We start from the raw sequence: 144,179 nt of genomic DNA, 5'->3' as shown, positions 1-144,179 counted from the left end.
TTAATAAGAAATAAGATAACAAAAAGTAGCTGCTGCTGTGCTATGCGTCTTTGCACCCTGAACTGCGTTGACGAGAGAGAAAAATATGCATTTATTTAAATTAGTGGCCTACACTTCCATTACTGATCAATAATGTTCAAATACCTCTCGCCCTGTAAGAAGGTGGTGAATCCAAGACCATAGCCTTCTAGCTTTCTTTATCTGACTCTGCTCAATGTCCTCATCCCTTATAAACCTAACACTCCTCTCTACATCAGATTAATGTCATCTTTTGGCTTCCATAGTTCTTGCTCTCTGCCACGTACATCTTGGGCACATCTAAGATATGTTTAACAGTCCCAAAGCGAGCCCTGGCCCCCGCCAGGGCCGGGGCGGCACCGCCATTCCCACACACTAGTGCTCCAGCGAAGTCGACCCCAGCAGCGTTGGCACATTCCCAGGCGGGTAGAACCGGGTGCCGATGTGGCATGGCAGAGAACATGTCCCGGTATTCACTCCTCTTCCCAGAGAACGGCAGGTTGGCGAGGGGGCGGGGCAGACGTGGGACGCACTTCTTTGACAAATCATGAGTATGCGAAGCTTTGCGCGCAGGCGCCTGGACGTGGGCAGAGCTTTTCACCTGACTGAGGAAGGCGGGCGGGACCTCCGGAGCTGATGGAAGGAAGAGCTCAGACCTGTGAGAGAAAATGAATAGTGAAATGCATAGATTAGGAGTGCGGTGTGTGTGTGTGTGTGTGTGTGTGTGTGTGTGTGTGTGTGTGTGTGTGTGTGCGCGCGCGCGCGCGCGCGTGCGTGTGTGCGTGCGTGCCTGCGTGCTTGTGTGTGAGGCAACATTGCTGGTAGCCCAATCTGGGAACCCAGAACCAAATAAGAATGAAAAACAGCGCCCTCTGCTGTTTGTACTATGCAGAATCTGTTCTTGAGAGATTACTGGTAGCCTGGTACGCATAAAGAAAATGATATGTGTATATCCTACTGTACACTTCCCTCTAGTGGATAAACAAGGAGATGCACGCACACACACACGCACACACCATACCTTTTGAAGTGCCTGTGGTGTGCATGAGAGGTGCTGATAAGAGGCTCCTTTGATAGCAGCAGCTGGTCATCTTGTCCAAACCTCTGAGGGAGAAGGATACAAATAATTCGACATGAAACTATATTACTGTAGCCCATCTATCTGTCTGTCTGTCTGTATATGAGACTCACTGTCCCTCCTACCAGTAGTTTGTCGTAGTTTTCCATTAGGAGAGGGGCTTTTGGACCACACAGGCCTCTGTAGTTGTCCCTGGCCTCGCTTATAGGTGCAGAAAGGAGACGGACAGATGGACAGTTTGCCAGCTGCACATGGAGTGGAAAACAAGGAAACATCAGACGGTCAAACGTCACCCAAGAAGAGTGGAAATTCAGCAGTGTGTGGCTAGGAATTTGTCACGGCATGCGCAGGACAAACTCTAAATATGACATACGGCACGAGTGTACTGTGCACTGTAAAATCCTCAGTGTTCATTTAACTCTTTAGAGTGTTCAAATGGAACTATAAGGGTCTATTTGGTTCCATTTCCACAGTATCAGTTGACACGTTTATATTATCACTGGCAGGTGGAGACCTTGTGCAGTATCTTCATATTTCCTTTTTTCTTCTTCTTATAGATCAATGAGACATAGAGTGTGACCAACATCTCTCTGGGTTTCATAAATATTTAAATTGAAACCCTATCCCTAAAAAAACACTGTACATAGAGTTGGTATTTTTGGAAGTTTCAAACATTTTGCTAAAATGACAAGCCCAAAATAGGGACGCCAGGTTTCAAGTACTCAACCGAAGAAAAGTATAAGAACTTGAGAGCTTGTAAATCTCATAAATTTTACAATGGTGCTAAAAGGATAACACAAAAAAGCCCTATAGGGGCTGGTTTCCATTGTGGTCCTGCGTATTCAATTCATCGAGACATTTAAAGACATACAATAAATAATACAATAATAAACCTAACAGCATCAACACTAGTAGCAATAAACGTATGTACGGTAAACAGTTGGGTATTTCTGGTGTTAAGCTAAGCTAACTTTTCTAGGACCAATTACAAACTGCAGACAGGTGAATACTGCCTCCCCCTGGCCAGCCGGGGTGCCTGATGGAGGGGAAAGGAATTGGTTGGAATAACGTGTTCCTTCAACGTCCAACCAGGGAAACTCTCCCCTGCCACGTGATAAGAAGGTCAGTTGGCTCTCATGCATTGAAGGAGGCATGAGCTCAGCCCTGGCCTCCCTAGGTTGGCAGAGGGAAGGTAGTGCCTTCCCTCTGCTTCCCTCTGGTTACAAAATCGTGGGATAAAAATTTCAAAAATAAATAATAATAATTGCAGACAGGTGCTCATAATGGTGGTGCTCTTTTATGAAACAGGTTTTTCTTTTTTCAATTGATGAAAATGTTTCGTTTTGGTCATACAAAGTTTCTACCCGACCATGATGATATACTGTATAAAACTTTCTTTTATAGTACTTCTTTTCTGTAGGAAGGAAACTTTATACCAGCTGATTTCACTAGTTAGCACACCTTCAAGGCAGTGGTCTAACTGGTTAAATCAAGTCATCTGGTGTGATTTGAGACAACTTCCGCCATAATGCAAACAAGCTTGTTTTGACCATTTCTGAACATGTACATGGTTTCCCTGTGTATTTATTGATCTTTTTTTTTAAATCATTTTGAAATAAAATCAGTCAACCCTTACCCGTTTGGTCAGTTCGCTGACATAGTGTGTGTTACAGTGTGGGGGGGCCTTGGGGTAGTGGGCCTGGGTCTGCCACTCAGCCAGGGGCCTCCCACTGTGCTGGGTGCCGGTGGTGGTTGTAAGAGATGACGAGGGCCCCGCAGCGGACGCCTGGGATCGTCTCTGGAGGAGAGGAGGGAGAGGGATGTCCTGGTGAAACGCACAGAGATACGGAAGAGAGAATGAGTTTTACGCTTATGGTTTTCTGTTTCGACAATTAAGGTCTAATATTTCTACAAATTGCTACAAAACCTGTAGCCTATATATAGTCATGGGGCATAAAGAAGGATAAAATTAAGTCTGATAATGATGTATGTGCATGTTCACATCGTGTATGCTTTACATTACTTAAGACTTAATGCTTTACATTACTTAATCAAATATTAAATGTTTTAACATTTTGGACAAAATAGCCAATTTTACATCGAGGTGCCCAGATGTGCCCACCCAGAGCCGTATAAGAGAGTTATGATGCTAGCGACTCCCATTGTAAGAATGGAATGCGGAAGTGCTCTGTCTATCTCAATTGATTGATTGATTGATTGATGTAGTTTATTTAGAAAGACATGAGAATAGTACATGACAGTACATAACAGTACATGGAAGTACAAATTCACAATACAAGGTCTACTAAACTGGAAACCCTCATTAAGCATTACGCTTGTTTAAGATGAGGACCCCATGCACACAAATCATGATGAAATATAAGAGGCAGGCAGATATACACACTACTATACAGAATGTCATACAATCAGCTTTCAGGTTACTGGTATGACGAGAGAAAAAAAATAATATATATATATACAAAAGAGGAAAATGAAAGAGGGGGGGGGGGGGGTAGGGAGGGGTAGGTTAAGACTTAGACAGGGGCCATTTTCGAATTGCAGCCTCCTGAAGGTGTATCTTTAGGGCAGTTTTGAAAGTGAGTAGGGTTTTACACTCCTTTACTCCTTTTGGTAGGGCATTCCACATTTTTGATGAATAGCATGAGAATGAGTTCATACCCTTAGTTGAGCCAAATCTGGGTTGAACATGATCAGTGGAGCTGCCTCTGGTGTTATGATCATGGACTTCATTAACATTTTTGAAGTATTTTGACAAATACAGGGGGATCCCAATGTTGTGGTGTATCTTGAAGACCAGGCCCATAGCAAGTTGCTGTACTCTGTCCTCAACCCTAAGCCATCCAATCCTAGCAAAATGAGCAGGGGTTAGATGGGTTCTGTGATTGAGGCCAAGAAGTAGCCTTACAAGTTTGTTTTGGGATGTTTGGAGCCTTGTTTTTAAGGCCTTGGAGGTGTTGTGATACCATGAAGTGCATGCATAATCATAATGACCTTGAATGAGGGCCCCTGCAAGAATCTTCAGAGTATTCTTACTGACTAGGCGATCAATCCTCCACAAATAGCGTGTTGTTCGGTTGACATTTTTGATCACTTTTTCGGCGTTTTTGTTACCGGAGAGGTTTGCCTCCAAGATGGAGCCCAGGTAGGTAATTTCATCCTTTCTTTTGATGACATTATCACCCACTTTGATCGTGAAACTCTCTGCCTTGCTAAGGTTAGGACTGGACCCAAAGAGGATGGATTCAGTTTTACCCAGGTGTAATGAAAGTTTGTTGTCAGAGAGCCAGATGCAGATCTTGTTGAGTTCGGAGCTGAGAGTTTTCTCAACCTGCAGCCTGTCCCTGTCCGAGACTAGCAGGGCCGAGTCATCTGCGAACAGGAACAGCTTGCAGTCGCAGGCCGATGACATGTCATTCACATATATCAGGAACAGTAAAGGTCCTAGTATACTTCCTTGTGGGACACCACAAGTCACAGGGAGGGGGGGGGACTGGGTGCCGTTTACTTCCACCACTTGCTCCCTCCCTTCCAGGTAGGATCTCATCCAGTTCACTGACGTATCATCAAAACCTATTGCTTTGAGCTTATTGATCATAATTGGGTGATTGACGGTGTCAAAGGCCTTTTGGAGGTCCAGCATGACCATGCCGCAATATTTGCCCTTGTCGACATCTTGTTTGATAGAGTCGTTCAAATAGAGAAGGCATGTGTCAGTGGAGTGGTTTGTTCTGAAACCAGATTGGAATTTGTAAATTAGATTTTTTTCGGCAAGATACTTATCGACCTGTTCATAGACTATTTTTTCCATGACTTTCGAGATGGAGCTAAGAATAGAAATAGGGCGGTAGTTGCCAGGGTCTAATTTGTTTCCTTTTTTGTACAGAGGGGTCACCCTTGCTTTTTTGAAATCGTTAGGGACCCGTCCCTGTATGATGGAGAGGTTTATTATGTGGGTAATGATTGGAGCAATGGAGGCGGCCGAGTCTTTTAGAAATTTGGCGGGGATATTGTCGAGGCCTGTGGCTTTGTGTTGATGAAGAGCACTCAATTTTTTAAACACCTCTTCTGTTTTCACAGGGGAGAGTTTAAAATCATCTTTCCGTACACCCTGTTTTTTGTAAAATGAGTCAACATGTTCTTCACCATAGCACCCAGAGTGAGGGGGAAGTTTTTCAACCAAATCTGAGGTTATGGTCGTGAAGAATATGTTGAGGATTTTACTCACTTCATGTTTGGATGTGATGAGAGTGTCATTCACCTTGAGGCTTATGTTTGTAAACCTGGTTTTCAATTTCTTGCTGCAGCCTAGTAGGTTGTTGAATAGCTTCCAAAGCTCTCGTGGTTTGCTTTTATTTTCCTCAATTTTGTCATCGAGGAAGCTTTTTTCTGCTAGTTCGAGCATGCGATTAACCTTGTTTCTTAGCTTGTTTCTTTCTTTTACAAGTTTAGCTACGTGGGATTCGAGACCTTTGTTAAAACACCTGGCGAGTTTGATCCTACCTTTATGAAGCTCAGAACACTTTTTGTTTCTGACCTTCATGGCAGTAAGGATGTCCGAATTCATCCATGGTACCGGGCGGGATTTGACCATGACGGTTTTCATGGGGGCCACACTGTCCAAAATTTGAATGAATTTGGTTTTGAAACCAAGCCAAGATTCGTCTACCTGTGTGCTGTTTAGTACGTCGGACCAGTCCAGTTCCTCTAGCCTGCGATCTAAGTCCTCACTCTTATAGTTTTTGAGGTCTCTGATCGTGACTGATTTGTGGTAACCGTTCTTAGGTTTACGTTTCTTTCTGGTGCAGAAGATCATGTTATGATCAGATATGCCACAGGTAGAAACACCACTATTGAGGATTTTGTCCTTGTCCGTTGCTAGAATGAGATCTATGGTAGTTTGAGTGGAAACACACAGCCTTGTGGGCTGGGTGATTAGCTGGTGGAGTGAGTGCCGATGACAAAACCCCTTGAATGACTTATACACTGACGCTTCCTTACAGAGCATGTCTGTGTTAAAGTCACCAAGAAGAATCGTCTCCGCACACTCCACCTTAGCTAAACACTCCTCAAGTCTTTCATAGAAATCAGTCTGGTTAGGAGGTCTGTATATGGTACCGACTAGCACAGGCTTGGAATTTTTAAAAATGATCTCGACCCACACAGCTTCAATGGCTGCATCCTTCAGGTCTTCGCGAAGGATGCACTCATTGTCAATATGTACATACATGCATACACCACCTCCGTTTCTCCCATTAATGCTCCTATCATTTCTGAAAAGTTTGTAATTTTCAATTTCAATCTCAATGTCCTTTATCGTATGATCAAGTTTAGTTTCAGAGAAAGTTAAAATGTCAACCTTACCATCATAAAACATCTGCTTGATTTGTGTTAGCTTGTTTCCTACAAGGGAATTCACATTGAGGTGAATCATGTGCAAGCCAACACCGAACGATTTGATCATTTGATCAATGGAGATGTGTTTGTCCACAGAGATATCAAGTTGAGGAGCAGTATCGAGGGGGGAGGGGGGTGTTGTGGTGTTAGCGTCCATCAAAGCATCTGTTCCGTCGTAGGCAACTAGCTGTGGGGGTTGGGGGGCGGTGGGGGGCCTTTGTCTGGTTCTCGGAGGTAAGCAACCAGCTGTGGAGCTTGGGGGGTGGGGGGATGGGGGGGGCCTTCGTCTGTGTTCTCGGTGGTCCATCCTGGTCCCTGCGCCGCCTGAAGCCACCAGAAGATGTGTCCGTGGATCGGCTTCTTCGGTCGCGCAGCGTCTCTCCGTAGGACTTCGTGGTGCGTTGAGGACGGCTGCGGTGTCGATGTAGTCCGAGGGTGCGTTGGCTTGCTGGGACAGAAAGCTTGCGGTGTTAGCCTGGCGTTGTTGTTGTTCCCCGTTGCCGTTGGCAACGTTAGCAACGTTAGCAACGCTAGCTACGTTGGCAAAGTTTTCCTCCCTCGCCAGACGGGCAGAAGTTTGCCTGGTGGTAACTGGGCCTGGGTTAACGTGGATATCACCCGACAGGAGAAGAAATAGGATGATTATATATCTTCTGTCCATGCGTCCTGTCGGGGGCGCGTTCTTCTTTCTAGCCGAATTCATGGCCAGGAGCGTATGGAGAGCTCCAGCTGCGAATCCCAGATGTTTCGTTGATTCTGTCGAGCCGATCAGATAGAAGTCGGAGTGTTTTTCGTTTTTCATTTCCCGTGGATTCCCCTTTTCTGTCTCCATCAGGTGTATATTCTGTGGATATTCGAGGAATGAATCCGTCGTCCACAGAAGGATGAAGATGAGAATTAAATCCAGTGAAAAACTGGCAAAAATGTTGCCGTGAGTGCGAGAGCTCGTTCGCCCGAGAGCTCGTAGAGGTATAATATAATATATAATATAATATAATCAATCATAGAGGTATAATATAAGGAGGTATAATATAAGGATCTCAATGAGATAGTTCCAATGTTTGGAATTATAGCCCATAGCAGCCCGCTTTGCGGCGAGATCAAAGCGTGACGTTACTCTCTCTTCTACACCCTGTGCCCACCTATATCCTGTATTCAGTCAGCCTATGGATTTCATTTCTCTGCCACACGCCCCCCATTATAACTCTATCTATCAGTCGTTAAACTTTTAACTTGCAGCAGTGGACAACATGTAGGCCTACTTGTAAAACCTCCTTCACAAAACGTTTTAACAAACCTTGCGCAGCTCCACGTTAAAAGACGGAGGGTGTTTGTAGACGAGGCCGACGTCGTAGCTCGTCCTTCCGAACTCGCTCCTCCGACCCTCTGCTGACAGCATCTCCATGTGGATCTAAGCCAGTGGTGGAAAAAGTACTCACATTCTTTACTTAAGTAAAAGTATCAATACTGAATGTAGAAATAACCGGTGCAAGTAATAGTCCAGAATTCAAAATTTACTTGAGTAAAAGTACAAAAGTGTTGGTATCAAAACGTACTTAAAGTACCAGAAGTAGAAAGCACTTATTATGCAGAATGTCCCATTTCACAAGTTTTCAAATGTTTAAAATGTATGAAAATCTTTTGAAAATAGCGGATCTACTAGCTACAATGCCTCACATTGCAATGCATTGTGAGCTTGTAGATCTGCTATTTTCAAATGGCCGAAATGTATATAGGGTGGCTGATGGGTAATCAATAGGCTAAGTTTTGTAATAATAATAAAAATCGATAAAGTAACAATTCAAGCTTTCAAATAATTGTAGCATAGTAAAAAGTTAGAGTACAATATTTACCTCGTGTCTGAGATGTAGTGGAGTAGAAGTAAAAGTACTGAAAATTGGAAATACTCCAGTTAAGTAAAAAATACTTCAAAACTGTACTTGAGTAAATGTAGGCCTACTTAGTTAATTTACACCACTGGCAGTAAGCTACTTCTGTATGTGCGGTACAGCGATTCAAACGTTTCATAGCATAGATAGGCCTATTACTCAAATCAATCAATCAATCAATCAATCAATCAATCAATCAATCAATCAATCAATCAATCAATCAATCAATCAATCAATCAATCAATCAATCAATCAATCCATAGCCTACTAGGCCTACATACATCACTGAACGTGTTATTGGTCACCTACAACCATAGAGTTATGCCATTGCCGCCTACAGCGAGGATATCCACTGTTGTGGTCGGGTTTCTGTTTGAGGAAGTGTCGTCATGGCAACATTGTAGGGCTACTTACTTTTTTAACCCCATATGGTTAACCGGAGTCCCTCAGGGCTCAATACTAGTGTCTTTTCTTTTGTGTCAATGTTGTGAACTTGCTATTTTCTGTGAAAGCCTTGCCCACAATAATGATGCTGGGGTTTAAGTGGAATTAACTAATACATTTTAGCTGCATTAAAATCTATTTTGATTACATGATGTAGACATTTCATTCATTTACCTTATTATAATGCTTAGGCTATTTGATCTTGCTTTTCCTGTAGAAAACTAACTTTAAACAAAACAGAGTGAAACACATCAGAAATTAAGCCAATTATTATTATTATTATCATCATCATCATTATTAATAATATTATTATTATTCATTTACTTACTGCATTACAGTACTATTACTATAGTTTTAGGTCTACCATAGGTGAACAGTATGAAGCTCATACTGTACCTGTACAACCTTCATACTGTCATATCATATGGTCATACTCATAAATACTTGCAGAAAACGTGATATACTGTATGACAGACTCAGGGATAAAAATTCATCATGCAAGAAATATTGTTTATTTATATTTTTTGTGAATTTTGTGAAATAGATATTTTTGTTACATTCAGCTTGCTCTCTAAAATGTATAAATTAAGCTAAAGTGCAAAAGTTACAAGCTTTTTGTTAGATTGCTGCACAAGCACGAGTCAGATGAAACAGGCACAAAAAACTGCAGAAGGCTCAAAGGAAGCTACTGCAAGCTGTGGCATCTCTGGCTAAATGGGGTTTATTTTCAGTTCTGGTCACAACTTCTTGTAGCCTATTCAAGGAAGTGAGGCTCAAATGACCCATCAACAACTGAACCTTCCAAGGCAAATTTCACCCTCCCTTTCACCTTCAAACCAACCATTGGTATTGGCTCTGAGGGGTATGCATTTTCATCATAGCACAACAACCAGGGATGGAATCCTCACTAGAGAGTTTGAGAAGTGTCACCATGTTACCATGTAATAGGCCTACTACCACTTCATTCAAAACACTCCCTGACTTCTGACAGGAGTCACCCTTGTCTACAGTATGTGCTTTTTTTAACCACCTTTGAGCTGGAGTCCCTATTTTGGCCATATGATTCTGTGCAAAGCAATTGTCAATATTTTACACGCCCACAGCTCGCGTTGCGATTTTGAAAAGATTCGAACAGGGTTAAGTGGTTAATGTCAAAGCTCATACATTTTTATTATTTAAAATTTAAATTGTAGTAACTAGGCCCCCACCTTTTTTCCTCTACACCAAATACATGAAAATAACCGATCTGCTATCTTTAATGTTCAGCCCAGAATAGGGATGCTAAGGTTCATGTGGTTATAATGTTTAGTGGATAAAAAGTATGCATGCACACTGGCAAAATGTGTCTAGTCTGGCAGGAAGGAACGTCTGTAACAAGGGGGCCCCTCGGTGGATCACTAAGTAAGAGCGCATACAGTACATGCGACCCAGGTTGGAATCTGACTCTAGGCTCTTTACTGTATGTCATCCCCCTCTCTCCCACCCTTCCTGCAGTATCTCTCTGTTCACTGTTCTGTCAAAATGAAGCAGAAATGCCAAACAAATAATATTTAAAAGATGAAAGTGCACACCATGCCACACATGATATGCCTGATTTGTACTTTACGAAAATTTGCCGATCTACTGTACAAGCTCACAACATGATGATCATCATGATGTGATCTGTTGTGAGCTTGTATATCTGCTATTTTCAGTGTGCGACATTAGCGCACAACTAAGTAAACCTCAGACGATAGGCATTGGTTGTGTTGATAGTAGTTCATTCCAAAGGCATCCTATTCCACTAGGCAGTATGTGACACGGAGCATCCAATTAAACACAGAGTTGATGGCGGTTGATGTGCTGATAGTGTATGTATCTACTGCAAGCATGGGTTGGTCACACAGTATGAGATTTGTGTGTGTGTGTGTGTGTGTGTGTGTGTGTGTGTGTGTGTGTGTGTGTGTGTGTGTGTGTGTGTGTGTGTGTGTGTGTGTGTGTGTGTGTGTGTGTGTGTGTGTGTGTGTGTGTGTGTATGTGTGTGTGCGTGCGTGCGTGCGCGCGCGCGTGCGTGCGTGCGTGCGTGCGTGCGTGCGTGCGTGCGTGCGTGTGTGTGTGTATGTGTGTGTGCGTGTGTGTGTGCGCGTGCGTGCGTGTGTGTGTGTGTGTGTGTGTGTGTGTGTGTGTGTGTGTGTGTGTGTGTGTGTGTGTGTGTGTGTGTTCTCCTCCTCCTCAGCACATTTCGGGTCTAGTCTTGGCCAGGCGACAGCGCAGCACTTTGAGGAAGCTGTCAATTTTGTGGGAGTCGCGTCGGAAGCAGGATAGCAGGAAGTGGAAGTTGACCAGACGGGAGGTCTTGTCCTGGCCAAGGTCACTTCCTCCTCGGTACGGCAGGGAGGAAATATACTGCGAGGAAGGGCCCATCTGGAGAGAGGGAAGAGGGAGGGAGAGGAGAGAGAGGAGGAAGGAGATAGAAGGAAAGGGGGGAGTTGAGAGAGGCAGAGGAAAGGGAGGGGAGAAGGAGGTATGGTGACAATAATGTGAAAACGGGTGAGAAGGGGGATGGGAGAGGGGAGACAAAATAATAAAAATCCATAAATGAATCTTCATCTCCCCAACCTCAACCCAAATCCCTCCTGCCGGTGAGCACCCACCTTTCCAGACACTATGTCCAGGCCATCGCCCAGGTTCCTGGAGTGGTCCTGCAGCTCCTGTAACTTGCTGTAGATGGCGTTATGAGATGGGTGAGGCAGGCTGGGAGCCACAGAAGACAGGAACAGCAGGGGGTCAACCCAGGCCTGGAGCAGAGACCGAGCCAAGGAGAGCAGGTCTGACTCCTGGATTGGGGGGAAGGGTTAGTGATGGAGAGTTGAGGGAAGGAAGGAGGTGAGGAATGGGGATGGGAGGACAGGTCAGATGAGAACTGAAGGTGGTGGATGAGAACTTCGAAGTGAACAGAGCAGCATGTTGACTGACCGACACTCTGAGAGCTTGATCCTTGTCATTGGGTGTCTGGAGAGAGGAGGTGTGGCACATGGAGGGGCGGGGCATCATTAGGCGGCCTAGAGGAGGAAAATGAGTGTCCTGAGAGAGAGAGCGAGAGAGAACAATTATTATAGACTGAGAACAAATCCATGCCCTTCTGTGAGTTTGCTGCCTTCTAGAGGTTAGAAATCATCTATGATGTACGGAACACAGCTGCAGCTAATAAAATAAGTATTGGATGTTTTAGATTTACAGAAGGTGTGCCTACAGGTAACACTATATCAATTGGCATCGCACAGGTAAGAGTATACACACACACACACACACACACACACACACACACACACACACACACACACACACACACACACACACACACACACACACACACACACACACATACTGACCAGCTCGTGGGTCAGGGTGGTGCTGAGAGAGTGCAGTTTATCTGAGCGCTGAGCCGCTCGGTCCAACAGGTCACCAAGAGGGACAGCATGACAACACCACAACATACACACTACTGTATAGAGAGAGAGAGAGAGAGAGAGAGAGAGAGAGAGAGAGAGAGAGAGAGAGAGAGAGAGAGAGAAGGATAGAGAAGTGTGAGAGATGGACACAGAGATACACACAGCCAATTTGACCGATCTTACACCCAAAAAGTGTTTAACATCATAGATATAAATCCCAATAAATCCCCATTGAATTGAATTGAATTGAATTGAGACAGACAGACAGACAGACAGACAGACAGACAGACAGACAGACAGACAGACAGACAGACAGACAGATAGACAGATAGACAGATAGATAGATAGATAGATAGATAGATAGATAGATAGATAGATAGATAGATAGATAGATAGATAGATAGATAGATACTTTAGACAGAGAGACAGATCTCCTCACCAGTCAGGTAGAGTTTTTTTCTATGAGCCATCTCTTGTGTTTGAGTCTTGTTCTTCCCCTCTTTTCTATCTGTCTCTTTCTCTACCTGACCTCCACTTTATAGTGTCTAACCTGCAGTAATTTGGTTATGTAGAGGTCTGAGGAGAATTACTTTGGTCCAGCCAGTAATGAGAAACATGGCACTACAGTAACGCATGTGCAGGTTGATTCAAGTGTGTGTGTGTGTGTGTGTGTGTGTGTGTGTGTGTGTGTGTGTGTGTGTGTGTGTGTGTGTGTGTGTGTGTGTGTGTGTGTGTGTGTGTGTGCGTGTGCGTGTGCGTGTGTGTGTGCGCGTGTGCGTGCGTGTGACGAAGATAAAGTGGAAAACTCCTTAATGAAACAAGATGAATAAAGACACAGGAGCTCCACCAGCAGGTGACATGTTCCATCACCATAATGACCTAATGTTAGGCCACTTTAAACTCCACCCACAAACACAAGGCTCTACGGATGGTGGCTAACCACTTGAACCCCAGCATCCCTATTCTCTAGATCGGCGAAGAAATTTGGTGTAGAGGGGGGGAAAGCGCTCCACGTACAGTTGCAACTCAGGCCCATTTTACTAAGAATAGAGGGTTTTAGTAGGCCAAGGAAGACACACCACCCAGAATTTTCAAACCAGCCTCATGGTCCGATCGACCCCAAATTTGAATCATACATTTTGATACTGTTTGCCTGTAATTGCCAAAAAACATACTACGTAGTACGTACAGTATATTATGAACGCAACATCCAATCAATCTTGAGGGGCCCCTAGACTAGCACATCTCTAAAAGCACTGTCACAAATGCGAAAAGTTGCCCCATATGCCTTAAATGCTATTTGCCCCTGCAGCTTCCTCATGACCCGACGCCGCTGCAGCCCACGACTTAAGATGTCCCCCATCAAACAGACTACTATACAGATTACTACAGACTGGTAGTCGAATGAAGTCAGGAGAAGAGTCGGTTGAAAGGTGTGAAAGGTTGCTGAATGCACCGCTCTCCACACTTCACTGACAGACGGTTACTATGGTGCTAAAAATAGCCTAGTCTTTACATGAACATGTGCATGCTTAAATCATTTGAGAAATTATAAAGATGACTACTGCATTGCAGGGTGCTTATGGCATGGGCACAAGGTTATCTGTATTTATACTATTTTGGTGTATCATACAGTATCTTTCGTTTTGAATGTTAATTAAAACAATAAAAGTGAAACCTATAGAATACCTATACCACCAGTTGCTTCATTGATTTTACAGACCGTTTTCGTCTTAAAGAAAAGCAGGAGTAAGTGCTAATGATTTAGTTTTGTGATGGACATTTTCATTAATACTTATTTTTTGCCACAGAAATAATCATTTTACCAAAAACACATTGGACTAGCCCTAAATGTTTACTGATGGACTCCTAATGTGTCATATGGTTTATTCCAATGTGCTGCACATTTTAAAACAATACTATGTCTGCATGCATTAACTACTGAGCCACTTAACCACCAAAAACGAAATCCTAATTATTTTGTCAAATAATAATTGAGTCTCATTTAGCTGCAAAGGTGTATAGTATTATACATCATATGGCTATTATAGAGATTGCTGGATTTTCAAAGGACAGTGTTACTTGAGGACTAATCTCTCAAGAACAGATTCAGAGCAAATGCAAAAGTGAAAAACGCTGGGGAACCTCTTTTTCCTTTTTATTTGACAATGGGTTCCCAGATTGCTTGAGGACAGAAGGAGATCAAGTTCTACCAGCTAAACCGTTGGTTTGGTTTGGCAAGGTACGGTAGCTAGTTGTGGTTTCCATTAAGGTGATCAGGTATTCTCTGTTGATGAGACATGCCTTCTGATTTTGCTCTTTTCCTGCACCATTTTTTCACTGTGGTCCCTCGGCTCGCATGCCGTTGACTTCAATTATTTAATTGTCTGACCACACCACATACACTCCATGAATCTGAAAAAAAGATGAAAAATAAAGTTTTTTCTCCAACAAAGGATTGAAAGCAATTTTCACAGAAATGAGGCAGCTATTAGCAATCATTTCTTCTAGCTGTCTTGTTGTCTTCACCTGATGCAATTGTGTGTACAGTTCAGGTGCCATGTGCAATACTGCAAATTTCCTGCAACATATTATATGTTACATATGAGCATGTTCATTTACGAGTCACCAAAGTTATTAAAACACATGTTTTGTGTTATATGTTATAATGAATATATAATGTAAATATGATGACAATATAATTTCCAAATAAAAAGTGTGCCACGGACACGTTTGTCCGTCTACGGACATGTTGATGACCCTGGTTTTGTTTCAGAGAAAATATGACAGCTAAGTAAGCTAAGTAAGCTCGCACCGTTCCATGCTTTGTGTATGCATTTTAGCACACATGCAGCTGTAGCAATATTCATACCATGGATATGCACTGTATTCAGACAAAATACATTTGCCGTGAGCACTTAGCACTACCTCTGTATTGCATTTTAGAAAGGGTCCCCACTACCCCTCCAAGCAGCCAACCAGAGAGCTCTACCTCCTCTCCGCCAGCCCGTCTTCATTTGATGCTTCCCTACAACTTTTGGCCCAACCCGACAGTGTACCCACCGCCCATTCAACAGCAGATTTTGGGCAACAGACGCTTTCCAACACTTTCCGCCGCCGACGTTGGGTTGATGTGGGGATACCTTTACACATCCCTGGCTAGGCAACCCAGCCTGGCGGAGATATGCACACTGAGGAGCGTAGTTATAGTCAAAACAAACGGTATCTTTGAAATATTTTGAACATGGGTGGGTGTAGTGTCAGATTAGGAGTCTTACAATAACATTTAGTTTTGATGCATGCACTGGAAGCTGTGTTGTGTTGTCAACTTGTCATTGTGTTTGATCATAATTTCAGTCCACCATCCACCTCAAAAAGGCAGATTTCTGGATTTTTTTATTTAGTTATTCCTGGACAAACAAATTGGATAGAAAACAAGTCACCTTTAAATTTTGTCCATTGCTGAGGCTCTGCAGTCACCCTATAGATTACCCATGAGCCTTTGCTTTTGGCTGCCCTCCACTTCTTCCCTTGTGGGAGGGGAGCTGGCTCCATTTCACTGTCAAACACACACACACACACACACACACACACACGATGTGCATGTGCAAACAGACATGTAAATCAAGGTGCGCGCAGGCGCACACAGGCATGCCTCTGTGTGTGTGACCTACAACACATATGACTTTGAGCAGCATACCTCCATGTTAACTTTTCACCTAGATGGCGGTCAACGCACGTACATGTTTGAACAACATACTCTCCTTCCTTATGTTCAACACACCCTCACAGTCATTCATGCAAAGAGACATTCATTCACACTCTCTCTCTATCTCTCTCTCTCTCTCTCTCTCTCTCTCTCTCTCTCTCTCACACACACACACACACACACACACACACACACACACACACACACACACACACACACACAAAGACAATGTGCTGTCTCTAAATGTTCCATTCCCTTCGGCAAATTTCAACTTTGTTGCCAGAGCAACAATTTGCTGTGCTGACTTAAACAAGAAAAAGCAGAAATGTGGGGGAGAGAGAGAGTGAGTGAGTGAGTGAGTGAGTGAGTGAGTGAGTGGGTGAGTGAGTGAGTGAGTGAGTGAGTGAGTGCGTGCGTGCGTGCGTGCGTGTGTTTGTGTGTGTGTGTGTGTGTGTTTGTGTACGCTACTGCAAGGTCGAAGTCCCACCCATAAAACAAATAAATGTTATTTTCCTCCCTTCACCTCTTTTCCTTCAGTTTACACCATTCATTCATTCTTTCTTTCTTTCTCTCTCATCTGTCTTTTGTTTGCTGTTTAACCGGCTTCTTGCACAATATGATACCATAGAGAGAGACCAGACTACACTCCCCTTGGGTGTATGCGTAATACGTATTCTGTTCAATAGTGTGCACACACACACACACACACACACACACACACACACACACACACACACACACACACACGCACACACAGAGAGAGAGAGAAAGAGAGAGAGAGAGAGAGAGAGAGAGAGAGAGAGAGAGAGAGAGAGAGAGAGAGAGAGAGAGGCACAGGCTAACATGCATTGATGCAGAGGCATACGCATAGACACGTGCAGACCATAGATTGCCACACATGTAGGAAGGACATGCCAGTGTGCCTGGAATCTCAACAAGGGTCTCTCTCTCTCTCTCTCTCTCTCTCTCTCTCTCTCTCTCTCTCTCTCTCTCTCTCTCTCTCTATCTCTCTCTCTCCCTCTTGTTATTGTTATTGTTCTGTTCTTGAAAATACAGCAATCCTACTACCTCAACAGAGCTCTGACATCAATGTGTTGAGAACACAGACAGAGATGTGCAATAAGAAATAAATAAAAGAGAGAATGTGTTGCCCTGCTTTTTGGTGTCCCAGATGTTTATTGTTCTTCTTGTTTTTGTTTGTTCATTCTTTTCTTTTCTCCTTCCTGCCTTCCCATCTATTCTAACATCCATTCTTTGTGAGTGAAGCAAACTTGGTAGGTTCACTAGGTTGAGTATTATGAATAGAATGTGCAAACAACAACCTCCCATCCCCCCTCATATCTCTCTCCTCAGGCAATGTACACTTACTGCGCGTGCGCGCGCGCACACACACACTACTACTACACGCGCTCGCGCACATACAAAGAAAGCACACGCAGTGAGTGAGCAGTGGTGGAAAAAGTACTCAAATTTTTTACTTAAGTAAAAGTATCAATACTGCTCAATAGGCTATATACTACTCTGTTACAAGCAAAACAAAATTTACTTGAGTAAAGGTATTGACATCAAAATGTACTCAAAGTACCAAAAGTAAAAGTACTCATTATGCAGAATGTCCTATTTCAGTGTTCAAAATCAAATATTTTGAAAATAGCTAAGCTCACAACGTGTCGCACGTGTTGTGAGCTTGTATCTGCTATTTTCAAATAGCCGAAGTATACATAGGGATAAAGTGGTTAATGCATGTTTTGTAATAATAATACAAATCTACAAAGTAACCAAAGTTTTCAAATATTTGTAGTGGGGTAAAAAGTACAATATTTGCCTCTGAGATGTAGTGGAGTAGAAGAAAAAATACAGAAAATTGGAAATACTCCAGTAAAGAAAAAAAACCTCAAAATTGTACTTAAGTGCAGTACTTGAGTAAATGTACTTAGTTACTTTCCACCACTGCATACACAGCACAGGACACGCAGCGAACACGCATGAAGCAGAGAAACACGCCCCCTGCTCCATAGGCTCACTTCCACACGGCTGCGGGTCATTATAATTACAATTTTCCTCGCTTTCCCTCTCGTCACAAGCACTTTATATCTTCCTAACCTCAGGACCAGACGTCCCATCTGCCGGTAGGTTCTAAATAATGCAGCTTTTCTATGCATTCAATCTCATATAGGCTATAATATGGTCTGTTATCAACATGTCACACACTTGTGGTGCTGTGCTTGTAAGGTACATAATGTTCTCTTTTTCGTGAACACAAGTGTGAACGTGTAGGGGAGGTGGAGCGACTTTGGTCCATTATAATGATTTCATCAGTTATTTGATGCGAAGAATTATTGTTTTGCAAAAGTTTGTATATCTGAAACCAGAGAATGCATTTTTTTAAAATGTTTTGGAATGTCCCAGTTTACTTTTATAGGTGTTTAAAAGACTGCTCATATCATATGTTAGGCCTGAACTGGAGTTTTCTGTGTGCTCTGACGTTGAGACACTTTTACTTAATGCATGAGACAGTAGGATTATCTGCCAGATGAGGTGTCCTGTATTCTTTCCACTCTTGGAGTTAATTGGTTGACATTTGATGCTAATGTAATTTAGAGTCTCTGGGGGTTTATATTTTAAATGCATATGAACTATCACTATTTTAAGAACGTGCCTCTCGAGGAAAAGGTAAGGGAGGTGGGAAAGAGAAGAGGAGTGGGTTATTGTGGGCGGGGGGCACTGGGCACAGTGGTCATGATCAAACCATTCAGAACACAGGACCTCAATGGAAAAGAGTCCTCAGGACTTTTTTTTATTATCCTTTTATACCCAAGTGTATGACTGTACTTATGCTGTTTGCATTTCTGTCTAATAAAGTATTCAATCAATCAATTAAAGGTCAAGTAGATTATAAAAAGAAAAGTACTTTATTACTTTCATTACATACCCAAAATGCACTACACCCTTCAAATCTGGTTGGGGTGACCTTGTATGGCCAATATTGGAATGAATGTATGGGCACGTGCAGCCAACACGCACAGTGAGCTTTGCTGCTGAAGACTGCATTTCCCAGAATTCCTAGGCTCATAAAAGTCAGTGTATGATGATCTATCAGCTTGGCACATGAAAATAAGAGATGAATAGCAGGCCAGTGGAGTAGGCTTTTTAAGCTGTGCTGTTTTTGTATGGCTGGATTAAAAGGCTTAGATATTAAGGCAAAACATTTGTAAAGTAGCGCACAAATTGATCTAGGCTTTAAGTGATAACTCAAAGATGACAGGCGAAGATATCCGACAATCCCTTTGCTCAAGCTGTGATATTACGACAATAAATACCATGGCCCGGAGTGAGTTATGCTTTTAATAAAATGATATTTGCCGTTTCAAAATGTCATTAGACGACGCACCCTCCAGTTAATCAATTTATCTGCCTGTCTTCCTTTTAAGGTGGACTTTCCCCCAGAAACATTGCACTATCCACTCCTCCACAGCTGAGTCTCCACGGAGATTGAAGTCCTCCTTAAATTCTGTTGCTGCTTTCAGCCGTGGAGTGATATACTGCATAGCTGCACAAAAACATTAGATTTAATAGCTATGGTCAGACCTATAGAGAGAGAGAGAGTTCCGTCACGCTTTGATCTCGCCGCAAAACGGGCTGCTATGGGCTGTAGTTCCAAAGGGAACTTCCTCATTGAGATGGACAGAGCATTTCCGCAATTCTTACAATGGGAGTCTATGCTAGTGTCGTCACTCTCATACTAGATCACGTTGGCTATGGTATATGGTCGCCACACCTATCGACCAATCAGATTGCGGGATTTGACCAACCCATTTTATTATGCGTATTGAAATGAAGCAATGACTGGAAACTCCCCAGGACACCCCTTTTTGTTTTGAATGCACTTCTGTTTCATATTTTCAGTTCACTTTAATTATCGGATTTTGGACATAAAAGTGTAAAAAATTCCGGTGATTCACATGCTGCTACTACATTGCAGCATTGGCCAAGTGCCTGGAAAAAGGCATGGAGAATCATTGAGCAATTGTTTACCAATAGGCTAGGCATTTACTGTACAGGACGTGTCACACATAAGCATGTATCTAAATTCAAATCAAATCAGGCTGCAAACTGTTCACTGAATGTTGTGTAACGTCATGGTGCTTGATAGTCTTGAATAAAATAAAGTAGCTGTCAAAAATATTTGGCTTGTTGAGAGACTTTCATCGTGGTCAAAGGCTGTAATGACTTGGTTTACAATTAAGATAATGAATGTTGCCATTCTGTATCATGTTAATTTAGTTGTGGTTGGGCTTATTAAAGAAGCAAGTGGGGTGCTTTGGGTTCATGGCCTAAAGCACCCCAACCCACAATGTCCTTGAAAAACTTTGACTTACGGCAAGGGCATAAGTAAAAACCTTGTTGACCTTTACTCTGCAAGATCATGCAGTGACCAATAAACAGTAAACAATCATGCAGAGTCTTTTCTCTCTGTTGAGGCCTAAATATTTTGACTTTTGCAGCCAAACCAGATTCATCACTCTTTTACGCCAACTAAGCTTTTTACGCATGTTATGTTACAGTAATGATGATGAGTCTTTCCTAAAAGATACCAGCAGATGGCAGGATTCCATGAATCATGTCAGAGGCCCCTCCACTCAAAGTAGGCTATGCACTGTGAAACATGCACCTCTTAGGAGATGCAGATGGATGCCATTGGTCATTCTTCTCAAACACTTCTCTTCTGTGAAGTGTTTTCAGCATATTCTTGCTAGTAGGCTATTAAGGCTATAATAACTATTTATATTGCAAGTATGCTGCAACGACACATCTATGATTGTCCATCTTGGTGGTCATTTCAAGACTGCAGGCATCAAGCAGGATGACTGACCACTGTACTCCATTGGCATAGTTCTACTGGCCCCCCACCTACTAACCTGCCCTGTCCCCCTCTCAAATGTCCCTCCAGATCAATCATCTTCCCCTCTGAACTTTGTCTGGGTCAGTGCCCCTCCCCCCTCCTTATGTACACATGTGCTGTGCCCTCTCACATTCTCTCTTGTCCCCGCCCCTCTCATGCGTGCCCTCCCCTAACACTGAACTCTTCCCTCTGGTCTCCCATTCTGTCTCTCTCTCTCTCTCTCTCTCTCTGTCTCTCTTGGTGTACGGATCCATAGGCGTAAGGAGGACAGGACCACCCCCACCCCCAGCACTCAACACACATCAGCCCAGCCACACAACAGGCAGACATGTCAGACTCTGAGACCGCCGCACCTGAGGCCCCCGTCCCTGCTGCCTGCGCCAGCATCAAGGCCGACCTGGACAAATGGTAGGTGGAAGTGTGATCATTCACCAGTGGAAGTAGTGGGTGAGTGAGGGGAAAGTGTATCGTTTTGGTGTTCGCCAGTGGGAAAAGTTATCTATGGAGGGGATAATTGTTGTTAACCACTTGATCCCTAGCGTCCTTATTCTGGGTTGAACATTTGCCAAAAATATGCAATTGAATGGGTGGGGGGAGGACCTAGTGTAGTGCCCTGGGGGACTCCTTAAGTTTGTAGGGTTTAATTGCTTAACAAAGGTAATTGTTCATGTCTTTTATGCCCCTGGAAAAGAGGTAACGGTTATTAAGTTGTGCACATAAGCTCCATAAATCCTCCACTACAACACTGGCATTCGCTGTTCACTATGCCGCCATAGTTATTATGATGGGTCCTCCATCGTGGCACCAAGCTCTGCAGGCGTCGTGGACTTGCTCTTATTACAGTGACACTTTGCATGTTCTCCTGTAGCTCAGAAAGGAGTTGTGTTTTGACAGTGTTCTGAACTGTTGGGATGATGTGCAAATATAGATTTGAGAATTTGTTTTACATGTTTGATTTATATATTTGAACTGTGAAGCATTAGAGCAGCTACTGTGATAGGTGCGTCACAAAAATGACATTTATTTTCGCGAATACAGTATTTTAGCTAAATCGCATTTTGTAGTCGTGACCGTGCCGAGAGACATGGGCTGAATTGAGAAAGGGAAACTGCGCCATGTTAAAATGGAGTCACCCCTTGGGACATTGTGGTTCACGTTGAACGATGAATTGGTGCGAGGATTAATTTAATTTGAAGTCTTGGCGTGCTGAAACATAACTGACTTGGACATCCTTGCAGGATGCACAGGTCAAGGTTAATGAAAATTAGGGACACTCCATTGAGGAGGGATACGGGGACATGATGGTGCATGCGTGTATGTGGGAGAGGGGTTTACTGTGCACAACTGCACATCCATGCGCCTGGTTGGCCACTGGGAATTTGGCTACTGTACGTCACCATCCCTCCCCAGAATCCCCTGCACTTGCTTGTTATGACTCCAGTCTGTGCCCCCCCACCTTATCCCCCATAGTCCCCTGTCTCCTATGTCCTTTCCTATTGCTGTGTAAGCGATGCTAACTCACCAATCCCTTGTTCCAACCTTGTGTCTGGGTAGAGAGTGCACCTTCCCTATCCTTGACGCATGTAAACACAAGCCCCTCCCCCCGTGGATTAGCTGAGTGCGATTCTTGTTGAGTGGGTTTTTTCTCTACGTAATACAGCAGGCTCAGAACAACATGGATGACTCTGCTCTCTCTGTGTCGCTCAATGGCATTGCAATGTCAAAACAGGAGTTCAATGATGATCAGCTCTACATTCTCACTGTAGATCCACTTTGTGGTTCATTCATGTCTATCAGTAGTAGTCCATTACTCCATTCTGACAGATGCTGGTTATTTCTGGTTTGTTGCCAAGGTTTAAATGATCTAATTAAAATCTACTACTTTGTACTATCCTTTCCAGCAAACATTTTACCCAATGCCCAGGAAGGCTAGCAACAATTATGGATTTTTACTTGGTGTTTAGCAGTAAAGGGTGCAACAAGAAATGACTTAAAAGTAAAACATGTAATCAATGTTACTGTTGCATGACTATCTAGGAGGAAGCTACATATTATCAATGTTATTTTGTATTGGTTGGTTTAGAATTGACTAATGTACATTTTTGTGCCGTTCAGGCAGACATTACAAAAAAACTAAGCTCATTAAGCTCATTTTAAAGACAACCCAGCTCAAAAAGACCCTGCTTTCTCCCAGCCAGATGGCTGGACACTGATAATGCACCAGTAAGGGTGTGGGGATGGAAGATAAGCCAACCAGTAGGGCAGGGTGGGAGCGTAGAGTTGTTGCTACTAGGCAAGGATACGATCATTACTCAAGAAGTTGTAAAGGTTTTGCAACTACAGAGGTTATCTCCTGACTCCTGGTTGTTACTTTTCGACTTGGTTATGTTTAGTTTGGCGTGTGTGCATTGCATTTCATTCTGAATGCACTCTTAACTCAAACTATTAGACCTTTTGGGTTTGGATAATTCCCTTTTCACTGCTCATTGTATCATTGATACTAGATTGAATAATTGAAATAAGAAGATAAAAGATTACAGTACTTATGTGTTACACACTTCTATCAAAGGGCAGGTAGTTGTGGTGGTTGCTCACCGCTAGACATATTTTATTGCTGCTTGTTAAAGTCTTGTGCTAGGAACTTTGCTCTGTGTGGCAGTACAGTATAGAGGCCTTTGATGTATGGTCAAGGCCACATGTTAGGAACATGATCTTAGGGATATGATGAAACGTATGTAGCTGTCAAAGTGGTGCATCATTCCTTTAGGTGATTATGTGAGCTGTTAAATGCAGCTAGGGTAATCAAAAACCTTGACCGTGTAATATTATAAGCAGTCGAATGCCATACCATGACACCTGTGTGACCAAGGTAACACTATAGGTTACTGTATCAGGCTACAGCATTACCTTAGCGTGGTAGTGTTACCTGCCCTTTGACTCTGGGTGGTAATGACTTTTTAAAATAATAATGTTTGAAATTACTGTCACTAGACAAACGTCATCTAACAATATAGTGTGCAAAATCAATTGTACCACACGTTTGCTTAGTTGGGCTTAATCGGAGACAAAGGTGTGTATAATGTCTCCTTTAACACGGTTTAGCCCTTGTAGTGAAAATCAATCAGGTGTGAAAATGGTTTGCCATTTAAATTGAACCCAGAATAGCTCATTGGCTAGCCTTCCCTGTAAGCAAAATACTTTTTTTTTTTTCAATATTTGGCCATGCAAGACAGGGTTATTTAAAAACCGTAAGCTCCAAGCCAGGCAACCTGCTGGCTCTGCACTCTAGACTACAGTACTATACTAGCTTGCCAGTTGGCAACTACAGTAACTGCACTCAATGGCAGTTGGATGGATGTAATCAAGAGATGTCTCAATTCACAAGTCCTTCATGAGGACTGATCGCTTTCATTAATGGGACTCCTCCAGTTGGACTCCAGTAGGACTCCTCCAGTTGAGGAGTCCTACTGTGTTGCTACCTATATCATCTCAGTAAACTATGCTGTCTGTTGTTAAAAACGTTATTGTCAAATAGAAGATCTACAAGCTCACAAGTTGCATCCTGATACATTGTGAGCCTGTAGATCGGCTATTTCAGGTATCTTTTCTTTAAATTAAAAATGTGTTAAATTAATGAATTTCTCAATATCTATTGAAGTATTGGGTCAAATATTGTGTGTGTGATTTGTCATATTGCCAAGCCCTAACAGTTGGGCTATATGTAGACCTACTGTATGTTATGTGTACATGCCTTTTACCCTGGGTTGAATCGTGTTGACTATGGCAGTGCCATGCTTGCCCTCTGAGCTTCACAAGTAATTGCAGTATCAGTGCGATGCTGTACTTGTCAAGCTTCATGGGCCCTTAGACTTAACTTGCACTTCCCCTCACATGACCGTGTCGTTCATCAAAGATAGTGGTGTGTTAACTGCATTTGTCGAAACCTGCGTGCAACCAAGTATAAATTGGGCATTAGATTCGATTTAGATTGTATTGTCCCAGAGGACAGCAGTTCAACACAGTATAAACACGGCAGCATACAGATAGACCAGACCATGTCATTTAGGGTCTTTCTGTTAATAATGATCCAGCCTATCCATGCTCCATTCATGTGAGGCTTCTGAAACCCCAAGCAAGCGTAAAATTAACATGGCTGACGCTGTGTAATGAACACCAGACCTGCTGTGTATTTATAGAAACATGGCGCTTAAAAGTCAACACATAGTGTGTGTGTGTGTGTGTGTGTGAGTCTATATATGTGGATCCCATGACATGTTCCTGTCGTTCCATAGATCATGTTCCTGCTAAACTTGACACCTGTTTCTCTTCACATACTGTAGTCAGCCAGATCAGCGACAGCTTCACATTCACGCCCAGTCGAGGACCTACACAGTCAAGGAGCTGTATGGAGGCGGCCATGTTGAATTTAAACCCTCATAGAGGTTGTGGTGATGCTGCATCTTTCGGCCAACATATTTTCCACAGTCGGATCAATTGATTTTCTTTTTTTACTTTTATACTTGTAAAGGTTCAAGGTTGTCATAGCATTTGTACAAAAGTTGTCAAGTGAAGGTCTGACCTTGCCCAAGGTCACCTTGAAGTCAGCTTAACCACTTAAATCCTATTTTATACTTTGTCTTATTTCAAATATAATAAATAGATCAACAAGCTCGCAACCTGTCTCGACATATTGTGAGCTTGCCTTGTAGAGCTGCTATTTTGGAAGGTTTTACATTTCTTTTATCGGAAAATGTAATGTTTGAAGAGTTTCACCTATGTCATGCCCAAAATTGTGATGCCAGGTTGAAAGTGGTATTAATACATGTGGGAGAATAAAACAATGCATGCTTTATTTTTGGTTGAGCACCTTTTTTAATTATACCTTGCATGTGTACAGTATACACAAACCTTTCACCTTGAAGTCGAGTTATGAAACGGCAGACAGGCATGCACTGTTCAGTTCAGGTTTGAGGTGTTCAGCATTTTGCAGTTGATACTGTCACCAGAATGATGACCTTAGTATGCAATTCACTTATGCTCAATCAGGTGCACCCTATGATTGGCTGCAAAGATTTAACACTGCTTTTCCATACAGTAATGAATGAAAGTCACCCATTTCTAGTTAATTGTACTGTTACCATTCCTATTCCGTATTCTGACTTTGCTCAAGTTGCCTCATTTCCTTTATTTGACTTTCACTTTCAAGCCAAGTAGTTGGACCATATTCACACGGCGGCCATGTTGGCATTTTGCATTGAAAAAACGGGGTGGCATTTCATTAACTTAATAGCAAAATGGCCGCCGTGTGAATATGGTCTATTTGAAGTAGGAGTCATTGGCATTTGCGATCATGTATAATGTCAGTCTATGGAGGGCTTTATCTTGTAAGGCGAGCGCAGTTTATGACCTACCCCATCAGCTGTGGCCTGTGTCCGATTTTGGCAGAACGACATCTGAGATTGCTACGGACTCTAAGAAGCGCAGTTTAGTAGTTTAACAGGGCAATTCCGTTCAACACAAATACAATCTAGGTGGAAAACACGAGACTGAGCTGCCTATAGTATAGATTAGACTTGTTGATTACACATCCACTCATCGCTGTGACTAGGTGAGCTAATGGCAGAAGTTAAACATTGGCTTTGTTGCAGAACTCTAATCCATCCTTAACTTGTTATAGGGTCGTGATCCTGTGTACTTTGAGACATGTCTTTCATAAGAGTAAGGTACACACACACACACACAGGGACACTGAAGCCTCACAAGGGGGGGTATGTGTGCCGCTGACATGCATGTGCTTGCTGTGGCCTTCATGGAATCCTTCTGGTGTTCATTTAGAATCTGGTGACTATGCAATAGTTGGCAACGTGAGCCGCCCCTTCACTCAGCTGGGCTTTCTAGTATAGAACTTCCTCCTACAGTACTAACATTCATCAGACTAAAGCTATGTCAACAACTCCTGAGAACTAAATGTATTTCTGACTATAAAGATCCCCAATGATTGAAATGTTCTTAGGCTATAAAACATCAGAAAGGCATTTCAGTGACAGACTTGTGGACATGCGTTTGTATTTTATGTCCTACACCTCCTGGGTGAGCAGTATGTACATGTTTTAACTTTTGCTTACCACCGTTCATCCTTAGTTCCAAGCCAATCAAAGTTAATGGTGTGAAAGCTTCGATTCTCATTGCTACAATATGATGCTTACTATTATGCACTAGCAGGCCTCTTCTGTGTCTCAGGGTGACCTCGGGACCCTTACTAACTATTATCGTCTGGGGTCAGTGAACAGTGATAGTGATATTAATATTAATTTAATCCCAGCATAGTTGTAAATATTCTTGTTCTCTTTAGGTATACTTGAGTAGGAGGGCTTTGTACTGGTTAAAATGGAATGGAAACCAGGCTTTCCACAGGTACTGTACTGCAGAAAGCCTGGTTATGGACTGGTTATCACCCCTCAGTCTATGCTCTTAAACAAATTATTCATACTTCGTTGTATGACCATGTTGCTCGCAATATGATGTGACACGGTCTCACAATGAAGTGCAAATTAATCGCTGACTTTATGTGTACAATGCGCCGCGACGCGCCGTAGATTGGCTATTTTTGCTTTTTATTTCTACTTTTTGGGGGTAGAAGAGTAGAACAGTGTGAATGTGGTTGAGCTGTGTTCTTGACCAGTGTATTTTGCCTGTGCTGCAGCACCTGCCTGAGTCATCTATTATGTATGCAAGTTGCAGAGCACAGGCCCCTACTCACTCTGAATAATTAAACCTCCATTTCCTGATTGTGTCCTGAGACAGAGTGAAGTCATCTCCCCTGCCAACCACATTGGTGGCCAGATCAACACATTATGTCAATGGTTCTCAACCAGTGGTCCTTGAGGCAGTTCCAGGTGGTCCCCAGCTAAATGATGGAGACCAAATGGACCCTTATTGGGTAGCTCTTTAACTCTTGAGAGTGTAAAATTAAACCAAATGGGCCTGTAAGGGGTCCAATAATTTAGTTTAAATTATTGTTAAACATCTGCATTACTTAATTAAAGAATTGTGATTTTGATCAACGATAGCCTGTTATCTCTCCTCTATGGTACCACATCAATACAGCATGGAATTGTGGACAAAATCATATCCAACGATAATAAAATAAAATCTCATCAATTGGTGGTCTGTGGCTCAAATGCCGAATAAATAATGGACCTTGATATGAAAAGGGTTGAAGGGTTGTTAATGCTAGCCTAGCATACAGCATTGTGTGGTGGCTGGAGAGGCCCGTTGCCTACTGTCAATGGAAAGCGGCACAGGAGGTTGAGCGGGCGTCTTGGAATTGGAAGGTTCCAGGCTCGATTCCCGGGCTCCTCCTGGCTGCGTGTCAAAGTGTACTTGAGCAAGACACTGAGCCCATGACTGCTCCCGATGAGCACGTTGGAGCCTTGCGTGGTTTACGCCGACCTTGTGAGTGAATGGGTGAATGTAATGCACATTGTAGGGCCTTGCTACTAGTTGCCTTGGCAGTACGGCGCTGCACGGTGTAACGTGACCTCAACCCCCCCTCCCCTTACGCTGGCTCAGGAGGGTGCGTGACCATTGCGGTGGTGGTGGTGATGTCATTGGATCTGTCCTGCATCAGTAACCTTCGGCCCCTCGCTCTTCCTCCTCTGTACACGTGACTGTTTGTCCTACTGTTTGCTCTAATCCCCCTCCCAATGCACTCTTTAACTAAATGTAAATCAAACACTGTAAATCTGCTCTCCCAAAATAGGGATGCACGATATTGACATTTTGGCAGATAACGGATTAATTGCATGGTCAAATCGATCGATAACATTATTGTAATACAAGTGTCCTGTAGGGTTTACCTTAACATACATCTCTAAGACACATTCTGCTGTCTGTCAGCACTACTGCCTTAAACATGTAATGTTGTGGTGTTAGTAGGAATAAACACAGAAGCACCCGGGAGGAAGTGGACTAAGACTTTCTTTTCGTTAACACTTTTTAGCTTTTATTTGTTTTGCTTTACAGGTAGACCCTTTTGCAGAAAACACTGAATCTTCAATCATCACAAAAGGCTTTATCAGCTTCATATTGACACATAAATATTCTAAAATAAAATATGAGGATTATGTTGCCGATACCTTTACCGATTTTGCACTTTTAAGCAAATATCGTCTGATATGAGCGATAAATCGTGCGTCCCTACTCTAAAGAAGTATCTCATCTCCTCATATTCCCCCGGAGTCACTCCACCTCTTTCCCTCTACTACATATCTACCTCTGCTCGTCCTAACCTGCCTGGAGCAGAAATGGCATTCTTTCTCTCTCATCTCTTTACTCTTCCCTAGATTGTTTTGTTCTAGCACTTTCTTCTGTGCACCTTTAAAAAAAAAAAAAAAAATGTAAGTATGGAAAATAAAACGGTGAAGCTGAACACGATAGATAATTGGTCCTCACTAATACTCGTGATAAAATGGTACCATTTTTGTCTACTCACCGTGTCTCCGAGTGACATCATCGATGGAGAATTCAAGCTAATAGAAACTGCAGGCTTTCTATTGATGCAATGCAAAGTTAATACAGTATGCTATATTGGAAGCCATTGTTCACGCCTTAATAAAAAAAACCTGCCTAACGATGATGTCACTGGTAGGGGGGTTTCTGAAGTGTCCACGGCTCTCCTATGAGACACATACCGAGTAGAATAAAATGTATACCGTTTTATCATGAGCATTAGTGAGGACCAATTGTATGAACATAGGAACCCCTATTCGTTGTTATACCTTTAAATCCGGGAACCCCTTTTTGTAACATAAGCTGCTGCTATATACAGTATAGCAACATGTTTTTTGGGGGAATAAAAATCCAACGTTTTTCAGAATACTTAAGTCAGGATTTAGAAGGCGTTTTTAGAATCGGCCTCAACTTAATAGATTTGTAACCTAAATCGTTCTTTAGGAGAGCATGACAATTTGACAATTTTAGGTTGGTGCTGATTTTCCTGCACCTTTCAGAGTGAGTTCTCAACACAATTAACACACTGAAGTGTTTTCACATGTCCCCACGATGGAATGATTTGATTATTTATAAGCACATTTTCCCTTCATGATAATTTCACATAACTTTGCACTGCACCCATTCAAGTACACCGAAATGTAAACTTGTCCCCATTCACTGCTTTGCATTGTGTGTGTTCCGTGTATGTGATTGAGGACAGGGTTGGCTTTGTTCTCGACTTGGTTAATCAGACTAATTGGTTCAGTTGATGGCACACTGGTCATGTAGGGCAGAGGAAACAATCCCCTCATCTCTCCTTCCGTCCTGAGATTATAATAAACTCAGGACAGAAGGAGAGATGAGATTGTAATTATATATTCCACCTAGACTCACAAGTCAGTACGTTGGTATATATTTTAACTGTTTCAGATGGTACTTTCTTGTTTAATCTACTCAATCTGTGGGTTGTTCAATTGAGAAGAATGGGGGAATGAGGAGTAGGCTGGTGGTAGGATTATCTGACTCTGCAGCACCAGAATAAGTATTGAATGTGTGTTCTGCACTGCTGTCATGACGTTTGCATTGTGCTTGGATATACATATACACACTCTTCACTGATAATGCATGCACTCATTGACTAACAAAAAATCTATTATTCGCAGTTTCGCACACATCAATACACAATTCCTCTGCCCCACACACTCCCTGTGACCCATGCTAACATTGACATTCATGTCGCACTGATGCGACATGAATGATGCTCCATCGTGCTAACGCTCTCCCTCCATCAGTAGAATGGGCAGAGTGAAGCCTGTTAAGGGCTGTGTCCACAGAAAGCATTTTCTGACTTCTATGGTAAAGACATGGTACTGTAGAAGCGCTACTCTTCCCACCACTACACTCTCAGCGGCTAGCATTTTTTGACAGAGTGCTCTGAGCATTTGAAATAGAAAATGGTTCAACATTTGGAGGCTGGCACCACTCATCAATGACGCTTTTCTTTCGTCCAACCAATGAAAATCGAGGAAGAGGCTGAACTAAAAAGAAGAGGAGATGCTGATTCCAACTGTGAACCCACACACTCCTACCGCTTCTCCTATCTTAATCAAGATTCACCACTATAGCAATTGCAAGGATTCGGTTTCTGGCATTCATTTTGTGATCCGTTAACTATTTTTTGTTTAGGCTACTTGTACTATTAACGCAGTTGACGACGTGACGATCAATCCTAGCAACAAAATAATTCTGTCTGCTTTAGAAGCGCTCTAAGCATTCATATTTTTGATATTCATATCCAAAGAGCTTCGCTGTGAAAAATGCTTTCTGTGAACACAGCCCCTTAATCTGCATGGCTGAAACAGCTGTGTATTACATAATAGATGCCAAATGTAGCTGCAGCCTTGAGGCAAAGGCAGGCCAGTCATCCTGCGTCGTGCAGAGCTTAATTTCCATTTTCTGTGATGATTAGACTAGGGCCTTAACATTGACTGTGTCAGTGGTTCCATTCCCTGTATACTGAAGCTCCATGAGATGAGCAAGTCACCAATACACTGCCCATGTTGGAGTTCCGCCCAAACTGACATGTTTGTTTTTATTTAGGTGGTACAGCAGTAGTTGCATATATAGTTTAATAGAGTCGGGAGAGACTGGTTCCAGCAGAGACATCAGGAGTTCTCCTGGTCTAAGATGGGAATGAGGGATGTGGTGGAATAGAGTGAGAAAGAAGGGGTGGCTCTGCAGTTGTCCGTCAACTGCAGTCCCCTCCCCTGCGGTCTCCCCCTTCTAGCTACTGTACGTTTCCTCTCATCTCTTTGCATCGTCCACACATTGGCACTCTCTCGCACGTCTGCTACCAGACAGATGGGCTCAGTCCTACTGCTTTCTGTATCTCTTTTTCTCTGTATCTCTGGCTTTCTGGTCTTTTTATGGATTTCCCTTCCTCTCCCTGTCACTCTCTTCTCCTCCCATCTCTGTCTCTCTCTCTCTCTCTCTCCCTCCCTCCCTTCTGCCCCATCACCCTAATGCACCATGGCAGCGTCTGCTGCTGTGTTTGGTGCTGGATGCCTGAAATAATCTCTCACACATCCCTCTTTTTTTTGCCAATCTCTCTCCGTTCTTTCTCTTTCATTTTCACTATCCCATCCCTCATTCTGTGCAGAGGCCAGTTTGTGACAAATCACTGAAAAGGAGCCCTGGTTAATGTGGGAATTTTTGAGTGGTGCTAGCCACTCCAAGGAGTGACTTTGTCCGTGTGTCCGTCCGTATGTTTGAGCACAGCCTCAACAGCTGCGGCTGATTGCAACACAAAGATGCAACCAGTTACACTAATTATACACACACACACACACACACACACACACACACTTTTGAGTAAAAATACTTAAAATGAGTAAAAATACTTAAAATTAGTAAAACACTGGGTGTGATTTTTACTTTAAAGTGAAATAAGTTGCAGAAAGCAAATGGGTCTAAAAAAACTTTTTGCTGATACAGAAACAAAATGTAAGACTTTAAAAGGGAGCAGACTCCCTTATTATGTAGTATTATGTATTTAACCTTGATTTTAATTAGCACTACATTCTGTTCTGTTCTATTTTTATTTTATTTGTATCTATTTTTGTTTTAAGCCAGTCCTACTACTGCACATCTCTATTGATCTCTACAGTTTTAATTGGCCAATTGTCCTTTTTAGTTGGTGCACTTTGAGCACAGTCAGCAGCATTTTTGTATGAAAGGTGCTATATAAATAGGGTATTATAATAATTATACTTTCCTGCAATTATACTCTAAATGTGCTGAATCTCACGTCACAATGAAATTATTTAGATTAAGTTGAGTGGGCATACATACAGGCATACAGGACATGTTCAATGTGGCCCCTGAAAGAACTCTTCATTTCCATTGACAACCCAGTCTCTGGGGCTGTTCACACCAAGCACTATCACTATAATGACAACTATATTGTTCACCTATTTGGTATAGTTGTGGTATGGACTCTGCCATTCACTTTAGTTAGAATACATTTTGTAACTATTTATTATTTATAGTGCTTGGTGTATATGGCCCTAAATTAGATGGACCAGTAACTGAGAGATTAACTGAGAGATAACTAAAATGGACCCGGACCGGGTCCATTTTGTACACTCTGTTAACACCATTTGGTTCCATTAGTTTGTCTGCCACATTCAGGCCGTGTCTAACCCATTATGTTGTCCCTCCTGCAGTGTATCAGAGAAAGGAGCAGAGGGCTGTAAGGACCTGCTGGAGGCCTTCGCTGCCTGTGTGAAGGGTGCTGCTGAAGCCACGTCGTGAAGAGCCTAGCTCCAACCACTAATGTAAGGATGTCACAACTCTCTACCGTCAAGGTGAACGTGTCCCACTAGTAGGACGTTTTGCTTGGGCTTTCACCCATGCTGAAACCATAAAAGACAAACATCAATCAAAAAATATACAAAGATGTTAACCACTTTTCAACATGGCGTCCCTATTTTGGCCATGTCCATGACCATTTTTCCAAACATTTCACAATTTTCAAAAATGTCATTTTAACTTGGCTGTAGCTGATTGGGTAGAGAGGCCATCTGGTAATCAGAAGGTTACCCCTGAGCCCTCATCATGACCGTCTGAGCAGCCATCAGCTGGGTGAAACTGAATTTCTCCCATGGGATTAACAAGGGTCATCCCCTTCACTGATGTTTAATAGACATTCATGGCACTTACTCTGGCCATGCCCTTTTGTGCAGTCGCTCTCGATAAGATTAGCGAATAAGATCAGCTAAATGCATAAAATGTTTTTAAATTAAACTTTTCATCTGGTCTGCCTTGTTTATCAGACAGTCAGACACAATTTGGATATATTGGCAACAATGACTCCAGGGCCTTGGATCGGCACAGTGCATGATAGACTTTGATTCTCCTTTCTTTTAATGGATGCTTGGAGCAGCGCCCGTAAGAATTTGTGGGGTGTGAAGAATGCAAGTTTACCACACTTGCACAACAAGCTTCTCTGTGTGGACTTGCTTGCCTAGTAAGAATTTTGCTACGCTAGTTTTTAACAGTGTTCCATGATGTCGGTCTGCTAAGGAAACATACAGCCTAAACCCTAGTAGTTGGCATAGTACATAGTAATGTTCTTACTTTCCATCTTTCTTTCTTTCATTGCATTACTTCACACTTTCTCTTCCCAATTCCCATACAGTCCACCCTGTAAAGTCCTTATTATGTTTATCCCCCCAGGTCCACTGCACTGAGTCCTCAAAGTTCCCAGCATTCCCTTCTGCACAACATCTCTGGACTGAACGACGATGATGATGATGATGGCGGCATAATGAAGATTATGCCAATTCGGGCAGAGTTCGGGATCCGGCGGCAGAAACCACAAATTGTCTTCCCCTCTCTCTCTCTCTCTCTCTCCTCAGTCCTCCCCTGTTATACGTCATAAGTGGTGTCTTCTATACCTCCTTCACCCCTTGTGTGGCAGAAATAATAGCATCGACTTGTAGACAATTCCGCAGAGCCGGTGGGTTTTAATGTAAATTGTCAACTTTGAGATGAATACATCTAAATGGAAATAAAGTATAAAAAACTTGATATAAAAAGGAAAACATTGATTTGACTCCACTTTTTTTCAGTTTGGTTCAGATGTTTGTTGAGGCTTCTCTGATGTTTGCGACCTCAAACAAATTGGAGTTTTCAAGAGACATGGCCTATTAACAAGTGTGTGTACACTACAACCCAAACCTCTACCAATGTTTAATTGTGCTTCAAGCCTTAATCTTCTCTCAACTTTACTTGAGGACACACATTATGAAAGTTAGCTATTTCAATTTGATTGATCGGGGGTTACACAAATCTGTGAATTATTCAGTTACATCAGAAAGCCCAATTAGGATTAAAGCTGCAATTTATTTTAATTCCGTTAAAATGTTACTTTAATAGATCTGTATGGTAAATACAATATAACTAGTCTAATACATTTGAAGTGGTTGGAGGTGGTCTCCCTACTCATACAATGAGAAATTTAGATCCTTGTGTCGGACCATAACCAATAGTGAATAACGCTCACTCCATTCAATGTGAATCAACTGTACTGTTGTACTATTGTTATTGCACATAACTGTTGACTTTCCGTACATATATTCCTACTACATGCACATTGCTGGTGAAAGACTAAACTTAGGTCTAACTGCATACTATATTTACGTGCCTACATGTACAATATTGATACATTTTACTGTTGATAACCTGGTATAAACAAAACGATATGCCGATTCTACTGGTGATCAATTGTATGTCCCGTCAGTCCAAGTGCAGACAGCCAGCACAGCCCATAGATAGATTTAACATGCCATTTGTATTGCCGGTATAGACACACTGTATTTCTACCTACTGATGGCCTGTTATACACAACTGTCCAGCCCATGTGCAGAGGGTCAGGTCTGATGTCAAGTCATCTTTATAGGATACTTATTATATTGTTTTACCATGTTTTACTAGTACTCTGTACTTGTTCTCTACTCTTGCCTGTATATTTGTTTTGTCCATACTGCGGTGCTGCTATGACTGAATTTTCATCAGGATCAATATAAGTCTTTTAAGCCTTCATTCTGTGGCAAAATAACTCCAGAATAGATGGGCAAACTTGGTGGGAATGATCAGTAGGCTAAGCTGCCTAGAATTAATGGCCTTGAAAATGAAAAGGTCAAAATCAAGAATGGATTGGGCAGACTTCCATGAGACTTGGTGGCCGTCATCAGTAAGCTACCCTGTAGAGATGAACTTTTTTAGGAAAGGGGTAGAATTGAGCACTTCAATCTTTATAGTTGCACAGTGTTGGCGGTGGTATGCACTGGGGGTAATTTCATCTTTCTAGAGTCATGAAAGGCAGATTGTTTTAACACAATGTTGCAATGTAGTGTCTGGCACAGGGTCTTAACCCATTAAGACCTGGAGAAGCATCTGTGTCATTTTTAGATTTGACCTAAAAAGCATTATTTTACACTTTGGCTATTCAAAAATATACATATTTTTTAAAGCAAACATTTGTTACTCAAATCTTTGCTTCTGGGGGGTCCCTGGAACAACATATTTTGAGATGGTGGTCCGCGGCCAAATACATATCATTTTGGGGGTCCTTGACATGAAAAAGTTTGAGCACCACTGATATAGAAACATACGTTTTTTTCAGAATACTGTTGGGATTTAGAAGACATTTGTAGAATCGGCCTCAGGTCTCAACTAGAATAGAAAGAAGACTTAGTTTGAATGGAACAACACATTGAGTTGCAGTTGAGTTGTATACACATGTGTGGTGCCTCAAAGGGTCAAAGTACCGGTATGCACACGTGACAGCAAGTTGTCTCTGTGTGTGTACAGTAGGCCTATACGTGCTGTGGTGTGACCATGGTTCCAGGAATGTTCCCTCTGTTATCAACATGTGAAAGAATACACCGCCTTCCCACCAGGCACAGACACATACTTCGTCATACAATGTTGTACAATGAAGTATAAGTTAACCTTTTTAGGGACAGCTAAGTACATTCTGAGTATCATCCTTCAATCAATGCATAAAGAAAGAGGCTGTCTTAGACGGTAGACCCAACATTAGGCCTAAACATAATATCAGAACACGAGCACACATGACATTTACAACACCGCTCAGTCAGCCATGTGGATTTTTTTTCAAACACGCCGACTCTAACCTCGCAGGACCCCTGGAATTCAGCTAGATGTTTGAGAGGGACATTCTGCTGAGGATAGAAGAGATATTTTTGTTGGTCCCAGCAGGGAATTCAGATGAGGCTAAAGGACAAGGTGCAATGGGGGAGCAGCAAGATGGTGTGTGTGTGTGTGTGTGTGTGTGTGTGTGTGTGTGTGTGTGTGTGTGTGTGTGTGTGTGTGTGTGTGTGTGTGTGTGTGTGTGTGTGTGTGTGTGTGTGTGTGTGCGTGCGTGCGTGCGTGTGTGTGTATATAATGTCCATATCCTATCAGTACAGTTCATAGCCTATCACTTGAGAAGTAATTTTCCCAAACAAAAGTGAAATAGTCAGTGGTGTCGATATAGCAACTTTAAGGTTTAATATGTCAAAATGACAATTTATGGATTCTTTATCCTTGGTACTTGCAGTGCCAGTTTTAGCATGGGCTGCTTCAATGAAAATCAAACCTCTGGCAGGCTGGCATGCTTTACCTACAGAACACATTTCAGACTTGAGGAAGAAGACTATTGGCCTGTATTGCCGCCTTGTGGCCAAGCCCCAACATTGCAATAACAGTATAAAAACTATACTCCATAGATTTTGATGAAACAAAATACTGTGACAGCACAACTATTGTTTATAGTTACTACCTTGTAACTAGTTAGTACCTTGTAGTAACTATAAACCTACCCTAACCCAAAGACAAGTCATTTATAATTTTACAAATGCTTTGTTTTTCCTCAAAGAAATGTTTAAACAATTGACATTGTAAAAGGTGTACTTAGTACCTTTTTTAGTTATTGTATTTATTTATTTTTAGCCCAGAACAAGGTGTCTCAACCGGCCCTACACAAACTGTCTAGGGGAGGAGGAAATTGGCAAAATGCAATCCGTAATTTCACAATATTCATTTGGGCTGCATACAAAAAAAACTTGATAAATTGTTAGCAGACACTTGTTCAGAGATTATTATAATTATTGTCTTTATTGTTAAAGTAGTCTGTGAGTAGGCTATTGGTTATTTTGTGTCAATACAAATACGTACGAAGCAATCCGCTACACATTTTGTTTCCCATAAGCAACTTTTACTCTCAAATCACTGATGCATTTTTAATTACTTTTTAATGCACATTACAAATCAACAACTAATTACTTTAATCAGATATTGAACAACCAGAAATGTAAATGACTTCCAAATAATATCAGTCCATTTCTGTAGGCTGCTACAGTTTACAAGAAATCAATACCATACATTTATTTGACCACAATCTTTGACATTGGTGATGGGCCCAGGTGAAAGAAGAAAAGCTAAAAACAGAATTTATTTGATTTCAAGACTTCTCAAAATATAAAAAGTTATCATTTCCACATATAATATAAATCCAACAAAATGGCATGCTTTTCTGAACAAATGAAGACCAAAACAAACACACATTGATAACATTACAAATTGCAGACCATTCATTCATGATGATAAATAATTAATCACATGAAAGACTGGAAACTACCAATACTTATAGGAACAAGTTGTTGTATCATGATTTTTACATACCAGCACAAAAAGCTAGATGTTTAATTAGTATTATACTGTATACTGTATTAGTAATAGTAGATGGTAATTTAGTTATATATTTACCACAAGCAGCCAAATATAGTAGGCTATTACAACATGTTATTAAATATATCTTGAGTATTACTTTAATAAGGTTTGAACAGCTAAATCCACCCCAACATTCCCATACTCAAGGCTATGACATCAAAGAGTGCAATTACTTCTGCTACACTTGATAAATACAGGTATTTTATGGGTATATATCAACTCTATGGAAGGCTATATATACACATTATATACATTTAATTATATATTTAACAGAGCATTGAATATATAGCTGGTTTTGAATCTTAGACATTTACAATGTATGTACAAATGTTAAAGGGCGGCCATAGCTGAGTGGTTAGTGAGCCCGCCTAGGGAGCCAGAGGCCCTGGTTGCCCCAGGTACGATTCCAGGCCACACCAGCATATGTGTCGATGAAATGAAATTTGTCCCTGAGCAAGACTCTTAACCCCTAATTGCTCACAGGCCCTCATTGGAAACAAGCCCGCAAGGACTTTCATGAACGTCCTGTTAAAAGGAATTATCCTTATCCTTACATTTATAAGCCAATATTGTACAGTCAATATAGTGTGTACAACTAGCAACTTGTAGGTTCAAAATAATTAATAGTTGTGAAGACTTAAGGACCCTAACAAGCTACAATACAGAAAAACAGGCGTGGTGAAGCATTATGTGTAAAGAATATAATGTTTCACTAGCGATAGTAGTAATAAACCCTGACATGGCCATGTTTCATCCTGATTGAGAACCATCTGTCCCCTTTGACCAACCGCATTCTCTTTTTTCCCAATAAGCCAGGACTGGAATCAGGACTGGAATCAGGTCCTCCACTCTTGTCATACACATACAGCCACATTTGTTTCGAACCAACACAAGTGAACCTAAGCCACTCCTTCCAGATTGGGTTGTTGCTGCCTTTGATGACTTTGCTTGTCAAGGTGCTATCGCCAACCTTCACCTATATTGAACAGTTGATTGAATGTGTTAGTCTGATAGATTATTAAAGGAGCACTTCACCCAGTTTCAACCCTATCTTCATATAATTTCTCCTCACGAATGCTCATTATAAGATGGCACTATTTCCGTCTACTTGCTCTCAAAGGAATTGGGCTATGGACATTTCAGAAACCTTCCTACCAATGATATTGATGTGGATTCCAAGCTAAACTACAGTTTCTCTTACTGGAAAGATAGCACTCTGAAATAGAAGCCATTGTTCTGGCATCAATTCAAAGTCATTTGAAATCTTGATGATGTCACTGGTAGGTAGGTTTCTGAACTGACTCAACAGCCCACCTCTGAGACACAGAACAAGTAGACAGAAACAGTACCATCTCATTTCATCACTGGTGAGGACCAATTATATGAAGACAAGGTGGGTAAAGTTATCCTTAAGCAACATCATTCAACCACAAGAGATACAGCAATGATGCGCACAGACAATTTGAGCAAGAACGTCTTACATGATCAAATACATCTAGTTGGGAGTTTGAGAGGTCGTACCTTAATGTAGGCATCAGTTGCACTGCTTGATTCGTACCTACGCAGGTCCCGACCATATGATATGAACACGTTTAATGGTGGCGGAAGGCTCCATCCATGTTGTGGCTGGAGGAGGACCAGTAGCAAGAGAGGCAGACTCACAGCTGACTTCATCCTCAAAAACCTGCGTGTGTGTGTGTGTGTGTGTGTGTGTGTGTGTGTGTGTGTGTGTGTGTGTGTGTGTGTGTGTGTGTGTGTGTGTGTGTGTGTGTGTGTGTGTGGACAGGGAGTGTAAGAGAGACAGTTGTTGATAATCTGAATACAGTTACAGCCTAAAAACAAACTTCTCTACATTTAGCGACTTTAGCCACAGTGGTACAGGAATAATATTTAGTGCTTCACCATTAAGTACACTTTACTTTTAAACCTGTTTAAAGGTTCTATGGCAGACAAAGTTCTAAGGATACAAGAGGTTTTACTTTTTAATTAAAGGGATACTTCACTCTTGGGCCGGGGACACATTTAAAAAAAATATTAAAAATAAATGAAAAAAGTTATGGAAAATTCATGGCCCCCTCACGCATTAGAGTGTCCTACTAATGCGTGAGGGGGCCATGAATTTTCCATAACTTTTTTCATTTATTTTTAATAATTTTTTTAAATGTGTCCCCGTCGGGAGAGTGAAGTATCCCTTTAAGTCTACCATCTAGCATTACAGCAATTTCACATAAAAAATGTTTTTGTAGTAATTAGTAAATACTTTATTGAAAAAATAAAATATTTACAATAAAATAAATATGAGAAATAAAATAACGTATGACAGATAATAAAAAAGAATGCCGTAGACATGATAATGTTTTTTCTCTCACCTTTCCGATCTGGCTGTTTGTATTGTCTGCAGGGATGTGAGGCTATAACACTCTGCTTCCAGCCTTTTATTTGGCTCAAACTGTCATCTACTTCCTTATACAGAATGATAAGGAAGTAGATGACAGAAATGACTCACTAAGTGAGTCATTTCTATACTTTGAGTGTGTCAGTCAAGCATGTTCATTCACATGCTGTACTTGATGAGCAGCCAATGGCAACTCACACCATGGTGTCTTATGATGCCTGTCAGTTTGATTGATTGATTGATTGATTGATTGATTGTATACTTTATTAACATATTTGACAACTAGGGCAGTACTGTCAAGAAAACTCTGCTAGGAGGACACAAAATCCCAGAGGAGCTTGCTGTCATTGTGGTCCATTGTACTCGATTCATCAGTAGGACATACAATGCATACAATACATTACATAACGGCAAAAGCTCCATTAGCAGCAACGTTATACAAAGTTGTGACACGCTTTGTTTTTTTGTTCTTTTTTTCACATCACAAACAAAGATAAGACAAACACCCCCTCCCATTTGGCTAGGCGATATTACCTAAATAAATCAGTCTGACCACATGAAGTCCACCAGACCCTCCGAGTCGATCCATCAGTATACAACACACAAAACAAGACAACAGAAGAACGTATCTAAGCATATATACCGTACAGGCATACGCTTGTACACATGTATATACATACACATATAATAAAAAGAAGACCTTACTTCTCAATCATTTAACCAACTCACATATGAGTCACATAGGTGTCAGGATATTGTTAATTGTTGACACTCTTTTGTCACTGGAAGTAATTATGGGTGTGGGAAAATTCTGCATTATGTAAAGTAATAGTGGATTGGCAACTTTAGAACTATAACGTTACTGTTATGGATACCAAGGAAAACATAAAAGCACCATAAGGCTTTGGGTTTCCAAGGCTGACCCAGGAGGAATGAGAGGCATGACTAACTGGTTAAGTTTAAGTTTGGTTGCCTTTTTCAGGAAATCACTAACTCATCCACATTTTCTGTATTTTCTGATTGATTCTGCCGTGATTATTACAGTTAGTACAATGCGAGAGAAACCAAACCAGAACTAGTGCAGGAGTGGATGCCCCTGTTTATGGATGCCACTGTTCGTGGATACATCACGTTCGTTCGTGGATACATTCACAAATACACATTAATATCAAATCTGGTTGTATGTATGTTTCATGAATGAGGTATGTCGTTTCCCATAAAAAAAATATTTTACTCCTTTTATTGCTTTTTAATTCACATTACAAATCAACAACTGATTACTTTAAATGTCAGTTAATCAATGTTACAGACAGCGAGTGTCTGTAACATTGGAACCATAGGAATATAAATCCCTCTCAACTGATTTCACTCCCTCACTATTAAGGTTAAATAAATCAATGATAGATGATGATAGACCCAGTTCAAAGCAATAAAAACAAATACAGCATTTCTTTGATTAAAAAAATATGAACATTTCCACATAGAACATAATATTTGAAAGGACTTATGTTGCTAAAACATAACCCAGCAAATTACAGACCATTAGTTAATTATTAATCATTAATTATAGTTGTAAATGTACAACAGGTGGACAATTATAGTGCTAGGTGGACAATTATAGTGCTATAACTTATTAAATACCTTTTATTTAAGTACTACTTTGTAATAAATAGCTGTACCTACAGTAAGTCAAAACCTAATGAACTACAATACAATACAGAAGTCTAGACAAGGTATGGTGACGTATATGTATAAAGAACATAATGCCTGTGTTTTGTCCTGACCATGACCCAACTGTGACTGACCAACCACAACCTCTTTCTTTCCAATAAATCAACCCCGAAATACCCTCCTACCCTATCAGCTCAAATAGGATCAAATTGTTTTAATAATAGTTCAAGTAGCCTATTGTCTGTTGGTAGCCTATTGGTTATTTAGTTTTGATACAAACACACTTGACGTTCAGATTTGATCTTATGTACATTTTGTGAATGAGATCCATTATATCCCATCAGCAACTTTTACTCTCAAATAAATTATGCATTTTGTATTGCTTTATAATGCACCTTACAAATCATCCATCCTTTTACTTTAATTGGACAGTGAACAAACACCCAGAAATATAAATCACTTCCATCTAATTACAGGCACTTTACAAGAAATCTATGTAATTGACTATGTCAATTGACATTTAATTGATAACAATCTTTGTCAGTAATGATAGGCCCAGTTAAAAGCAGTAAAAACAAATACAACATTTATTTGATTTCAAACATGTCATAGTTCATATAAAAAGATTTAAAAAGAAAAATTTACACATAGACGTAATAACTGACAAAAATGACATTTCTTTGAACAAATGAAGACAAAATCAAATATTGATAAGCTACAAATGACAGGCCATTAATAACAATAATAAATAATTAATCACATAATTCTAAATATATGACTGTACATTTCCAACAAGTACATGTACTAGTTATTACATAATTTATTGAAAAATCATACCAGCACAAATACCAGTAGATAATTAGCATTGTTAACAGTTGCTTAGTAGTAGCTATTAGTAGTTTAGATTAGAATACCCGGCCTACACTTACTGCAGGAGGCCAATTATAGTAACACAACTTCTTAATAAATCTATCTGTCTTTTTCAAAGCAAGGCTTCCAGAGCATTGAAAATATAGCTGGTTTTGAATCCTAGACATTTACAATGTATTATGTACATTTATATGCCAATAAAGTACAGTCAATATAGTGTGTACAACTAGCAACTTGTAAGTTCAACATAATTAATACTTGTGAAGACTTAAGGACCCTAACAGACCACAATGCAGAAAATCAGGCATGGTGTAGGCAGCATCATGTGTAAAGAACACAATGCTTCACTAGCGGTAGTAGTAATAAACCCTGACGAAACCGTGTCTCATCCTGACTGTGAACCATTTGTCCCCCTTGACCAAATTCATTTTCTTTTTTCCCAGTAAGCCGTCACTGGCACTAGGTCCTCCACCCTGGTCATACACATACACCGACATTAGCTTCGAAGGAACACAAGTGAAGGTGAACCTAAGCCACTGCTTCCAGACTGGGTTGCCGCTGCCTTGGATCACTCTGCTTGTCAAGATGTTATCGCCAACCTTCACCTGTAGTTTGAACAGTTGATTGAATGTGTTGTTAGACTGAGAGATTATTAAGCAGCAACACACCATTGACCCGCAAGAACTACAGCAATGATATGCAGAGACCATTTGAGCGGGAAAGTCTAAATCAGTGGTTCTCAAACCTTTTCATGTCAAGGACCCCCAAGCCAAATGTATATGTTTTCTGCTGCGGACCCCCATTTGAACCCCCCCCCCATAAGTGGTAACACTAATTTTGCTAGGGACCCCCCTGGAACCACTCTGGGTGGTCACCAGATCCCACTTTGAGAACCACTGGTCTAAATCACTGGTTCTCAACCTGTGGGTCAGGACCCCCAAGGGGGTCCCCACAGTGAAGGGACAATTTAAGGGCTTTTAAGACCTTTTTGATACGTTAAAAAAAAAAGACCATTACTGCATCAAAAGTAATCAAAAAACTATACTGTAAAAACTGGTGAAACCAAATTGTCAAATAAATATAGGAAACAGAACATGGCATCATGAGAACCACTGGTCTAAATGATCAAATACATAGTTGTGAGGTTGAGTTGTCGTACCTTAACGTAGGCATCAGTTGCAGCATCAGTTGCTGTGCCTTTTTTGTACCTACGCAGGTTCCGACCATAAGCCACATACACGTTCAGTCCACCTTGTGGCTCGGCCACACACTCGTGGAGGAAGAAGAGGAGCAGCAGGAGAGGCAAACACACAGCTGGCTTCATCTTCAATGACCTGTGTGTGTGTGTGTGCGCGTGCCTGGGTGCGTGCGTGCGTGTGTCGACAGGGAGTGTAAGAGAGACAGTCGCTGAATACATTTGCAGCCTAAAAACAAACTTCTCTGCATTCTTCGACCACAGCTGTACAGGAATAACTTTTGGTGCTTCACTATTAATGTTTTGGCCTAAAACCTGTTTTAAAGGGTTCTACAGCGGAAACGGTTCTATGGCTAAAAGGTATGTTTCAATTACATCTTTCCATCTCGTATTACAGAGCAATTGCACATTAAAGTTTTCTTTGTAGTAATTATTTATAATATAATAGAAATAGCGTAGAATATAGTAGAAAACATTTAAGAGTACACTATGATACAATAAACATAATGAAATATGAGAAATTTCAAACAATTATAAACAATTAGAATAAACGTATAAAATAACATATGACTGATAATAATAAGAAGGTCATGATTTTTTTCTCTCACCTTTCAGATCTTGCCGTTTGTATTGTCTGCAGGGATGTGAGGCTAACCACACTGCTTCCAGCCTTTTATGTCTCAAATGACCTGTCCTCTACTTCCTTTTATAGTGAGTCCGTTCTATACTTGTGAGTGTGTCAGTCAAGCATGTTCATTCACATACTGTACTTGATGAGCAGCCAATGGTAACTCACACCATGGTGTCTTATGACCCCATCAGATAAGGTGTTTTGATGCCTGTCAGTTTCATTGATTGATTTAATACTTTATTAACATATTTGACAACTAGGGCAGTACTGTCAAAAGGACACAAAATCCCAGAGGGGCTTGCTGTCATTGTGGTCCATTGTACTCAATTCATCAGTAGGACATACAATGCATACAATACATTACATAACGGTAGAAGCTCCAGTGGCAGCAACATATATATTAACAGAGAAAATAGGGGAGGGGACAGGATAAGTTGGTGGGGATATCATTCTAAGACCAGACCAGGTGTACTTTTCTTTATTCAAAGAGTTATACAAAGTTGCTTTCAGTGACTCTCTTTGTTTTTTTGTTTTTTCTTCACATAACAAAGACAAGACAAACAAGACAAGACAAGACAAGAAAAGACAAGACAAGAAAAAAGAAGAAAAACGTATCTAAGCATATACCGTACATGCATACACATGTACACATTACATAACGGTAAACGCTCAGTAGCAACAAAATATATGGTAGGGGGGCGGGGTAAGTTGGTGGGGGGGGATAGAATTCTAAGACTGTCTTATGATGCCAGTAGATTAGAAAATGTGACGCCTGTCAGTAAGGAGTTCAGGTTAACAGTTATTCACCCTCATTAACTGCTGTTGTTGTTTTGTTCGTGCTTGTTCCCTTAAGCCTTGTTGTTGGAATGTCTTCCTTGTTCACATCTGTAAAGAAACTTCTGAGGACTCAGGAGTTCAAAATACAACTGATTAACATCTTTAAACCCCCTATTCTGAGGGGAACATTCGCCAGGCAAAGACATTTTGGTGTAGAGTGAAAAAGGAGCGTACCAACTAAGTACAGTTGCAACTCCTGTCCATTTGTATAGAGGGTTTAAGCGTTTAAACAACATGAAGACATCAAGCTGATGAACAGGTGTCTTAATTGTGTGAGATTACCTGAAACACTAGTTGGATGTGCATACATCATACCTCCATGCCTACACTACCTCCATGCCTTCACTACATCCGTGCCGACACTACCTCCATACATATGGTACATTATCCCCATTTCTACACTACCCCCATGTCTACATTATCTCCATGAATCCATCCCTACATTACCTACATGCCTACAAGTGGTGGACAGTAACAAAGTACATTTACTTTAGAGTACTGTACTTAAGTACATGGGTGCTGTATCGTGCAGTATCAAAGTGCATGCAGTATGATAAGTGGTTTTGGGGGTGTCAGGTTAATTGTTGGTACTGTTGTCACTTAAAATAAATAAAGTTTCTAGACTAAACTAGATCAGTATCACAACTCTTTGTCTAGAGTTGTGCTACTGATCTAATTATGAAACTTTATTTTTGGGCATGGGTGTGAGAAATTCTGCATTATGTAAAATAATAGGCAAAATTGAAGAACGTGGATTGGAGTGGACTGTTATGGATACAAAGGAAAGGGGGAAAAAGGCACAATAAGGCTTTGGGTTTCAAAGGCTGACCCAGGAGGAACATTACGTAATGGCAGTGGTGTAAAGTAACTAAGTACATGTACTCATGTACTCAAGTACTGCACTTAAGTACACTTTTGATGAATTCTTACTTTAGTGGAGTATTTCCCATTTTCAATACTTTTACTTCTACTCCACTACATCTCAGAGGCACATATTGTACTTTTACTCCACTACAATTATTTGACAGCTTTAGTTACTAGTTTATTTGTAGATTTAGATTAATATTACAAAACATACAGTAACCACTTCAGACCTATATACATTTTGGCCATTTGAAAATAGCCGATCTACAAGCTCACAATGCGTTGTGATGTGACGCATTGTGAGCTTGTAGATTTGCTATTTTCAAAAGATCTTTTAAATGTTGTGAAATGGGACATTCTGCACAATGAGTACTTTTACTTTTGGTACTTTAAGTAGGCCTACATTTTGATGCCAATACTTTTGTACTCAAGTAAATTTAGTTTACCGGACTTTTTACTTGTAACAGAGTATTTCTACACTGGTATTGATACTTTTACTTAAGTAAAACATTTGGAGGAAATCACTAACCTGTCCACAGCGAAACCCAGGAATCTGCGTCTATAGCAACTATAGATACTGCTCAGATACTGAGTGCAATGGGAGAGAAAGCAAACATTCTATATGTCTTGGCGATAGATGTATGTAGGCCTATATTCATTCATATTGTCTGTTGGAAGACGTATGTATGTACATATACTATATTTATTTTTTGATAGTACATATGTTAAAGCAGTGGTTCTCAACCTTTTCAACCCTGATAAGCACTTGGAATTGTAGAAGTTGAGGCATTCAATTTAGTTTAGTAGTAGTAGTTTTTTTTTTTAGGACTCGGTTCCACAGATTGATATTGATCTACAAGCTACAAGCTCAGTAGAGCTTGTAGATCGGCTACTTTCTAAATGTTTGCCTCTTTCTTTGTATTATTTGACAATTTTGCCAATGTTTGACCAGTTTAATAGTATAATTTGTTGATTGCTTTTGATGCAGTAATGGTCTTTCTTTTATTTTTTGAGGTATTGAAAAGGTCTTAAAAGTCCTTAAATCGTCACTTCACTGTTGAGTACCAGTGTGTTAAAGGACAATTTCACTTAAAAATACTTCTGGGGTCATTTTCACATTTACTCTGGCTTTTGTGTGAAACCCAATATGCAGTCTGGTGACTGCATATTGTGTAATGAATGAGACCACCTTCATTTTTCAATTAGTTATTTCATTATGTAAATATTCAACACTTCAAGCACTTTGATACTGGATGATACAGCTCCCATAGTACTGTATACTATACGTTCAAAGTTTTAAATATACTAAACACTTTCATTATTATACCCTTTTCTAAACTCCAACCATATGTGATGGTCTGTCTTCAACTTTAATGTATGGTGCTACTTGTCCACACAGCAGATGTTGAGAACAATATGAACACAATGCTTCCCCCTAGTGGTCCGGGGGCTGTAGTTTCAAGCTACAGGGGATCAGTCAGGCCCCTTTAATTTCTATGTGTGCATGAGGGTCCATTTGGTTCCATTTGCACTCTCTCAGAGTTACACACCCACCATACAGGGCCATTTGGGAACAAAATGGAGTGCTTCTAGTGAGCCAACATGCACAATATCAGCACCCTGACCAGAATGGAACAGAGCCTTCATTAGTATCATTGGTAACACCTGTAAAGGAAGTAAGAAGAGGCTCAATGTCTTTCCAATATGGCTGCTGTGCATAGAAGGCCAGGTGGTGATGTTATTATGTTTGTCTCTGTGTGTATGAGTCTGTCTGTCTGTGTATGCTCTAATCTTGCAAATGGCTGTACGTTTGTTATTTCTGCTATTTTTGAAAATAAAATGAACCAATATAGCCAGGGAAGCCAGGTGGAGAGTGTGTAATGCCATTTGTAATTATAGAAGAAGGATAAAGGCGGTGTATATTAAACAAAGATATTTATGTCTGCTGTTGAATCATGTCTGTCTTAGTTTGGCCCCTTTGCATTTCCAAATCTACATCCAATGGAACATCAACACAGACAAAATGACCCTTCATTTCATAATGGTTGCTTTCAAAACAATGGGACAGCATCGGGTTTGCAGGGAACACAGTGACTTTTCACCTATGCCAAACTTTTCTGGATCAGGGCCCACTTTAAAATCATGAAAGCGTTCACAGCTCACCCATCTGGCCACTTCGGCTGCCCTGTTAACTGGTCAGATGGGTGGGCCACAATCATTTTATTGTGTTCCACCTTGGATCTATCTATGGAACTAACTTATATACCTGTACTTTAAGTTCTTATTTATTGGTATCGCTTTTTAATATTTCTGTTATATTATCATTCAAATCTTACTGTTTTGTCAGTTATTTTAGGGGCCAGGATCGCAGCACACCAGTGGGCCCCGGCCCATAGGTTGAGAACCACTGATCGTGTAATGTTGTCCCTGCACTCAGGTTCAGATTCAAGTTCAAAGATCTTTATTGACTTGGGAGTTGAGAGCACTGACACCAAAGCATCCACGATACTATGCTTTACATGAAATCTCTCATGGTCCCTGTTCCTGTATTCATGCCATCCTGAGATCCTCCCCCTCTCTCTCTCTCTCTCTCTCTCTCTCTCTCTCTCTCTCTCTCTCTCTCTCTACCTCTCTCTCTGTCTGTCTCTGTGTCTATCTCTTTTCTCCCTTACTCTCTTTCTGTTCCTGTCTCTGTCTCACTCTGTCTCTCCGTTTCTCTGTTTTCAGTCAGCCTCTTCAACAGATGTAAGGAGTTGACATCTGTTTATCTCTATCTCTGTCTCTCAGTTGCTCTCTCCATCTCTCTCTGCCTGTCCATTTCTGACTGTCTCTGGTTCAATAAAACATGTACACATGACAGACACACACACGCACACACACACACACACACACACACACACACACACACACACACACACACACACACACACACACACACACACACACACACACACACACACACACACACACTCTGTCCATCAAGAGAGACACCACCATCAGAGATAATCTGGACTAAATCAACCTGGCCACATCAACAGATTAAGGTTAAAAGGGATTAAGATTGGGCATAGCAATGTAATGTCAAGATATTAACATCACGTAACCATCCACCTTCATGACAGCACAATGCAAGCCAGTCTGCACACGGGACAGAATAATATAAGCCTACAGGACGAAGCCCTCTAAAACATCCAAAATAGAGTAACAAATGAGATAAAAAATCATAAGCCAAAAGACATGTAGGCCACAGTATATACGTATTATATATATTTATATTATATATATATATATATATAAAAATGTGTGTGTGTGTGTGTGTGTGTGTGTGTGTGTGTGTGTGTGTGTGTGTGTGTGTGTGTAGCCTACTGTAGGCACTATGTTTTAGTACATTTTGCAAATTTTTATTATGCATATTTAAAAAGCAATGTAAAATTCCTTGTATGCACAGGTGAGCGATAGGAATAATAGAGGGTGGAAGAGAGAGAGAGAGATAGAGCGAGAGAGAGAGAGAGAGAGAGAGAGAGAGAGAGAGAGAGAGAGAGAGAGAGAGAGAGAGAGAGAGAGAGAGAGAGAAATAGGTGGAATGGGGAGGGACAGGGTGGGAATGCAGGACCCGGATGCTTAGAGATGCTGCCATATGGTAACCGGAACACTCGCCCCAAAACACGCTCGCCCCCATTTTTTTTGCGGACCAGCGGTTCTTGCTTCTTGTATTCTTGTATTATTTGTTTTACTGAGGATAAGGTTTGAAATAAGTTTAGGGTTAGGCATAGTTTGACTGAGGTTACGCTTAGGAATAAGGTTAGGTTTAGGCATAGTTCACTGAGGTTACGTTTTGGGAATATCAGGTAAATACCGCCGGATTTGCCCCGGGGTGACTGCGTTTTGGGGCGAGCGTTTTGGTGTTCTAGCCGTATCGGATCAAGAGGAGGGCGCGTGGAAGAGAGGTGGGGAGGAGGAGTGAGAGGAGAATAAAGAGAGCCGGGGCTTTTACGGTCAGAAAAAAAAGGGGAGGAGAGGCTATCCCGGCCGTGAATGACAGAAGAACTTCTGGCGGACTGGACGATTGTTATCATTCTATCGACGTTTATATTATTGTATTCTGTTTAGTTTCTGGGGGAAGACGAAAGGGACGATGATGCGAAGCTCGCCGCCGGCTCCGGGAGGAGATGCTGTGATATGATGAACATTATTATTATTACAGACGGCGAGGGAGAGAGAGCGAGAGGAGTGGAGGGAGAGAGAGCAAGGGGACCACAGGAAGGGAGGGGGAGTCTGAGGATGCTGCTTGTTGTTTCTACAAACACCATATATCATCACACATGGACCAACTAGTCATTCATTTTATTTTTATTTTTATTTTATTTTTAATCTTGCACCTTTCTTCCTGAATGTTAAACTTGATCTCGGCGGTGCGGGTGCATAATAAGGCTGCGTTGAGGCTGTTTTGGGGGCTTTTTATTTCCTAAATGCAAGGCCTGGGATGGAAGTGTGCACCGGATATTGGAAAAACCCATTCTCATCATGGTGATGCCGTGTAGAGATCATTGTTATCTGGGACATTTTGCACCACATCTACACACTGCTTTCTGACCAAACGAGGGCTGACTTGAAAGCAGCAATCTAATAGGAATGTGTCAATTGAGGAAAACAAGATTATCTGACTGGAAAATATTTTTCGAACATTTTAGTTACTATCAGGCTGCCCTGGTATTGATCAGTGGATGAATTCGATTATAGGGCAATAGGGCATTCTCTCTTGGAAATTTGAGACCATTCAGCAATCAATCTGATAAATGTAGCCTATATCTACGAGTCTGAACGGGACGCATATATTTCAGTTCTTGGTCAGTTTCATAAGCTACTGCACTTATAGACACTTTTGCACACTCGTTTATAGTGAGTTTTCTGTGGATTTGAATGGTTACTGTCACTGATCCAGACTGGCTGATGTTACCGTGGAGGTATCTATTCTCCCATCATCTGCACCAGTCCACACACACACACACACACACACACACACACACACACACACACACACACACACACACACACACACACACACACACACACACACACACACACACACACACACACACCCTATCCAGCACCCTTACGTTTCATGCCATCTCTGTAAATGATGTTGCTTTCTGTATAAGAGACACGGGACGAAATATTTTAATAGGCTTAAATAAATCCACCAAAGGACCATAATATCCAAATTCCTCACACGGACCTTTCTTTCGCATGACAAATGAGTGAAAGGGAGTAGCCTAAAGCTAAGCCTGCGATCACGATTAGCCCACCACACACACACACACACACACACACACACACACACACACACACACACACACCACAACCAAGCCCTCCCCTCCTCTCCTCTCTCCTCTCCTCTCCTCTCCTCCTCCATCCCTCCCCTCCAGCGACACACCGCTATATAGTCGTGTGTAATGTCGTTACGGAGCAGGACCGATCGCTATCGACCCCGGTGATTTGATTCAAGCCTTAATCGCGAATATAATTTCGCCTCCTTCATCTCTATTTGGACGGACGGAGGAGGAGGAGGAGGAGGAGGAGGAGGAGGGGAAACTGGGAGGATGAGTAGCAAGGAGTTGACGGTAGGCCAATCCAGCCAGTACGTGGGGCCTTACCGGCTGGAGAAGACGCTCGGGAAGGGGCAGACAGGTAAGCCCCAAGTTTAGGGTGTTCCCCGGTCTGATTGCGATGTGTGTAATGCGACTTTTTAGTATTCTTAGCCATGGATCATAGGATTGATGTAACGCTCTAGAACTGTGCTGCTGCTGCTGCTGGGGCGTATGCAAGGTGCAGCGTGCCTCCTCTTGGTTGTTGTAAAGGGGTGGGGATAAAAATACATCATAGTAGGCTTATTCAAAACGTAGCCGTCTCAGTCTACCAGGTATAGTGAGCTGATGACAGGCTTGACAGCCCATCACCCGTCAGTTATTACATTGCCAGTAAAGTGTGCTGCTGCTGCTGCTGATGTGATATATTGACATGCTTCCTGAGAGAGAGAGAGAGAGAGAGAGAGAGAGAGAGAGAGAGAGAGAGAGAGAGAGAGAGAGTGTGTGTGTGTGTGTGTGTGTGTGTGTGTGTGTGTGTGTGTGTGTGTGTGTGTGTGTGTGTGTGTGTGTGTGTGTGTGTGTGTGTGAGAGAGAGAGAGAGAGAGAGAGAGAGAGTGTGTGTTACACACATCAAACTCACTCACTCAGATCTCTGTTTTCTTGCCCTGAGGGCTGACCTCACTGCACTGTGGTCTGGCATCATGGCATGGATTCACACCTATAATTTTAATCTGTCTGTCTGTCTGTCTGTCTGTCTGTCTGTCTGTCTGTCTGTCTGTCTGTCTGTCTGTCTGTCTGTCTGTCTGTCTGTCTGTCTGTCTGTCTGTCTGTCTGTCTGTCTGTCTGTCTGTCTCTACCGGCTTCTGTTTTCTCTCTTCTTCTATAAATCTCTCAACTCTCTCTCTCTCTCTCTCTCTCTCTCTCTCTCTCTCTCTCTCTCTCTCTCTCTCTCTCTCTCTCTCTCTCTCTCTCTCTCTTAGGTCTGGTAAAGTTGGGTGTCCATTGCATAACAGGGCAGAAGGTGGCCATAAAGATTGTAAACAGAGAAAAGTTGTCAGAGTCTGTTCTCATGAAGGTAGAGTATATCTGTCCGTCTGTCTGTCTGTCTGTCTGTCTGTCTGTCTGTCTGTCTGTCTGTCTGTCTGTCTGTCTGTCTGTCTGTCTGTCTGTCTGTCTGTCTGTCTGTCTGTCTGTCTGTCTGTCTGTCTGTCTGTCTGTCTTATTGTAACCATTCGCCTTTAATACATGTAACCTGTTTATCGAATTATTTCATAGTATAGGGGCTATAATTCACCTGTGTCTAACTTATGGTCAAATAAACTGTGTCAGTATGATAGGACAGGTGGTCAGATAGGTACGTGACAGAAAGGTCACAGGTTCATTCTCCATTCATTCTCCATAATTATGCCCTAATTAATATATCCGTTAGCCATGTGTCATTGAGCAAGGTGCCACGCCTCTTCTTACTCCTCACCAAAAGATTGAAATGCTGCTTCAGTATGGCTCAAAGCATTCACAAAATTTATGTTACGTTAGTAACGAGTATAACTCGCATTCTCTAGCCGGCTGTCACATCCGTTAATTCTTTATGTTTGTCAAAACTGGCTTGGCAGTGTGCTAAAACCTGGAGTGTGTTGGTTCAGAAGAAAAGTACATCTGAAGGAAAAAGAAGACACTGTAATTTTGGTATTTAAAGACAAAAAGTCTACCACTGCTTGAAAGACTCATTATGGAGTTTATATATCTTATTGGTTGTTCAAATGCTGAAAAGCGTTCAGTTTCTTTTTTTAATAATCATTTTTTAATGAATTTTTATATTCTTCTTATAGTCTTTTTGACTGACTCTTATGAAGTCACTTTTCAGCAGCTGAAACACATAAAGCAGTGCAAAAGGCTTGGTTTCAGTTCTAAACAACCTAATGCTTTCATTACACTTTTAAAAAAAAATCAACTTATGGTCCACATCTTTATTATAAGATTCATTCTACCATGGTGCCAGACATTGTTTTTCTCTCTGTATTGTTCTGTTTGTTACGCTTGCATGTCCATTATGTGAACAGTCATTAGAATTTTTACTTTATCCCAACAATCAATCCCTTCTTCCTGCTACAAGCTGCTACAGTATATTGCTCATCTTTATCGCCCTGGAATGTGGGCCATTGCCTTACTCTGCATTCTGACCACTAGTAGCAATCACCACCGCCGATGTTTGTTAGCCAAATGTAGCACGCTGAATGATAGCTGCAGCAACAGGCAGAAGGTACAGAAGTCCTAGTTTGGCAGCTGAAATACAATGTCAGCCACAATTTCTGACTTTCATCCAAAGATTCAGCTATTGCTTCCCACACCAAGCAGGAAAGGAGGTGACCTTGGTCAACACCTCAGCTCATACAAAATGCATACACATTCAGCAACCAATTTCTATTGTTTGTTGCAGCCCGTGTGCACAGTTTTCATATATTTGTAGCCTATATAGACCTTGGCAGTCACATGATAATTCGATTCAATGATAATTGAGGTAACTGGACTTGTATGGTATCACATTTTCAATTGGCTGATATTTGATGGGGAGCAGAGATTAGTTTAATGAGATTTGCGAATGAAAATTGACAATAGCTGTTCAGCTTTTTATTAATTAAAGTCATAAAGCTTACAGTAAAAGAACAGTGCGTTTAAACTGTGAGATACTTACAGCATTTTGTTACCCTAGTTTCCTCGGCATCTCTGAATACTCATGCTAAAAGATGTTAAGGAACACATACAGTAGAAAACTAGATTGAGATCGGCTTATGGTTATTGTGGTTCAGTATAGATGTCATGGGAACATGAATGCCACAATATGAAACACATTTACTCACAAATTAAAGGGGTATTTCACTTTAAAACACTTCTGGGTTCATGTCTACTCAGACTTTTGAGTTTTTAAGTGGCATGATTCAATACTTAGATATTTGATCTTCATTTGATCAGACATCCACGTCCCCCTCCTATACTGTATAAGCCCATTCAACTTGAAACTCCACGTTATCCATGTTAGACCCATTGAAAACTCACATCCCTGGTTCTGGTAACTTCATTCTAATGAATGAGGGGGCCCAACATTTGGTTTTGTATTCATTTATTTATTTCATTTTCTAGACATTTAAAATGAATAAAAGTAATCAAAAAATGATGGTCCTCGCATGCATTAAAAGGACACAACAAACGTGTTTTCAATGAGTCTAACATTGTTGACATGGAGTTTTAAGTTGAATGGGCTTATATAGTAATTTTGTCAGTTCTTTTGTATTTTGACCATGTCCTCTGGGCCTTCAGGGCTCTGACAGCCGCAGGGAAAAAAAAACTCTTTCTGAGGCTTGAGCCCCGGGCTGTTAGACGACCCCAGCACTTTCCATTTCACATCATCACAAACAGTCCGTTACTAGGATGATGTTTGTCCTGGTGTTGCATCAACAAACCAAAGTGCAGAAGTGATTCTGGTTGCCCTTGTTACACAGAAGTTTTACACTTTTTGTTGTCTTACACATTTTTTTTTGAAAACCAACTTTTCCTTTTCAAACTCACTCTGACTTAAAGCCACACACAACACCAAATAACACTAACCCAGTGTATTATGTATTGTATGACCATACTAGTCATCTGGCTTGTTTAACCTATTGACGGAAAAGTGGTCTATGTTTATATACAATTATGGCCGAAGCTGTGAATAGACAATGATGTATTGACAGCGGTACGTGGAACAAGGGGCTTTTCTATGTTTTACTCTAACTCTTCTCATCTTTTGAACCCCCTCTCATTCTCAATACCCGGCATTTACCCTTCTACTACTCTCACACACTTCTTCCATTTTTTCACTGCTTGCTTGCTCTCTCTCTCTCTCTCTCTCTCTCTCTCTCTCTCTCTCTCTCTCTCTCTCTCTCTCTCTCTCTCTCTCTCCCCCCTCTCCCCTCTCTCTCTCTCTCTCTCTCTCTCTCTCTCTCTCTCTCTCTCTCTCTCTCTCTCTCTCTCTCTCTCTCTCTCTCGGCAGGTGGAGAGAGAGATAGCAATTCTAAAGCTGATAGAACATCCTCATGTTCTGAAGCTTCATGATGTCTATGAGAATAACAAATACCTGTGAGTACTTTCCTCTATCCTTCCTTCCATTCCTTATCTTCTTCTCCTTCTTTTGCCATCCCTTTCTCCCCTCCTCTCTCGTCCCCTCCCGCCTACAACGCCTTTCAACTCTCCTCTCCATCCTCTCCTCTGCCTCTCGTCGCCTATCTCCTTCCCCCGTAACCACCCTCTCTTCTATTCCTCCTTTCATTCTCCCTTCCCCATCTGTCTCCTCCCTGATACTCTCTCTCTCTTTCCCCTGACTCTGTCCATCTCCCATTTCCTTCCTCTCTTGTCTTCTTCCCTAACACTCACCACCATCCATGTTTATCATTACTCTCTTTCCCCTCCCTCGATCTTACTGCACACCAACCCCCCCCCCTCTCTCTCTCTCTCTCTCTCTCTCTCTCTCTCTCTCTCTCTCTCTCTCTCTCTCTCTCTCTCTCTCTCTCTCTCTCTCTCTCTCTCTCTCTCTCTCTCTCTCTCTCTCTCTAATAAAAACATTAAAATAAAACAATGCTGGACAAACAAGAACAATGTAGTGTCTCCTTGTCTGTTTCCCGGCTATCCCTGTCTTTCTCCCCTTTGGCCCTGTCTGTCAGTTACCTGGTATTGGTGCATGTGTCGGGAAGGAGAACTGTTTGACTACCTGGTGAAGAAAGGCAGGTTGACTCCCAAAGAAGCCAGGAAGTTCTTCAGACAAATCATCTCAGCCCTGGACTTCTGCCACAACCACTCCATATGGTGAGAGAGAGAGATAGTCTCTCCAGACACACTGTTGGCTCACACAATGTTCAAGTGCTTCCGTCTAACAGTCTGTAAATCGGAAGTGCTGAAAATGAGAGAGAGACACACACACACACACGCGCTGCGCGCGCGCATCCATTTCGTCTCTGTGGTCTGCAAATAAGCCCTACGGGTCAACAAATTTATATAAGCCTATCCAGCTTGCTGTATAGCAGAAATGTACATTGTATTAAATGTAATTGCAACAAAACTTCTTGTCACAACGTTTGCGAGGTGTTACAAACTCTGTAGCATTCAAAGATTATGAAAAGAGTTGTCCGGCTTGAGATTATGTGAGAGCTAATACATGTGTTATTATGTAACATGGACCACACAGATAATGTGTCCTTGCTGCTGGCTCATCATACTCATGTCAAGATGTCTTACTTTTTATTTGTGTGTGTGTGTGTGTATGTGTGTGTGTGTGTGTTGTGTGTGTGTGGTGTGTGTGTGTGTGTGTGCGTGTGCGTGTGCGTGTGCGTGTGCGTGCACGGGTGCATGTGCGGGTGTAGTCATAGGGACCTGAAGCCAGAGAATCTTCTCCCTGGATGAGAAGAACAACATCAGGATAGCAGACTTCGGTATGGGCTTCTCTCCAGGTGGGGGACAGCCTGTTGGAGACCAGCTGTGGGTGAGTATTTTTTATGCTCATCTATTGCCATTTCTGCCTTCATTAGATATTACAGCGACAGATATGGAAACATTTACATATTGCATAATCCTACTATCCTGCTATTAAATGAACAAAACTCTGTGAGTCCGTCCATCCTTGTCCATCTTTCTCATCGGTGGGTTGACCTACATGTATCAGTCTGAAATTGTAAATTATGCAGGGAGTGAGGAAGTTGATTCTTCACTTTTCTCCAATTTAAGCTGTTTATGATCCTTTTTGCCACGGGCTATGGGATCTGTAGTGTCAGTTGTGGTCCCCGCAGGCTATGGGATATACAGAATAGTCACAGTCCCATAGCCCGGACGAACGGTGGGTGGAAATGCGATTATGTACTGGTAGTATTATTACCAGTGTCTGAGAAATTAGTGCGTCAACCACATAGTCAACCTGGATTCTAATTTATAATTCTAATTTAAGTCCCCAACTCTTGGGGTATTTTTGTCACTGTAGTGTACACACATGACAAATGAGCAGTGGTGGAAAAAAGTACTCAAATTCTTTACTTAAGTAAAAGCACCAATACTGCAATATAGAAATACTCTGTTACAAGTGAAAGTCCAGATTGTAAGTATTGGCATCAAAATGTACTTAAAGTACCAAAAGTAAAAGTACTAAAATATTTGAAAATAGCAGATCTACAAGCTCACAACGCGTTGCAGCTTGTATATCGGCTATATTAAAATAGCCTAGGTATAAAACAGGGCTAAAGTGGTTAATGTATGTTTCATAATGTAATAATTTATATCTGAAAAGTAACTAGTCACTAAAGTTTTCCAATAATTGTAGTGGAGTAAAAGTACAATATTTGCCTCTGAGATTTTGTGGAGTAGAAATAAAAGTATTGGAAATTGGAAATACTCAAGTAAAGTACAAATACCTCATAATTGTACTTAAGTACAGTACTTAAGTAAATGTACTTTCCACCACTGCAATTGAGAAAATTGTCTCTGCATTTACCCATCCTAACTATTAGGAGTAGTGGTCTTCTCGTTGAACACCTGTGTTGCACGTGGTTTCCTGTTTGTCTACAGTGTTTTATCCTGTGTTAAATTAGATCAAATGTTTCTTAACTCTTAATACGATGTACACCAACTGAACACATTATTAAAACAGTGGCTGTTAGTGATTTTGAAGTCTGTTTGAAGCAATGGTCCGCGTTTCAACTGAGTCAAGGCTTAAAAAGGTTTGTCAACTTGACCAGTAAGGAATTAATGGTTTCATCTGCATGCACTAATCAGCCTGTTTTACTGACAGAATGAGTCCAATGCTATTCAACTATTAGGCTGCAGAAATGTACTGTATGTGAAACACATGTAAGACCTGGATAGATTGGATGGAGAACCAAGAGATTGTGTTTTGATAATAATTCATTTGATTTAGTAATTCTGTCTTTTCTTGCCAGATCCCCTCACTATGCATGTCCAGAAGTCATCAGGGTGAGTGCTGTGTGTGTGTGTGTGTGTGTGTGTGTGTGTGTGTGTGTGTGTGTGTGTGTGTGTGTGTGTGTGTGTGTGTGTGTGTGTGTTTGTGTGTGTGTGTGTGTGTGTGTGTGTGTGTGTGTGTGTGTGTGTGTGTGTGTGTGTGTGTGTGTGTGTGTGTGTGTGTGTGTGTGTGTGTGTGTGTATGCTTGTGCGTGTTTGCGTGTGTGCATTTAACACTGCTGTGTATTTTATGCTTAATAGTGCTTTTCATGCATATGCGCCTAACATTGCTGTGTGTGTGTGTGTGTGTGTGTGTATGTGTGTGTGTGTGTGTGTGTGTGTGTGTGTGTGTGTGTGTGTGTGTGTGTGTGTGTGTCACAGGGGAGAAGTATGATGGTCGCAGGGCAGATGTGTGGAGTTGTGGTGTCATCCTCTTCGCTCTTCTAGTGGTAAGACCATCATCATCACCATCATCAATGCTCTTCTCTCTCTCTCTCTCTCTCGTCTCTCTCTCTCTCTCTCTCTCTCTCTCTCTCTCTCTCTTCTCTCTCTCTCTCTCTCTCCTCTCTCTCAAACCCTAGAGCCATCTCCTTCCCTTTTTAAAAATGTCTCTGTATGTTCTGCCGCAACTCATCTACGTTCCAGCTTGTTTGAATGTGTGACGTCTTATCATCCCCTATGCTCACTCTTTCCTCTTTATCTCCCCTCCCTCTCTTCCTCATTGACTCACTCGCTTCTCTTCCACTCTGGGCTGTATTCCGCTCTCTTCTCCCTTCCATCCATCCATCTCTCTCTCTCTCTCTCACCGCAGGGTGCCTTACCCTTCGACCATGACAACCTGCGTCAGTTGTTGGAGAAGGTGAAGAGCGGAGTGTTCCATATGCCTCACTTTCATCCCTCCTGACTGCCAGGCTCTGCTGAAAGGCATGATCGAAGTCAACCCCGACAAGAGACTCACAGTATGCATGGATTCATGTTCTCAAGTCGCCACGACTGATTTCAGTCATTTGGATTCCATAGAAGCCAGCATGTCTTCTATGGAAGCATGTTGCGCAGTGAAAATAGCCGATCTACAAGCTCTCAATGCGTCTGCGACGCATTGAGAGCTTGTAGATCAGCTATTTTCTGCTTGTAGATAAGCTATTTTCGGTATTAAAAAAAAAAAAGATTAGAGCATTTGAAGTGATCAAATTGTATATATATGTTCAGAGGCATCCTCCATAACATCTTAATGGTCTCGGATATTTCATATAAAAGCAAAGATTAAAGCCGCAATCTGTGATTTCTTCACCTGTTTTGCAGTATGTAGAGCAGCAGGGACAATATGACATTATAATTTTACATATTGTGTTAATTGTTTAGGATACAGTGCTAGTGTGGGGGGGGGTTCCTTTCACACTGTTTCACAAATCACACATTAAGACTTGGTCATACAAACAGTTTCAGTCGTGAGATTTTATTTTGCTTAAATCCATGAGTATGTGGGAAGGGATGAGAGAGAGGAGGGATGTATAAATTGAGGGAGGGATGGAGAGATGGCGATATACAATGGAAAAATGGAAAAATCTACTATTTCACAACATTAGTGAAAGGCATAACTAAACTAGGGCACCCCAATTTATACGGTTATATGGTTAGTGTGAGGTTAGGGTTAGGGATAGGGATAGGGTTAGTTATAGTTTTATGCATGTTGTATCTCTCTCTCCCGATGGATTGCAATCATGTCCAAACTGTCCAAAACATTTACAACGCTTCTAGTGTCCAATCCAGTGCGCTGTCTCCTTCAAATAACTTTGACATTGTCATTCAACCATTGTCAAAATTCCAAACACTGGAGATGTGCTAGTTATATAGTATTTACATACTCTACCATGAGTATGTAAATACTCATGGTAGAGTATTTAGCTAGATTGTTTAAAATAACATTTTATTCATTAATTCCAGGGATGTCCCCAGTGATTAATTTCACTCACGTGTACTCAACATTTCTGAAAACGTTTCTTCAAATAGTTGAAAATGTATGAATTAATTAAAATGAACACCCATAAAATAGCCAAAACTGAGTACATATGGCTTCACATATACATATATGAAGCCATTTAAAATGTTTATACCGGTACTATTGGAATCTTACACACCTGCTCCCAAATAATGAATTACATCATGCCAGTGCAAGGTTCGCAGATGTAGGTCAAATCAAATTATGCTGTCACTCCAGCAGAGCAGGTCTGAAGCACACTACTGACTGACCAGCTCCCCTTAAACTTTAAGGCTTAAAGTTTAAACCATAACATGAGATGTAGTATTGGATCTTCAGCCAAACATAAATCAACCATGGTAACATTTAATTTGAATGTATTTGTTTATTTTGCTTGTTAAAAGCAGCAATTTTATTAAGACATGACAGTAATATGGGTGCAAAATGGAAACATGTAATAAAAAAAAGTGAATTAAATCTCAATTAAAATATATATTTAATAGAATAACCGCATTTTATGTAGTAAAAAGGTTAGTAGGGGCTGCACCGGTTCTCTGTATATCCGCGCACATCTCTAATTAATTCACAACTCAAAGGAGGATGTGTTCAGTGAACTGGTTGAGCCACCAGGCACCCTAATGGGTTATTAATTTCAGTCATCATCAAAGTTAATCAAATGCTGCATACTACAATAATCTACAATACAGTTGAGTTTGAACTACTGTAGCTTTAAAATAAATTGATTACACATCAGTAACTATAAGCAGCAGATAAAGAAACAGTGTGTTATTATGAGTCACCACTGTGGGAAAACGCTTGCCTTACGAACAATAAACTATTGTAGCATTGCCAAATTAGACCCTGATCCTCATCACTGAATGATAATCACCTTGACCTGAGCACATAATATTCAATATAAAACCAACTTTACTACTGCAATTCAAAATCACTGCCCTGCCTTCTGAAACAATCTGGCTAAAGAGAGGAACATGGCATTCATTGGCAGCCAATTTCAGCAAATAAACACCACACGTACGCAGGCACACACTGGAAAACTGATTATCTTTCTGACATTTCAACACAAAATGTAATCCTGGCATGAGTTATGGTGAGCAGTGAGCACACAGACAATTGCATACAGGCATGAGCCAATTCTGCTTATTATCATTACAAACACATTATAGGCTATGATTCATACTGTATACGAGTGAAGTTTTTATTTTATTTCTATTTCTTATGAGTAAAGTTACAGATGGTTTACAGAGCGTTGCATCATGTCAGAGTTCAGTAAATATACTGTACTACATATATAATAGGCTCTTGCCATGTTTGGCTTTGGCAGATCTGTCATCAGTTGAAAGCTAATTTCAATTGGCCAAAGGGTGGCACTAAAGTACCTACCTATTAGACTGACAGACATCCTTAGAGACCCGCTGCTAGTAGGACAAACAATCCTATGCTGTGGATATAGACAAGGATAGGCCAGCATGTTCGGCCAATGATAGGCAGTCTTGCCTATCATTGGCCGAATAAAAGAGACAAGAGCCGTATAAAAGAGACAAGGACAGACAGATATAGAGATATCCTTATATGGCCATAAAAGGGACACAGGCAGACAGATACAGGGATCTGATCTCTGTACAGTATGGCACAAAAGGGACACAAAAATGCACTTTTTTCACAATTTGTCTCCACCAGGCCAAAGACGTGGCCGAGACTGTTTTGCCCCCGTCCATCCGTCCGTCCATCCGTCACTGTATCCGTCCGTCCATGTGTCAGATTTTTGCAAAAGATTTTATTTGATTTTACTCCTACAGATTTTGTCCAAACATCACACAAATCGGCACACATTATCTCTATAGTCATGTGATCCACACAGATCTGTCTGCCTCGTTTCCCTCTGAATTTATTGTGTCATATCCTCCAACTAAGACTAAGCAGTGTGTGAAATATACTGACTCAGTATCAAGAAGCTACAGTAAGAGGCAAGACCGCTGTCTGCTCTGACGGTAAACTCATGATGCATTGTGAGGGAAGGGAAACAAAAGAGGAGACGGAATGAGGGAAGGAGGGATAGATGGATGGATGGATGGATGGATGGATAGAATGTAGGCAGAGAGTCAGAAAGAGAAAAAGGACACTGCAGAGTTCACCTAAATGCCACGAGGCTCCATTGAAAGAAATGATAGAAATCAAGGTTAAAAAGAGATGAGCAGAATGGAGCGAGTGATAGAGAGAGAGAGAGAGAGAGAGAGAGAAAAGCTGAGGGGAGAGGCTGAAGGGATGGATGAAATGGACAGATGGCTGGAGGAGATTCCTCTATTCAAGGCATAAAGTGAAGCAGCAGGGAGGAGAAGAGAGAGGGGCATGAGTAGCATGGGCTAATACAGAATTCTCCAAAAACTACTTGTTACAGAACTGATGTAGCTGTTGTTCAAGTCCACCTTTTACACCAGCATGCCTGTTTGTGTCATGAACATACTTTGTGATGTCTGTAGTTTGTTGCTAATAACTATGTTTTTGTCCTTTGTTGGTTGCAGCTAGAAGCAATACAAAAACATTCCTGGTACCAGTGAGTATCTTTTTTTTCTCCTTTTTTCTTTTACTTCTGTAATCTCTCCATCTCCTAATGTCTCTCTCTAAAGCCTGAAACCTACTCCACATGAACGTGGACGCTGCGTTCTGTATTGTGTCACCTGAACATCGTAATGCGAAGCGAGGGTTTCTATAACAGGCAACAGTAGAATGAAGCTGTGTTCCAGTGTTAATTTTGACAGCACATTTTGATTTAGTTTTAGTCTTTTGAAAGAAAAAATTAGTCATCTGAAATGTTTAACTTTTAGTCTAGTTTTAGTTGTCTAAATAGCATTCATTTTAGTCAACTAAATCTACATTTGATTTAGTCGACAACATTTAATTTTGGCAGGCCTTGATGCCGTCATAATGCCTGATTTGTAGATCGGCTATTTTCGGAGTGTGACACCCACGCCCAGCCAAGCATAAAAGGATTTGTCTTATTTCTACAAGATCTCTTGTCCACTAGTCCCTCCCTAACATTTTCATCTATTTTTTATTTGTTGACAAAATTGTCTGTATATTTAGTCACAGTTTTAGTCATCCTAGCTTAGTTTTTATTTAGCTTTAGTCAGTGAAAAAAGGTAGTCGACGAACATATTTCGTCATAGTTTTAGTCGACAAAATTAACACGGCTGTCTTCTTGGATTTGTGTTCTCTTTCATAATATACATCATTCCGCTGATCCAATTCATTTTCATAAGAAGGCACGCAATTCAGCCGAGCTATACAACTTTTTTTTTGCCATATCGTTGGACTGACCACATTTGCATAAAGTTTGATTCAACCAACTTTATTCTAATCTTATCCGTCCAACGCATCCATCCATCCAATGAAAGCAGTGCTCCTGTGCCGTAGCTGTGTGGCTACATCATTACGTTGAGATGAGAGGTTGGAAATGATAATTCAATTGTCAATCTATGGAGAATCAAAACAAAATCATGGAGGAGAACGTAGCATTGTGGCTACTACAATGCAAGAACACAAAAACAATTATTGGGAATTGGAGCTTATGGTTGATTTCATTTAAGTTTTATAAAGGTTTAATATAAGTCTCCCGACAAAAGGTAGCATTAGCTTGAGTTGAGACACATGTTTTACTTTATTAAAACATGCTGTAATTATAACTTTGTCTGTCAGATAACAATAATTATTATTACATATTGCCCATGCACTGTTGTGCACAATATCTATTTTACTTTCAAGAACAGTTTTATGTGATATAGTATTACTTGTATTATTTATATTTATCTGAAATGTTTCATATAAGGTTACTGCAATGTCAAACAAAATGGCATTTTAAATGAGCCTATAATTAAAGACATGTTATGCATATGGCACTGCCCCAGAAACACCTACGTTTTCCGGACGGAAAGGGGGTCCAATACGTCTAGTTACTGTACGTCGTCGGCTGAGTCGGTGTGAGAGTAGCACAGTTACGGATGTTCACCAGGGATGCATATTTGTGCCAGCTGCGCCAGATGTTGTCATTTGCTTTCATGTACTTACGTGGAGTATGTTTCAGGCTGTCCACTCACTACCTCCTATCCTACGTGTGTGTGTGTGTGTGTGTGTGTGTGTGTGTGTGTGTGTGTGCGTGTGTGTGTGTGTGTGTGTGTGTGTGTGTGTGTGTGTGTGTGTGTGTGTGTGTGTGTGTGTGTGTGTGTGTGTGTGTGTGTGTGTGTGTGTGCTTGCATCGTGCGCACATGTTTTAGTTTCTTTAGTTTGCCTTTGTGTCTGGTTGATGTGTGTAATATTTTATATAAACGGATACGTTCTCAATGGGTGGTAGTTAACTTTAGTGTACATGTCTTAATCGTAAGCCACTTTCAGACATGCACTGTATTATGGAAGTTTTTCAGAGTTCAAAGATGTATGTATGAACGGGACATTCCGGCTCAGTAGGATAGGACATGCAACAGATTTTATGCGGGCAGGACCCTTAACTCAAGTCCGGGTAATGTCCGATTTGGCTCAAACCGCTCTATGTGCGGTGATTGTGCTGTGAATTTACATTCAGTGTGTGGACGTGTTGATGACGCTTCTATTGTTGTCGGGTGAAGCCTCCCCTCCTCCCGAGGTGTTTGGAAAGAGAACTGAAAACCAGTTTAATCATTCTGCTTTTTATTAGCGTTCGATATATTCACCGATCGCACATAATTGTCTCTTTACTACTGCCTAATTGTAGACAACGAGACACCTGGTGCTTCCCTCCGCAGTGCACACTTGTATGTGCACACGCTGTATACAGAGCCCAATGTTCTCTGAAAAATGTTGCATTTGATCCTCGCATCTCCCTCAGGCTGTGCCTGTGTTATATTGACGTTGGAGTAGCTGTGTGCGTCTACCCAGACCCCGCCCCTCACCTTATCAAACATTCATGGATATTTTTATGTTTTTGTCTCCAATAATTTGATGACCGGCAGCGGTTCTGGTAGGAGACACAAAGAGTCTCCTTTGTGTCTCCTACCGGAACCACTGCCTACCGGTCCGCTGGTCATCAAATTATTGGCTAAACTAAAACGTATCCATGAATTCAAGTCTCCATGGGGTGACTAATCGATAGAAAAAAAAGTTATTTTTTGGGTGAACTATCCCATTAATGTGTGAACACATTTGAAACTGACATTCTCCTGTTGCATGCTACATGTATGAACGGCCAACACCGGACAATATCTCAACCTGATTTCCCGGACATTTTCCAGTGTTCATATGAGAAAGTGGCTTTATATAGTGATTTTGCACTGGAACATGCCCTACTTAGTGAATGTCCACGGTCAATACTGCAACTAAGTATCAATCAAATAAAATGTTTTATCAAAAAATATTCAAAAAATGCCTAATTTCACTCGGGTCTATTTTCATAAATGAGACCATTGGACTGCATGTTAGTTCATCTCTGCCAATAGCACACATAGCACATATCTACATATCTACATTATCTACATATCTACTTGTATATTTGTATAAATGTCTCACATTATTATGGAATATCCCCATGTTATCCATTTGGCGTATCCATTTGGCGTAGGTTGTTCTTGTCTTTCTCTTTTTACCATCAGTTATAATTTGTCTATTCATAATGACGATTTGTCTATAAAAACCTTTTGCAAAGAAAAAACAAATCAAAATGGCAGTTCATTAATTTTTGGCCCCCAAATTGCATGAGGTAATTTACAAACTGTATCTGACTACATCCTCTGGCCCCTGTCGCCCTGGTTCAGGGGCGGTCGTAACGAGCCGTGTCCAGAGCAGCCTCCTCCTCGTCGGGTGTGTTTGAAGAGGATCCTGTCGCTGACGGAGCTCGACCCGGACGTCCTGGACAGCATGCACTCCCTGGGCTGCTTCAGAGACAGAGCCAAACTCACAAAGGACCTGCAATGTGAAGAGTGAGTACTGTACAGCATATACTGGACACAAACGCACGCACACACGCACACACACATGCACGCACGCACACACACATACTCACACACAGACATGGATGCGCTACGCGCGCGTGCATGCATCCCCCGATGTGTCCCCCTATGTCATTTTTATTTCCAGCGCCCCTGACACTCTGACACATAGATTGGGAGAGCTGGGAAGCAAACCGGCGACCCTCCGATTGCAGACGGATATTCAATACTCACTCTGCTACGGCCGCCATACACACACATACAGAAAAGAAAATCATTGAATTTCTCCCCGCTTCTCCCTTTCTCTCTTTGTCTCTCTATCTCATTCTCTTTTGTATGTCTTGTTTTGGCAAGTGTGTTACACCATTAATTTGTCTGGTATGTACAAAGGTCTGTCTGTCTGTCTGTCTGTCTGTCTGTCTGTCTGTCTGTCTGTCTGTCTGTCTGTCTGTCTGTCTGTCTGTCTGTCTGTCTGTCTGTCTGTCTGTCTGTCTGTCTGTCTGTCTGTCTGTCTGTCTGTCTGTCTCTCTCTCTCTCTGTCTCTCTCTGTCTCTCTCTATCTTTGCTTATATTTCTATCCCCCTTTTGCCCTCCTTTCTCTATCAATCTGAATGATATTGTTGTTCACTGCCCACAATGCTCTGGTAGATACACTGATGTTTGGGTTGATCTCTTCAGCTCACTCAGAACTGTATTTATTGCATCATGCTTTCAAAAATGCTTTCAAAACAATATTTTCGTTCTCCCAACAATTCCCTGATTTCTCTCTTTTGTAACCTTGTCTCTACTCTTTCTTTTAATCTCTGCCTTTCGCTTACTGTCACTCTCTGGCTTCTCTCCCCCCATTTCTAAACCCCTTCACTCTATTCTCCGTCCCTCTCCTCTCTCCCTCTCCCTCTCTCTCTCTCTCTCTCTCTCTCTCTCTCTCTCTCTCTCTCTCTCTCTCTCTCTCTCTCTCTCTCTCTCTCTTCCCTGTGTCTCTACCTGGCCCTCCGTCAGGGAGAACCAGGAGAAGATGATCTACTACCTGCTGTTGGACAGGAAAGAGCGTTACCCCAGCTGTGAGGATGAGGACCTGCCTCCCAGGAATGACATAGGTTAGAACACACTGAACACACAGGAATGACATAGGTTAGAACACACTGAACACACAGGAATGACATAGGTTAGAACACACTGAACACACAGGAATGACATAGGTTAGAACACTGAACACACAGGAATGACATAGGTTAGAACAGAGGTTCCTAACCACCAGGCCCCGGTCTGCGGGACATGTACCATAGGGCCATGTGAAGGCGGCCGGGATATCCAAGTTCATGGATTGTACAAATATGCGTATGTCCGAGCCACTTCAGTGTCGCTTGACAGTGACATCACTAACGAATCCTTGGTATCTTTATCCTAGTCTTTTCAGCGAGTGTTGAGCACAAGCAGCGCTGTCACTGCAAACTGTATTTTTTTCACGCTCGTGCTACTGAAACACTAGCGGGATTATTATTTCATGTCAACATTCAAGTAGAACTATCAGAAGGTGTAACCCAGGTAAAATAATGCGTCATACTATTATGCCTTTATTGATACAATAGGATAGTAGGCTGACAGGAAATGGGGAAATGGGGAGAAAGATGGGGGGTGACATACCATAACCCATGTCCACTCTCTCACAGACCCTCCCAGGAAACGCGTGGACTCCCCCATGTTGACGCGCCACGGCCGGTGTCGGCCGGAGAGGAAGAGCCTGGAGGTCCTCAGCGTCACGGAACAGGGGTCTCCCACCCCGCCACGCAGGGCCCTGGACACCTCAGCACACAGCCAGCGGTATGGACCTACACAGACATAAAGACAGACACACACACAATTGGGTCAGGGTCTTGCAAGTAGCAGATTCAACTGAGAGTCAACGCTCTATCAAACCTTTTAAACAAAAGAACAAACCAAACAAGCAAAGGCAAACAGACGAATGAACGGAACTAGTGTTGATACATGATTGATAGTCAAAAGTTTGACACTAAAGGGCCATACACACTGGGAGTGTTTATTTCATGCCATCAATTAGCATCAATTTGAAACTGCCAGGTCGATTTTTCAGCGCGAATAAAATCACCTGTATGAATGAGGCATCACCAAATTAATCGTGATATTTAATATTCGCAGACGCATTTTCACGCCTTAACCCATTTTTGGGCGGGAACCCATTTTTGTAATTATACCTTTCAGGACGGGAACCCCTTTTGGGGCTCCTGTTGCTATGTACAGTATATAGCAACATATTTTTTTTGTAATTTTGGAATAAATATTTGAAGTTCTCAGAAAACTTAGGTCAGGATTTAGAATCGGCCTCAGGTCTAAATGGGTTAAGAATAACATACAGAATACTAGGAGAATGGTTGACCCATGGTTATTTTAGCCCGTCTGGCAGCGCTAAGGATGCTGTCAGTCACTGTCCATTCACCACTTTGGTCCCAAACAACACAACAACTGTCTATTGCCATGGAATTTGCTGTGCGCCTTCGTGCACCTGGGACAATTACCTCTACAACTTTTTGTGACCCCAAGGCCTTTCCTCTAGCTAGCTAGAACTATTTTGAGGCTGTTCTAAATGGACCATTACAGGTCTGTAAGGGTAGATAAATGGGAACCAAATGGACCTGTGAGTTATGGAGGTCCTTGGAATTAAAAGGTTTGAGAACCACTGATCTGTTTGACTTCCTGACCAGGGTGACTGTATCTGTTTCTCTCCAACAGGTCTCGCTCTGTTAGTGGAGCCTCCACTGGTCTCTCTTCCAGTCCTCTCAGCAGCCCCAGGGTAAGATCTCTACTGTATTCTACCAGTGGGTCATTCTAAATCTCCTCTCCTCTCCTTTACATGCCATTATATAACCTGACTAGACAATTATTATAAACTAATTACAGCCAGGAGTGGAGGGGATTGGCACAGAAAACTGAGGACAGTTCACCCAGTCCATTCATACTTACTGCCTGTGATGGTCACGACTCTGTCAAAGAAACACTGCACACTGCCTGTTAATTGTATTGTTGTGGGATATTGTTTGGTCACCATGGTATCAGCAGTGGTGATTAGTGTGTGTGATTAGTGTGTGTGTGTGTGTGTGTGTGTGTGTGTGTGTGTGTGTGTGTGTGTGTGTGTGTGTGTGTGTGCGTGCGCGTGCGCGTTCACGTGCGTGTGCGTGTGTGTGTGTGTTAGGGCATTAACAGAATAATCAAATATTCGACTATCAAAACCACTATTCGACCACTGTAATCAAAGTCGATTATTCTATAAAAAAAAGTTTATTTTATTTTTTTTAGATTTGTTTTTTAGATTTGTTTTTTAGATTTTTTGTTTCAGTGGCTTTTCTACAGCAGACACGCAGCTGTGAGCTCTGGTGTGACATCAACTCGCATTCCTTGAGTCGAGTCATCATCAATGCCATTATAATCAAATCGATTAATCGAATATTCGAATACTTATAGGTCGAATAATTCGAATGCTAAAAATCACCATTCGTGAATGCCCTAGTGTGTGTGCATGCGTGTAGGTGAGTGCATACATGTGCACAAGACTACTGTATGTTTTTGGCCTTGTGCTTCTATATTTTTAACCCAATGAATCTTCTCTTTGGGTGAATGTTTTAGTACTGTATTTTAGTTATCTGGATGGCTTATTCTTTGGTCTGCGCCACGAGAGTTCATGTGAATTAGCCATTTCCTCCATGCTACCCCAGATACCTGTACATGCTGTCTCATGATCACCCATCTCATGATCTGTATTGTCATGTCATACCGCTTGGAACACAATAAAAGCCCGAGTGTTCATTTAACCCTTACAGGTAAATTTTCAGAGAGTTAAATTTATACTCAGGATTTTGCTGTGGACAGCTACACAAAGACACTCACAGGCACTCACATACTGTAAATAAATAAAGATATGCAGTGTTGGGCAAGCTACTTAAGATAATGTTGCAAAGCTACAAGTTACTCTTTATAAAAAGTTACTGAGTTAATCTCAAAGCTCTCATTAAACATAAGCAGATAGCTACACTACAAGTTACTTAATTAAAAGTAGGGGACATGTTATGACATTAAGTGTCTGTGTAAAATATATGACAGCTACAAATGGATGGAGATGGAGAATTCCCTCTCCCTTTGTTGTGATGAAAAATACACAAAACTCATCTATTTTACGTCGATGTGCCACTGAAAATGTAGTGATGTAGCTTTTGTCAAGCGACCCAGCTAAATACAGAAAAAAATATCTTAACTACTACATCATTATGAAAGTAGTGAGGCTACCCACAAGCAACTGGGAAACATAATTAAAGGAGTAGTTCACCCAATTACTTATTTTCTATCAATTACACACCCCATGAAGCCTTGAAATCATGGAGATTTTTTGGTTTTTGACCGCCCGGTCATCAAATTATTGGCTTAGGAATGCGACAAAAACAAATAAATCTCCATGAGTTCAAGGCTTTATGGGGTGTGTTGATAGAAAATACGTTATTTTTTGGGTGAACTACTCCTTTAAGCCAAACAATGCAGTTATGCCCGCGAGTAATACAAAAATACCAAGAAACTATAAATATAGCACACAGAAGAAAACTCACACAGTAAAATCCTCCATGTTCATTTATCCTTTAAATTAACACCAAGGATTTTACTGTTGTAATTGCACATGATGTCAAAAAAATGGCTCATCTTCCTGGATGGTGTCATTTGCTACTGCTGGATCATGCGCAGTACACATACAGTGGAAGCCAATGTAGAAGTTACCAGTCATGCATTTATTCTGCATTGATTCTGTGTTATAGTACTACTAGATCCTACACCAGGGGTGGACAACCTTTGGACAACCTTTTTGGGCACGAGATCATTCAGGGCCAGGCAGTGTAAAACACCATTGCTTTTACTTCTTATTATAAGCTGCTCTTGATATTCGGCCAGGACAATTTCTATTAATTTGCATCCAAAACAGCAAGCCTGAGGTTCCCAGTTCCTGCATTTCCTCCGTCGTCGGTGTGTGGATGTGTGTGTGAGTGGGTGAATGTAATGCACATTGTAAAGTGCCTTGCAAAGGCACTATATAAATGCACCATTTAGCATTTAACCAAAAGGCCCGTAATATTGTTCGGTCGATCGTAAACACATGGTTTTCCACCACTGTCCTACACCATCTGTAGCATCAGGTGTAGGTCTTTCATTAGAACATTGTACCTTCTTAAAAAAAAACAAAGAAATCCTCAGTTTTCCGAAATTCCACTTGGGCAGTGTTTCCTAAACACTGGCTCACATTCTGTATTTGTGTGGATGCCGTGATGCCAGATGATCATAAACAGCGATGATGTCACATCCATGGAGTGGCCATTTTAACCCATCCGGTCCATTCTTCTAGAAGTACTCTAGAGAATCATAGGATAGCTTACTATTCATAGATAAACCATAACCCATGCCATCGCTCACATCTCTCCATTCCTTCTCATTCCCTGTTTCTATCCATCCATCCATCTCCTCTCCTCCCTTCCCTTCTCTTCTTCTCTCCTCTGTCCTCTTCTCCATCCATCAGAGCCCAGTCTTCACTTTCAACCAATCAGAAGTCACGTCCGCCTCCGCCAACACCTCCCCCAAACCACCAGAGCCCAAAGCGGGCGGGGCCTCCACCACCTCGCGGCCGTCCCGCGCCACGCCCGACCCAAAGACCCAGACCCTGCCCTCCAAGGGCCAGTCCGACCGGCCCCACCTCCAGTCCATGAAGTCCCTCCCCCTACAGACCCCCACCTCCCCTTCCCCCTCGCCCTCCCCTCTCCTCTCGCCCATCCCCCGCTTCTTCTTCTTTCCCGCCACCTCTGTCTTCAAGTCATCCGCCAAGGGCGGCGCCCACCACTCCTCCGCCGCTAACGCTGCCTCTAACTCCGCCCCTCCTCCGCCCTCCCCTGCCTTGTCACAGGTCACGCCGCAGGGCTCCCCGCTGCCCACCCCCCTGGGCACGCCCGTGCACCAAATGCAGCACCCCTCCTCCACCACCCCTCCCTCCTCCTCCTCCTCTTCTTCGTCGGCCTCCAGGGCGGACGGCGGAGCGTCCATGTCGCTGACTCCGCCTTCCAGCCCCGGCGGCAGTGGAGGATTGGCCTCCTCGAGCTCCGCCCACTGGAGGACGCGTCTCAACTCATTCAAGAACAACCTGCTGGGCTCGCCGCGCTTCCACAGACGCAAACTACAGGGTGAGTTCAAAACTCTATTTATAGCTGGTTTACTGACAAACTACAGGGTGAGTTCAAAACTCTATTTATAGCTGGTTTACTGACAAACTACAGGGTGAGTTCAACACTTTATTTATAGCTGGTTTACTGACAAACTACACGGTGTGTTCAACACTTTATTTATAGCTGGTTTACTGACAAACTACAGGGTGAGTTCAACACTTTATTTATAGCTGGTTTACTGACAATCTACACACGGTGAGTTCAACACTTTATTCATAGCTGGTTTACTGACAAACTACACACGGTGAGTTCAACACTTTATTCATAGCTGGTTTACTGACAAACTACAGGGTGAGTTCAACACTTTATTCATAGCTGGTTTACTGACAAACTACAGGGTGAGTTCAAAACTTTATTCATAGCTGGTTTACTAACAATCTACACAGAGTGAGTTCAAAACTTTATTCATAGCTGGTTTACTAACAATCTACACAGAGTGAGTTCAAAACTTTATTCATAGCTGGTTTACTAACAAACTACAGGGCGAGTTCCAAAACTTTATTCATAGCTGGTTTACTAACAAACTACAGGGTGAGTTCCAAAACTTTATTCATAGCAGGTTCTATAACAAACTGCACTGTGAGTTAAAAAGGTTTTTCATAGCTACTTCAGGTTCACTAACACATTTCAGGGTGAGAAAACGTATTATTGACAGAAAATGCAATAATATTCCTTGAACTAATAATATTTCTCCACCTGCATGGTGCTTCTGAAAAACGTACTCAGTCTGCTCAGCAAGATAAGCTGTATAAGCTGTCAAGACAGAACTTTATTGCAAGCCTAGTACTAAACTTCATACATACAGTATAACTACTTCACTGACACCAGGCGTAGGGTGAGTTGTAAAAGCCGTTCTACCAAAGAAGTACTGAACAATCTTAAAAATTTCGATATGGGACCCTTGGGTGGCACACTGGCACAGGGATAAAGTTTTATTAGCCTATCAAATGTATTTCATTATATTAATAAGCCATGTTTTGCCCAAATGAAACTGACTGGTGCATTATAAATTGAGTAAAATATGAAGTTAGGATTTTAAAGCTTATTATTATTCATCAATTTACATTTTATGCACATAAAACATTAAAATAAAACGAAACAATACTGTGGGCCCAGAAATCTATGTATACTATATCAATACTGTGGCTGTTTGTGGTACGATACACCATAAAACGGTACACCGTGACAATCCCTACTGCCAACCTCTGTGGAGCCTAGTGGTTTGAACTTCAATATATGCTCTCTGTACTAACAATAACTGAAAGGTTGAGACAGCATCTTGCTTACATTACCTTATAAAGGTATGTATTTTTTATAATATGATGTGATATTCCCATGCAGCTAGTTAGAGATGTTTTCAGAGATGTTAGGTGTGTATGTGGCCGATGTCTGGCTGTGCATGACATTGACCACTAATTGGAACAAAGAACGAAGATGAACCCCATCAGGTCTCGTCATCAACATTCACTGTTCTCTCTCTGGTCCTCCTTCACTCTGCTTCTCTCCATCTCTTACAACTCTCTCTCTCTCTCTCTCTCTCTCTCTCTCTCTCTCTCTCTCTCTCTCTCTCTCTCTCTCTCTCTCACACCTATTCTTTTTTAATCCCTTCATTCACGTCTTTCTATCTCCCTTTTTATACCCCTGTCTCTGTCTAATTACTCTTTTCTCTCCCTCCTCTTTTCCTATGTTTCCCACTTCCTCTCTCTCTCTCTCTCTCTCTCTCTCTCTCTCTCTCTCTCTCTCTCTCTCTCTCTCTGCCTCTCCCTTCCCCTTCTTCACCTGTCTTCTCTGTGTCTCTCGCCCCCTTTCTCTCTCCTGCTTTCCTTCTTCCACTTTTTTCTTTTAACTTTCTGTTCCAGTTCCTACGTCCGAAGATATGTCCAGTTTGACCCCAGAGTCCAGTCCAGAGTGAGCATTATACTACTACACTACAGTACACAACATTACACAACATTACAATACATACCGTATAAGCTCAACCATGGAGTAGCAGGATTGAGCATCTACATCGCTGGCAAGAGAACTATCACAACACAATAGAACAATAGAGCAGAACAGATTGTAACAGCACAGTACAGCATGCAAAAGAAACTTGTCCAAAGTCCAAACAAGTAGGAAGTCCAGAATTCACTGGATTAGAATTAAAAGCTGCACAGAATCATCCTCTCAGTGCTCATTTAAATCTGAGAGTTACCCTGTGGGTCTCGGAGTTAAATGACCACTGATGATTTTGCTGTGTTCTGTATGTCATTGGTTCTCAAAGTGGGGTCCGGGGACCCCCAGGGGTCCTTGGGGGGGTACCAGGGGGTCCCCAGCAAAATTAGATAATAAATAAATGTAACCCCTTTATCCATATTAGCTATTCAAAAATAGCAGATTTACAAGCTCATAGCATGAGCTTGTAGATCTGCTATGTTTGAAAAGTCTATAACAAATATAACAAAATATGAATATAAACAAATATTTTGAGATGGGGGTCTGCGGCCAAATACATTTTGGGGGTCCTTGACATGAAAATGTTTGAGCACAACTGCTGTATGTAACATAACATAACAGAGCCTTCAGTATGTTTTCCACTTTAGTATGTAAAACGTATGACAGAATGACTCACATGTTACTCATCAGGTTACTCATGATGTTACAGCTGTGTTTGAATCTCACATTAGCCCTTGAATCTATGGCCACCTGGTGGCAGTACTCGAGTACTGTATGCATCCTGTAGAGCTGTAATACCAAATAATGTCTAAACAAGGATATTTCTTTGTTTTCAGATTGGCAAAGAGGTCATGGTTTGGTAACTTCATCACTCTGGAGAGAGAGGAACAGATCTTTCTGGTGATCAGAGACAAACCTCTCAGCTCAATCAAGGCCGATATTGTCCACGCCTTCCTGTCCGTGAGTGTGTCTGCTCTCTAAGAACCGATGTCTGGGTCTCCATCCACTTAGTTTTAGATACATTTCATTAGAAAAGCTGAATGGAAATAATTTACACAAATTCAGTGTTTTTCATGTCAACACATGTGCCTTACAGCGGGGCTTTCACGCAGGATGCGCAACTTTACAGCGCAGCAGAGAGCGAAGCAGCAAGGACTATACATTTTGGCAGCCATCTTTATTTATAGTATCATCCTGGCTAATGTAGGAAGCTAGCGCTGCCTGGTAAGGTAGATATCAATGTAGTATTGTTAATTGTTTCAAACCTGGCAGCCCCAATTGAAAAGTGATGTTGCCATGCAAATTTTGATTTAGCCTACTTAGTAAATCGGTAGTCCCACGTGAATGACTGGTACACTCAGGTCGCCATGTGAGCGCCGTGTGTAGCCTACATTGTCTATTTCCACAATGTTCTTATTTTTTTTTTAAGATGGGGGGGGGTAAATTAATAGTTTTTTAAATTTTGATGATGATGATTTCATGCCCAAAATAATGATAATAATTTTGATATAATTTTCTTGATGTTCACATTTACCAATTTTACTGTAGAAATAACGATATGACCCCTTTTTATGTAAACACTTTTTTACCGTAAGTAGGCTCGTATCGGGATACAAGCCCTGGTGCTACTTGGTATCGGATTGAAAAGAACATTTGTGGTATCGCCCATCCTTACTATACCTATACTGAAACTCTTGTTGTATAGACGTCTTACCTTTCTTTGTTTACTTTTGTCTTTCTCTTATCCAACCATTTATCTCACCCCACCTGGCTTGGCCTCCAGATCCCATCTCTCAGCCACAGTGTGATGTCTCAGACCAGTTTCCGGGCGGAGTATAAGTCCTCTGGTGGTCCCTCTGTCTTCCAGAAACCTGTCAAGTTCCAGGTGATTGCCTCATTTTTGCTTCAATTGCTTTCTTTTGATTTACAATCCGTTTTTAGTCTGGTTATTTATACTTCATTACTTTAATTAAGTGTTCATCATGTATATAATATCAAGGAGCTTTCATGTATTAATATAAATGATCCTGGATGACTTTAAACAAATTCTCTTTTGTGTTTGATGGCAGGTGGATATAAATTCATTCTCTGAGGGGGAGAGGGAACGAGAGAGGGAACGAGAGAGGGAACGAGAGAGGGAAGGCAGGAGAGAGTTGGGAATCTACAGCGTGACCTTCACTCTAATATCAGGTCTGTTCTGGATCGAAAGAGTGCGAAATAACATATCCCTGACCCTGTTTTCATTCTCAGGTTGCATTTATATCCTCTCCTCTCCTCTCCTCTCCTCTCCTCTCCTCTCCTCTCCTCTCCTCTCCTCTCCTCTCCTCTCCTCTCCTCTCCTCTCCTCTCCTCTCCTCTCCTCAGGTCCCAGTAGGAGGTTCAAGAGAGTAGTGGAGACCATTCAGGCTCAGCTTCTAAGTACTCATGATCAGCCTTCTGTGCAGGCACTGGCTGGTGAGTAGTAGTACATATACATATACCCACACACATACACACACACACGCACGCACACGCACACGCACACACACACACACACACACACACAGTACTGATTATGGCTGAATTAATTTACCTTTTTTGCAATTAGTGATCAACAAATGAAAATAACTGTTTTACTACTTATCATCAAAATTGCGTACACACAAATATACGAATACTCCTTTTCTCACTCTTTCTCTGTTCGTCCCTAATTCTCTCCTTTCTTCCTTTGTTCTCTGACTGTTTCACCTTCTTTTACTCTCTCATTCTCTCTTTTAAATCTCTCCTCTCCCTCATCAACCCCCCCCCCCTCCCTCCCTCCGCCACGAGAAGACGAGAAGAACGGTCAGCTGACCCCTCCGCCCACCACTCCCACGCGGCAGAATTCCCGGCGATCTGAAGGCGGCGGCGCCGACCGGGACCGGGACCGCGAACGAGAACGAGAGAGGGACAGAGAGCGAGGGGACGGAGGGAGCGCTGTCGCTGTCGTCGGAAGCAGCGGGAGCACTGTCCTACAGAGGAGAGGCTCTTCAAAAGAAAAGACAAGGCTGCTCTCTACGTCCAACGGGACCCAGTCTCAGCCCTGAACAAAACAAAAACACCTGTGAATGTTCTGGAAGGACAGGCCACCCTTCCTTCCATCTACCTACTTTCCTTTCTTCCTTCTTTGTGTTCCACAGCAGCTTCCTGCTTTCCTTCCCAACCTTCCTTCCTTCCTTCCGCCTCATGCAGTGAGGAGGGATTAGCTTGAAGCTGGTCTGGGGTCAGAAAGTAAAAAAAAAAAAAAACTAAGATGTTGATGGCGGGGCAGATGGACAAATTTCACCCCCCTGGAGGGATGAACCAGAGACACACTTAAGCCCACCCCGAAACTACGAAGGATGTGCGAATACAAACATACCCAATCAGAAGCCCAGGAAACATATCATCAGCCAATGAAATATCAACCCCCACTCATGGATGGAATGGAACAAAAGCACAGGAAGGCACCACCGACTGATTACAAGTCACCTTCAGAGCCAATCAGCTAATCAGAATGATTAGCAGCAGTGATACGACCAATAATGGAACACATAAAGACACTTTGTTTGTCATGGCCACCCATTCAGGAGCATCCCTAGTGTTTAGCCTAACAGTTGGCATCCCACCAATCAGTTGTCTGTGTTCTTGATACGCATCACCAGTCAGCCAATCAGCTGCATCTGTTCACCTGGCCAGATAGTCACAGGATGACTGTTTACTCCTCTCCAGCTCACTTCTGGGTAGAGGAAACTACAAAGGACAACCACTTTATGTCAAGCAAAACACCAAAAACAGAATGTCCACTGGGTCAGGAAAGAGGAACATAGTGTATAAATATTATGACAGGATGTTATTTAAAATAATGTCCTAATTACCGGTATGTCCCAGCGACCATAATACTCTATTGCAAGAAAAATTGTGTGATTGGATATGAAGTGGTCCACACACACAAGATACCGATCCACCACTATTTGAACATCAACACAATAACTCCCCCCCCCCCCGCTTCACTTGACGAATGAGGAACAAAACAAAACATGAATGTCAAGCGATGATCGTATAGAACAAGGTTCAAACATATAGCTATGATACCGTATTGCCTTTTACTGAAGAGAAGTGATGGCTAGCTCATCAGATATAGCCCCCGTTTGAAAGAAACCTCATGCATCATGGGTGAACTGAAATCCTCAAACACAAACACTCTCTGTGCTACAGAGGAACACACAGCAGTGCCCTGTGCGTTCATTCAACTGTCAGGGTTGAATTAACACCCAGGATTTTGCCGTGTCGATGCATAGACAGAGAAAACATGAAGTATGGCTTAGTCAGACAACCCTAGTGGTAGCAAATGAATGTGGAGGGGTTTGACATAGGCTCACAAGATGAGGAAGTTACTACCATTAAAGCTCACTGGAAGAGGGTGGGAAATATTTGAGTGCACTCAAACAAAAAACGAACTAACAGTCATCTACAGGTCAATATTTAAAATCAGTTGAGTGAACTCAAGAAGGACAGTTAATGGGACGACCAACACAATTCAAAACAATCAACCCCCCCTACCTAGCTTACTTTTTGAATGAACAAAGGAGGAAAAGGTGAATGATGATTATAATAGCCCCTTACACACAACTCAACACATTTTGTCTGCCTGAAATTGACAGCAGAAGGGAAGACAAGTCACTTTTTTTCTTTTTCTTTTTTCCTTTTTTTTAAGAAAGGAAAAGGAATCTGAGAAGACAGACTTATAGAGTGAGGAACATTGTAACGCTACTCCTCAGAGCCATTACCACATAAAAAAGAATGAAAACCCACCATGTTTTTCCTCTCCTGTTTTCCTGTGTTTCTCTTGTTTTGTTTTTTTTGTTTTTTTTTGCACTATTTATGTTTCGGTGTTTGACGCCATCAGAACAGAATGAGGCTAAGCGAGTGAATGTTAAAAAACTTTTTTAAGGTGATTTAAATAGTATTTATTTATCATATTCATTTATTTGAGATGTATTTATTTATTTATTTATTCAACATTGGTTAATTTGTTCACTTTTTGCTGAGAGAGTGGGTGAAAAGGACAAACGATTTCTTGAGTCATCGTACAGTTTGCACAGCAACTGACTGACATTCCTTCATTACCTTATACAGTGTTTTTATTATTATTATTATTACATTTTGGAAACCAACGCTGAAACCAATCACATATTATTGTGGTTCTAACATATTCTTTTCAGGTTGTTTCTGTCATTGTTTGGTTGAGCTTTCATGTTTCAAGACAAAAAATTAGGCACGGACACACACACACATACACACACACACACACACACACACACACACACACACACACACACATGCACAATGCACAACGCGCACACGCACGCACACCAACACACACACACACACACACACACACACACACACACACACACGCACGTATGCACGCATGCACACCACACACACTTTTCATGTTATTATATGGTCATTTATTTAAAACAATGTCATCTATAAATAAGAAATATCCAAAGGCATACATACCAACAATTTAGGACCCATTACATAACATACATTCTCACTGGACTGAGCTTCAGGTGTGCAGACTCCCAAGTAGAACTGAAATATGATTAGGGCTGCAACTATTCATTTTTTTCTTAGCGATTATTCTGTTGATTACTTTTTAATTAATTGAATAATCTTGAAGTGCATCTTTTATATATAAAAGAATCAACACAAAAACATTATAATAGTTTTTTTTAAATAATTGACTAAATTGATTAGTCTGATTAACCACTTAAGCCCTGTTTTATATTTAATCGTAGAACAGTGTCACACAGGAATAGCTAAATTGGCCGATCTACAAGCCGAGCTACAAACAATGTGTTTCATCGCGACATGTTGTGAGCTTGTAGATTTGCTATTTTTGCTATTGTAATTTTTTTTATATAAAAGGGTCAATTTTCAATTATTTTTCAGAATCAATTTTATTAAAATAAATAAATGTTTTAGAATCGATTAAATCGATCAGTTTGATTAACTGTTGCACCCCTAAATCTGATTACCTAAAACTAACCTTTGATGGATTAGGAACATTTTATTTTCAATTGTGTATTTACACTGGAGCAAAAACGGCTACAGTCTAGACACATATCCAGTGTGAATTAGGATTAAATGTTGCAAAAAAGTTAACTTGGACAGAGGTTTATAATATCAGCTTCCCTTCCTTCTCTTTCCTCTCAGCTCCCACAGATGGCCCCATGTGGCTGCCAGCTGTGAGGCGCTAATGTATGAAAGGTCAGGGGTCGGGGTTGTGCAGAGCGGTGTTAGTTCCACGCAAACCCGCTGGTAAAGAAGATGCACGTGCAGGCAGGCACGCGCGCACGCACACACGCACGCACGCACGCACGCGCGCGCACACGCACACGCACACACACACACACACACACACACACACACACACACACACACACACACACACACACACACACACACGTAATGAAGAGAGTGCTATGCAAAGGCCAGAGTCGTGTTCAACTCTCACCCTAGTAACAGAGAGACGTGAAGTGAGTGCATAGGAAGGAAGGATGGAAGGAAGGATGGAAGGAAGGAAGGAAGGAAGGAAGGAAGGAAGGAAGGAAGGAAGGAAGGAAGGAAGGAAGGAAGGAAGGAAGGAAGGAAGGAAGGAAGGAAGGAAGGGAGGGAGGGAGGGAGGGAGGGAGGGAGGGAGGGAGGAAGAAAGAAAGAAAGAAAAACTAGTAAAAATAGATTCTGCCCAGAAATCTGTTCATCAACTCAACAGCAGGCTTGGACACACAACAGCCATAATGCTTCACACCCATCGTGGTCCAGTCCCATTCTCCAGCCTCTCCTATACAAAGAAAATCTCTCTTGTCCCTCCCTCTCTCTCTCTCTCCAGCCATCCCTGCTTTGCAGCCAGTATCTCTCAACCCATTCAAATGATTCTCTGCCCCCACCCGCGAAACACACACACACACACACACACACACACACACACACACACACACACATGCACACAGCCTTCCATTCACTCTTTGTACCACCCGAATCCTGAGTAGTCCTCAACTCCACCCACCCACCCACCCTCCAGCCTGTAACCCCTCCATGCACTGAATATACCTCACCCCCTCATATAATCACTCCCATCCACTGTATACTTTTTATACATTGCATACATCAAAGGCTAGACAATGTATACATTTGTATACACATGCATTACCCATCTTCATCCATTGTATACTGTCTGTATCTACATATATCGCTCACTATCTTTTATCGACACTGTAGTCACCGTACCGTTCTTCTTCTTGTCATCATTATTCATTCTTCTTCTTCTGCACTTAATGATTGTAAAAGACTGTAATCTCATCGTTTACACTTGCCCCTCCATCCATCCATCCATTCTTTCTCATTCTTTCATTGTTTCCTCCTTTACTATCTTCCCCAGCACCATGCCCCCCCCCAACTCCTCATACGGTAGAACAAAGTTATTTTTCTTCCCTGGGGGAAAAAAGGAAGACGATTTTCAAATCGGAAGCTCGAGGGGGTCGAGACATCAGCAAACTTGACAATGATAGCGAGGGCAACAACGATGATGATGATAATGATGACGATGAAGAGATATGTCTGTATAATTCAAAAAAGGACAAGTGCACTATTATTATGATGAACATTATTGCCTGTGATAAATACTGAACAATAAACAACAGAAATACAAGAGTGGGGTCTGTGGTTTTTCCCGTTGGTATACGGGCAGGAGCAGGGCGTTGAAACTTGTTTGTGGGTGTTAAGAATTATACGTTTGGTTCACAATCCTTGTAAAGTAGTTTTGTACATTCATGACATGACATTGTTGGTCCAAACATAGGCTAGTGATGAATGGAAATTGACATACAATACCTGTGTCCCCAAAACCAAAAAGGAAATGAGATTCAAGAAGATTATTTCATATCCCTGCAGGTACAGGAGAGTACATGTCTTTAGTCTTGGCTGCTCGATATTGTATAGCAACAAGACAAATTAAAAGTACCAAAGTTAAGTACATGATGAAAAACAAAATATATACAATATGGCACACTGTGAGGTACTAAATAATATGGCTACGGCACGTGCATGCACACACGCACACACACACAGTCACACACACACACACACACACACACACACACACACACACACACAGTACACCACCTAGTTATTTTGGAAGTAGGCGCTACCTGTTGGGTAAGTAGGTCAGAGTGTAACGGGTGGGTGTGGACCCATAAATGCCATTCATCATGTCAGGGCAGCACTACTGTATGTACTGTATTACTAAAACCACAGGAAGGGGATGTTACGATGCTGTCAGGTGTACTCAGTGTATAATGACTTTTTTTTAAAATTATTTTAAATAATTACTTTACTGCAGTGGTTCTCAAAGTGGGGTCCAGGCCAGGGACCCTCAGGGGGTTCTTGATTGGTGCTCCAAAGGGACCCTTACATGTCTGTAACTCTGTGGTTCCATTACACTCTCAGAGTTATGGGGGTCATTGAAATGAAAAAGATTTGAGAATCATACTGGTCTAGTGAGTACTGCACTCAGTGGTGGAAAGTAACTGGAAAGTACATGTACTTACTTACAGTACTAATTTAGTACTGTAACAACAAGTACAATTTTGAGGTATTAGTAGTACTTTACTTGCGTATTTCCAATGCTTTTACTTTTACTCCACTACATCTCAGAGGCAAATATTGTACTTTTACTCCATTATTATTTAGCCACTTTAGTTATAGTTACTTTGTAGATTTAGCTTACAATACAACTCCAGCCTTCAAATTTTGGCTATTTTCGTACATTTTATATACTCTAGATCTAGAAAACTTGTCAAATGGGACATTCTGCACAATGAGTACTTTCTGCTTTTAGCACATTTTAATACCAATACTTTTGTACTTTACTCAAGTAAATTTTGAATTCTGGACTTTTACTCGTAACAGAGTATTTCTAAATGCAGTATTGATACTTTTACTTAAGTAAAACATGTGAGTACTTTTTCCACCACTGTAAATATCATACATGCTTCCTCTGAGGTTTCCCCATACATATATAACTCTATGGTTTCACCCCGCGATGGGCGGGGTTCTTCTGAATGAGTGACGTACATGGGGCTCGACGCTATTGGTTGTGATTGCTTTTTGTAAAGGCCCCGCCCACTCTGCCTGTGTAGTGCCCAGTGTTGCCAAGTTTGCTTATTATAAGCGATTTATTGGTAGTTGCGGGTTGCTTATATTTAGGCTTGCTTCCAATTTTTTATTTTATTTAAACCATTGGTTCTCAAATATTTTCATTAACAAGTTTTGTGCTAGGGAGCATTTGTGTTGTTAGAATGTTTCAGAAAAATATTCCAAATATTCCACATTTATTTTCAAGATTTTTTGAAAATAGCAGATCTACAAGCTCACAACGCGTCACATCGCGACGAGTTGTGAGCTTATTTTCAAATAGCCGATGGATATAGGTTTAAAAGTGCTCATGTGGCCTTAAGTTGCATCTTTTGGGCTTGTTTTCCTAGACACGGTTGCTTGTTTCTCTCTCAAAACCTGGCAAAGCTGGGCCCCGCCCAACATTAGACTCCCTGCCCAGAGACTGGAACAAGAATCCACACACAATTTACTGTAGAGAGAGACTTGATCTCATCCATTCCTCAACAACAAACAAACAGTGCTTTTAGGCTGCAGAAGATTCAGGTAAATCTGATTAAATCCTAAAATGCAATCCTATTTTTGTAGTTTTATTTCAGAGACTCCCCACAGTGTCTAAGGTGTGGTCTCGCTCCAGCAGTGCATCATCATGTAGGCTGTGTGTGTGTTGCTTGGTTTCCTCGTGCGTGTGGGGTTTGTTTGCTTGTTTGTATGTATCATGTATGTGTGTGTGTGGTATCATGTGTGATGTGTAGCCCCTCCACAAACTAATACGTGCTTTGTTGTAGAGCGGCTTTCGCACGACACCGTCGGAAGGCGAAAAGCCGGGGGGGGAGGAGGTTGTCGCACGTTTCTGGAGAAACTTTGCCTTGTGAGCGTTTATGTTTTGTGGGTGTGTGTGGGGGGGGGGGGGAGTGATGGAGAGAAATACGAGCTGATGGAGAACATAGTAGGGTTTGAATGGTATCGGGATAGGTGGGCACCACCAGGGACATCTGGGCCTCGATGTTATGTTTTGTTAAAAATGTTAAATAGAATATTTGTAAAATGGTCTTAAGTAAAGTATACATGATGTGACCATGCTTACACATTCGACAAGTATGGTCTAATATTTCTACAATTGCTACAAAACCTCCTATATGCAGTCATTTGGGGGCAAAAACAAGAAGTTGGAGGATAAAATTAAGTCTGATAATGACGTACCGTGCATGTTCCACATCATGTATACTTTATACCTTTTTTATATCATTTTTCAAATATTATATATATATATTTTTTAACATTTTGGACAAAATAGCCAATTTTACATCGACGTGCCCAGATGTCCCTATAGTGCCCACCTATCCTGTATCCAAAAACGTTTGAAGTTGTCACCCGATCATGACTTGCTGAGCCTGTGTCGCATTCAGAGGAAGTTGCGTTGAACTGCGGTTATTGTTGTGTTTCAGACGGTTAACTTGTTCTTCCGACGCTACGGCTTTGGTTTCCCGTTTTCTCAAAGTAAAACTTAACAGAAATATCAATGTGTTAAAGCAGGAACGCGCCCATGTGTTGTTGCCGTGTGGGCCTCATTCTGCACTCCGTGTGTGAATGGATGGATGTTTGTGTAACAACCTGTCTCGTCCAGTCCGACCTGCCGCGTCACATTGTCAAAGACGATGAACTAACTCGTCCGTCTGGTTGGTTTACTGGATTAAAAACTGAAAAGATCGGGGGCTCTAAGTAGGACGTGGGGTTCTATACCTGTCTTTTGCATGCTATGAGTTTATCACATTTTTTACTAAAGTAAAAGTATCAATACTCTAATGTAGAAATACTCGTTTAAGTAAAAGTCCGGAATTCAAAATGTACTTGAGTAAAAGTATTGGTATCAAAATGTGCATTAAGTACCAAAAATAGAAAGTACTCATTGTGCAGAATGTCCCATTTCACAAGTTTTCAAATGTATAAAAACCCTTTGAAAATAGCAGATCTACAAATGGGGAAATATTTAGGGCTGAAGTGGTTCATGTATGTTTTGTAATAATAATCAAAATCTACAAAGTAACTAGTAACTAAAGTAAAAGTGCTGAAAATTGGAAGTACTCCAGTAAAATAAAAAATACCTCAATTTGACTTAAGTACAGTACTTGAGTAATTGTACTTAGTTACTTTACACCTCTGGTTTCATGTTTAAGTTTCAAGTAAAGGCATACTAACTATTTATATTGCACTGGTGCTCACCAATTCTCTTGTTGTACAGAGTGACTGATAATATGAACAGGTTCAGTGAATTGCTCAAGGAGGCTGTTTAACAGTGCATAGGTCTAGAGAGAACCTTACAACAATATAAGTGTTTGTTAAATGCTTCAAAAATATTCAAAATCTTAAAAAGAATTTCACGATTTATTTAGGAAAATGGCTGATCTACTAGCTCACAGACACGTTGTGAGCTTATAGACCGACTATTTTCAAATGGCTAATGTGTATATTTAGGTTTAAAGTTATTGTCTCCGCCAGGCCGTAAGGCATGGCGAGAGAGTATGTTTTACCCCCTGTCCGTCCGTCCGTGTGTGTGTCCGTCCGTCCGTCCGTCTGTCTGTCACCAGCTAATCTCTGGCACCGTTGGCCCGGTCGCTGCGAAACTGTGCACACACACTCCCTGGATGCCAATTCAGAACATTTGCCCCAAATTTTTCACATGGGCCTGTTAAAGCGCCACCAGGAGGCCGATTTGTGCAAAACCAATTTCTTTATATTACTCCTACAGATTTTATCCAAAGGTCATGCAAATCGGTATACAGTATCTCTATAGTCATGTGATCAACGTTTTGAACTAAATGCCTCAAATTATGCACTCAGCTTGCGATTTCCGTGAAATTTTACACGCACATTCCCACTAGGCTGAGGAAGAAATGCCACCCCTTTCACATTGGCCTGTTATAGCGCCACCAGCAGGTCTAATTTAGCTAAACACATTTTTGGAACAAAATGCCTCAAATCATGAATGCAGTGTCCGATTGTCGTGAAAGGCCTAAGAAGAAACGGACACCCTTTTCACAATGGCCTATTATAGCGCCACCAGGAGGCCACAATAACCTACCTGACCTGGCGGAGACCTGCACTTTTTCTAGTTAAACTTGTTTTGATGCTTAACACATTTAGCTGGGGACGCCCTTGAATCCTCTTAAGGACCCTGGGGGTCCCCATTGAGAACCGCTGATTTACAGGGCCAAAATGTGAAATGAGCATTATTGGAATGAAACGGGACACATTCAAATAGCCTGGTCAGTCAGTGACTGCATTGTTGAATGCGTGTGGACAATAGCTAACTTTCTGCAGCCATTCGTAATGCCTGCTTGTGATACAGGCAGCGAGGCTTGGCCTCTGCGGAGAGATGGACCACAATAGTGTCTCTCTTCCTGCTCTCAATGCTGCGTTTGTTTTCTTTGTGGGTGTGTGTGTGTGTGTGTGTGTGTGTGTCTGTCTGTCATAGCCGAAGTTCCAGCAGCTGAGCAGCAAATAACAAACTGTTACCTACAAGCCCACCCACTTCCTCCTCACATTCTATAGATCAGTCCATCTCTCACTCACTTCCATTTTACACTGCTCACAGCTAGGCCTGTCACAATTATTACACAATCGTCTAATTTCCATTTAGAAAAATGTTCACACATTTTCAAATATGAAAAAAAAGAAATAACTGATCTACAAGTTAGATGTAGATCTGTTATTTCTGCTATTTTTTTACATTCAATTATTAAATATGTCAGTAATTTCTTTGAATATTTAAGTTATTTGTCATATCTGCCCTGTGCATTTTTGGGCGGTGTAGCCGCCCCTAGTGGGGTTCGCTGTACTGTGATTGGCTCATAATTAGTACACCCCTAGCATTAGTACACCCCTAGCTGTACTGTGATTGGCTGACTCTATTCAGCACTGTGATTGGCTAGCGAGACACATGATGAAATTGATAACCTATAAATAGGACTATGCACTTAAAAAACACATTTTTTTTAAAGTGAGCTTCCATCATTGTGATGACCCACTGTGATGACCACACCGCCCACTTCACACTGGGTGTGACTTTTTTTATTATGAAGCCTCAAAACGAAACATACATTGAAATTTGTATTCAATATTCAATGCCAAAAACACAATTAAATCGTTCATCGCAATTATTTGTGTGACAATTAATCGTGAACTTAAATGTGTAATCATGACAGTCCTACTCACAGCTAAAATAACACTGGATTTTGTGTGAACACACACACACACACACGCTGCCCCCCTCTACCAGTCTCCCTTTGTCTCTCTCATTATTTTGCTCAAGTCTAACTCTAATTTATGCTTAGTCACAGGACGATGTCGGTCTGCAAATCTGTACATTTGCCTAGTTATTTTAGGCGAGTGACACCGCCGTGCCGTAGTACGAAGCATAAGTTAGTCAGTCTTACTCTTTACTGTCACTGTTTCTCACTATTCTCTGTGTCACATTGCCTCTCCCTCTGTCTTGCAAACAGACACACCCACACACAGTGACAGGGAAGGGTGGCTGTAGGAAGTGAGAGAGATGATGGATAGCGGAGGGAGAAATCTGCAGCAATAAATCACTTGCGCACACACACACACACACACACACACACAGAAACACCTTTGAGATTATTTATTGACCTACTTTTCATACTCTGTAACATAGCAAGTGTGTGTCCTGTGTGTGACACCTCGCATGTCCATAGTTTGTTTAATATTTGGAATGCTGTGAATTGTCACACAACAATATTATACTGTTTGTGTATGTACAATACATGGGTGTGTGTGTATCTGTATTTTGAATGCTGGAGGACATTGAAGACCGCAACAATTCCCTAGTATCTGTTCTTGGGGTGGTTTAATACATGTTTTATGTAAACTTACACAAGCACACACACACATTCCTTGAAGCAGTATTTCTGGCTTAAAAGTGTTCCAGAGTCCTCTGTCATCATTGTGGAATGTGTGTGTATGTGTGTGTGTGTATATATTATATATATATATATATATATATATATATATATACACATATACTGTGATACTGTACTATAGTGTGGTCTCACTGGACACGCGCACACACACTTAAGGCATCACAGTGGCTGGAAAAGTGTAAGAAGACAATGCTTAAACACTACCAGTTGGTCATGAGCTAGCAACATTTTCTTTTATATACAGCATGGTCGACGGCTAAGCTGTGTATAACGGGGTTTGTCCACGCACGCACCCGCTCGCACACACACAGAATATGCATGCTGACCAAACCAAACACTAGACTGACACCAGTCTAGTGTTTGGTTCTATAACTGCATTTGCACTGGAAGGAATTGTGTGTGTGTGTGGATAGTGATTGCAATCATAATAACCCTTTTACACATCCAAACACGGTTATTAAGTACTTTATAAAGAGTCATCTCTGCTGTAAATTCACAGTAGTCTGAAGTTTTCCGGAGATTTGTATCTAGCTGGGCTGCTGCCTAACTGATTTGTATCTGTCGAATCACCGCGTCGATCAGTGTTTGCGATGCTGAATTGGAACGTGGTTGCGCTGTATTTTAATGACGTGACGCGCACGTCGCTTAACACCTACACGACAGGTCACACAATGGACAATTGATATGCATCTAGGCTTATTCCTATGTTAATTCGCCAGGTGTGAGTCGGGAGCCTTTGTAAACTTTGTTGAGGTGTGAATTTAAAGTAGTTTTAAATCGTGTGCCTGCGCCTGCTCCTGGTCAAATAGGTTCATGCACGGCGTGCAAGGCCGTCCTGTGAGCATTGCACCCCTGGTGTCGGATGTGTACCAGCATAGTAACATGACATCCAAGACAGGGTGCCATGGAGACCTCAGAGCTAGCATGTGGAGAGGAGTAGGCCTGTCGCAATTATTACATAATTGTCTAATCGCAATTATTTTATATAATCGCAATTATTTTTGCATAATCGTTATAATCGTCATAATCAATTCCTTGTTGAAAAATGTTATATTTTTTAAAAATAGTGGAAATAGCAGATCTATAAGCTCATAGATTTGCTATTTCCACTATTAATGTTTATTTTTTAAGTATAAAGTAATTAAATATGTGTTATTTGTCATATCTGCCCTGTGCAACTTTTGTTTACGAAAGCTAAAAGCCAAACAGAAATGTAATTTTATCCATAATGTTCCATTAAATTTCAACGACAGAAACACAATTAAATCGTTAATCGCAAATATTTGAGTGATAATTAATCGTCAACTTAAATTTGTAATTGTGACAGCCCTAGAGAGGAGATGTTGAGAATGGAAAAGTACAGATAGATATCCAGGCAACACCCCAGGTTGAATTGTACCGGACAGAAACGGATGGTACTGTTTCCTGTGCTGAATATGATGGTACCGTTTCCTGTACAGTTCATTCGTATCATTTTATGTTATTTGGACATTGGCTAAAACAAGGAAAGGAGAAAAACCTGCACAGGCATGAAAAACAGTGACTCTCCCCACTACCAAAGACAGAGATGGGGAAATGGAGACACAGAAAGGGATAAACTCTTAACTTACGAGAAATGTCACAACTGAATATGGTGGTAATTGAATCAAAATGACAACAGAACATTTCATGAAGGAAAGCAGTTGAACAACAACATGCACTCACTTCCATGGCAGTGCTGATAAGGCCAATATAAGTATTTGTCAGCCTCGCTGCAAAAGCAAATGTCAACAAACTCATAAACCACAGATTTATATTGTTATAGATTTATGTATTATATGTATTAGGATTTATCTAAATGATATACCAACTGCAACATAGGTCGGCTTTTAAAGGCCTTGTTAGATGCAGGCGGTAGAAGGGCAGAGGACAGACTACTGTAAGTGTCTGCCTCTCAGATACATGTGTGTGTGCAACAGTGACTCTGCAAAGTCTAATTAAAAACATGTCATGCCACTGACCAGAGACATGGTCAGAAAGACCTGAACTCTCTCACCCAGCCCGCTCAGCTAACGTAACATCATACCTGGAGCTATTTAAAAATGCAAAATGATATTGACCACTACTGCTTGACCAGTAATTGTGACGTAGACTTAGAAAGGTCAAGGCTCTCAGATGGAGAAACTGTTCTAATAATAACGGTAATAAATGATACTTTGACATTTTTAGGTCGCTATAAAGGAAAGGTAAAAGAACCCAGTGAGCTAGCTAACAAACGCAGTGACTGGACGCGTCCTCTCCATCGCTAACATCTTCTGCTATGCGCTCTGTGTGATTGCAACCAATGAAGTGTTCATCTGTTACTACATGGTCCGTGGTCTTGTTGATACTTCAAAGCAAATGATCCACAATATCATTTATCATCAATCCGTGATTGTCTATTTTTAAGTGGAAAACATGTCACTATCGCTGGTGATAAACGTTGCACACACACACACACACACACACACACACACACACACACACACACATATATATATATATATATATATATATATATATATATATATATATATATATATATATATATATACATACATATACACACACACACACACACACACACACACACACACACACACACACACACACACACACACACACACACACACACACACACACACACACACACACACACACACACACATATGAATGGTGCGGATTTTCACATCTGCCCACCTGCAGCATGTTCATATATGGACATAATTTTCCCGCCCGCCACGGCTTGAACTTTACAATGTGATATTGTGAACACAATTGTGTGTTTCTGTTCTCAAAAAAGACTACTTAAACAATCAGGACTGTTGAAAATAAGTTTACTTTGTTGTTACCATATCACACTTGAAACACCCCAAAGAAAAACAATGTAAAAACCACATAAATCCAGTGTAGCTAAAAAATGCAATTACTAAAAATATTGGTCTTAAGTCCTCTTTTAGAAATCTCAACAACCTGTGGTGCTCTCAGGTGGTAAGGGAGGGCATTCCATAGTCGGAGTGGGTGAGCAGAAGGAGAAGGTTGGTGTTTATAGAGCGGAGGTTGCGAGTGGAGGTTAGGTAGGAGGGAGTGTTGCAGTGGATGCATTGATGGGTTAACAGGGAAATAGTATATTCAGTCTGGTAGGAGATGGGTGCAGTGAGTGGAAGACAGTTGTGATGTGCTCGTATTTGCGTGCTCTCATCAGGATCCTATCAGCGTCAGCCATACCATCAATGACATTATTTATTTAGAATGGCCAATACATATTTTCTCCCATGTACAGTTGTAGTCAAAAGTTTACATACACTTGTAAAGAACATGTATTATTTGTCATGGCAGTCTTTACTTTCCAATAATTTCCATTCCTTTGATAGTGATTGGAGCACAAACGTTGTCACAAAAGAAAATAATCTTGAAGTTTGGTTCTTTTATGAATTTATTATGGGTCTTTTGAAAATATGACCAAATCTGCTGGGTCAAAAATATACCTGCTTACAGCAATCTTAATATTTGGTTACGTGTCCCTTGGTCATTTTCACCTCAATTATGCACTTTTGGTAGCCAAAAAAGCGCCTAATCTAGAAGCTTCTGTTTGAATATTTGACCACTCTTGACAGACGTGACAATTTTTCTGGAGTATGCAAAATGTTGGGTGGGGCACAAATAGCTTTTTCAAATGCCAATTTCCAACATATTTAGTCTGTTTATGATTCATTATACCAGAGGTGCCTTTCTTTCACATTATGACGTCTCTCTTTATAGCATTTGAAATAATGTCTGTTTCAGACTCAGAGGTCCTGTTGTGGTTGTTTTCCTAAGTTTGTCTGTGTGTTTTCTATAGTGATGGCAGAGGCCCACCAGGCGGTGGCGTTCCAGTTCACCATAACCCCCGAAGGCATCGACCTACAGTTGTCCTACCAGGCCCTCAATCAGATCTGTCAATCTGGTCTCCGCTCCTGGAAGAAACGTTGCAGCCGCATGAGGGTAAGGCTGAGAGTGGGTGATCACTTTAAGTGTGTGTACTTCTATCTCTATGAGGACCGGAAAAGTACTCTCAAGGACAGAAAGATGAAAGTAAAAATGTATTTATTGAGGACATATACTTTGTCATTTTCTAATTTTAAGCTGATTTTTTCTTTTCTTTCAAAGAGACATTTAGAAGCAGGTATTGATGTCCAAAATCAATATCTTGGACAGTTAGGGTTATGCCAGTGTTATGTACTTTAGCATTTGTCGGGGTTGAACCTGTGACCTCTTTGACCATGTACACAGAATATTCCTCATGCCAGTGACTGAGGAACATAAGGAAGGGATGTCAAACTGCCAGCCCACGGCCAGGTCCGGCCTGTAAAGGGGTCATAATAAATCCTGTGGGATGGTTTGGGTGAAAAAAATAATATTGTATTGTCCTATTCTTTGTGCAAAATAGTATTAGAGCCAAGCCTCATACTACCAAAAGGTTTCACTACATTTATAGACCATCAGGCTTTTGATTATAACCATAGTAATGCCACCATGAAAAGCTGTGGACACTGCAGGTGGAAATGTCCTGTACAGGTAAGTGATTTGCATTGGTTAAAATAAGTGTTAAATAGCTCTATATTCTGATAGTACTCATTGCTATAGAGTGTTTGTTCAGTATTAGGAGTCTCCTTGTCTCTCCACCTCTTTATTAAACAGAAAATGCATTTTCGTTTCAGTTTCAGTTTCATTTCCAATTTTATCCAACCAGGACAGAGAACTCAATCAGGATATAGATTAAACAAGTGAAATTGGAAGTGATGACACTAAGAAATTAGCTGACAAAATTGGAACTGGAACACTATACAAATTAAGCTTAAAAATGGGTACTTTCTCCTGATTGGCTGAGATTCTGACACCTACCGAAAATTTTATTTTCTGTTTATTAAAGAGCTGGAGAGACAGGGAGACATCTGTTAATGAAAAAACACTATAGCAATGATTACTATCAGAATATAGTATTTTAACCTTTTAACAAAATACTTTTTGTTTTAACCAAAAAATATCACTTACCCTACCTTTAACAAAGCAAAGTGTTGAATGCAAATAAAATGTGTAGTATAAACATTCTCATTTAGGCCTAGCCCTGAAATCAGTAGCCTAAGAATGCTACTCATCAATTTTGTGTAATGTTACAGAATAATACGACAGCATTCATGCCTTTGAAATGATGAAATGTCTTTCCCAGAGCAACCCAGCTCATTTGCTCTCTTTGTACTGTTCGTGACTGCGTGTCACTCGCAGAATTAATGACAATATGGGCAGGTACAAGGAACAAAATATCAGGGCTGAAAAGGGAATTTTCTCTCAGCTTGAGAAGGAATTTGCTCACGGCTTACGTCGATGCAGCATCGGGTGACTGATACTGACATGTAAGTGAAAGACATGACATAATGTATTATTGAGGTTTATTGTGAATAAATTATTTGTTGGCCTAGCAATAACAGTTAGAGGCTAACTGTGTACATGTCAGAGTTTGTTTGTTGGAGGCAGGCATGGCTCATGAAAATTACTTAGATGCACATGTGTAGCCTACCTTTACAATTTGTAAGGATGGAATTGTCAAAGCTATCTTAGGCTAAATAGTTTTTTTTCTCTCATCAACTGGTAGCCTACAACTGTCTGCAAGTGAACACGATCATATAAATGATGCTTCCTCTTGAAATTCGTGAAATGGGACACTTTATAATTATAGCAGAGAATGATGAGAGCAGGGTGAAAAAACAAGCTGACAATGAGCAATGAAGGCCCTGGTCGCACACACTTCACATTATTTTTGTCACTTACCTAAATTCCAATCATGAATTCCCTTACACAATACACATGCATGAATATAATGTTATCAGTAATGTAACCTCAATATGCCCGTTAATAATGGCATATGCCTTTCATCGTTCTAGTATTTGTGCAATGAAATTGTACTCGCTATTTGTGAATGGAATATCACTTTTGAGTTGTGACAGTGTTGTGCGAATCTCAGTAGGAAAAACGGTAATGTTTCTGTGTTCGCTGAATAAATGAATTGTTGTGACATCTTATGAGTGTTTTGTGCATTGCGACGACGGCTCCTGCCAAAGACATAAATTACAAGGATAGAATTCCCTTCTGTGTACGTGAAGGCTAATGACGCTGCCCTAACCTGTACCAACATGTTTTCTTTCCCACTTCTACGTGCGAGTAGTAAGTACACGTGTCGACCAAAATATGTGTGGGGAATGTGGGGAAAAAGGGCAGGGAGGGTACCCTGCCTTTTTCCCCCCACATTCCCCACACATTTGTTTTTAATATTTAACTTTAATTTACAATGGAAGTGACCGATGGTCACATCAGGCTTAGTCTCGGGTGCAGACTGTTGCCTCCCACAATTTTCAAATGCTTCCGTCATACAGTCTGGAGCACGGAAGCTCTGAAAAAATTATCAGGGGATAAAGCGGATGTGACGTAAAGATATTTTAAAATATATTTTCGTGAATGGAAATGACGAATGGAAGCAGTCCTTTCGGGATGTGTAGTTCCAGACTCTACAGGTATATAGCATTCGGAGATTGTGGAATAGTTGTCTGGCTACGAAAGACTGCATTGGGTTGAAACCTTGCCCAAAGATGGAGTCATAGATCAGTGGCTCCCAAACAGTGGGCTGGGACCCATTTTTGGGTCGCGGACCCATTTTTATGGGTCGCGAGTAAATGCGAGTAAATGTCCTATATTTTGTTTCTTAAATTTGTGTCTTTAATTACAATTTTTGGGCAGGAACCCCTATTTGTAACTATACCTTTCAGGACGGGAACCCCTTTTTGGGGTTCTTGTTGCTATGTACAGTATATAGCAACATACAATTATTTTTGAATAAATATAAAAAAAGTTTTTCAGTATCTTAGGTCAGGATTTAGAAGGCGTTTTTAGAATCGGCCTCAGGTCTAAATGGGTCAATTCAAAAGATTTTCAAAAGTGTCCGCAAGAAATTCAAAGTTTTTCATTCATGAAAAACAAATTCAAACGTTTTTAAAAATTTCATAAATGTAAAATCAAAAATACTATAAATTGGGGAAAAAAACCTTTTCCAATCTACAAGCTTGTAGATTTGTTTGGGAAGAAAGCACAGTCATAGATGACTGACTGTCACAGGCTGGCCACATGAAGCCACACTGTCTTGTTTTCTAACAGTATGCTGTCACTGCTAAAAGGGATAGATTTTGAGTTGAATTCCAAAATGAGATACTCTGATTCTCACTCAAAATTATCGTTGACATGAAAGTAAAACTCAACCCTTTTCTTACAAAGGAAAAGCATTGTAGTTGAACTTAATACAGTGTCTAGTTTTCATGATTTCCTGCTTTTTGCCTAGTGTAAACAGGAAGTTTTTTCAACTTGACCAACGTTGTTGTTGTTTTTTGTTGTTTACAGAACAGGGTGATTAAGGGTGTGTACCCAGCTAGCCCCTCCTCCTGGCTCTTTGTCGTCATAGCGATCCTAGCAACCATGTACATGCGCTCAGACCCCAGCATGGGGCTCATCGAGAAGATACAGCAGCACCTGCCACTGAGGTATGGAGAGCCACACACACACACACACACACACACACACACATACTGTAGATGTTTGGTTTCCCAATCCCACGTGGGAGACCTGTAATTTGAATGGGTTTGAATCTCAGTAGTTACACATGCAATACCTACTGTACCTTTTGGCAAGCTCCAGTTTGGAACCAACAACCTTGGCCTTTTTTTAACGCCCTTTTTCTCCCCAATTTAATCATTATGCCAATTAATTCCTCCCGACATACATTTCTCTGTGTTGTCACTGCTGTTTGCTTCTACTGGCTCACCTGCCAGTGAGGAGCCCCCCGGGAGGACGTAGAGCTTTCGTCCTAGTCGTCCAACACTCCTTCTGACAGGTGCCACCCCAGCCCGTACTTGGGAGTACATGATATGACAAATATCACCCTCCCCAACCGGCTTCCTTCCCCCGAACACGGTGAACCAATTGTGTTCACTCGACAAAGCCGGATGCACCGGTGGATTTGAACCCCCACAGGCTCTTTACCACCGTGCCGTCCGAGCGCCCACCGTGGCCTTTTGACAATGCAGTGGGAGGGTGAGCTGTTGCCGCATTGGTAGCCTCGATCTCCAGGCTTTTATTTTTTAGTTTTGCTAAAAAATAAAAGCCTGGACCAACGAGTTGATGTTTGCCGGGCATAGGAAGTGGGAGTCATCCTCAACCAACCAGAGTGCAGTGGGCGTACCGCATTGGTGACTCCGGAACAAACTTGGAAGGAAAGCATGTTGCTCAGCATGTGTTAATGCCCCCCGTGACTGGTGACTGTATGTGTATCAGAGTAGACGTCTACTACACCCTCCCAAAATTAACATGTAGGGGGCTTGGCAGTGACAGGGACTATACACGTGGGGGGTTACTAAAGTTTTGGTAGAAATACGTGGGGGGGAGAGAAGAAAAGCTAAAACGGTTGCTAAAAAATAAATAAATTAGTGCACAACATTGCAGCTCTTGATTTAATGGTAAACTTGTGTGTTATGTGCAGTCAGTGTAAAGCTGTGTGCAGACAAGCGTGGGTCTATCTAGAGCAGAACTCGAGGGAGGAGAGAGAGAGAGCCGGTTCTATAGAAGAAGGAATTCCATATTGTAATGCTGATGAGTCAGCCCTGGTGCTGCACTTGACCTTTCCCCCACTTTCCATGGCATTCGATACACTCTATACTGTACAACTGTAGCCCTCCTGTCATAGCTGACTCAGTCACTGTTTAATTATCCCATTTCCTTGCATGCACATGCATATACCCCCCCCCCCACACACACACACACACACACACACACACACACACACACACACACACACACACACACACACACACACAGTGAGGAAGATGCCCTGGGCTGAAAGAGGCACTCCACATGTATAGGTCTATTATATTTGAATGTTTAATATTTATCTAAATGAGGGTGCTGTGTGTGTGCAACTGTGCATGCGGTTACACACACACACACACACACACACACACACACACACACACACACACACACACACACACACACACACACACACACACACACACACACACACACACACACACACACACACACACACACACACACCTTAATTACCCCACCCTGATAAGTACTTACATTCTTGTGCACATACTTTACATGGGTAGAGTATGTACAGTAGGTCTCTAATTTCAGATGCAATTCCCCATGTGGCCAACAGATGTCACTATGTCTCCATCTAAGTGATGACTATTGTCTTGTTTTTCTAGGGCCTTGTGTTTTTTGTGTTTTAGTTACAATTCCAAGTACATGAATGATCTATACAGTGGTGGGAGATAGTTGAGACAGGCGTTTTGGACACTGGGAAATGCTAATACCGTGTGTCTTTGGGTTCCTGATAGATCCTGATAACGGTTGTTAAATAATTCCTGTCATGTTTAAGGGGAAACTGCATTTGTTATAAATTAATTACAAAATGGCAGGTCATGGTCAATACCTTTTTTTGATACCTCTTTTTATGCCTGCCTCAAACTCTCCTCTCCCTCTCCCTCTCCCTGACTCCCCCTCTCTTCCAGCCTCCATGCGACTCTGAGTTCCCAGGGTCAAACCATGCTGTCTGCGCTGGTCTTTAGCACCCTGCTGTGGCTCTCTCTCATCCTTACACTCCGCTTCTGTCTCAAGCTGCTCCTCTCCTACCATCGCTGGATGTTTGAGCTGCACGGCCGGGTGTCCAACACCACCAAAGTCTGGGTGGTAAGTCGTACGTATGTGTGTGGTGTGGAGGAGGGGGGGGGGGGGATGAACTCGATCAGGGGTTCCCACTTCCCAAACATTTTCAGCTCAAGGTCAAAAGACAAATGTGGTGTCTCCCCAGGACCCTAACTTAAACATTATGAATTAACCACTTAAAGGACGACTTCACCCATTTTCAACCTATCTTCATAAAATTGATCCTCCCTAATGCTCATTATAATATGGTACCTTTTTTTTCCCCCTACTCGGTCTGTGTCTCAGGGGAGGGCTGTAGACAGTTGGAAATAGCAGAACTACAAGTTCATAACATGTTGTGAGCTTGTTGATCTACTATGTTCACGATTTTCTTTTTCAATTCCGGAATATTTTTGAGGAAAAAAAGGACATTTACTCGCGACCCACAAAAACTTGTCTATGATCCAAAAGGCTGGGGTCACGACCCTATGTTTGGAAAACATTGAACTACTAGATGATGAAGTTAACTGCTGTCGTGTCCGGCCATCAGTGACGCATAACTGGGCGTTTGAATAATACTACAGTAGTATCTCCCAAGGAACTTCCAGTGGCCAAAGGAAACACCATGTTCTTAAAGACAACACGGGTTTGTGTCCTGCCGATGACCTTTTCTCTACAACCACACCTCTCCTCTCTCTGTATCTAAAGCCAGTGGTGTGTTGGTCGCTACACGGGACATCATGGCGTTCCACTGGAACATTTTCACCTCCCTAGATAACTATAACATACAATGGTTGTAGTTGCCGTCAGTGGCGATTTTATAGAGGGGGATTGGCCAGCCCATCTGGTCTTTTTGATTTATAGATTTTATTTTATTTTCTATTGATTCATTTATTAATCTAAGTATTATTTAATTCTCATATGGATTTGTTAGCATAGAAGTGGCATTAAATAGATTTATCTAGATGGTGTCTACTTACAAGCCTGCCAGGTATACTTAAAGGGATAGTTCACCCCCAAAATGACTTTTTTTCTAGACAAAGTAGACTCTTCGAGTCTCCTACCGGAAATACACCCGTCATCAAATTGTGTAAGTGTATAATGTGATTTAAAAAAACAAGTTGGATAATGATCTCCCTCTGTCTCTCTGTCTCTCTCTCTCTCTCTCTCTCTCTCTCTCTCTCTCTCTCTCTGTCTCAGACTTTGTTGAGGCTGCTGTCAGGCAGGAAACCACTGTTGTACAGTTACCAGACATCTCTACCTCACCTACCTGTCCCTGCCATCAAGGACACATTGACCAGGGTGAGCGCGCGCACACACAGGATTGGTGCAAAATGCATGGAGTGCCATGTAAACTCTCTCTATCAACAGTAGTAAATACTACTACTTTAAACTCATAATACTTTTAACTCATAATAATACACAACAACATAACATTTAAAACATTTTACAACATGCTTTTAACAATCAGCTTATATAATTGGCCCCCCCTCTGTTTCTCTCAGTACCTGGAGTCTGTGCGCCCCCTGCTGACTGACCCAGGATATGAACGGATGGCTGCGCTGGCCAATCAATTTGAGGCAAACCTGGGGAACCGCCTGCAACGCTACCTCAAACTCAAAGCACTGTGGGCCACCAACTATGTGAGTTTGTGTATATATATATACACACACACACACATACACACACAACCACACAAATACAAATAATACACACAACTACACAAAACCACACAAATATACACACACCTATAGACATCTACATGTTTGTTTGGCACAGGTAAGTGACTGGTGGGAGGAGTACATCTACCTGAGAGGCAGAGGTCCCATCATGGTCAACAGTAACTACTATGGCATGGTAACTACTGTTATTACATCTGTTACTACTACTATGGCATGGTAACTACTACTATTATTACAACTATTGCTACTACTATGGCATGGTCACTGATATTATACCAACATAAGTTAAAAAAAAAAAGAAAGTTCATTATTCAGAAGACATTTTGTAGAATCCCCAGAAGCAAAGATTTGAATTAAAAATGTTTGCTTTAAAAATATATATATTCAAAGATTTGCACAAATTACTGCACTATGGCCATGTAACTACTTCTAATTACCATAACCACAACGTCTGCTGCTATGTCATGTTTACTATGACCATTAATACCACTGCTGTTACTGCGGTACTATGGCAATGCATCTACCATTACTACAACCACTATTACTATTAGAACTACGATGGCATAACTTTTGACATTATTACTGTTATTACTTGTACAATTACTACTGTATAACTATTAGTAACCACTACTTCAACAATGAATTGGAGGATGTAAACCGTTCTCTCCCTCACTGCCCTGTTCCTCATGTGTCTCTTTTCCTCCCTTGTCCCTCTTGGCCCCTCCTCTCCCCTCTACATCGCCTCCCCCTGTCAGGACTTCTTGTACGTGACCCCCACCTCCATTCAGGCTGCCAGGGCAGGTAACACCATCACAGCCCTGCTGCTCTACAGACGCAAGGTCAACCGAGAGGAACTGAAACCTGTAAGTGTGTGTGTGCGTGTGTGGTGCAACAGTTAATTGAACAAATTGATTTAATCGATTTATAAAAAATAAATCTGTTTTAATTAGGGCTGGGACTCGATTAAAAAAATTAATCTAATTAATTAGAGGCTTTGTAATTAATGAATCGCAATTAATCGCATTTTAATCGCATATCAATATTTGACCTGAGAACAGTGAAAAGTAATTTTTTCAAATGGATTTTGGCATACGTCTTTAAGTACATGTACTCAAGAACTGTACTTAAGTACAATTTTGAGGTATTTGCACTTGACTCTCGAGTATTTCCAATTTCTAATACATTTACTTCTACTCCAGTAACTCCACTATATCTCAAAGGCAAATATTGTACTTTATACTCCACTACAATTATTTGAAAACTTTAGTTACTAGTTACTTTGTAGATTTCGATTATTATTATAAAACATACCATGTAACCATGTGAAAATAGCAGATCTACAAGCACAAGGCATTGTGAGCTTGTAGATCTGCTATTTTCCACCACTGGAGGCTGGTAGAGTGTGTTGTTACTGATGTTTTATAGTAGTTTAATAATCATTAATAAAAATCGCGCGCATGTGACCCGCACCGCATCGTGGAATCCCCCCCCCCCAGTGCACCGCCGCCCCCTCCCCCTAAACGGGACACACACACACACGCGCGCGTAGGGGGCGGGGCATCTATTACAGATTCTGATTTGCCCAGCCAACATTATCAAGTCATGTTTTGTATCATGTTTTCATGCACTGTGCTGGCTGCAGTTAACTTTGTTGTTGCGCACCAACGTTGTTTGGTGCGCTGGTAATATCGGTCCGTCTGAAACTCGTCCAGTGAGAAACGTTCCGCGGTGCAAAAATAGGTGCGATTAAAATGTGTTAATTTTTTTAACGCGATAATTTTTCTGTAATTAATTGATCGAAATTAACGCGATAAGGTCCCGGCCCTAGTTTTAATAATATAACTGATTTGGGGGGGGGGGGGGGGGGCACTAGATGTATTTATTTATTTTATTTTCCTTTTTTACATTAAAAATGTACTTGAGTAAAAGTACATAAGTATTGGCATCAAAATGTACTTAAAGTAACAAAAGTAAAAGTACTCATTATGCAGAATGTCCCATTTCAAGTTTTCAAATTTATAAACATCTTTTGAAAATAGCAGATCTACAAGCTCACAATGCGTGCATCGCAACGCATTGTGAGCTTGTAGATCGGCTATTTTCAAATGGCCGAAATGTATATAGGGCTGCAGGGGTTAATGTATGTTTTGTAATAATAATCAAAATCTGCAAAGTAACTAGTAACTAAAGTTTTCAAATAATTGTAGTGGAGTAGAAGTACAATATTTGGATCCGAGATGTAGTGGAGTAGAAGTAAAAGTATTGGAAATACTCAAGTAGTACAAATACCTCAAAATTGTACTTAAGTACAGTACATAAGTAAATGTACTTAGTTACTTTACACCACTGCAAGCAGGTAGGCATTGGGTGCCATTTTTATAGTATTTGGTATGACTCGCCCAGGGGATTGAATCCCGACCTCCCAGTCCCATGGCGGACACTCTAACCACAAGGCCACTGAGATGAAACACACATCCAAGCACAGGTTTATTGATCGTATTCTTCTTCATCCTCCCTTCCCCCACTCGCTCTCTCTCAGTCTCGTGTACCTGGTACCGTCATCCCTCTATGTGCTGCTCAGTGTGAGAGGATGTTCAACACAACACGCACGCCGGGAGATGAGACTGGTAATGCACACACACACCTTTATATGTGCACATATACGTGTGTAAACATCCATACTCAACCATATACATGCACATGCAGTCACTCAAAGCGCGCACATGCATACACACAAAATTGTAAAATGACAGAGGAAGCCATCATTATGAGGCCAATGGTCACCATGGCAATTGAAATCCTTCAACAGAAGGATTTCAAAAGGTGCTATATAAATTCAAGCTATCATTATTATAGAACAAACGCGTTGCAGCCCACAGACATCATCAGCTGCCTCTCATCAGCTACTCTCACTTTAGTCTAATTCAGGTTCAACTTAGTGCAGGCGTTCCCAAGCGTTTCCTTGCCAAGGACCTCCAAATAGCCAAAGCCTCTGGCGGCGGTCCCTCTATTGTGAAATGGCTGATCTAGAAGCTCACAGCGCTTCACACTGTGACAGCTGTGAACTTGTAAATGGGCTGTTTTCCGTATTTTTTAAAATGGCCACATTTTCTTCCTTTATTTTTCCTCTCCTTAACAAATCTGTGTCTTAGTACATATAGAAATGTCACTCTGAAAGTATGAAAATACACTCTTTTGTTGCGTAGAAATAATTTCACCTGGTTCACTTAAATACTTAAAGATTACTGAGGATCAAGACTGCAATTACTGTGACCATAAACCCTCCTCTCTCTCTCGGTCTCTCTCTGTCTCTCTCTCTCATATACTGTATCACCATCTCCCCGCCAGATGTACTACAGCACTGGCAGGACAGTGAGTTTTTAGCAGTGTATCACAAGGGTCGTTTCTTCCGTCTGTGGGTGTACCTCGCCGGCCGGCTGCTGTGTCCGCGGGAGATCGAGTACCAGATCCAGCGGATCCTGGATGACCCCTCACCCCCACAGCCTGGAGAGGACAAGCTGGGGGCCCTCACTGCTGGAGACAGGTACGGGATAAGTTGGCTTGTAAATTGGTCAGTTGAATTGTTGATTGATTAGTTACTTAGTTTGCTGGTTAGTGGACTATTTTTTCCCCCATGAAATGACTTTTTTTGCTAGCTGGCCAGCTAATTTGTTAAATGAAAACGGTGGACCGGTGGTTCAACCAATCACTGATGCAACCGACCGCCCTGTCCCCTCAGAAGCTGTCTGAGGCTCGTTTATTGCTTGTTTTTCACCTCAAATGATTTGTGATACATAATCTTATGTACTGTTTGTCTGCATGTAATTTGCATACAGATGTGAGGGTAAAATATTTTATAAAAAAATAAATAATAATCTCTCGCCAGTGTGCCAGTCATCACCCTCTCCTGTACCAAGGTTACCTACGCCTGAATGTATTACTTGAATGTAGAGTGAATGATTGGAGCGTTGTCATAGGGAAGGGACAGCTAGACATCCTGTAGCCTGGTAAACCCTCCCTCCGGAAATCTCAATTCCATTTCATTTCAGGAGTGAGTCTGGCATGATCCGCCTTTCTGCAATATTGGCTCTGTATGCCAAACGGCCGGGCCTATCAGCGTCGTCGCTCATTGTTCTGTGATTGACAGCTTACGTTGGCCAATCAGGTGGCGAGTTCGAGTGAGCCCAAAACACGAACGGCAGCCATCTTTTTCTTGTGCGGCCAATTCTCCGCTATTTTTTTTACTTCAAAAAGCTCTCTAACTTCTATTTTGAGGCACGGAATTTACTTATAAGATATCGTTTGGATAGAATTTAGTTGTTTAACTTCATATATGTGGTCAATTAATCATGACAAAGCCTATTTAAAAAAAAATTATTAGAGAACCGGTAGGGGCGGGCAGTGACACCATTGTACCCGAAAAAGGCAACCCATTTTGGGTATGGCTGTCTCAAAAGTCCCGTCGCGTCACATTAAGACTGGTGAACTGCTGATTGGCTGAAGGGGAAAAATTATCATTGGCTGAAGGGGTTGTCAGTCAACGGTATTACTCCCGCCCAACTCCAGCACAGCCAATATTGCAGACAGGCGGATCAGGCCAGACTCACTCCTGAAATGAAATGGAATTGAGATTTCCGGAGGGAGGGTTTACCAGGCTAGACATCCTGTGTTAGATTAAAGTAAACAGGAAGCGTACACCGCTTCCTTACTTATCGGCTAACTTTCATCATGTGATTGCATGCTGTTTGTGTATAAGACAAGTTGTGAAAGTTCCTCAACTCAATTTATCTTCTACAAACACCACATGCACTCTCAACACAGACTAAAGGGCCAATACCAGATTTTGTGGGTCCGATCCCTATTTTTGGAGTCCTAAACCACTGATTAATGACATTTTGACCGATATTCTGTCTAAAGGTTTTTCTAAATGATAAAAAAAAAAGCATATTTGCCTAAAGTTTCTGTTTCAGAACATTACATTTATAAGCAAACAAGAAATATATGATTCACAAAGTGAAGTAAAAAGAGCCAATCTACAAGCTTGTTGATTGGCTATTTTTTAAATAGTTTTTTGAAACTTTTTTATTCATCAGGGACTACCTCATTTTCGACAAACTAAATTATATTTGTATGCAAGGCCGAGGCGCCTTTGCACAGAAGATACTGGAGGTATAAACAAACATAAGGACTATCTAATTCTCAGCACGGACTAAATAATATTTTGCAAGCACGGCTGGATTAGCATCCCCAGGGGCACTTGATATGATGGCACTTATCTCTGGCATTGCATTTGTTTAAGTAATCTTTCGTTTACCTAAGGCATTACTGTTGTATTGAGCGGATGGTGTATCATTTAGGAATAACAATAGAAAAAATCAGAATAGATATTGGATTAGTTTTTTGTACATTGCACTCCCCTTTGGCTCTCTGTCAAACATTATGCTTAATGTTTCTGATTAACAATGTTGCCCTTTTATTTGTTTGCGTGTTTGTTTATAATATGTATGTGTGGTGAATGTGTGGTTACTTACTGGTGTGTGTGTGTGTGTGTGTTCCTGGCAGGATGCCGTGGTCTCAGACTAGAAAGTGCTACTTCAACTCGGGGGTCAACAAGCGATCATTGGACGCAATTGAAAGGTCTGCTTTCTTTGTAACCCTGGACGATGAGGAGCAAGGCATGATGGGAGATGACCCAGCGGGGAACCTGGACCGTTATGCCAAGTCTCTCCTGCATGGGAGATGTTACGACAGGTGAGGGAGGGAGGGAGAGAGAGAGAGAGATGGATCGGCTCCAAGTTTTTAACTTTGCGCCATGTGACTTACGATACGTTCTGAAATGAGTCAAACTTACAGTATGATACACTTCCCCCTTCTCTCAATCTCTGGTTCTCTCCTTCCTCTGTCCCTGCCCGAATCTCTCTGTCCTCTCTCTCTCTCTCTCCGTCATTCTCTGTTTCTCTCAGGTGGTTTGATAAGTCATTCTCCATTGTCATCTATAAAAACGGGAAGAATGGGCTGAATGCAGAGCACTCCTGGGCTGATGCACCGACAGTAGCACACCTCTGGGAGGTGTGTGTGTGTGTATTTCTGGATTGTTTGTACATTTATTTGTGTGTGTGTGTGTGTGTGCGTGTGCGTGCGCGTGCATTTGTTTCATACTTTCTTGGAGGGATTCTGGAGTGATTCTGCATCCACAGGTTTGTGTGTGCGAGTACAGTATGTGTGCTTTTGCGTCTCTGTGTGTGCATGCACAGTATGCATTTGTGTGTACAGATGAGGTCACAGTCTCATACCTGTAGTATGCCACTATTTAGTGAAGTGTTGGCGTGTTTTTGTAACAATAGTGTTTTTAAGTTTAGGATTTTACTAGTTTTCTACCATGAATAAGCTAAGTATTTTTATTTTACTTATCCGTGTACGTTTCTTTTATCACCATGCAATACCCATTGTACAGTACGGGCACACACACCCACGGGTAGTTACATATTATGGGCATGTGACGTGCCAATTTGTCCTTAATTGAGGCTGGTCATGCCGCGTTATTGGTCTGGTAGTCCATATATGGGCATATCATATCCAGATGTGTGCTTTTGTCCATGTCCTGTCCATATATGGGCATTGGACCTTGGGCGTGCCCGCCACAGTAGAGCTTAAATCGGGCCTAAATATGTGAGCCCGGCTCGACCCAGCCCGACGGAACGTCAAGCCCGGCCCGACCCAAAACCCGATACATAATTGACTAATTGGGCCCAGCCAAGCCCGAAACCCGTCATTTTTCTAAACAAGCTTAATTGCTGCATACAACCTTTTTTCTCATTAAATCTTGATAATTCGTAAAGAACAGGAGTCATTCTACCCTTTTCCAACTGTCTTTATTTTTTTTTTAAACAGTTTGTTGCAAATTCAGCAAATAGGGCTATAAATGTATAAAATTACACGGCCTCCGCTAAATCAGGCAGCAGGCGCCAAGCGCAGTATAGCGCGCACAAAGGCCAGGCAGGCTGGCTATTATAGTTACAAAGTTCAAAACATTTCTATTAGGCTATACAAAAGTAGCCTATTTAAACAACAAACCAACAAACCAAAAAAACTTCTGCTTAATAGCGATAACAATTAAATTGTGTAGAAATATTGACTCAAATCAAACTAGGCTTATGCAATATGCACCACTAGGTCTGGAGGACAATTTAACATTCGTTCGTGTTTACAAAACTTTTACATTGTGCAATCTTAAATGAAATCTGGGACTCTGGGCACATGAAATTAGCCTAGGATAAATCAAATAAAAGCCAAGGATAACGACATGCATGAAACATATAACATGAAAATATATATATATATATATATTTGATGAATAGCCTGCCCTGAATCATAACTAAACATTTCCGGATTAAATTAAATATCAAAATAGGCTAAACAAATAAAATAACCAAAATCTTTTATTTTTGTCCAACACAAAACTCTTCTTCTTTTCAAATTAACACGTGTTCTTCTTAATATTCCCAACAAGTCAGCGCACGCACGGCAGGGCCTCGCTCAGGGCAGGCCGCAGGCCGCAGCTACGCAGCAGCGATTGCGAAGCAGCACAGCAGCTGAAGGGGGGAAAAAAAAAAGAAAGAAAAGATAAATGAAAATGATACAATCACAAGAGAGTGAGACTAAGCCTACATTTAAGGCTTATAATGCTTAGTTACCAATGATTAATTAAAGGCTAGAGGCTACAGTAGGCCTACCTACTCACCAATATTATAAGTTGTTATGTAGAAAAAGGATGGAATCCACTGTGGACGATTTCAACGACGTCCTCCGCTCGGAGATGGTTCTGCCTGCGGCGCTGAAAACACGTTCACTGGCACTGCTGCTGGCTGGGATGCAAAGCACTGATCTAACCAACCGTGTCAGTTTTGGGTACTGTGCCTTGTTGGCACTCCACCAGCCAAGAATATCTCTTTCATTGTCCATGACAGCCGTCTGGGCAATATACAGATTCACCTCGTCAACTTCTCCCTCGTCTGCGCCTCTCTGCTCATTTTCCCACTCCGCAAACTCAGTGTCCGCATTTTGGGCCGAAGGAGCCGGTGTCCCCGCCGCAGCCTCTCCATCAGTGTCATCATCTCGTGCTGCTGCTGTAGGCATGGCTCGGAGAAGAGTGCGGGTATGCTCGTAAACACTGTCCCTGTCCGATGGTGACATCATTCTTAGCTGGTTAAATTTAGGCCAGAGGAATGTAGCGACTTTGTGACGGTTATCTATTATGATTTTACGAGCGAGCCACTCTTCGTGCCGTTTACGCACGGCGGCCTGCTGGGCTGAGTCCAGTAGGTGGGGTTGACAGTGGCGTTTGAGTCTCTCATGCCAAAGGCACACAAGATTGAGCGTAGGATACTGGTCTCCCTCGAGTTCCTTCTGTGCATCGTAGAAAGGCCTTAGGAAGTCTACTAAAAAGCTCAGTGTGTCAGGGGCTATGTTTTCGATCCGTGCACTCTCTCCGCGCGCTTCCAGTTTCGCATGGAGCTCATTGTAAACGTCCTGAACAGAGGTCAGTGTGAGGAAAACTGTACTGAACCGGGTGTCCCCCATTTGCAACAGGGTTTTGGACAGTTGAGCTGCCAGCCCAGTCTGTTTAACATACCTCACTAACTCTTTTGCAGCAGTAAGTGTCTGTCCTATATCGGGAGCAACATCCTTCTTCAACTCTGCAATGTCAAGTCCATGGCGTAGGACTGTGTTGAGTACGTGGTCAATGCAATCGAGTCGGGTGTATGGACGCAGAGCGTACTTAATGTTAGATCCCTGATCAGTAACCCACACAATTCTGCTCAGAAAAGTAGCATCAATGCCAAACTTTATCGTTAGCTTGTTGACAATCTCCCGTCGGATATTCTCTCCGGTTTTTGGATCTTCCAATGGGAACGCAGCTGTTGACAATGTTTTTGTCATAAGTTTCATCTCCTCTGTTATGAAATGGCACGTGATCGTCAGATAACTTAATTTGCGGTAATCGTCGGTCCACATGTCTGTTGTCATAGCGACAGTGGAGCCAGCTTTGAATAAACCCTGTAGTGTCTGTGCCAAGGATTCCCTCCTCTCTTCTGCCATGGCATTACACCTCTTTGCAATTGTAACGTTGCAAGGCATTACTGAGCTAAGTGCAACTCTCCCGTGCGCAGCCCCCACGTTAATGAGCTCTTGTGCTAGATCTTCAAAGCCCTTTCCATTCACGATATTAAACGGCCTAATATCTTTACAGCAAAAGCTGACACATTTATCTGTGACATTTTGTTTCACCTTTGCGGGCAAGGCTTTAGGGGCAGTTGTGAAAAACGATGACACACTTGGTTGACTTGCCTCGACCGGCAGTCCTCCAGATTCACACCGATCTCTGTGCCTGTTAAGCGTGGAAGTCCCTGTGTTTTTGCTGCTGTGACGGAGCACAGTTTTGCAGCTTTTGCATTGCACAAAATCCAACTGATCATTGTTCTCGTCATGCACTTTGTCAAAATAGTTCCATACATCAGACTTTAGTCTTTTGTTTTCTTGCACAACTACACCATAATCACCAGATGCCAGTCTCCTTTTAACTTCACCAGAATCCACTGTTTGCTCCATTTTTCACCTTTGCCGCTTTTCTTTTTGTTATTGTCGTTTCCCGCTGACAGCTCACAGCTGACGTTCAGATCAACGCATCTGACAGGTTATTGGCCAAGGCAGGTCATGAGGGAGAGGGAAGGGGCGGGGGGTGACACACACATGCACACGCGCGCGCAGTCACACACACACACACACACACACACACAGTCACAGTCAGTCACAGCACACACACACACACACACACACACGGAGTCAAGCGCACTTTTAGCGCAGCTTACAACAGTGTGTCAGTGACAGTAACAGTCACAGACAGAAGACAACATAACATACCGCGCTTATTGTTGCTTTTTGTAAACACAATAGGCAACTAAATTAATACAAATTAATTAATATAAACATTTATTTGTAAAAAAAAAAAAAAAAAAAAAAAAGTGTTATTTTGTTGCTTAGCCCAGCCCGACCCAAAACCCGACAAATACGTGACGAATTGGACCCGGCCCGTGCCGACGGGCCGGGTCGGGTCCCGTCGGGTTCGGGCAAAAATCTTAAGCTCTACGCCACAGTCAGACACACATCACCTTCCACAACATAAACTTTATATTGTAGATAATGGAGATGCACCGATCAATCGGTCGCCGATCAAAATAGCCTGTTTTATATCAAACTGCCCGCATCGGTGACCGGCCTGGTCACTGTCATAAATTCCGATTTTATGCCGGTTGTGTCAAATTGATACTGCATGGGCACTGCGCAGCAGCAGCATGATGTTCAAGTCGTGCAACTCAGTAAACATTAGCAAGTAGCCCATAGTGACAGCCTACAGATGGTGCTGATTACCTTTTCAAATGTAAGGATACATATATTGAATATATGTTTTATGGAATATATGATATTCCATTATTGCAGCATTATAGCCTACTCAATGCCGTGACTGTCGGTCCGTCAATCGGAGAATTTAACCCTTTAAGGCCGGGAAGGGAACGCATGTGTGTCATTTTAAGATTTATTTGGCTATATAAAAATAGCAGATTTACAAGCTCGCTATGAGCTTGTAGATCTGCTATTTATTTATTTTTAATCGTGAAAATGTGTGCAAATCTTTAGTTTGAATATATATATACTTTTTTACTTATGTTGCTATATTATCAATGGTTTTCAAACTTTTTTCATGTCAAGGACCCCCAAAATGTATTTGTCCACGGACCCCCTCCAATCTAAAAATATTTTGTTCCAGGGACCCCCAGAAGCAACGATTTGAATCTGAAAAGTCTAAGCATCTTCCAACAACAACTCAAAAAGACGTTGTGGTCATGATATCATCCATCCACACCGCTGGATTAATTCCTGTGCCGTCTAGACGTCTTGTCGTCTATCCAGCTGTAGCCTATAAAAGTCTCGTCCGAAAGTTTAACAAGGTACACTGAGCAACAGAGAGTAGTGTAACATTTTAAGTCCCTATCCACCTGTTTCCGCGGGAATTTACTGGAGCAAAAATCCTGTGTGGGAAACATCCTGCGGGGGGACCGGAAGTAGGACATAGCGGCTCAGTGTGTTTACATTTGCCAGCAGAACGTAGCTGTACTGCGAACGGGCCTTTTGCATGTAGTTGAAGCGCAAGGGGGCGGGGGGCGGGGGGGGAGAGAGTCAGCGCACTGAAGTCAAGGCACAGACTACTGTGTTGTTGACGGACAACGGATGCACGCTTATGAGAAACAACACAAATAAAACCTGGCAAAACAGTTGCGTGCATTAGCGCAAGATGAGGATAAATGAAACATTCAGTCTAAATGTCCAGCAACTACTACCAATACTTTTGTATTTGAAACCTTACATTTCTCTAAATATTATAAACTCTTAGGACAGCCTAATACAAATATAATTTATGAAAAGGCTACTATAGGCTACAGTGAAGTCGGACTGAATGACTGAAACGTTTTTTTCTTTTTTAACTCTCTTGGTGATTATCTGGCACAGTAGTTGTGGATTAGCAAACTGGACATTAATGTTTCCTTTTCGCGTGCGAATTACTGGACATTTAGACTGAATGTTTCCTTTACCCTCATCTTGCACTAATGCACGCAACTGTTTTGCCATGTTTTATTTGTGTTGTTTCTCATAATAAGCGTGCATCCGTTGTCTGTCAACAACACAGTAGTCTGTAGTGTGCCTTGACTTCAGTGCGCTGACTCTCTCCCCATGCACCGCCCCCCCGCCCCCTTGCGCTTCAACTACATGCAAAAGGCCCGTTCGCCAGCTGCGAACGAGCTTCGTTCTGCTGGCAAATGTAAACACACTGAGACGCTATTTCCTACTTCCGGTCCCCCCGCAGGATGTTTCCCACACAGGATTTTTGCTCCAGTAAATTCCCGCGGAAACAGGTGGATACAGAGGTTAAATGAAGCCAAAACTGAAGCAGTGACATAAGGTAATCATTTGCCTTTGATATCATTGAAAGGCAAGAGACTAGACTAGAGTGACATACGGTACATTTCTCACCTTGAAACCTATTAAATGCAGACATGCATGTACGTACTGCTACAGTATGTGTCTGAATTGGAACACCTTATTTTTTTATTTTAGCTTTTAGTCAAAATAAGAAAACAATTTTGCATTAAGATAAGATTTTGTTTGTTAAAAAATATTAACATTTAAAAAAAATAACTGATCTCAATATGGACCCATAATACGTTTTTCCATTATCATGCAGCTCTATAACAGTGACACAGCAATGGTACCAAAAAAAAAGATATAGGCTACAGTAGTATTCTTTTTCAAATTCTTCTTCTTTTTTTCATCCCTTTAGGCCTTTCGTTGCATAGGCAGCGCATCAATATTATAGCCATATGATATTAGACTGGATTTCGCTTGTCATTTTGGATATTGTACTATTGTGATATGGCGTAAGTGTTCTTGGTTCTTCCAGTGTCCTGGTTTAATCTTATTGGTACTCTGTATTTGCGAATACACAAATTAAGTACTTGTACTCTGCCTGAAAAAAAATTCATTGGAGCAACCCTACTATATAGTTCTTAGATAGAAAATCGGTATTGGCAGGTCAGACTTGTAAAAAAAACGGGAATCGGTATCGGACAATAATTTTGCAATCGGTGCATCTCTAGTATATAAGCAGAATATTGGCCTACAGACTGTATGAAAGGCCTATATGATGGGTAATACACTTGAAAGTGAACTTGATATATCTCTGTGTGTGTGTTGCTCTACACTTGTTCCATGTCTCCAGTTCACTCTGGCCACAGATGCCTTCCAGCTGGGTTACACAGAGGACGGACACTGCAAAGGAGACATCGATCGCTCTCTGCCTCATCCACAGCGCCTCGCCTGGGACATCCCATCCGAGGTACTATACACGCCCTGGATGTTTGTGTGTACGTGCACATGTTCCTTTTGCGGTGTAATGTGTATGTATGTGGGTACGTGCACATGTTCCTTTACGGTATTTTGTGTACATGTATGCAAGTATGTACTGTACGTGTGTGTGTGTGTGTGTGTGTGTGTGTGTCTGTGCTTTGCATAACTGTGCATGTGTACGTGTGAGATACTAAGGTAGACGTGGCTGGGTAATATGCCTCGCTGAGTGGCATGATGGGAGGACTTGTCAGGTGTGGTTTGTTATCAGGCGTGGTCTTCCCTCCTGCACATCGGTTGTCTCAACTCCATTAGATTCGTTATTCTTATTGTTTCATCTTTTGCACGAGTACAATTCTTTTGGTTTTGGTTCCTCAACATTGTAGCAGCAATAATGGTAAAGAATGGCAACACTAGTAAGGAGGAAAAAGCGAAGTAATAGAACCCTTTGATGTGTGCATGGTTCCTACTTCTACATTATTCATGTGTATGTGCGCACATACACAGAGGGTAGTTTTTTTTTTTTTTTTAGACCGAACCAGGAAATAACGTGATCCAAAGATTTACTGCTCCATTCACTTCCTGGTTAAAGTATTTGGGAAATATTCCGTATCTCGGCTCCTGTGTTTTACTATGTATTTTTGGCGAGACATGCTATTTTCAACGGCGTATGACAAGCAAACAGGAGGTCGCGATGACATTTTTTTTTTCTCGCGGAAGCACAGTGAAACCCTCCGTGATTAGCAACCATCCGATCATGCTGGAGATGAATATTCTGTGACTACTTGAAAAGGTCAGAAAATCGTAAAAAATGCTGGCAGAGGCTGCAGCCTGTTTTAGAAAACCCCTGGCAGTGAATGTGTTAACACAGGATTGCAACATGTAGCAGTTATTGGGCACAGGTTGGCTGAGGAAAAAGGTTGAATTCTTGAACCTACAGCAAGCACATGCAGGACATTGACACCAGTAGTTTGTTTTTATATCCCTGTCAGCAACGGGTCGTATTATTACTGTGTGCCCTTTGTCCGTCCGTCCGTTAACATTTCCTTGACATCGCTCTATCGCTGTCATTTGCAGTCCAATTTGCCTTAAATGTCATACAGGAGTCTAATACCAAGATGGCTTGAACTAGTTCAGCAATCTGCCCACGGTCATCATACATGCAAATCGTATAGTACCATCATGAAAAGTCATAGATTTAACCATCTATTGCAACAAATGGAATACCATTATATTTGGCGCTGATGGCTCTGCTCTTAAGATGCTCAATGATTTACAGCAGCATGTTAAGCTACTGTAAATCAGTGAGCGCGATGCAGGAACCCTCCATGGGTAAAAAAGAGCAGGCCCAAAGCGAGACATTAATGTCTAACCTTTGAGTCATGCAGGCCCCCCCCAAAAAAAGCAGCTCTAGAGGACCCTGGTCAACTCTGTATTAGTCTATTAAGCATAGACTGTTTGGGATACTCAAATAGCTGAACCTGTGGGCCACATTACAAAAATGACAAGGGGCCAGTTGATAAAATGACAACATTAATTGTGTACTTTGTTTTTAACGAGAGACATGGCAGATTGTCATTTTGGTGAGTCCAGTTTCCATTCCTTTATATAGCAGCTAAAATGGATGTGGATTGTGGCAATTGTGAAATGCTGTTCTTTGTTGCAGTGTAAGTTCTCAACACGTGCGTTTGTTTTTGTATATCCGTTGTCACGGCAACCTAGCTGCTGCGAAATGCTGTGCCCCAGAGCGTCTTTATTATTACATAATGCTGTAGGTAAACCTCGACCAGTGGGTCAAATTAGTCGACTAGTAAAAATCACTAGTCGTGAAAGCCCTAGCCCTGCAGTCCCTTATAGTTTGTTGGCAAGTGTTCTGCCCTCATGGCTGAGTTCCTTTTCATCAATCAGATGGTATTGCGTGTCAGCAGTGTTTGTACTACTGTACGTGTGAGAGTGAAATTGAAAGTAACAGGGAATTTCCCTCACATTCCCCATATCAGTCACTTCCAGTCCCTACATTGTTTTCCAGATGGTGTAGCATGCGCACATTAATATTGCTGCAAATGAGATGTTGAACCCCCCCAGAGATTGTCTGGTTTGAAAGACTAGCCACGTTATGTCTCCACCATCCTCTGACCTCACATCTTTTGAGCCAGGCCAATGGCTATATGCAACCACTGATTACTTCACTCTTAAGTGAACTACTTCCTTCCACATACTTTGAGCTTGAAACTCGGTTCAAACTTTAACATGTTAGCTTTTAAGTGTTTAGTGTGGATGTATTCAGATGGATAGAATAGAAGATAATAATCTAAGTAATAAGAAGAGTGTTGCAGACTGTTACTGCCTCATTGTGTGCAAATGTTAAGGGGTGTGTGTTTGTGAGAGTGAAAATAAATAATTATTTTGTCTGTGGCCAACCAAGAAAACTTTCCAAGAGAGTAAAATACCCTCACACTCCCGTTCATATCACAGAGACACACCCTAGAATAGTAAACACTGATAGAAACCATAGAAAGGGGGAGGTAGTCTAAATATTTAAACATGCACAAACTTGCTTTCGTCTATCTGTCTGTCTGTCTCACCTAACACACATATCTATCTCACCTAACACACATATCTATCTATCTATCTATTCCGTAAGTGTTCAACATGTCTGAAAAAGAAGTCCGTGAAAGTGTCAAAAAGAAGTCATTGAGTTTGGCACGTGTACCGTGGGGTCTTGCTAACGGAAGCTGCCAGAACCTCAAGAGCAGGTCACAGCATGTCTCTATTCTCTGAATGCCAAGCATTGTCAGGGTCTGGGCTAAGATGCATGCATAGCGTGCCTGAGGCTCCATGCAGGCTCTGATAACTTCACTACTGGAAATATAAACAATGTAAACTAGCTTTGGCTTTTTAATGTACAATCCATCACGTTGGTGTTTTGTAAATGGTGACATTGTTGTGATTTATTTTTTAAATAAAAGCCAATATGTCAATAAAAGTATTCTGTTCTACTACTGGAAATCACTGGAAATCTCCACTGGCAACTGCTGAAAAATAGCAACTGCATGGCCTGAACAAACTTAAAAAGTGACTGCACAGTGTCACTGCCATACCTCTGGAAGGGTTGTGTGGGTTCTTGCCAACTACTTAATCAGCATTAAAAAGCCCAAAGTAAACCACCAGTGGTCGCTTAAAAACAACTGATTCAGCCAACCTTAACAAAAACAAACGGGAGATACGTGACCACCCCACACTGTCACTGCTATACTTATTGTCTCCACGGCGGCCGTAACAAAAAACGAGAGAGGGGCTTCACCAGCTGATGGCTGTTCAGATGGTTATTAAGCTCCAGTGACCTTTATGATTACTAGACGAACTCTCTACCCACTCGGCTTCGGCCACCCCAGAGAGAGTGCAAGTGAAGCTCTAGTTGATTATCACAGATTTGTGCAGGCAACAGTGCAGACAAAGGTAATTGGTTAAATATTCTTCTGACACAATTGGAAAAACATGTCATAAAATAGAACCAAATACATTGTTTCTGTAAAAAAACAGAATATATGATCTCCCCTTGATATGAAAATGCCTGCATATAGCTGGCCATGGATACAAGTACAATTGTAACGTGCAGTCATACATTTCCATGACGGTGGCTACATAGCTAAAAAGAACACATCTTTCAACCACATGGCTGGTCTTCATCAGGGCAAGCGGTAACTCGTCATGAACACTTGTTTCTGTGCAATGCACATTTCCTGTGCTGAGCTGCAGCAGATGTGTTATGTAGGTGGCGTGACTGTTTCCATCAGAAACCTTGAGTGCATATATTGTCCGTGTAAGTCAACTGTCATGCTGGTGGGTGTCGTATGCACTGGTATGGTTTCCGAGCAGAGAGGAAACTGTCATGGCTATCTGCTCTTTCATGCCTTGACACTTGTGCATTTTGTAATTCAGTTGTGTCTCACCCCACTCAATACGTCTCACCCCACTCAATACCATTCTTTCTATTGTTGCCAAATTGATTCATGATGATTCTTGCATCTGTGACAAAGTTTGATTATTATAAGTCTGAAAGATGTAGCTTTAACGCAGCAGTCGTTTGGCGTCTGAGTATTTATGGCAGAAATCCAGTATCATGCAAGCATGTGTTCTAATGCTGACATATCTACCTGTATTTCTCATGCATTTTGAAAATATTGTAGATATATAAAATGCATTTTGAGTTGCAAAAAATATAATTAGAGGTATTATTATCTGTCTGTCTGGTTGTCTGATTGATCTCACACTTACGTAGCATGCAGTGGTCATTTTCCATGACCGGACCGGTCAGACAATCATTCATTCTGCAGCTTGGGAGTCTTGGAATGCTGTTATTTCTGCAAGCATTCACCCTACATTAACGAGCTTAAAAGAAATTGTATTGTCTGAAGAGTGTAATTTTCTGTTACAACTTCATTGTTACAACACAGGTTTACATGTGCGTGTGTGTGTGTGTGTGTGTGTGTGTGTGTGCTCCATCATTTGTAGTTTTTGTGATGAGAGAGGATAGAGGTGGGGTAGAGCAGGGGTCACACAGATATGATCAGTTCACAGGCAAGTCAAATAGGCCTTTGGTTTCCAAAGCAACTTGACTTTATCTTTTGATATTCTCTTTGCTTCCTTTTTTTTTCACTTTCTTCTCTCCTGTGCTCTCTCTCTCTCATCTCAGGTCCAGGTCCAGGTAGCCAGTTCTCTGGCTGTTGCCCAGTTGTTGGCAGATGATGTAGACTGTCATGTTTTCCCGTTCAGGGAGTTTGGCAAGGGACGCATCAAGAAGCTGCGTATCAGTCCTGATGCCTTTATACAACTCAGTCTGCAGCTGGCCTACTACAGAGTGAGACACACACACACACACACACACACACACACACACACACACACACACACACACACACACACACGTCCAAATGGTTATACACGCACAGGTCCCAATGGTTTTACACAGATAAACCTGCAGCTTTACAGTTTTTCTAAATCGCTTTGGTTCCATTTTTTTAAATGATGTTATATGTGTTACATGTAAACCATTTTTACATATTTCTACATGTACAGACATATGTCAACAAAATGAAATCCATGCAAAAAAAAAAAACCTGCGGTAATTCTGTAAAAAAAAACTTTAAATTGTACCATGTCACAGTATGTAGCACTACAAGTTACCATGTTCTTGTTGGACACCCTGTCCCTTTTGTCTGGTCTGGCCAGAGTTTTTCATCAGCGTCTATCTGGTGCAGATAACCCCAAACTCCCCATTCCCTGGCCCTGTTCACCAGCTCTGAATGGGGCATCCTGAGGCGTTCCCTGGCCAACGTGGAGATATAATGCCCCACCTGGTCCTCCCCGCTTGTATACGCGATTGTGTTCTTTCGGTCATGAACCACATTTCATGCCCATAGGTAAGAGTAGGAACGAAGACCGGTAGATTGAGAGCTTTGCCTTCTGGCTCATCTCTTCTTTTACCTCTTCTGTTTCTCCTCCCCCTCCTCATCCAGGACTGTGGTGTAAATGTAATTCTAAAAAGGATAGATGCAGTCCTTGATTCTTATTGGCTGCGTCCCGTTCTCAAACACTCAACAAACACACGCCTAGGACCACATGCATCAGTATCACTGCACCAATGTCTTGTTAACAATATTCACCCCATGGATGGATTACAGTTCACGATTTAGTTTTTCCTAGGCGAGGTAATGTGTTCGTCCTGCGTATATGCAACGTTTTACAAAACACTTAAAAACAAGGCAGCTACCGTGACATGTAGCGTTCAGTACCTTCCATGCATTTGCACAGCAACCTCCTTGTTTGTAAATGCAGTCACAGGGACTACTTTCTTGTAGTAATTATTCTTGTTGTGAAAAACTCTTTTATTTGAGATATGTCTATGATTTTCATGTTGCCATATTTAGTAGCCATTTTAGAAAAGCAATAAGCCATGCAAGGCCGTGGTTTACCGTAGATTTTAGAACTGCAAAGATGGTCACTCCGCATATTGGGCGTTCGACGCTAAACCTTGGCCTTGCGTGACTTATTTATTTAATAAACACATTAAAAACACCTATTAAAAATGTGTGTTATCTTCTCTCCTCCATCCACTCCTCTCTCCTCCATCTTCTCTAACTTTTCCTCTATTTAATTATCTTCTCTCCTCCATCCACTCCTCTCTCCTCCATCTTCTCTAACTTTTCCTCTATCTTCGCCTATTCCTCTCTTCTTTGCCTCTCCTCATGTCTTTCTTTCTCTTATCTCCTTCTCTTTCCCTCTTCCTCCACTCTCCTCTTCTCCCCCTCTTCCGCTGTTCTCTTCCTCTACTCATCTTCCTCCGCTCCCCTTCTCTCCTCTCTTCCAGGATCGCTGTGGTTTCTGTCTGACCTACGAGGCCTCTATGACCCGTCTGTTTAGAGAAGGTCGCACTGAGACTGTCCGCTCTTGTTCCAACGAGAGTTGTGCCTTCGTCAAGGCTATGGAGGCTGGAGAGGTAAATGACCAGTCCAGAACTACTTGTTTCAACCTGGCCTCCCTATTTTTGCCATGTCATTTTAGGCAAAGATTATAGGCTATTTTTTAAATATTGCATTTACAAGCTCACAACACGTCATAGTGCGACGCGTTGTGAGCTTGTAGATCGGCTATTTTCACTGTGCAACACCGGCGTGCAAAATAGAGCTTAACCCATTTAGACCTGTTGTAACCCATACATTGTTATACCTTTCAATCCGGGAGCCACCTCTGTGTCTCATTAGTTGTTGCTGTGTGTGTGTGTGTGTGTGTGTGTGTGTGTGTGTGTGTGTGTGTGTGTGTGTGTGTGTGTGTGTGTGTGTGTGTGTGTGTGTGTGTGTGTTTTTCTTTTTTTCCCTCCTTTTTTTCACCTCATGTTTTCTTTTGTTCAGAATCTGTCTAGACAGATTGAAATCAGATTTTTGGTCTAGATTCTAGACCAAAAATCTGATTTGGGCTGCCAGTCTCAACATAGCCTTAGCATTTCTGTGCATTGTAGAATACTGGTTCTCAAACCTTTTCATGTCACCCCCAACTTCATTCTTATTTGCCCACGGACCCCCCCATCTGAAAATATATGCCAGGGACCCCCATATAGGTTCTATAGCAGTGATTCTCAACCTTTTTAATTTCAAGGACCCTCAGATTGATTTGTATTAGACCACAGACCCCCATTTCAGGCCTCATGCAGCTGAAACCAATTAAACCCCATACTGTACCTCCACTCGTTGCAACTTGTTTGTTTAAGCTACATGAATCCAAGCTCATAAAAGTGTAAGCCAGAACAAGCCACAAGGCCAATTAAGCACAGCAACGGTAAGAAAGATGATCTGTATAATAATAATGGTTTGATCTTTACAACAAAAAAAAAATATATATATATATATATATTTCCTTCACAGCACCAGGAGATATCATTTTTCGAAGATTTAGACTCCAATCCACTTCCTGGTTAACTTAAGACTTCAAAAGCCTGTATCTCGGCTCCTGTGTACTTTTTTTTTTTATTATGTATTTTTGACTATTTTCGACTATTTTCAACTGGCTGCAACTATGGAACGGATTACCTAATGTTTTTAAAAAAAATCCCCCGATTGTACGAGACCCCTGTATGTGTAATGAGGGGATCACCGTGAGGACGGTGATCACTGAAAATATTTTGTGACTACTTGAAAAAGGTTCAAAAATTGTTAAAAATCCAGGCACTGACTGTACCCTGTTTTTAAAAAAAAACTGGCACTCAATGTGTTAATGTGGCACTCAACATTCTCCTGTTGAGTGCCACATGTGTGAAAGGCCAACACGGTATGTGAAAATGACTGTACCCTGTTTAAAAAAAAAACTGGCACTCAATGTGTTAATGTGGCACTCAACATTCTCCTGTTGAGTGCCACATGTGTGAAAGGCCAACACGGTATGTGAAAATGGCTTGTGACCACATCTGGATATTATTAGGTGTGCCTGCGATCCTATGATAATGTGTGTGTGCTCTGGCTGCACAGAGAGAGCATTCAGTTCTATCTTCTATGGTCTCATAGGAATACATACTGGATATAAATATATAATACAATTGATATAAAGTATTACAAAATCATATTATCAGAGCTCATACTTAACTTGCTTCAGGTGCGTGTGTGCTGATATTGCTAACACGTTCAAACGCAAATATCTCCTAGATTCTAGACCTGTAGGTTTTCGTTTGCATACATACAAATGAGGCTCTCTGTGATGCACTCAAGACAGTTTGTTTTGGTGTAACAGGGGGCGGAGCGTTGCGGGCAGCTATTCCGACAAGCGGCGGAGAAACACCAGAACCTCTACCGATTGGCCATGACTGGAGACGGGATTGACAGACACCTGTTCTGTCTGTACGTGGTGTCAAAATACCTAGGGGTGGACTCGCCCTTCCTCAAAGAGGTGAGATTGTGTGGCCATTGGTGGTCTTTACTTTGAGCATTTGGCACCCGATCATGTCCAGAGAGACAAAATGCATGGTCAGAAGAAGTGCCATGAACATTTCCCAAACAACCGGCTAAGTGGTAAATCGATTTCAGTGTTAACCCATTCAATCCGGGGACGCGTCTCTGTCATTTTGGATTTCTTTGGCTACTCAAAAATAGCAGATATACAAGCTCATAGCGTGGCACCGAGTGCCGCACCATAAGCTTGTAGATCTGCTATTTTTGAAAAATCGTGAAAATCTTTGAATATCTGTTTTTTTTTAAAGCGAACATTTGTAACTCAAATCTTTGCTTCTGGGGGTCAACAAAATATTTTACAAATGTTCGCTTCAAAAATATATATTTAAATGCACAACTTTTCACAAGCTAAGAGAGCAAGGATATGCTACAAGTAAGCAGCCTCATACCTAGCATTTAATGCGATAACATACTGATAGAAACTCAAAAAAAGCTCAACTCAATCCACAAGGGCATAATGTCTATAAAACACATCTGTGTTTTATAGACATGGATTACACTCTTCATTTAATTGACATGAAGAGTGTCAATTACAGTCATTAAACAGCATATAAAAAAACATGTCTATGCAAGTTCCTAAACTTGTTTAGTTTGTAGTCCATTTACAGTATTCGGAGCCTCTTTCTGCCGGTATCTTTTTCAGCAGGTCTGCCAAAAAAGATACCGGTCAACCCAGAGAGTGTGAACGAGACAACGTCCAACGTTCAAGGAGCCCCCCATTTTTGCGCACAAATGTGGCAAAAATGTAAGAGACTCCTAAGTGAGAGCAGACTGTTAAGTTCCACTGCAACATTTCATGTCCGATTTGCCTACGGGCAACTTCCTGTGTTTTAGTCGATGTGGCTAGACATTTTAATGTGGTCGGACATGAAGTATGCTCTTTAAGATTCCAGGGTATATTAGAGGCAGTACAGCTGTTAAAAATATGTGGGGATCGAGATAGATTTCTGTTACAGAGAGAGGCTTGGTGGATGGGCTTAATGAAAAATTATTGCTTCACCTGTTTATGTAATTGGGCCTTTTTTAATCAGAAGAAGAGTGCTTCTATAAAGTTCAATGTGTTACACTTGCCAGTGCAATGAGTTGTATTAAAAGACGAAAATAAGGGTTTATGCCTCTATTTGTGATACTGTGTATACTTCGGTATTTAAAGGGTGCCATGAGTCTTTATGCAATTTTGGAATAAAAAAATTACCCTCTTGTGGAAAAGGTGTGTACAGTATGTTGTAACGTTCAGATATGGTTCTCACCCGGACCGCTTTGTGCGAGGCACCGAGGTCCCCTTTATAAGTGACACTTATGTCTGTATGAGCTGCTGCTGGGTTTGAGAATCACCGTTCTATTACGCTCCCAACACATATTTTAAAAGATTCTTTGCTCATTTACCAACACCTAGATCTTTAGGAGGATACATGAATTGTACAAAGTCGTCTACTCAGGGTTGTTATAGTCCATGATAAACTGTCCTATGAACTAAATGATATAATCATACCCATTGGCATTGTCCAACAGTGTAGGGATGCAGCCTCAGGCAGGGTAACACAAGCGTGCCCTCGGTTGGATGAGCTTGTGTCGGGCTGCAGCAGTTATACAATTTAATGTAATTAATTTAATCGATAATAAAACCTAACCGATTTCAATTAAAAACAAATCAGTTGTGGAAAACAAAAACAATAAACAAAGAAAATCATTGTTTAGTTTAACATTGACTGTCTTTCGAGGGCTTCTGGAGGAATTAAACTTTTTAGTTCCTCGTCACTTCAGCTTATTAAACATATGGAGGACGTTTGTTTCTCCGATTTATTAGTAATTATTTCTAGGCTTTAGTACTTGTTCAGATATTTTAAATACAGCATAAATTGTCCAATTCCAGTAGGGCCACAACAGTTAACACCTTTACCGCCGGGCCCGTAGTTCTACGGGCCGTTAAATCCAACGGTTAAGCGCCGAGCCCGTAGTCCTACGGGCTGCGGTCTTTTCGCGCATGCGCGGTCCGGGTGCACTTTCGGAATTTTTTTGATCCACTTCCGTTTCCGGTTTGATGACAGGAAATAGAATTATTTGGGATCCGGTTTCGACGATCACGCCCGCTCCCATTCTACAGACGAAACTGAAACTCAATTCTCTTCCTGTAGTTTTTTCTCCTCGCATTTCACTGTTTAACGTAATCCGCTCTAACTACAGTCATGGAAGTCCGTTTGACATGCGGTCTTCACTGGGAGATACAGGGAGATCTCGCGGATGTAAACAGACCGTTCACGGCTCAATCTTAAGGATTTTAACAAGATCTATGGCGACATGAAAAAAACAAAAAAACAACAAAAACACCTTGGCACTGGTGAGTACATTATGAGATTAACCTCTGGCGGTGGATGTGTTAATAAGACTAATTGATTTATTCAATCATGTTTGCTTTGATTCGTTGATATACATTTTAAAACAAATAATGAAATTAACTGTGCCTCTCGATTATTCGATTAATCGAAATGGGCATGCTGATATGCCCACATATGGAGATCTCTGTATCTGTCAGTCCCCTTGTCCCTTTTATGCCCATATATGGAGATCTTTGATGTCATCAGTATATGCCCATATATGGAGCTGACTGATTTTGTTTTTGCGCCTGATGCCGGGACGACACATTTTAGGTTAGACAACACACCGCATATTTGGGCGTTGCTACATTGGAAACTCCTTATATGGTTATGGCTGAGTCATGGTGACATGAGCGTGGCGTCAGAGGTCCGAACGCTGGCCGGCCGGCAGGTCCTCCATTAAGCCAATTTCTATAGGATCATATGTGCGTGTTCTCTCTCACTCACTCTCACTCTCTCTCTCTCAAACAGATGACTTGTTCAGGTAGAATATAACTCAGAATTGGTTCTCTGCGTCTCTCTCTCTCTCCCCAGGTCCTGTCAGAACCATGGCGACTCTCCACCAGTCAGACTCCCGTTCAGCAAATGGAACTCTTTGACCTGAAGAACAACCCAGAGTTCATTTCGCTGGGCGGCGGATTTGGACCTGTAAGCTGTGTTTTACATTTCGTTGTTCAAGATTTAACTGTTACCCAATTAAGTCAGTAACCTTGAAATACATGGATATTACAGTAATTAAAAACAATCAAAGCATGACTACAGTGATGAATAAACTAAAAACACAAATAGATAAGACTAAATAGATTATTGATAAGATTATAAATAAAATGGATGATAATTCGATTAATTAACTAGAGAGCCTAGGTATGGAATTGGTGTCCTGGTCAAATGTCACTCAGTATGATCTGTACTTAGATTTGTGAATCACAGTTCACTGAATGTTTTGTACAGCAGAAATAAATTGAAATTCTAGACGTCAAATTGCTTTCCTTTAATCTGTATTTGAACACACATTTTCATATACAATGAGTATTGTTTTATATATTGATCCGTTTGTATTGTATTCTGTATTCCACTATAGTCTTCTGTCTTTTGTGTTCCTATCAGGTGGCTGACGATGGTTATGGAGTGTCCTACATTATTGTGGGAGAGGACATGATCAACTTCCATGTGTCATCAAAACACTCCTGTACTGAGACAGTAAGTATCAAATCACTCTGTTTCTGCCAGTGTGTCACCAATTTGGCTTGAATTGATTCCAATAGCCTATCATACCTGTAGTAATGTAGTAGGAGACCACAGACGCACCTCCAGTTATTAATCTCTAAATGGCAATTATGAAACCGGTTGATCATGAATGTCACACGAATAGCCTGCAAGTCTTAACAAACTGGATGAAATCTATGTCCAGTCCCTGTGTAGGACAGTGGATATGATATGTTAATCCAAAGGACGGATTTTGCTTCAGTGATCATACAGATCTGAGGTATAATCTATCAGATAATGTTCCAGTGTGTCCTGGATCCCAGCATCATTTATTTTTCTTTTCTTACCTCAGTAGAACAATGCAGTGTTGGTCTGGCAAATATTGTAGAAAGTGTGCATACGCCCAGAGACAGTTTTTATTTCAATTTGTTTTATGTTTTACAAGACAAAATGGGTGGAGATCCACAAGTGACGGCCATCACTACATCCATTTTATTTCTAATCCTATATTAAAAGTGGCTAGTCACTCTGACATAGCCATAACCATATAAGGAGTTCCCAATGTAGCTACGCCCAAATATGGAGTGTGTTGTCTAACCTCAATGTGGCGTCATGGCATCAGCCGCAAACAAATTAGTCAGCTCCATATATGGGCACAAAATGGGGCATGCCCATACATGGGCAATCTCTATATATGCGCTTAAAAGGGACAAGGACCGCTATGCCCATATATGGTCATGTGCATATATGGGACGACTTCAAACTCCCAAGGGAGTGCGTTGCCTGCCGTCGAGTAGTTTGGATATCCACTTGTCCAGAACCGTCGATCTAACCAATATGCGCATGTATGGGCATTCCAATATATGGGCATATACTGATGACATCAGGGATCTCCATATATGGGCATTAAGTGGACACGGACTGACAGATACAGATATCTGTCAGTCCGTGGGTACTCTGACAAAGCCCCCAACACTATGACTCAGACATATTTGTCGGCTCGGCGGCATTTGAACCACGGTATTTTAGTATCAGTTTCCTGAACTTCTGCCCAGCCATTCTCAAGTTGACTGGGCCAACAACAAGAATGTGTCTGTTTCCTTGATTTCACTTCCCCTTTTGAAAAATGCTACTGAACTGTACTTAATCCTATTGCATAATTTTTTTCTGTTCTGATAAAAAAAAATCTCTCACTTTCATACTCTTTTTCATATCTCCTCTTTCATTGTCCCCCCCTACTCTCCCCTCTTTTTTTCTCTCTCTCCCTGTCTTTCCCCCATCACACTGCCCTTTCCTTCCTCCCCACCTCCTTTATTTCTCGATCACCACCTTCTCAGCCTCACCCCTCCTCTTCTCATCCTCTTCTTTCACTCCCTCACCCCCTTTTCTCCATCACCTCCTCTCCCTCAACTCCTCCATCTCTCCTTTTTTACAATACAATAGAAATGGTGACAACTGCTGAAAAAATAGAAAAATACATTAAATAAATGTCCTTTCACAGAAACATGAAAAGGAGCTAATAATTGAAAGTTGACACAAATACTCCCTTTCCCTCAGGACTCTCACAGGTTTGGGGCCCAGGTCAGCCGTGCTCTCCAGGACATCCTGGCACTCCTTAACTCTGCAGCCAAAACCACCTCGTCCTCCAGAGGCCCAGGTCAGTCTAAGAAGATCCTCTGAACACGGATGGGACCTTCACACCTCCAGAGACAAAACCTTGATAAAAATGGTTTGCCTATAGAACAATAATAATTGTTGGTATTTTTATAAATAACTGGGCAGCCTCTCAGACCACAATCCCAGACCTCCAAGCAAGCAAGTATGTCTACAGAGGAGCGTTCAAAATATTCACAGCTGCTTCAGAATGTTGAGTTTCAGATCCCTTTTTACACAACGGATGTCTTAATTGCGTAAAGGTTTTAAAAGTTCTCCTTTATTATTCCACACTACTCCCCCCACGCCATTCAGAACGTATTTATGTTCAGTCTACATTTGTTATATATATATGTATGATTTATTTTTTAAGTAATCCCTCCAGAGGCTTTGAAGAGAGCCAAGGGAAGAGAGGGGGAGATAAATCTCAATGATGGTGAAAAGGGAAAGAGTTGGGAGCTGTTTTGTTTGTTGTTTGGGTTTACTGATGTTATCAGGACATTGGGTGAATTCCACCTCTTGGTGAGTTTATGTTTTTTCCCTTTTGGTGATGATTCAGTAATACTTTATCAAAAAGGCATATTTATTCTATAGTTGATATACAGATCATTCACAAACTGTTAGTGTGTTATTGATTACTTGTTAATGTGCCTTATACATATTAAAGCTATTTAGCAAGTCATTAATAACTCATTATTTAACAGTTTGTAAATTATATATTAAATATTTATAAAGTATTACCGAAGATTCATTTCAGGGTACATGCTCAAAAGCAACCCAGAGTTTATGAATTTTTTTCACGTTTTGGAATTATTGTGGCATTTTTGCAAAACAAATCAATCCTAGTTCAAGCAGTTTGCAAGATACAGTTTTCAAGTAATAAATTCACCTGGGTTTGGAGACTGACCACTTGCAGTATAACACTGGAGAGATTTATTCATGAAACCCAACCGGAAGGATAGATGGAAGAACCAAAGGAGAAGATCAATTATCTGTTTTACTTTTTTTTTTTTTTATCAGCTCAGATAATTGGCCTAATGAGAGTTCAGATGTATTAGATCATTTTGAGATTGCACTTGATTCTTCTGGTATGTGGTTGTGTTTTATTTGACCTAAGAAGATGATGCATTGTTTCTAGAAGTTCTTATAAACCCAGAACATCTCAAGGATATGGTCAATTAAGCTACTGGACATGTATTGCCAGATATAGTAGTGTAATGCTTTGTTAAAGTTTATTTTTACAAGTTGTCTGACTTTTCACAGTGGAGAAATTTGTCATTTTTCTTTGAGCTATTGTTGGCAGAGGTTCATGGCTGATGGAATCTTCAAAATGATGAGAAACTTTATCACGACACTATTTTAAACCAAGTATAAAGGAGTGAGTGAAATCTTTTCAAAAACTGCCAGTCTTGGTCTGAGACGGACAGTTTTGTTTTCCACTTGACACTGCACTTCTTGAACTGATGTTTAAAAATGTCTAGTGTTCATTGCAGTATGATTTCCTTCAATGGAATTCCATATGGAACCAAATTATATATTTTTTCTTGCTCTTGAAGTGTTTTTTTCCTTTGTTGTAAAAAGAATGTGCTACTCTTGGTCTTTTAGCTGCTGTTGTTGGTGACATCAGACCATGTTCTTGTGAGCAGTGATGTAGTGGTGCAAAATACAAGTTGAAGGACCACACAGGATTTAAAAGTCACATCTGTGAATGAATATTCATCGTAATAAATTCTGCTTAACATTGTTATACTATCCCACTCCGTTGCCAAGAAATCATGGTGGAATGTTGCGTAAACTTTGAAGTTACTTGCCTAATTTTCATGGCTCGCTCAGTTATACGCTTTGGCTACATAGGGTAGCCGCAAACAAAAGCTTTTTGACAGCTGCTGCTAAATTGCTATTTCTGCTATTGCTTCATTAAATTCAGTTGGCTTTTACTCTCCACTACATCCCTGTTCACATGTGACCAAATTGTATTGTATCTCTATTTTTAGAGATTATCATAAGAGTTTAGAATCTTGATCACCTCAAATCTCATAGTGGCTACTATCTATAACTCAGGTTTAACACAACACTTCAACAGCTTATTTCCTAAACTGTTGTCTAGTTAGATTTTGTTGTTTGTTACAACCTTCATTTTCATTTAAATACATTAGATTTGAATCGCATTGCAACAGCATGTCAGATGTGAGGCCATCAAATATATCAGCAAGAGTACTGGCAGCACTACTCAAATAGAGAAAAAGATACTGCACACTCAATGTAGCTCCATTTGATTATTTAAATTGCCAATGTTTTAACAAGCTGTCTTCACCAGGTTATTTGAGCTTTCAGGTCACATGTTTATATAATTTTTAAACTGGGAATAGATTAAACTTGACGCACACATCATCTGAGCATGTGACTCGAATAGCCACACCACACACATGTAGCACAATGCTCTTTAAAAATCAATGCAAATGTTTACACTTTCCCTGATAAAGACCACTTGTCGAAACGTTGGTAATTAAATTAATCCAAATGGAGCTATATTGAGTGTACAGTACACCATTTGAGTTTATTGATGGAGCTGTTAGAAGCTATAGTAAATTCAATTTGGAGATTGCCATCTAGATTTCTGTTCTTTTCTTTGATGTGGGTTCCTATTCCTCGCAAGCATACATAAAAACCATCTGAATGTATTTAAGCATTCCTATTGTCCTACATCTCTATCTTTTTAATGTAAGAAGACAAAAACTAAGGAGCTAATTACAGAATGTCAGCCAGATAAAACAAAAGGTCTCATGAATTCATCCTTTTGGGATTGGAGCCTTTGCAACTAACATTCATTAGCAGCTTCAGAATTGTGCCTTGTTTTTAGAGCTATAGGTTGAAATGAAGATGTTGACTTTTATGTATGTTTTGGATATTTTTGTATTTCTTATTGAGCCTAAACTGGTACTATAGCCGTTTTCTTTTACATGTGATGCTTAAACATTTTTGATGATTCTCTGGGTACTGTAGGTTAATGCCTGTTTAAGTCATCTAATATCTCTGTTTACTGTTTTTACACTCCACAAGAAACCTCTTGTTATTACTGTCGCTGTCAATCGTTTGGATTTTAATGTTTATTTAAATGTAAATCGTGGACTTTGTAGAATCTGCCTTTTAGAAATGGTGATAATGGCCTGTATAAATTAAAGCTACTTATATCCTACAGTCTTTGGATGTCATTATTTGATCATTGAGGTCGCCTAGAGATAGGAGAAGGGAGCCTCTGGCCAGAAGCAAGCTTGTAACAAGAAGCTTGTTGCTTTGCTCCCTACAATAACCAGAAATACCAACATAATGGCTCACTCAGTCCACAGTCTATTATATTTCATGACTGCATTAAGTCTCACTTGGTTCGGGGACCTCAGGGGTCCTTGAGGTGGTTCCAGCAGGTCCCCCAGCTAAATGAGTTAATATAGTATCAAAACCACTAGATCCTATTTGAAAATAGCCGATCTACAAGCTCAACGCGTATTGATGTGAAGCGTTGTGAGCTTGTAATCTACTATTTCACCTCGCACAAAACTGGCACAAAATATTTTCAGATGAGAGTCTGCGGCCAAATACATATTTATGACCTTGACGTTAAAAAGTTAATAGTACAGTAGAGTGCATGTTTGAAAACACAAACTATCAGAACGTATTCTGTCTGCATTGGACTTGATGTCTGTTTTCTTGAGAACACAGCGTCCAGCCAGCTGTTTGACTCAACTCCAGCCTGTGCAACTGGATCCTGGATTTCCTGTTCGGTTGACACCTAGGTGGTGAGGACGGGCTTCCAACAATAGGCCCCTCTGGCCTACAATACAGACGACTTCTCTAGGCTTCTCGGAAGCCTAGAGAAGTCGATAACCTGACACAGTGGTGCCAGGTTAACTTGATTGACAAGTAGGCCTACATGTGGTTTCGGGTGATGTAAAAGCTGAGCTGCTACTGTACAGTACCTCTGATTTATGGTGACGCGAGCCTCATGATGTCCGCCAAACCAATTCTCTCCCTACCAGTGATCAACAAATGAGAAATTAACTAGAAAAGTGCTCTCCTCTGAGCGCAGGTCTGGGCTCTACCCAGGGCCTGCAAATTTTGGACGTTGGAATTTTGGGGGTCAGTGTGTGATACATGTATTTAAAAAGCTGCATAATTGCTCATTCTCTGATTTAATGCAGCTATTGCCCACTTTATAATACGCATAGGCTACTATAATACAGGTGTTTTTATTATTGATTAATTGTCCCCTCTGTCAATTTTACTTATTGAAATACTATTAACAAGTAGCCTAATTGTGATGGGAAAATAAGGATACATATTGTTCTTGTGTTATTAATATATTTTTTATATGTAGGCCTACTTCTGTAGGTTCGACTGGGGGCTATGTGCCATGATGCCTTCACACCTTAGAGTTTGACGCAGTATCATCAGCTTGAGTGACATTGACCTCCCTGAATTATATGGTCCACTTGTTAAAGTCAAACAAGTGGTTTATCAACCTTTTTGGTGCCAAGGCACACCTGGCATAGCCAAAAGATCCCAGGGCACACCTAGATATACGGTGTGTGTGTATATTAGGGGTGGGACGATATGGGTACCTCACGATATGATATATATCACGATATTAGGCCCACGATAACAATATATATCTCGATATTCGATATATTGCGATATCACGATATTCGATATATATTGCAAGAAATTTCACCAACGAAATTATCACGATAACTGAAAATATCGATATATTGCGATATCACGATATATTGCATGAAATTTCACCAACGATATATCACGATAGTCCTTGTATTCAATTCATAAACACATAAAATAGCACCAACAGTTCAAAATCATCATTACACAAATACAGAGTAGGAAAAACAACGTATCACAAAAAAAAATAAAAAAAGGTTTTTATATATTTTTTTAAATATCGTTTTTTTTCGTTAGTATATCGATTATTTATCGCGATATCTATATATCGTCCCACCCCTAGTGTGTGTGTGTATATATATATATATATATATATATATATATATATATATATATATATATATATATATATATATATATATATATATATATATATATATCTATATCAAAATATTTACTCTCATGTGCACAAGATGTAATAAAGAAACCTTGAACATTACAAAATGACTTTGGCCTACAAATATATAAACTTGGGTCAGTGCAATGAATGGAGAAGATGAAAAAAAAGGAAAGAGACAGTGCCTCAGTTTCACTGATTTTTTGGGGGAAACATACAACTTGTTTTGCTTTGATGTCATAATAAAGAAACCTTGAACTAAAAAACAGCACACACATGTTCAATTTGGCCTACAAATATATAAACTTGTCAGTGCAATGAACAGAGGAGTTGGATTCACCTTCCCAGAAAAATACTTTAAAAACTCAAAAAGATTCAAAAAATATATATATAGGAAAAATTGGCCTTTACCCAATTGAAATCAAAATCATTCATTGTTATGATTGCCCTTCTGTGCGTCCCCCGGCCGGGAAGGGTTGGGATTAGATGTCTTGTGTTTTGCTATTAGACCATAGCTAAGATCGAAGCTTACACTCAGAATAGGCCTGCCCAGGCAGGGACTGAACCCTAGCTGACTGTTCTGTGAATACATAATGAAACATGACATATTGCATAAGAACAAGATCTGTATTATGACTGTCTGGATCCCTTGAAGAGTCTAATAATCACTCTATTATGTAGGGACTAGGGAGACCGGGGACAAAAGTAACAGGGGGCAAAAGTAACACACTCAATAATTCTAATTAGAAATAAGCTAGAGGGGTGAGACTTCTTTTTTGAGTGTATAGTATTTTCCTTCTGCTGTCTACAGATAAGATGTCAGCTAATTTACATTTAGATTAATTGTATCTCTATGTTATTGGTCACAAATTAACGTCAGCAGCCTATGCTAGTATAGGTGTTTCTAGCTAGAATATGGGATTTTATCATGGTTGCCCCATCAGGGGCAATTGTAACAAAGTGACCGGGGTCAATTGTAACAATGTGTTTTCAATGCAAGCAGATTTTTTGTCTGGGATTACATACTTTTATGTTAGTAAATGAACATATTTCACTAAATGTCACTACATTTCAAAGTAAAAATACATTTAAATAAAAAATAGACATTTGAAAAAACAAAATTGAAAAATAAAATAATTTGAATAAAAATACAAAATAATTGTAATTATGTATATAAAACATTCGTAAGTAAAAATGTTAAATTATAAAAAATACATATTACTTAGTGATGTGCTTTTATTTGAGATAAAGTATGTTAATATGACTTATTTTTACAGTGTTACAATTGCCCCTAACCACTGTTACAACTGCCCCCGTCACGGGGGCAATTGTAACACTGTGACTCATTGCATTCAAATTAATATTTTAGTCTTGTCCTTATTAGTGAAAGCTTAAAAATTGTATTATGAATTAGGGCACATACATATGTTTCTTATAGCAGAAGATGACTAGAATATTTCAAGGAGTCTGTGAATTATGAAGGCAAATACAAAAAGTGTTACTTTTGTGTCCAATCTCTCCTACTGACCATAGTTCTGATGTTCTTATAAAAACTATTGATGAGCCCCGCCCCCGTGGCGAGACTATGTTTTGCACCCCGTCCGTCCGTCCGTCCGTCCGTCCGTCCGTCTATGGACAGCTAAACTCTGGCACCGTTGGCTTGATCGCAGCGAAACTGTGCACACACTCCCTGGATGCCAGAGCTGAACCTCTGCCCCAACTTTTTCACATGGGACTGTTATAGCGCCACCAGGAGGCCGATTTTTGCAAAAAAAAATTTGACGGTACTCCTACAGATTTTGTCCAAACATCACGCACATCGGTACACAGTATCTCTATTGTCATTAAACAAAACGGGTCTTTCAAATTTTTGGTTGGCACATTCCCACTAGGCAGAGGAAGAAAAGCCACTTGACATTTTTCAAATCAGCCTCATGGTGGCGCTATTACAGGCCAATTCGTGTTATTACCTACAGTATACAGTAACTGCAGTGATCTGTGTAAAACTTTGTATGCACACTCCCGAAAGGCCAACGAAAAACCTTTGTCCTGCATTTTTCACATCTGCCTTTTATAGTGCCACCAGGAGGCCGACTTATGTAATACACATTTTTTGATATTGACATTAAAGTTTGCAGGAGTGGCCCGTTTTGAACAAAATGTCGCACATTTTTAACGCGCACATTTGCACTACATTGAGGAACAAATGCCAACCTTTTAACAATGCCCTATTATTGCGCCACCAGGAGGAGAACTTTTTTTAATATTACTCCTACATCCAAACATCAAGCAAATTGGTACACATTATCTCTAGTCAAGTGATCAAGACGGATCTATCTGATTTTTCATATTCCATCCTAATTGGTGAATTGCTAACATTGCTGGCCTGACCTGGCGGAGATCTGTGCCCTGAGGAGCACTTTTTCTATAGTTTAGACCGAGACAGCTTCCTTCACTTGGAATGGAGCCTGCTATGGTGGTGCCCTGCAACCCTACTCCGGATAAGCGGTTGAAAATGGATGGAATGGATGGATGATTGGAATATCCTCATGATTTAGGCCTATATTTAGAAACTACATGTGGACCTAATTTGCAGTAAACGCTTCTCTCCAAAACTGGATACTGACTTGAGTAAACTGCAGCTCTTTAATGGTAAACCCTATTTTTGGCAAGAGTCAAGACTGGACATCTTTGGTTTTGGCTGTGTTGCATATTCTCCCACTCTACTACTTATTGCCTATACTTTCCTGCCTTAGCCTAATAGTTGTTGTTTTTTATATATCTTTTATTGGTGAAACAGGTGGTACAGAGAAAGAAGAAAATAAAATGGTTAACGGTATCAACATATCACCATGTTTCTTTTTTGCTTTTATGGGACAAGACAGGACACAGACAAGACTGAGAGTTGACAAAGGGCAACAAAAGACTAACCAAAACAAAAACAGCTAAACAAAACAAAACAAAACAGGACAGGGGTTTACTCAAACAAAACAGAAGTAGATAGGCATATGCATATACATATACGTATACAAGCACGTATATATACTTATACATACATACTTACATATATCTACAACCGGGATACAATGAGGCGGGGTTGACGTAGTGTCAGAGGTGCTCACCTCAGAGAAGGAGTATTTCTTTTCTTTAGGATCAGTCTGGGTCAAGGGACGTGAGGGTGTTAATGAATGAAATAAGCGGTTGCCATCTATCATAAAAAGTGGCAGTTGAGCCTCTTAGAGAGTATTTGACCTTTTCTGATGATAGAAATGACATTAAGTACTTGAGCCAGGAAGTGGTGGATGGTGGGTTTGGGCCTTTCCAATGCAGGAGGATACGCCTACAGGCAATGAGTGAGGCAAAGGCTAGGACGTCACGTTCCTTCCTGGAGAGACCAGCAAGTGTGTGGGGCACCCCAAAAATGGCTACCAAGGGGCATGGGTCAAGGTTGATATTTAGCACTTTGCCTAGCCTGTCGAAGAAATTGGACCAGAAATCGGCCAGTTTGGGACAGGAGAAGAACATGTGGGTGTGATTGGCAGGTGACAGGCCGCACCTGTCACAGGCATCGCTCGTTCCTGGAAAAAGGTTACTAAGTTTGGCTTTTGTGAAATGAACCCTGTGCAGGATTTTGAACTGGATTAGGAACTAGGACTATGAACGTCAGATCTAACAAAAAAAAAAGCTATTAAAATATGTGATCTAACCTAAGGCCTATCCGCGCACCTTTTAAGCTGTGGCGGTTCAGGGGTGGAGTTATGACATTTTTCTACTGTACCATTCATCCTAAGATATCATAACGTCATAGAAAAGGTAAGAAAACTTTAGTCCAAAATTCTCCTTTAAGCGGGCACATGATGATGTGTTATTGACCCTGAAGACTGCCTCTTCCCACTGTGCATCTGCCAGGTCAGACTCAAGCTCTGTTTCCCATTTACCTCTGACCCCCGCGAGCGATAACACTTTCAGTGATGATATGATGTCGTATAGGGACGAGATCCCGCCTTGAGCTTTTGGGAGAGAAAGTATTTTACTAACCGCTGAGCCTATTGGGGACTGGGGAAAGGGTGTGAAGTGGGGGGGCGTAGTCCGCACCCAAAAACCCTATTTTTGGCAAGAGTCAAGACTGGACATGTGTGTTGCATATTCTCCCACTCTACTACTTATTGCCTATACTTTCCTGCCTTAGCCTAATAGTTATATTATTATTAGTATTAGTATTATTATTAGGCTATTATTATTAAATAATAATAATAATAATAATAATAATAATAATAATAATAATAATACTGTATTATGAATATTAATCATATTATTATGTATTAATAATCGTAATAATAACAGGTTGTAGAAAAAGACAACTGTGGCCGAAGTGTAGGCCTAACAGTGGTACCACTCGGTCTACTAAAAGCTAATGGATGAGATGGCGAAACTTTGGTGTGATGGACAATAATCCACCATTCGCACCACAAAGTCAATAAAATAATAAATAACAGTAACGGTTTCCGTTTTCTTTCTTTTTTTCTTGTGGCCCCCAACTTCAAGTAATTTCACAATTGTGGCCCCCTGCCCGGCCCCTGCCTAATCTAGTTGAATACCACTGGTCTATACAGTAGGCCTATGTCTCCCAGTCCCAGGCCTCCCAGCTGTTCAGGCCCTCCAGCGTAATTTGTCTCTCATTGGAGCAATGAAGGGTGCCTCTAAAATTATTGTACGGGGGAAAGTCTGGTCTGTGCGTTCTGCAGGTGGATGCGTGGTGAGTCAGAGTGAGTGTGGGCGGTAGAGATTAGGCTGTCCACAAGTTTCCTAAGGCGTTGTGGGCATCACTTCCTGTCGATTTGATCCCTGATACCGAGACCGCTTCCTTCACTTGGAATGGAGCCTGCTATGGTGGTGCCCTGCAACCCTACTCCGGATAAGCGGTTGAAAATGGATGGAATGGATGGATGATTGGAATATCCTCATGATTTAGGCCTATATTTAGAAACTACATGTGGACCTAATTTGCAGTAAACGCTTCTCTCCAAAACTGGATACTGACTTGAGTAAACTGCAGCTCTTTAATGGTAAACCCTATTTTTGGCAAGAGTCAAGACTGGACATGTGTGTTGCATATAGTATTCTCCCACTCTACTACTTATTGCCTATACTTTCCTGCCTTAGCCTAATAGTTTTTTTTTAATATATATATTTTATTGGTGAAACAGGTGGTACAGAGAAAGAAGAAAATAAAAAGTCTGGTCTGTGCGTTCTGCAGGTGGATGCGTGGTGAGTCAGAGTGAGTGTGGGCGGTAGAGATTAGGCTGTCCACAAGTTTCCTAAGGCGTTGTGGGCATCACTTCCTGTCGATTTGATCCCTGATACCTATCATTTCGACAGGAACTGATGCCCACCACAACGCCATAGGAAACTTGTGGATACACCGGGGGGGTGAGAGGGGGCTTCCTCAGCAGCACAGCATCTCATCTCGACTCCCATCTCCCACGGCGTCCGTGGGCGCTGGCCCATATGGTGGGATCATGTCCGGAGATGAGATATACAGTCGAGACGAAGGGGCGGATTATTGTTATAGCCTACTTAATGCGACAGCAAACAAATCAAATCGAAAGTAGCTGCATTCACAAGTCACACACGGTCACAGTAAGAGGAGCTGGAGCATACCTCTTCCCCACCACCACGACGGTAAGGTCCACATTCTTTTTTTTTCTGTAATTGCTGCATGTTGTTGATGCGCAACTGGTACAGTATAGAATAGTTTCGAGTCACTGCAGTTTATGCTCAACTAAGTGACTCAAGAAGTGTGTAAGTGCTCTCCAGCCGCATGTCTGTCTGCCTGCCAGTCTGTCTGACGGTCAGTCAGTCTGTCTGTCTGTCACTGAGTGCTTCTCTGTCACCATGGTTCACACGGGAGTGCGTATAGCGGCTACACGCAGATTTGACAGCCTTTCCACGACGAGTCTGACACTAGTAGTCTGACTCTGACTGATTAATTATAGGCAGACCTATTATTCGCAGTGGTGTAAAGTAACTCAATACATTTACTCAAGTACTGCACTTAAGTACTCCACATCGCACTACTCCACTGCATCTCAGAGGCAAATATTGTACTTTTACTCCACTGCAACTATTTGAAAACTTTAGTTATTAACTTTGTAGATTTAAATTATTACAAAACATACATTAACCACCATATACTTTTTTTTAATACATTTGTAAACCTACATTTTGATATCAATACTTTTGTACTTTTACTCAAGTGCATTTTGAATTCCGGACTTTTACAGTATTTCTACAGGGAAATATTGACACTTTTTAGATTTTTCCACCACTGATTATTCGCGCCATGTGTTCGTCTCTAGGCTACACCAAAACTCACGTCTGCTCCATGCATGTCTGGCAAAACATCACAGGCTGTTTGAAACCAGCACACATACACATCTGCACACAACACGACAGTTTGTGAGAGAAAATGTACTTTTGTTGTATAAAAAAAGAAGAAAGTTTACAAATGGCGTAATCGTGTTATTTGAGACCACGACCACCAATAACATACATTTTTATTTGCACATAACCAATGGTAGGCCTATTTGATAACGAAATTGCACATTCTAGAATCATTTATGAATTGAATTCATGGCGAGAATGTATAGGTCTACTTTTATTTATTTATTTATTTTATACAGCGAGTTTAGCTATTGTCTGTGGTCCCTGCAGGAAGATGATACAAATAATAAGATAGCCTATAGTAGGGGAGATTGGAGTCAAAAGTAACAGGGGGCAAACGTAACACACTCAATAATTCTAATTAGAAATAAACTAGAGGGGTGAGACTTCGTGTGCACATGCTCAGTAGGGTCCTCTCCTCTCTCTGCCTATGGAAGGATAGAATGATAATTTCATCTCAGCAGTAGTGAAGTGTAAACGTAAAATATTTTCCTTCTGCTGTCTAAAGATTTAAACTTAGATGAATTGTATCTCTATGTTATTGGTCACAAATTAATTTGTCAATTGTAACATTGTTGTAGCATTGGTTTCAATGCAAGCAGATTTTTTGTCTGGGATTACATACTTTTATGTTAGTTAATGAACATATTTCACAAAATTTCACTACATTTCAAAGTAAAAAATACATTTAAATTAAAAATAGAGATACATTTGAAAAAACAAAATTGAAAAATAAAATATTTGAATAAAAATACAAAATAATTGTAATTATGTATATAAAAGTAAAAATGTTAAATTATAAAAAAAAATACATATTACTTAGTGATGTGCTTTTGTTTGAGATAAAGTGTGTTAATATGACTCATTTTTACAGTGTTACAATTGCCCCCAACCACTGTTACAATTGCAATTGTAACACTCTTACTTATTGCATTAAAAGTAATATTTTAGTCTTGTCCTTACTAGTGAAAGCTTATAAATGGTATTAGTAATTAGGGCACATATATATGTTTCTTAAAACAAAAGATGACTAGTATATTTCAAGTATTCTGTGAATTGTGAAGGAAAATGTAAAAAGTGTTACTTTTGTCCCCAGTCTCCTACCCAATAGGCTACATATAGTTACAAACAATATAGCGACAGATAGCATGATTTACAAACAATACATCACCCATACAACAACATGCATTATAGTTAGTTTAGCCATACTCCCCATCTTTATGTTGGTTCCATAGCCTACAGAGATCCAGATCAATGATCATATCATTGGTTTGTCTTAAGCCATGATATAAGTGTTGTTTTAAAACTATTGAAGCTTGTGCACTCTCTGATGTGTTTCTATGTGTATGGGATATTGGAGTTTGTTGCTGGTTGTTGCTGGTTTAAGTGTATGGCATAGGCCTACTGGTAGTGCGTGCATGTGGCTCCAGGGAGAAGTTGTCTATACTTTGAGGTTGGTCAACCTGCCAGGCTGCGCAAGCACTGCCATCTACTTACTGTATGTGCAAAACTGGGGATTTATACATCCATACTGGGGACTGGGCCAACTCAGCGCCCCAACACACTACTCAAGTTGAAAGGCACGTGTGGGTCAAGAAAGTACATTTTATGGTACAGGAGATATAGTCTATAACCTACAGAATTTACACAATCTTTATTTGCACACAAACCCAGACGTTAGTCCTTTTCAGGGCTTCATTGGAGGGGACCCACAAATTTGAGCCTATATTTAAATGTTAATTAAATATATTTAATGTAAATAAATACATATTTATTTATCGTTGCTGTCATGCAGACACCTTGTATCTCCATATTTCAACAGTTTTTTCGTAAATGAATGCCGGCAATGCCCTACTTCGTCATTCAAGAGTGTCACACAAACGTAGTGAACATAGCCGATCTACAAGCACACAGCGCATTGCGATGTGACGCATTGTGAGCTTGTAAAATAGCTATTCTCACTATTTTAAAAATATTTTTAAAATAATCCTATACATTAAAATATGCCCATATATAGGCATGTCACTATGACTCAGACATAACCATATACAAACCCGATACGCCCATATATAGGCATATATGGAGATCCAGTTGTCCAGAGCCACATATATTGACCGCTATGCCCATATATGGTCATGTGTATATATGGAACCACTAGGAATAAAAAAGGAACGGTTTTGGACCACAAGGTTTCTACATGACAGAAACAATATTTACATTGAAGCAAATTGTTGATGGGCATCATTGCCCAGTGTGTGTGTGTGTGTGTGTGTGTGTGTGTGTGTGTGTGTGTGTGTGTGTGTGTGTGTGTGTGTGTGTGTGTGTGTGTGTGTGTGTGTGTGTGTGTGTGTGTGTGTGTGTGTGTGTGTGTGTGTGTGTGTGTGTGTGTGTGTGTTTGTGTTTAAGTAGAGTGTTTACAGAGATACAGTGTTGGAGTAAGCAGGCTCTAGACCGGATGCCACTGGTTAAAAATGTAATGGACAGTGTGACTAAAAACCTATCACTTGAATAGTTACTAATAATATTGCCCCTCCTTAACATAGATACCGTTGTCCTGTACATGTACATATGTACATGTTTTATTTTTCACCTTTTTCATCCCACGGAGGAACTCAAGAGTGTTGCATTCGACACATTGCTGGAATTAAAACCTGGGATTTTCGGCTTCGCGGGCGGGCTCTCTAAACATTCAGCTATTCTGAGTGTAAGCTAAACGTATTATTATTGCTGGCGGCCAGATCAAGTCAGGCACAGTCAGGCACAGTCAACGAGAGACAGAGAGAGGGAGTGAGTGAGATGGTTCCTCCACAATTAGAATAGACAAAAAGATATAATAAAAAAAAACCTATATAAAGCGTTCTGCTAATGCTTGTAGCAGGTTATCTTTTGTGAGATCATCAATAAATGTCTTCTTGCATAATGTCGGTGCAATACCATTAATTAATTAGGCCTACTTTGTTGATATGGTGCTGAAATGTTGAAACATGCTGAAAAGTCATGAGTGAGTCGTGTGTCATAAAAAGCCCTAGGAAATTCATTGTAAAATCGTACCACTGTACTATTGGCAAACTGTTAATAAAGTACTCAATGAAAAAAAATGGGCTAGTAGTCGAGTTGAGCCCCCACTAGCGCGCACATAAATCGGCGCCTATGATCTGTCCTAATATAAAACCCTACATTATAGGTCGTTGACATTATATGATATGGAGGGTATTAGCCCAGCTCTCTTCTCTTTAAGTAGGCGATGGGGCGGCAGAGCGGTTGCTTGGGAATGGGAAGGTTCCCGGTTCGATCCCCAGCTTCCCCTGGGTTAGTGTCAAAGTGTCTTTGAGCAAGAATCCCTAACTTTCCCTGATGAGCAGCTTGGTGCCTTGCATTGTTTCCTCTGACGTCTGTGGATGTGTGTGTGAATGGGTGAATCTGTAATGAACATTGTAAAGCGCTTTGTATAATGGCATTTCATAAATACACCATACCAATTAGGAGCCATCACGTTCACCTTTTTGCTGAAAGTTAGTAATTTATCATTACCTTACTAACAACTATGTTAAACACAAATGCTGTAATTTCCCAATACACCCTTCCTCCGAGCAACACTTTTATAGTTCTAGGCATTAGGTGGTGGGCATGTCAGCTGTAGCTGGGGCGCTCATAATTAGTGACAGTGTTGCCAGATGATAATTCTACCCTCTGTACGATGGACAAAACCGAAGGGCAAAACCATTGCCACTGCCGATGGGACGGTGCTCAAGGTAGTCGAGGACTTCAAATATCTCAAGGCCTGGACTGCTTCAATGGAACAGGATGTGAAGGTCCAGAGGGCACTTGGCTGGTAAGCCTTACATGGGATGAGAAAAGTGTGGAAAATCTGACATCATGGGAGAATACCTCAAGAGGAAGCTGTTCGTAGCTACAGTGGAGTCAGTGTTTTTTTGTTTTTTTTTTAGATTTCTTTTTGGGGGATTTTATGCCTTTATAGATAGGACAGTATACTGACAGGAAATGGGGACAGAGATGGGGAGTGACACGCAGTAAAGGTCGTCGGGAACGGGACTCGATCCCACGACACGCTGTCAGGCTGGCATTTCAGCCTAGGGTGCAGCCACGTGTCAGTGCTGCTGTATGGGGCCGAGACATGGACACTCACAGCACAGCAGGAAAGGACATTTGAATTGTGTCTTTATACTGTATATCTTGATGAATTGAATACATAGGACCACAATGGAAACAAGCCCTCAGGGCTTTTTGTGTTATCCTTTTAGCATTATTGTATAACTTTACCGCTGTAATTTTTGCAAACTGTTAATAAACTATTCAATCAATCAATCAAAAGGGCCGTGAATGACACGTCTACATAACAATGTTACGAATGGCACTAGGTGTCACATGGGAGGACCACATCAGAAACGTGGACCTCTATGGGGTCCTACTGTACCACAGGCCAGGTCTAGACAAGGTCAGAGAGAGAAGGATGAGGCTGGCAGGGCACTGTGTCAGGCACCCAAAACTGGTGACAAGCAAACTGACACTGTGGGAGCCAACCCAGGCCAAAGCCATGAAAGGAAAGAGGCGCACCACCATCACCTACGTAGATGCACTGCGGCATGACAAGACATGACAGCGGAGATAACACTGCAGAGCTCAAGACCCTGATGTTAGACAGATAGGAGGGTGTGGAGGGCAGCGATTCAGGAGTCCTTAGTTGGTGTTGGCTAGTCCGCACTTTCGCATCGATAATTTCAATTGTTTGGATACTTTGAAGGGTACAACATCCTTGATTGTTGTTACACAAAGTAATCACGTACACATAGACTGCTGATGTTCACAGTTACACAGTGTGGTGTGTGGAGGATGGAAAATAAATATGCAGAAACACAAAAACACACTGAATGTCAACTCCATGCATGCAACATGAAATATATAGATATACATATCTCATATCTCATTCCCTCTTCCTCCTTCTCATCCCTAATTTTCTCTCCATCTTTCTCATTCTCCCTCTCTTGTTGCTCCACTTCTCCTCCTTATCTCACTTTTTATCTCGCTCTGTAGCTCTTTCAATTCAATTCCTTCCCCCAC

At 41.3% G+C, this 144,179-nt stretch overlaps 3 protein-coding genes, 2 long non-coding RNA genes and 1 pseudogene across 19 annotated transcripts in view; 4 read left to right on the top strand and 2 right to left on the bottom strand.

The window, feature by feature from the left end:
- Window positions 1-11,055: 11,055 nt before the first annotated feature.
- Window positions 11,056-12,745, bottom strand: prl (prolactin; the record flags this gene model as incomplete). The annotated part of the gene is made up of 5 exons (XM_080448254.1): window positions 11,056-11,247; window positions 11,478-11,660; window positions 11,800-11,907; window positions 12,216-12,328; window positions 12,715-12,745. 5 exons carry the CDS (start codon window positions 12,743-12,745, stop codon window positions 11,056-11,058), a joined length of 627 nt encoding a protein of 208 aa, XP_080304380.1.
- Window positions 12,746-17,979: 5,234 nt separating this feature from the next.
- Window positions 17,980-34,478, top strand: LOC308099031. 2 transcript variants are annotated; one of them, XR_013934347.1, is made up of 4 exons: window positions 17,980-18,113; window positions 21,144-21,295; window positions 33,106-33,216; window positions 34,118-34,478. It is a non-coding gene; the product is annotated as an uncharacterized lncRNA (long non-coding RNA). The 2 variants fall into 2 exon arrangements; XR_013934348.1 differs by lacking the exon at window positions 17,980-18,113 and having other exon boundaries at window positions 21,099-21,295.
- A 4,362-nt stretch (window positions 34,479-38,840) lies between these two features.
- On the bottom strand, window positions 38,841-44,943 carry LOC308098955. Of its 2 annotated transcripts, none has more exons than XR_013934335.1 (3): window positions 44,919-44,943; window positions 39,701-39,863; window positions 38,841-39,155 (listed from the first exon to the last, which is right to left on the bottom strand). It is a non-coding gene; the product is annotated as an uncharacterized lncRNA (long non-coding RNA). The 2 variants fall into 2 exon arrangements; XR_013934336.1 differs by lacking the exon at window positions 44,919-44,943 and adding an exon at window positions 40,549-40,618.
- Window positions 44,944-52,242: 7,299 nt separating this feature from the next.
- LOC308098021 (serine/threonine-protein kinase BRSK1-like) lies at window positions 52,243-78,517 on the top strand (annotated as a pseudogene). Its single transcript has 20 exons — window positions 52,243-52,330; window positions 53,208-53,302; window positions 56,255-56,340; window positions 56,922-57,063; window positions 57,618-57,736; window positions 59,181-59,218; window positions 59,581-59,648; window positions 60,011-60,158; window positions 63,718-63,749; window positions 66,976-67,140; window positions 68,149-68,246; window positions 68,820-68,970; window positions 69,898-69,958; window positions 73,097-73,370; window positions 75,272-75,320; window positions 76,184-76,307; window positions 77,131-77,232; window positions 77,417-77,537; window positions 77,712-77,801; window positions 78,159-78,517. The product of its transcript is annotated as a serine/threonine-protein kinase BRSK1-like (transcript).
- A 6,444-nt stretch (window positions 78,518-84,961) lies between these two features.
- Window positions 84,962-130,787, top strand: cpt1a2b (carnitine palmitoyltransferase 1A2b). Of its 2 annotated transcripts, XR_013934356.1 has the most exons (20): window positions 84,962-85,073; window positions 93,330-93,472; window positions 96,914-97,053; window positions 99,088-99,265; window positions 100,421-100,522; window positions 100,726-100,863; window positions 101,000-101,077; window positions 101,658-101,765; window positions 103,442-103,529; window positions 104,251-104,446; window positions 106,465-106,653; window positions 106,866-106,971; window positions 113,735-113,851; window positions 118,556-118,720; window positions 120,230-120,358; window positions 122,140-122,295; window positions 125,267-125,380; window positions 125,840-125,932; window positions 127,496-129,692; window positions 129,807-130,787. XR_013934356.1 is itself a non-coding variant. In XM_080447720.1 (19 exons), the coding sequence occupies exons 2-19, from the start codon at window positions 93,332-93,334 to the stop codon at window positions 127,616-127,618; spliced, it is 2,361 nt and encodes a 786-aa protein (XP_080303846.1). In that variant the 5' UTR covers window positions 84,962-85,073; window positions 93,330-93,331; the 3' UTR covers window positions 127,619-130,787. The 2 variants fall into 2 exon arrangements, 1 of the variants encoding a protein (XP_080303846.1); XM_080447720.1 differs by having other exon boundaries at window positions 127,496-130,787.
- Window positions 130,788-138,021: 7,234 nt separating this feature from the next.
- The window catches only part of LOC308099062 (uncharacterized protein), a 25,576-nt gene continuing 19,418 nt past the window's right edge, over window positions 138,022-144,179 (top strand). For 5 of the 11 annotated variants that reach the window (XR_013934351.1, XM_080447628.1, XM_080447625.1 and 2 more), the window contains exons 1-2: window positions 138,024-138,338; window positions 144,153-144,179. The exon at window positions 144,153-144,179 is cut by the window's right edge and continues 109 nt beyond it. The gene's annotated coding sequence lies outside the window, so the exon portion shown is untranslated. Of the gene's footprint in view, window positions 138,339-144,152 lie in introns of all 11 variants that reach the window. The other 6 variants (XM_080447627.1, XR_013934350.1, XM_080447621.1 and 3 more) reach the window with 6 other exon arrangements.

Source organism: Gymnoscopelus braueri (assembly GCF_963280865.1).
Source record: "Gymnoscopelus braueri genome assembly, chromosome: 13".
Taxonomy (NCBI): Eukaryota; Metazoa; Chordata; class Actinopteri; order Myctophiformes; family Myctophidae; genus Gymnoscopelus; species Gymnoscopelus braueri.
This window is presented reverse-complemented; position numbering and strand designations above follow the sequence as displayed.

What these genes read in the sequence shown, in the direction of transcription:
- cpt1a2b (XM_080447720.1), top strand. Translation starts at nt 93,332, where the DNA reads ATGGCAGAGGCCCACCAGGCGGTGGCGTTCCAGTTCACCATAACCCCC. An exon ending in CAGCAGCACCTGCCACTGAG is followed by an intron (nt 97,054 to 99,087) that starts GTATGGAGAGCC and finishes CCTCTCTTCCAG; the next exon opens with CCTCCATGCGACTCTGAGTT. An exon ending in CATGGGAGATGTTACGACAG is followed by an intron (nt 106,654 to 106,865) that starts GTGAGGGAGGGA and finishes TGTTTCTCTCAG; the next exon opens with GTGGTTTGATAAGTCATTCT.